This window comes from Schistocerca serialis, chromosome 2 (genome assembly GCF_023864345.2).
Source record: "Schistocerca serialis cubense isolate TAMUIC-IGC-003099 chromosome 2, iqSchSeri2.2, whole genome shotgun sequence".
Lineage (NCBI taxonomy): Eukaryota > Metazoa > Arthropoda > Insecta > Orthoptera > Acrididae > Schistocerca > Schistocerca serialis.
This window is the reverse complement of record NC_064639.1, coordinates 1,020,210,251-1,020,335,621: the sequence shown is the minus strand read 5'-3', so window position 1 is coordinate 1,020,335,621 and position 125,371 is coordinate 1,020,210,251. Positions and strand designations below refer to the sequence as shown.

The 125,371-nt window shown below is 42.4% G+C and overlaps 1 protein-coding gene and 1 non-coding gene across 2 annotated transcripts; both read left to right on the top strand.

Annotated features, from left to right (window-relative positions):
* Positions 1–31,699: 31,699 nt before the first annotated feature.
* Trnad-guc (transfer RNA aspartic acid (anticodon GUC)) lies at positions 31,700–31,772 on the top strand. The gene has a single exon. It is a non-coding gene; the product is annotated as a tRNA-Asp (tRNA).
* Positions 31,773–61,865: 30,093 nt separating this feature from the next.
* Positions 61,866–122,339, top strand: LOC126456599 (glutamate receptor ionotropic, kainate 2-like). Its single transcript, XM_050092344.1, has 7 exons — positions 61,866–61,906; positions 62,996–63,245; positions 73,631–73,973; positions 78,403–78,619; positions 91,664–91,875; positions 102,649–102,836; positions 122,064–122,339. The coding sequence occupies exons 1-7, from the start codon at positions 61,866–61,868 to the stop codon at positions 122,337–122,339; spliced, it is 1,527 nt and encodes a 508-aa protein (XP_049948301.1).
* Positions 122,340–125,371: the final 3,032 nt, after the last annotated feature.

Genomic DNA, 125,371 nt, shown 5'->3' with positions numbered 1-125,371 from the left:
AAAAAATTGAAACATGTTATTTACAGAAGAATGGAAAAGGATGGAACCCAACCTAGAGAAAGATGAAAATGTAGGAGAAATGTAGGAAAGCTCAAGGTTGTATTGACCCTACGACTTATTGTAGAAAATATGTTGAAGAAACGCAAGCCCACGTTTATTGCATTTGTAGATTTAGAGAAGGCTTTTGTCAATGTTAACTACACCACACTCATTGAAACTGTGAAAAAATTGGTGATAAAATACAGGGATCGAAAAGTTATATAAAACTTGTACCAAAACCAACTGAAGTTGTAAGATTCGAAGGGCATGAAAAGGGAAGCCGTAGTGGAGAAGAGAACGCGATACGTTTGTAATCTACCCCTGATGTTATTAACTCTGTACATTGAGCATTCCGTGAATATTTTTGCAGTTTGACAATGACACTTTAACTCTGTCAGTGACGGTAAGAATTTGAAGAACAGTTTCACAGGCTAGATAATGACTTGAAAAGGGATTATAAGAATATCATAAAGAAGTAGACCCAGAGTTATGAAGTGTAATAGACGGTAAATCAGGTAATGTCGAGGGAAGTAGGTTAGGAAAAAAATATGAGACGAGTTTGAGTATTTGGGAACTAAATTAACTGATGATTGCCGACGTAGAGAGCATACAAAATATAGACTGGAAATAACAGGAAAAGCATTTCCGAGAAACAAGAATTTTTAAACATCTAATACTCCTGTGATTGCCCCTTTTGAACATGTCCATTCCTATGCAGCTGCAGTCCCTGCAGACCTATTTACTACCGCAGTATCTATTGATTCAGAGAACTTCAAGCACGTCTGTTTATTCCATAGGACTTTAGTGTTTCGCTTCTTTACTCTTTAATTCTTCCTGACTGATCTCTTGAACATCAGCCTGCTCTTTATCGGTAGTAAATTGTGATCTGTTTCTTAGGTGTTATAAATTCGCAAGAATTTGTATAAATATATTTTGGTGATCGATGCAGAAACGCACTCCGGAATATTTCTTCTTCACGAACACCACGAGGTGAACCAAGAGTATTCTGATGGTTTAATTATGTTGCTTGCAACCCTTGTTCTTCATTTTCAATAATACTAGATGTTATCAAAGCCTCGTTTGGTTAGACCTCTGCAAATAGGCTCATGTAATATGATGCAGCTTTTCAAGGGAGCTGGGGACCCAGAGATATCCTTGTTCCACTGTGATGATTATGAAGTACGCCATGTGTTCTTAGGTGCCTAACATTTGGCTCTGGACTAAAACTTTACAGTTTAACAATGTATCTGAATTGTTCGCTATAACTTGTCTCACTAACGTCGACGGAATAAGAGCTTCTTTAGCGCTAGACGCTGGTTAAGAATAGTTATTGAAACTTGAAACTTCCTGGCAGATTAAAGCTGTGTCCAGAACCGAGATTCGACCTCGGGATGTTTGCCTTTTGCAGGCAAGTGCTCTACCGTCTGAGCTACCCAAGCACGACTCACGGAACGTATTCACAGTTCTACTTCTCGGTTCAGCACACGGTTTTAATTTGCCAGGAAGTTTCATATCAGCGAACACTCCGCTGTAGAGTGAAAGTTTCATTCTGGAAACTTCCCCCAGGCTGTGGCAAGCCATGTCTCCACAATATCCTTTCTTCCAGGAATGCTAGTTCTGCAGCATCGCAAGGGAGTTTCTGTGAAATTTGGAAGGTAGGGGTCGAGGTACTGACGGAAGTATAGCTGTGAAGACGGACTATGAGTCCTGTTTGGGTAGCTCAGACGGTAGAGCACTTGCTCGCGAAAGGCAAAGGTCACGAGTTGGAGTCTCGATCCGGCGCACAGTTTTAATCTACCAGGAAGTTTCATATCAGAGCACACTCCACTGCAGAGTGACAATTCCTTTCTGGAAAGAATAGTCATTGTTGCGTGAACTTGTGAAAATAGTTTCATCAGCCTGATGGTGAAATATTCCACCATCTGTGGTTGCTTGTGATGCCTGAAAGAAGTCCAATTGCATTATGGGGAGTTCTGGTAAAATTTAAGTTCTAACTGTTGTATTCACCCTTGACAGGTACTCTCACGAGCCGGCCGGTGTGGCCGTGCTGTTAAAGGCGTTTCAGTCTGGAACCGCGTGACCGCTACGGTCGCAGGTTCGAATCCTGCCTCGGGCATGGATGTGTCTGATGTCCTTAGGTTAGTTAGGTTTAATTAGTTCTAAGTTCTAGGCGACTGATGACCTCAGAAGTTAAGTCGCATAGTGCTCAGAGCCATTTTACTCTCACGACACGTGTTCGACGCGGCTGGATATATATATATTTAATTGCCAGTCTTCATTACAATAGCAGTGGAGTCTCTGAACATTACCTCCTTCAGCTGGCGATGATAAGCATCCACTACGAAAGAAAACGGTAGCGCGGACCCTAGTGACGAGACATGTTGGTTGATGATGATGAAATCGTTGTGATTTCTTGATGTCTTAGGAACAGAGTGTCATCGAGGATTTTTATCTCTGGCGGCCACAGTCGCATCGTTTAGTTCGTCTGATCACGGAGACATGAGGGAGAGCGACGTCTATCAGAGTACGGCGTTGATACAGCAGGTCGGATCCACTCATTTGCAGTTGCCCGGAAAGCATGGAATACCCAGCTATTTTACATCTAATAGCGTATTAGTCGTCGAACAGTACTCTTCTTTGATTAAAGTAGTTAACTCCATACCTAGGTCGGCCCTCTGTTCTCAAAACGTTTCTTTCTTTGTGCGGCGATAGTATTAGTGTCATTGCGAAACTTGGATTTCGTGTGACGGTTACGGAATCTGTCCAAGGTTTTATACCTGATTGTTCCACCTTTTTGGGATAGGTGCAAAAGATCGGCGAACTTCATCTTCAGGAAGCTGTGCTATTGTTTCCCGACTGCATTCCTCATTCATCGGTGCTACTTCCCGCTATTTAGGTTCAATGTAAATAGGCGTCATAAACCCTCCTACTTATTTCACAATTTGCGGTATTAGTGGTGCGGACTCTGATGGTCTTCCAGAAATGTCATCGGTACGATAACCGGAAGTCTGAGGAAGGTTTTCCGGCGGGGTTGCTTCTCGTCCACTGCCTCTATGAGTTGGCACCACCTGTTAAGACTCTCAGCTGTGGTGATATCTTTCAAAACAAGACTATTGCAGATTTACTGTGATAATCCCCTTATAAGGTCTGAAATTTTCTCCCCCTCCATTATATTTGGTTTCATTGTGTGACACACAGCAAAATCACTCTGTATCTAGAACTGTGTCATCTCTTCCTTTCTGCCGGGTTCTGCTCTACATATGTTCTTCAGAGTTGAGGACCTGCTGCTCGTTTTCGCGTTTTTGCCAAAAGTTTTTTTTTATATTTCTGCCTGAAACTTTTCCAACTCTTGACCTTCCCGCGTTCTGAAAGAATTAATGTGTTGCACCCTCAAAGTAAAAGTCGACTTTGGCATGACATTTGTTACCATGCCATTCTAGTATTTACTCTCCCTTTCATAACAATCGTAGAGTTTAACATATGTTGACGAAAGATTCGAGGACTGCTAACTAACGTCGCGCAGTCGTGGCTGGTACTGGTCAGCGTCTTGACAGGAGTAGAGAGTAATGTAAAGTTCGTGGACGGCTGCACTGGTGGCGCGCTGTGTAGAAAAGCACCGCCCGTCGTCCGCATCAGAGAGATTGGTCAGTGCTCATTGGCACAGTAGGCGTTCACATCTGCGTTCTCTGCCAACATGACACGCGAATGGCCTATCGATCGTAAGCCTAACAGGGATCAGTGACCAAACGACCTCTCCTCCTAACTGTCGTTGACGTGTACCATGGTCTGTTCTTTGGCCCGGTTTACCACTATGTCTCTCTAGTGAGGGTAGCATTGAAGTGTAGTCTCGTAAGATGTTGTAAATGAACTCGAGTCACCACTAGTTCCACGCAGCGGCGTCAGGACTGTACACAATCATCGTGACCAGAATAATCAGTTGCCGTCCGGGATAGCCGCGCGGTCCAGGCCGTCCTGCACGGTTCGCCCCCTCCCCCACCCCCCCTTCACAGTTTCGAATCCTCTCTCGGGCATGGGTGTGTGTTGTCCTCAGCGTAAGTTAGGTTAGTTTAGAATAATTACTGTGTAAGCCTAGGGACCATTGACCTCAGCAGTTTGGTCTCATAGTCCTTACCACAATTCAAATAATTAGTTTGACACAAGCAATCCACCACTCTAGTGTCGCGGGTTATGCTCCTATACGGTTGACACATCAGTGCCAGTCTAGGTCGATGGGGAGTTTACTGTCAGTGGGAGTCAGATGAGCAGTGTTAAGCTTCCAGGGGCATGATCTTGCCACACCTGCTGGTGGCGGAGGACAAACGTTGGTATGCAAACGATTTGGTCAAAAAAGGCAATTGATCACAGCTCTGAATCTCGCAACGTGGGTGTAAGGAGACGAGACATGTATCCTTTGAATGCAACTAGGTAAATGGCTTGTATATTGGGTGAATCTGGGAAGATCGCTTAGATGGTCCTCAGTACCCACCAGTTTAAGGCCACATAAAAGAGCTCCTAGCTTCGTACACGGAGAACGTAGCGGTAGCTGGTCGTTTGGCACTAGGACGCCGTTAAACTCTCTGACAAGAACGATCTAGTCATTTCTGCCCTGAAAAAGAGGAACCACTTCTTTCGGAAGGGATCGCATGTGGTGTCGGCGGTGTGTGCAACCTGCCGGATCACAGAAATTGATAAGTCACACCACTGTGAACCATTGGGAAGGTAGAACACGTCATAAGCCTGTAATCCCTCCTGGAGCAGTATTGTGACGCTGTTGTTGGTGAGTGAAATGTTGAGCGTAACCGCAATGTAACAATACGCGTTGCGGAAAGCTGCTACGATGACCTCTATCTACCTGAATTCCACGTCCTCTATGAATGGTCGCCATCAGCCACTAAGGTGCGAAGGTGACGTGTTAGCTGTGGCGCAACCACCGCTGCCTGTTATTGCAGTCGTTGTTCCTGTGATGCACGGTGGGCATCCTCATGCGTTTTATCCTCGGCTGTCGACACCTCAGCTGCTTCAGTATCGTCCTCCCATGACGTATGGGAGGGCAATGGTTGTGGTGAGGCGTCGCCCATGACGGCATGTAACAAAATCCGGGTCGACTCTGACAGGGGACGAGATGCAGACGTCAGCTCACGGGGAGGAGAGTTGGAGGGGAATGAAACGCACCCTTCGTGTTATGCTGTTGACCATTCTAATGTGCATGATTACTCTGATTTTAGTGAAACACGTTATAAGTTTCTTTCCACGTCTGTGACCAACGGATCGATATGTTTGTTTCCTAAGGATTAATGAAATGAATAGAATGTTCATTTGCAGCGTATAGAAAGGATGAAATAAAAGTTATCGTTATGCAACAGAAGCTATATGGGAAAATTGTAATGAAAAATTTTAGCTGACTTCCGGTTTTACTCCTTTTATGAAAAGAAAAATGTATTTTCCCTAGACGGGATGGCACATGGCCTGTTATCATGGTGAATGTGAAATACCGTAGCTAGAAATTAGACACGAGATCATATGATGTACTAAATAATGTTAATAAATGTTTCTTTAATGCTGGTTCATAATACTTTTTAAAAATGATATTGCCAATGTAGTAAATAGCAGCTCGGAGTAGAACAAAGCTTTCCGAAGTAGAGAACAGACTTCGTGAAACATAGAAAAGGCCGTTGACCAGGATAAAGAGCTTCATATATTTAATTTACGTTTAAAAGCTGCCTTCTCGATTGTTCTTTGAAGTTATTATCTAGATTGAAAGCCGTAACTTACTTTGATCACCGAGTCAGAGCTGAATTAAAAATGTGTCATCTGTGTGGGGTGTTGGGTAAGTAGCGGAGAAGGTAATACTTTAAAACGACGCCGGATGAATTTCTGCCTGAAGTTTTTACTTACGTTTCAGGGGGAGACTTTTGATCTATGTGTACAGAGTGCAAAATATTGTTTGAGTACCGAAAAGAAAACTGAGAATTCATTTGTTGCGTGAAAGGTGAAAGAAAAGGACTTCGAATTACGTCGAGATGGCGATTTAAATTTTTAAGGGCGTATCTGCTGTCAATATCAGGCATTCGGACGGCGTTAAGTGCACCGTACGGTCTAGACACAGAATAGCATCAGATACTGAGTGCAGATACATCAAACTGGTTCCTCGGTGATGGGGTACACCCATAGCGGACAAGAGTATTAAGTTATTCAGAGGCATTTTTACGAGAATAAATTTTCTCTGAAATTGCAGGCAATGCATTCTTCACTGATGGTGACTATGTTAGGAATTTCGCTTTGCGAAAGACATCCGCTACTACAGAAAGAGAACCTCATCTCTTCTGATTGTGTCATATGTGAAATGGGGTCCACAATCCTCTTGAGGGAATTTGGCAGTTACAAATGTATAGTAGTGTTGTCAGACGTTCCAGAGGGTTCCTTAGATCCGTTTTTAACCACAACAGCACGACTGTCGCTGGCCAGTAGACACGTTTCTGTGCAGCACCTTTAGTGTACGCCCAGGACACCAACTGCAGGCGATTGCCGCAGCTGGTGTAGACGCGTTCCTTAAGGCACCCGTACTGGCCATCACCTGAGTCAACTGTCGTTTACCGGTTCTTGCCGGCAGCTCAGTTTTCACATATTAACGTGTCGGCGGTATTCTCTCTCCGCAGCATCGACCTTGTCCCCGACTTCCTAGTGGCTAGTGGTTCGTTTGAGCAGTTGCCAGACAGGTCCAGACAACAGGCTGTACTGCGCATGCGCAGCTACGATGACGTAGGCAGCCCGTGCTTGGTGCTTGTTCCGCTCATTCGCTTTTCGTCGCATTTCTGGTGGAATTTCGTACGTGGTGGGGCATCACGTGACCATGTGCCGCCCTGCGGCATGTTGTTGAGAGGACATACAGAGTTGTACTTAGAGCAATTGTTTTATCACATCCCACCCAGATATAGGATGCAAATAAGGAAGCAGTGCTTGGCAAAATATCATTTCAAAATTAAGACTCCACAGCTCGAAGTACCATAACATTTTGCTAATGGGTGACTTTGACATTTTTCTTTTAATTCGTACTCTGCAATGTTGTTATGTAGCATTTCCAACAAGTTTACATGTACACAGCACTGCAAAAAGCTAGGAGGATTGAATACAAATTTCTTGCAAAAAAAAAAAAAAAAAGAAAAGAAAAGAAAGCATCTTCTTGTGTAGCTTACATCGGAATAAAGGACAATAAATTTCATGACTGTTTCAAAATGTGTAAACAATTAACAAGGTTGTCTGTGAGGCAAAAAAACTGTCCAACTGACTATTTATATTCTACTCTAGGAATAAATATGAAGCCATGTGGAGAGTTAAAACAATAGAACACGGTATGCTGCCAGTCTACAATTAAGCATAGAATGGCATTCTATAAATGTAAGAGGTAAACACAAATTAACAAATAACTTCAGGCCTAGAGGAAGTACTAGACAAGTGCCTTGTTTTCGAAAAACACTTTCACAGAAGGCAGATTTGTAAAATTGTGCTACAGTTGTCATTATATTTGAAACAAAATATTTAGTTCAAAACTACTGACCAAATTTGCCTATTTAGTCACCTTCAAGTAAATGTTTACGTATGATCGTACATACGTAGCATTCATAGATCTTACAGTGTCATAAAAGGAACAGGACATCAACAACTACGCCAGCAGCATCGGAATTTCATAAAGCGTACTAAAGTGGTTCATTCCGATCTAATTTCACATTTCTATGTCCAGATGCACTCTAAAGTACCTGATATTCAGCTTTTAATGTGGTTTTCGTGATACTAATTTTCTTAAAGGTCCAGTACTGTATTCTAATGTTTGATTCTTTATTATGGTATAATGTCATTTGTCCCAGAAAATGAAAATTTGCCTTGAAATTGGAAGAAATTTGAAGTAGCCGATAGTGCAGAATGAAACACTTCCTTTCAAATAAACTAACTGCCTCAGCGGAAAAAAATTAATAGAAGCAAATTTCTCTATAAAAAAGGTAGAAATAGCGTCATTAAGACATTGATGGTTGATTGCTAATAACGTGGAAATAATATAAAATCAGATAATTGAAACTACAAACTTACTTTGGTCTTTCATGGTTATGAGAATGTATATTAATTCACTTGATGGCTCCCGGCCATAGAACTCTGTTTTGATTTAATTTGACGTGGGAGCTGTAAACGAAGGTACCAGCAATATTACAATATTACGAAGACACGAAACACATAGACGGGTCACGTTGGGCAGGACCCCCCCCTCACTATAACTCAGCTTGCTCTGCACATGCTCGAAACTGGCAGCTTGGGCGCGCCGGAAAAATTTTTCCAGGTAGCATCTGGCTTCTTGCCGCTACTGCTCATACAGCAAACAGCCACGTTTCAAGTAGCCAGAAGCGGGAGGAAGGCACCGCTCATACGCGAATTCCGCTCTGCGCATGCGCACAAGCCCGCTGGCAACTGCTCGTACGAACCTTAGAATGGCGGGTAGTTGTGGCAAGTGTGACGTAGATTTCTTTCACTGTTAGATGATTTGACGTATCGGTGTTAGGCAGTCGGGAGATTCGATACTTTATATAAGGGATTTCAGTATCTCCTCAGCAACTGCTTTTGTTTCTTTTAAATGAACTCTGTCTTGCACTACAAGTGATACAGATTGCCATCCATATTGTTTCACAGCCTGAAGCAATATTTTATCAGTTACTTAAATCAGAAGGAATTTTCACAAATACTGTATAAAGTGACGCGTGTCCTACTCAAGAAGATTTTTCTATGGAAGTATTCGTCAATTTTGCACTTCAGTCCCCAACGTCATGGCCAGCTACGGCTTCATAACTTAGTGCGGGCCGGGCGAGTGTGCGGGTCACGGGCCGACCGAGGATCCACCTGTATCGCCATTCCTCGTTCCTTCCCGGAAGTTGTCGGTACAGTGCGCCATTTCATGTAGTTTTACAATGTGGAATTTTTTAGTCTGCACCACTTTCTTCACTTCGAAAGATTCGTGATGTCGGCGTTGTTTACCCGCCACTATTCGTTCGTGGTATGAAGTTCACAGGTCCCGAGGATATTTGTTCAAAAAGAGGCGGCCTAGCGTCTATCGTCACAACCCTTTAAGAATGAAGGACAATGACAGATGAGAGGGATGAGAATTCTCAATATATATTATGAAATCGCATATGTGACGCCGACTGCAAAGTTGCTAGCGAACGATATTACAATACCATGCTGAGAGACTTTCAAGATTTAGTTGACATAAAAGAGTAAAGAAACAGGACGATCGACAGAAGGGATTCACTGTTCACCACATCAGGAAGCACTGTATGCTAAATTTGCGGGCATGCAAGGCGTTAAGATACTGGTGGTGCTGGTTGGTTCAAATGGATCTGAGCACTATGGGACTTAACGTCTGAGGTCATCAGTCCCCTAGAACTTAGAACTGCTTAAACCAAACTAACCTAAGGACATCACACACATGCATGCCCGAGGCAGGATTCGAACCTGCGACTGTATCGGTCGCGCGGTTCCAGACTGAAGCGCCAAGAACCGCTCGGCCACACCGGCCAGCACTGGTGGTGTGAACACTAAAATCTCTGATGTCGCACGCATTGTTCCACTGTCAGTTGCAACTGTTTTCAATAGAATGGAAAGAAGAGTTGAAGACTTCATATAAAACTGCAAAGCACGGCCGGCCGGGGTGGCCGAGCGGTTCTAGGCGCTACAGTATGGAACCGCGCGACCGCCACGGTCCCAGGTTCGAATCCTGCCTCGGTCATGGATGTGTGTGATGTCCTTAGGTTAGTTAGGTTTAAGTAGTTCTAGGGGACTGATGATCTTAGAAGTTAAGTGGCATAGTGCTCAGAGCCATTTCTTTTTTTTTTTTTTTTTTTTTTTTTTGCAGAGCACGTTATTTAAGTCAAGGGGCAAGCTTGGAACGAACTGTACGTCTGAACTGGGTTTTTGTTGAATTTATGACGGAAAAAGAAGTGCACGAATGAAAATTAGAACACCCGGAGTGGATTGTAGACCTCGCATTTTTAGTAGATTTGACTGCACACTGCTCACAGTAAGACACTGCTAGGTGAGAAAGAACTTCTCTCTGATGTGCTGCGGATGGGTTTAGAAATAAATCGCTTTGTACAAGGAACAAATTTTGACAAATACAGTCCAGTTTCCTAAGCTTGCGAAGTTTGAAGAATTCATTGTGGCCTTTAAAGAATTAATAAGACTTTTCCTAAACGTTCTGTGGATAGTGTCAGTAGCACATTTGTTTTGCGACTGTTTTCGAGACTGCTTGCCGATTCAGTTGAAAGTGCCCCTGTGTGTGTGCAGATGTAACAGATTGACCAGCAATGGAATTGCCGTTTTAATGAAAATCCGTTTGCGTTATAACTGTCGAGCGCGTTTACATTGCTTTCCTCAGGTAGAGTTTCCACGTCTCCATAATGAGGTTTCAAAAGTGCTGCAATATTTCGATCTGTGTATTGTTTAGGGAGTGGGATACTTCAAAGGTCATTGCTCAAAGCGTCACATAAAGCTGCACGCCTTCAATCGGCGATTCAACACAGTCGCTACACAGTAGTTTGGTGCGGCGAGTAGATATCGCATCTTACGGAAAGATGCAAAATTTCGAATGCAGCGATAGCCCAAGGGAGCATTTAATCCGCATTTGACGTTCTACATAAGACCACAGGCGTCCAGAGACGTTTCCTGACTTTCTTTTTTTTTGCACCATGATTTCGACCCACTCATTCAGTGTAGCGTGAACATGAATTAGAATTTTTAGTTTATCGTACTCGGTAGTCAAGAACTACCGTTCCCTCTATATCTTCGTGATGAGTATACTATGGACCAGCTCGTCTTCCTAGGTTTCAACAGCCTTATTTACAGGTGTTCCATGTCTGAATGGTTTATTTCAGAAACCAATCAAGCTCCAAAACAAGAAAAAATGAAGTAATGGCACCATATTTGTCTTTAATGGTAACTGCACATTTCTGTACAGAAGGCAATCAAATATCAACTTTTGTTGCATGGCATGACGTTTAATTTCGCGTTTGCATCAGAAACCGGTCAAACGACTCCGTTTGCTTGCATGGCAGTAAACTGTGGGGACACTTTATGTTTCTTTTTGTCAGCTGGTACTCGCGTTCTGGATCAACAATAGTCAGATATTCAAAAGTTTTCACTGTCGTCACTGATCAGCTACCATGAGCTTTTCGAATAAGTCTGGTCTGTATTCCAGTGTTCATAGGTTTGTGATAACAGTAAGCCATTATCAAAGTGAGATGTCTGCAAGTTCAGAAGACGAACCTCAACACAAAAGGAAACGAGGAGCAGTAAACGATGACTCATACAAACGTAATCGTATTAGGAATTCAAGGGTGAAAGGACAAGGATATGTTTCTTACTCTGGCAAAGAAGCACCTACGAAAAAGAAACCCAGCAGCATCATTTGTAGGAGCAATGAAAATTGTTATTGAAACACTAACCAGGACGTCATTAATGAAACATGGAGATATTTTCATTCTCTTGAAAATAAAAACTGTCAAGATATCTATATTAAGACTTTGATTGAGGTTAATGAAGTTAAGCGTAGACGGGGAAAACAGGGTCCAGACAAAAGGTCAGGCAAAGAAAGTGGTATGTATATTGAAGGCAGTTTTGAAAGGAATCACTTTTACTGACACAATGTAAAGATTGGCGGTGTACTGAAACATGTTTGCAAGAATGTAAATGTGTTTATGATAATCCATGGTATATCAAGTAGCAGATTAGGGAGAATTTGCCAATTATTACTTCAAAATACTACCTCTAAAGACATGATGGGCCAGAGCAGGAGTGGAAAAGCTCATCCTGGCAATATTTGTGTACGTATCCACTGTCATATTGAAATATATGAAGTTAAATAGACCCATTATGGTGGGCAATACAAAAAGTATTTGGATCTCGTTTAAATGTCACAAAACTTCATGAGATGTTCATTAATGACAATCCTGACTTAAAAGAGACTGTCAAGTGCCATTTGTTAGTATTTTTATTTTCATGAAAACTTTGGGTGCTCGTTCGGTCGACCACAGGTTGATGTACGCAGACAATGAGAAAGCATAAACGCAAAATTGAAGGATGAATCCCTGAATGATAATGCTAAAAGTACGGCACCTGCAGAGCTCATTGTTGACACGAAGACGGCCAAAAGTTTTTTATGAGTATGAAAGGAACGTCTCAGAATGATGACGAAGGAACCACCCTTTGTGTTTTGTTTATATGCAGAACTTGCCGCTCCAGAATATTCCTGTTCAGGAAATTTTTTACATGCGGCAGTTATGGGTTAACGTTTTAGGTTTCCATGACTTGGAAAACAACGAGTCCAAAATCTGCCTTTATCGTGAGGGTGAAGGTAACAAGTCTCCAGTTGAGGTGTGCAGTTTTTTATTGAATTACATAAAGACTGAAATATCCAGTACTGTAAAGAGACTGACTCTTTATAGTGATGGTCCATCAGGACAAAAGAAGAACAACATAGTTGTTAGGTTTTGATGAACCTCTGTGACATAGGGTGATTTGGCAGTGTCACCCACAACTTTCCTGTTTGTGGTCCGTCATACTCACCATTTGACAGAGACTGTGGGGCTATAAAGCCTATCGTGTAAAAAGTGGATCGAATTTAAGCACCAGAGCAATATATGGAGCGTATACTGAAAGCCAGTAAAACAAATCGATTTACTGTACACAAAGTTTCCTTCCTAGGTATCAGAAGTTTCAAAACATGGTGACCTCATGCATACAAAACGTTTACAAACTCAGACGAAACTTCTGGTAGAGATGTTCCCAAAGAAAAGGAGAATTTCAAGATATCCACATTCTAACAACTTTATGACAACAGTAATACACCTGGAAAAGTGGCAGTAAAGCCACATATTCATGGAATCATTCAGTCAACTTTCACACTGCTGAAAACAGAACCTGCTCCTGACTTACCCACCAATTTGACCAACCCTTCAGGAAGTCTGTTTATAAATAATATAATTATTAGGCAAATTACACAAAAATTACTGTTAGGTGTAACTATTTCCTTCCATTCAAACGTTTACCTAAAATATTGTAGAGCAGTCTGAAATAATACATGTTTTGGCCATTCTCCATTCGTGTTTAGGTCTGAGCCCAAATTCCTTCGTTATTGTTTTAGGTTCCTATCAATATCCAGAAGCTGCGAGACCTAAATACCGTAAGACATTACCTGGTACGGGATGAAGCATTTTACAACAGCATTTTACGATGGCCTACTACAGAGGCAGAATGGGCTGTGGAAGAATTGAGTAGCTCCTACCGTGATGATTGAAGTAGTTGATTATTTCATCTGTGTATTAGTAACGTAGTCTCAATATCATTAAAAATTCTGTCCTTTTCCAAATATAAGAGTTTTATTTGTAAATCCTAAAAATATGGAGGATTATGCCGTAAAACTACGTTTGCTCTACTATAAGACAAAATATTTTTTCTTTCACACAATGATTTGCAATATATACTGCTTTCAGAAGAAAATATTGAAGTCACTACGGAAACATATGGTAGATGGTTTTCTGTGTTTGTCCAAAATGGACAAAGATGGTGCATGACTGGTTTCTAAAATAAACGATTCGTTTCACGAACATTCAAACACTGATCGCAGCTGAACAGGCCCGATAAATCATCCGACCATGGCCGCAATGAAAATTTTTTGGAACAGCGGGTAAACATAGCAGCTAAAGTCCCGAAATCTGGTGGCTCTTTGAGTTCCCACTATCGTTGCCTCAACTGAATGTGTAATACCGAAAGTAACTTATGCACCTTCTTCCTCGCCGAATTAAGGCGTTTATCAAGGATAGCAAAGGTGTTACCACGGTGTCAGCGCAATGTCTCCAAAGGTGACCAACTTATGCGTATTAATGGTACGTAGCAACTATGGAATACCTGACTTTGGCATTGTTTCTGTAAGTAAACATTTGTCTGTATTGGGTGAGCAGATTTGAAGGCGCCCGCCAGGGTTTCCTCTCTTACCCAAACATTCTCCTTCACACTACCGCTTCCACCTAAGCCTCAATTATTTGTTGGATATATTCCAATCTCTGCCTTCTCCTACTGCTTTTACCCTTTACAGCTTCCACTAGTACCTCGGATATTAATCCTGACGTCTTAATAGATGTCCTGTCATGATGTCCTTTCTTCTCAGTGTTCTCTGTACGTTGTTTTTCTCGTATATTCATCATAGAACCTCCTCATTTCTTACCGTACTGTTAAGAGTCCACCTAATTTTCTTTCTGTCATAATATCTAACCTACTATCCGTCTGTAGCGCCACATCTCAGACGCTTCGTTTCCCACCAGTTACTGTTTCCCACAGTTCATGACACACTTCCATACGATCCTTTTCTCCAAACGTAAATCCGAATAAATTTATTGCTCAATTGAAGTCGTATGTTTCGTACTAGTAGACTACATTTGGGAGGAATGTCTTCTCCGCCTATGTTGGCATTTTTTTTTATCTTCCCTTGTTCAGTTGTAATGCGTAGTTTTGATATTCAAAGTAAGAAGATATCTTCACATAATCTACTTCGTACATCCACATCTACATATATGCTCCGCTAGCCACCAAGCGGTGTGTGGCGGAGGGCACTATTCATTCGCGCCAAAGTCATACCTCCCCCCCCCCCCCCACTGTTCCACTCGCGGATCGTGCGAGAGAAAAACTCTGAACGCGTCAGTACGAGCTAATGTCCCTTATCTTCAAATGGTGACCATTGCGCGATTTGAAAGCTGGTGGTAGTAATATTGAAACGCCCTGCTAAACCTGCAGGACAGGACAGGTAGTTGGAATTGTGGGAAGGAGCCAAAATGAGCTGCTGCCAGTCACTCTTGACAACATATAACTGTATTTATTTGACCAAACATTACAGTACTAGTTCTTGAACTTAGTTATTGGCTGAATACGCCACACTACCTTATGCCTTAGGGGCACAACCACTTTAATTTAAAAGAAAAGGCTAAAAGCCATTAACTCAAAATTTAGACGACAAAAAGAATGTTTAGAGGGCAGAAGGCCTCACGTTAAGTAATTTCTATTATTTGGATGAAGGCCCAAAAATCTAATACTTGAAAAGCAACAACCTTAATTTAAAGACAGCTGAAGGCCGATGATTTAAGACTCAATGTAAAATAAAATAAAAATGATCACAAGGCAAAAGGCCTTATCTTCAATTAGGCTGAAGGCCCCAAACAGTCTGATGCTCGAAAGACCCCATGACTTAAAACTCAAGATAAAATAAATTTAAAACAAAAAAAGCATTACCTTAAATTGGGCTGCAGGCCCCAAAGAATCTAACACTTGACAAGCAAGGAACATTAATCTAAAAACGGCTAAAGTCCCATGACTTAACACACAACTAAAATATATTTTATTAGGTAGAAGGCCCAAGGCTTTATCCTTAAACAATATAGTAATCAGGCTGAAGGCCCAAACAATCTAGCACTTGAAAAGCAAGGAACTTTAATTTTAAAGCGGCTGAAGGCCCATGACTTAAAACACCACTAAAAACAATTCAACTTTAATTCAAACCCATCGGCTATGAGCCATACAGATACACACGACAGAAAATAAGGAAAGGCAGTGCAGCTAACGGCACTCAGAAGTTTCGGGGATCCACCAGCACTTGAAATACTAACGTTCACTTAGGTGTGATAGGCAGTCGGTCCAATCATTCTCTATTCCATGACAACCCAACCAACAGACAGTCAACGGAACCACCGACTTAAGCTCCACTCGACCAGGACTCAACGGGGAGTTCAATGCAAACGTAAAGGGCATGGACGCCCACAACACAATATTGTTATTTGTCATGCTCATGCTATTACACATACTATTTTTTTCAGGCTGCAAATTTTTACGCGGAAATTATTCAATCGAATAGGAGTCACCCAGGAAAAGTAAGTTTAAATTAATTTTAAAACTTGCTTTGGGACATTACCGTTCGTATCAACTTGTGACGGATTTTTTATGATGTTATTGAATGCCGAATATACGTATAGCGAGGGCGGAGTCCAAATGTCTAGCGCCTTGAAGTGGAGACATGACGTCCGAGGGTGAACACTACATATTACTCTTACTACTAAATTTTATGCAATCACATATATGTCGCAACACAAGTTATTACAATGACATCTGATACAATTTACAAATCTTACTTCAAAACCAACTTACTACCTCACTAACTCGCCTCTGATCGGCTGAAGAGGTCAGTAAGTAAGTCCCAGGAAGGTAAATGTATGCATTCAAGTGTAAGGTGCTTACACAACAATATTAAAACGCGTATATTCTTATAATATTTTTGTAGAATAGGAGGATAGAATCATTTGCTAGGTATTAGGTATTCAATTTAATACAGATATACACCTAATGAGGTTTTTATTACAGAATGCTTGAAATGATACCCCTAAACACACTAGTATTTAGTATAGAAAAATAGGAATCCTGTGTTACGTCAGCACCAAATGAGAGGGACGTTAGATCTCGCTATCACAGCTGAAACTTAACAAAGATTTCATTTCTCAACGTCTTTAGCCAAGCATTTCACAGACATAAAAAAATACTCGTCTCTCAACTTGTGCAGTATTAATGATAGAGAGAGAATGTTCGTCAGTGACAGGATGAGCTAGCAATACAGTCTACACAACTTACTAATTTTGTTGTATTCAAGGATCCGTATGATCGATGACTGTAAGACAAATACTATACAACACTGTCAACAACAGACATTGCTGTTCCACTCTACGACTATTCTCAATGTACAGTGAGAGGATATTGATGCTTCCTTCTGCTGTATCAGATTTCACCTCAGAAGACGCCAAGTACAGTTGTGGTGAAGACATTGTCGAGACTTTATATATTCTGTCTTCTAGGTAGACTATGTATACTCATTGCTTTCCAACTATACAGTTTAGCCAATACGTATCCACATATCTATAACTACATACGTGTACAATGAAAGCACAGCACACTGTTCATACAGACCCTCTCATCAACTAACTGTTGATAAGACTAAAACTCAGACGGAAATTAACATAATACTTTATAACACAATAAGTCTTCCGGGAACTTCATCGCATCATGTTGTAAGATGAGGTACATACAATCTTTTCCACCTCTTTTACATTGGGCATTGACAGTATCTGTGGGTAATACGACTGACATACTTTAACTTAAATACACTGTTTTATAACATAACGTGGTCTATTACTCAAAATAATTTTATTGAAATCGACTTCATCAGGTAAAGCGTACTAACTTACATTAAGCAAGACGAAAAATACGAAAATACGAAGAATCCATAAATACCTTAGCACTAACTCGAATGTAATATGCTGCTGTGGATGCGAGGTAATGTATGACAATATCCTACCTTCGGTTAAAAGCAGTAATTTTTCTACCACCCTGTAGCAGACAGCGTCATTCAAATGTTTCTCAAATTCAGCGAATATTTTTGAATGCCGAGGGGCATAACATTTCATAATGGTTCCAGATGACAAAAGAATTTCGACAATTAACTGTAGCTATAACACTGATCTTACTACATGTGACAATTACTTGATAGTAGGGATGAAACTGCATTTATCACAACCATTCACATGTTCCATGCCTTTTTTCTCAAATATTTAACTGTATAATGACGAAGAAGCCTGACAAGTATATTTGCTAGCTTTTAAGGCTTGATAGAAGAAACTCTATCTGTTTCACAAGAGCATATAGCTTGTTAAGAGAATTAGCAGAATGAGGAGGGCACATGCTGTCATAATGAACTGAGCCAAATGTCATAACCTCACGCTATCTGTCTTGAAATACTGTATCACTCCAGCTTCCTCCATGAGTTGATCATAGGGATTGATGCCATTGATAGTAATTACCTTATTGTAGTGGATCTGTGTCCTAGATCCTACATGCTCCAGCATAGTCTATTATCTAGCCAAAGGTATTGGTTGGTTGGTTCGTTGATTAGTGGAAGGGACTAAACAATGAAATCAATGATCCTTGACCTAAGGCGGCATAAACTAAGTGAGACACAACACAAACAGCTCAGACCAGTCAAGGGGAAGGGGAAAAGGCAGACAAAGAGGTTAAAGGAACGTTGGGGCAGCAGGAAGAGCACCGAACCGGAGGGAAATGGAGAGAGCAGGGCGCAAGCACCTTCGCTGAACATTCCTAGTCCCATACCGTACAATGATCATGACACAGTAGGAATAACACCTGGGGAAGGAGACACAAGAAAAGGGGAAACAAAATGGCATAAGAGACCAGATAACAGAGAGAGGGGGGAAGAAGCTGAGCTGTCTGTCGTGGAGACATGGCCATGGCCTTCATAACCAATGCCAGCGCTGACCATAGGATCCAAATTCCAGAGGGTAATTCAGGAACTTAAACCTGAGAGAACAAACCACTTTCGTGAGGACAAACATGAACATGCAAGAGTCATACTCTAACACCTAGGACAAGGAAGGTGAGAGGCTCTATTTTATGTGAATGGCGAATAGGCATGGCCAGTCCAACAAAATATGGATGACTGTGAAGGGCCCCACAACTGCAGCAATTGTGGAGCAAAAAACAGTGGGTGAAACTAGTAAGACTGATACAGAGACAGCAAAGGGTGGTAGATTCCCATTACAAGAGGCAGATGTAAGAATGCCATGTGGTGGGAACTTCCTTGACTGCACGAAGTTTACCATGTATGGGGAGGAGGTAGCCTCCTAGGAGTAGGCCCATGTTTGAGCAAAAAGGGATTTGATGCAGAGCCACAAATCCTCCCTCAAAAGAGGTCTTGGTGAATTAGAGGTAGGTAGCCACCACACCAGCCAAATGATCGGCAAATTCATTACGCAGGATACTCACACAGCCAGGAAGTCAAAGGAAATCAACTGAGCAACCAGCATCGTCAAGATCGAGAAGGAAGTCATGGATGGCAGACATGAAGGGGTGGCATGGAAAAACACCAAGCAATAGCCTAAAGACCACTCATTGAGTCAGTAAATGGCAAAACTCGGGTTAGAGAGAAAACATTTAACAAAGCAGAGGGCCTAATAAATGACCATCATTTCCACGGTAAACTCCACATGTGGCAGGCTAGAAATGTCGTTCCGTGCCCACAGAAGATACGGAGACATTTCTCAAGTTATTGGCGGAATTAGAGCCCATCAGTGTAAAAAACAATAGCTCCCAGAAACTGCATGAAAGAGCAGAAGAGTCGAACGGTGCTCATCTCACGAGGTGCAGACATGGATATGAAGGACATTGAATTTACGAAAACAGAAAACTTTCAGATGGCAGAATGGAGCAACAAATGAAATTGTTATCAAAATGAAGACCCAAGCCGGCCGCGGTGGTCGTGCGGTTCTGGCGCTGCAGTGCAGAACCGCGAGACCGCTACGGTCGCAGGTTCGAATCCTGCTTCGGGCATGGGTATGTGTGACGTCCTTAGGTTAGTTAGGTTTAAGTAGTTCTAAGTTCTAGGGGACTTATGACCTAAGATGTTGAGTCCCATTGTGCCCAGAGCCATTTGAACCATTTTGAAGACCCAAGAAAAGGAACTGGAGGGCCATAGTCGGATTTGGACGTTGAGGTAAAGCTCCAAATCAGGGTGGTCTGTAGAATGGTTGCTTAATGGGAGAGAAATGAAAACTGTGTGAGAATGTTCACATGTAAAAGGACTGGATGACCCACAGGAACTGTCGCTCCGCAGAGACCACCGAGTGGGTGCTAGCCCAATCACAGAAATCATCCACATACAAAGCAGATGTGACCAGTGCTCCGGCAGAGGCCACAATTCCTGTAATAGCTGTGAGAAAAAGATGGACACTTAATACAGAGCCCTGTGGAACACCATTCTCTAGGATCATTCTCTGAATGACTGGTGTGACAGGACCTGGCGAATAAGAAATAAAAAAAGACCCCACTCGTGGAATATAAGTAGGCTGCGATGGTGCGAAGCTGTCTAGCAGACCTTACTGAGTTCGAAGAAAACTCATAGCGATGTTCAGAAAAAGGCTGTCTAACTGTGGTTTCAAATTGAGTCAGACGAGCGACTGAAAGCTGCACTCATGAGAGAACATTGGTTAGACTGACTGGCATGTAACCATCAAGGGATGTTAGTTGCTTGCTAGGCTTAAGGACTGGAAGCACAAGACTGTCTCTCCATTAAGAAGGGTAAATGCGTTGGAGCCAAATATGGTTATACACCTGTAGTTTATGTGGAGGACTGAGATGTTGAAGCAGTTGGTTGTAGATGGAATCAGGCCCAGGCACTAAGTCGTAGGAAGAAGGGAGATCCAGAAGAAGTTCCCATTTAGTAAAAGGTTCACTTTGTGATTCCGCCTGACAAGAGGTAAAACATAAGTGGGAAACTTCAGCCCACGGTGTCTGCAGGAAGCAAGCAGCTGATTACAAGCTGATGCCAATGCTGTGGCCACATCTATCTCGCCGTTTTCCTTGAGAACTGATGGAGCAGTACAAAAACAACCTGTATGGGCAGGGCGAGAATGGAAGATTGCTGTTGAGAGCTTTGGAGATGCAGAGTGTAGTCCACACTTGTCACGAAGAGACAGAAAAACCTGGGGAGGACGAAGTGTTCCCAACATACCCTACTGCTCCGTTTGACTGAGTAAAGGGCCTTGGCGTGAAGACGGTTAAAGGTAATAAGACTGGTAGAGGATGAGTGCCACGTAAGGTTTTGCAAGGTGCGTTCCCGATTACAGATGGTTGTGGCAATGGCCGTACTATACCATGGAAGTGGCTGAAGGGGAATCCGGGCTGTTGAGTTGGGAAGAGCAATGCCATTAGCGTAAATCAACTTAGGTGACAGATCTCAAACAACTTTATCAATACAATCTGACAAAGACCTGGGAGGTATATTGAGACCAATAAACATGATGGAAAGCCCACTAGGGTATCCTGGGCATTGGGAGGCGAGACGGTAATGACAGAATGAATGGGAAGTGGTTATCATCGTAGAGATCATCATGTGGCGACCAGTGTAAGGAGAAAGCAGGGGAGAGGAAGTGAGTAAAAGATCACTGGCAGAGTAAGTGCCATTGGCACTACTAAAATGAGTAGGGGAACCATCATTAAGGAGACACATATTGTGATCCACAAAAAAATGATCAATGTAGAGGCCCCGGCTAGACGAGAAAGGACTGTCCCAAAAAGAGTGATTGGCATTAAAATCCCCAAGGACGAGGAAGGAAGAGGGGAGTTGCTGAAAAGGGGGCAGCTGGGGCAGTGGGGGTAGATGGGGTGTCAGGAGGGAAGCTGTGACCACAGAGTAAAAATGGACCCAGATAAAGACAGATCCATGTATTAACAATGTCTGTAGGGCCCAATGTGCAAATACCAACAGAAGCCCTCGAAGGTCCACTAGGTTCCAACAGAAAACATGAAACCCATGGAGGGCCAGTGAGTGAGCATCGGTAATATGAGCCTCCTGGTGAACGACACATGCTGCTGAGTGAAAGGACATGAGGGAGGGCAATTCCAGGATGTGATGGTAGTATCCATTATGATTCCATTGAATGAGCATGGGATGTAGATTCTAGAATTAGATGAATGTGCTGCAGCCAATCATGGTGCTGAGCCAATGCAGGTGGGATGACATCCACAAATACAAAGTCAGACTGAGGTTGTGAGGGGGAAATGGCACCTCCAGGGGCACTGGCGGGGCCTTGTCCTGGGAGATACATTTCTTCTTCTCATCTTTTCTATACCAAGGAGAGTAGATGATGAAAAGAGAGCAGGCTTCTGCAATATCCAAAGCTGAGAGGGTCTGAATTAGGGCGCACAGACTGTGGGTCCCATGGCCGAGTTGTCACAGCAGAACTCTAGCCTGGGAGATCCCAGGTGGACATGTACCAAAAGGGAGCCCCATCACTAGCAGACACTGAAAAGAGGAACACTTCTCTGTCTGTGGAGGGGAACAGCACACAGAGCGGAGTGCATGGGAACTGCAGTTGAGTGAGAGAGGAGAGGAGGGCATCACCAGGATAGGGAGGGCACCTGGAAGGCCATCTCCCTCTAATGCCAAATTACAGGTGCCAGTATCGATGTGACTGTCCTTATGATCTTTCTGAACACACCGAACAGAATAAATGCCCATCTGATTAAGATTAGGATAGAGTTCCTCGTCAGTTTTAAGAATGATGTCCCCATGAAAAATTACTCTCTGAAGCATATTGAAAGACTGGAAAGGAGTAATGGACACTGGGGTGGTCGCCAAGACAGTCACAAGTATGAAAGGCGCACTGATCAAAGTGACCCTGACACATCTTACTGAGAGACTCCACTTTGTCAAACTTATCTTCTGTATCTTCCACAAAATACGACGGTTTGGTGACGGTGAAATTGTCCCCTTGAGTCCTGGGTCAGTCTAAACAGCAGGGAAAGTGTTTCACCCCAAGCTGGCAAGTGGTAGTCCTGCCAGGGTGTAGCGAGGGAAGGGAATGCTGTAGAGTGATAAGAAGCACCATTAACTGATCCATTGTCAACGCAAGAGACTGCTGTGGAAGAATAGCCAGTGTCTTGAAGCGTAATACATTTCGTATGCAAGGCATCCATCCTGATACCATCCATCCCGATCGGAAACTCTCCCTGTTGGCTCCTCCCAGCACAGCAACTATCATCTGCGAAGGTGGCCATTGCTGGGAGTTCAGATACATCAAAATTAGAAGCAACCATATCTGTTCACATGCAGGGATGCAACAGCTCAGGTATCAGAAATGCAATCAATGTGTTGTCAGGGAACTCAGCCACTTACCCATCTCGCTTAGCCCCTGCCAGCACAGTGATTGCTCTTCTGATACCTGGCGATGGAAGTACAACCCCATCCATGCCATAGATGCTACTGAGGGAAATCTTCCCCAGGTACAGAGAAAATTTAGAAGTAGAAGTCAAACTGCAAATGATGACCAAAAACGCCAGAAAGAAAAGATGAAAAGGAAAAGGCAAGAGGAACAAAAACCATAGGTAATACAAGGAACCAGATGGGTAACCATGTCGACATAAGCAACAACTCTCAGGTATGGCGTAGTTTAGGCGTATTTATGGGCGTGCTGAATCTTAAGTATCTATAGTGAAACTTGTTGATCTATCAGATTTTTGAAGAAATTGTAAAGAGACATATTTGGTACTGATCAGATGTAATATATGTAATGCACTTAGTTTGTACCAATAACTTGTTCTGCACTTGTAGACCTGTGATCATGCACTATACGAGTGTAATGAGTGTCGCTGTGCGAAGATCAGGCAAAAGAAGTAACTAAGTTTAGTTTCGTACATTGGAAACAGTATTTTTCCTGTTTTTTTATGTATTACTTTGTTTGAGGAACGTTTCATTATAAGACAATGGAAACTTGCACAAAAATGCTAGGCGCAAGGTCAGCTTCTAGTAGTAATGGTAGAACGACTCTAATGGAGCGAGTGTCACAATTGTTAGCTGAAAAAGCTCAACTAGATGTAAGCCACGATGTATTAATGGATCAGTTACAATCCTTGCAGGTTGCGTTAGAGTCACAGTCAGATTCTAGTGAGTTTATGTCGTCAGCTGCAGTGCCCCACTCTTCAGTAGATTCTTCAGTAATTAACCTAATCACACCCTTCTCCGGCAAAATGAAAGACCCCGTAACGGTGTTCAATAATAACATATTGGCTACAGCAGGAATGAGTAGTTGGTCGGATTAAATTACACTGTGGGTGTCAATTGCCAACGGATGAAGCCAAGACATACGAGATGTATTACGAAACGCTGAGCTAGGCAAGTACATTTGAAAAATTAGTGGGAGGTCTGCTTCAGAGAGATCGTAAACAGATCAGTGCTAGATTTTTTTTTAAAGTTGAGTGGTTTCACAGAGAAGACAAATGAAGCTGTGTAGACTCTTTTGGATAGAATCCGTAGCACAAATGCGCAAGCATCGACTTAACAGGGAATCGAGAAGTGTATCACAGGCAGAAAACAGGGCTCTCTATGTGATTTTGCGAGGAATTCCTGCGGAGTTTCCACGAAGAATTCAAATAGAAAATCCGTAGGATTTGGCTGCAGAACTAAATGTTGCCAAACATTTGCAATAAACAGATATTCCGACTCGAGTAAGTAGTGAAAAGCGAATTCTTGATTCTGAAAGGAATTGTTATCATGCGAGCGGAAAGGGCATCAAGCTGAATGTTGCAGATGTGGGCGTTTTGGCCATAAGGCAGACAAGTGTGGGAATAGAAAGCAAGGTAAAATAATAAGCAACGGAATACGTTAAACGTAAACAGAAGTGAATGAGATTTTCACTCTGAAGCGGAGTGTGCGCTGATATGAAATTTCCTAGCAGATTAAAACTGTGTGCCGGACCGAGACTCGAACTCGGGACCTTTGCCTTACGCGGGCAAGTGCTCTACCAACTAAGCTACCCAAGCACGACTCACGCCCCGACCTCACAGCTTTACTTCTGCCAGTGTCTCGTCTCCTACCTACCAGACTTTACAGAAGCTCTCCTGCGAACCCTGCAGTATTAGCACTCCCGGAAGAAAGGATATTGGGGTGGCTTAGCCACCTGTGGGGATGATTCCAGAATGAAATTTTCACTCTGCAGTGGAGTATGCGCTGATATGAAACTTCCTGGCAGATTAAAACTGCCGAGACCGAGACTCGAACTCGGGACCTTTGCCTTTCGCGGGCAAGTGCTCTACCAACTGAGCAACCCAAGCACGACTCACGTCCCGACCTCACAGCTTTACTTCGGCCAGTATCTCGTCTCCTACCTACCTGACTTTATAGAAGCTCTCCTGCGAACCCTGCAGTACTAGCACTCCTGGAAGAAAGGATATTGCGGCGGCTTAGCCACCTGTGGGGATGATTCCAGAATGAAACTTTCACTCTGCAGCGGAGTATGCGCTGATATGAAACTTCCTAGCGGATTAAAACTGTGTTCCGCACCGAGACTCGAACTCGGGACCTTTGCCTTTCGCGGGCAAGTGCTCTACCAACTGAGCTACCCAAGTACGACTCACGCCCCGACCTCACAGCTTTACTTCTGCCAGTATCTCGTCTCCTACCTACCTGACTTTACAGAAGCTCTCCTGCGAACCCTGCAGAACTAGCACTCCTGGAAGAAAGGATATTGCGGTGGCTTAGCCACCTGTGGGGATGATTCCAGAATGAAACTTTCACTTTTCAGCGGAGTATGCGCTGATATGAAACTTTCTGGCAGATTAAAACTGTGTTCCGGACCGAGACTCGAACTCGGGACCTTTGCCTTTCGCGGGCACTTGCGAAAGTTTCATTAAACAGAAGTGTTTCCCCCGTCGGATAATTTTCCCAGGGAGTCAGAGTACAGACACCAATTGCTCTTTTAACTGGTAAAGAATGTAAAATTTAGTCGATACTGGTGCACATATACCAGTGATTAGACATCGTTGGTAGAAGACTAGGGACTCCAAGGTATACAGTTAATTTTTTAGGTTTGGAACTACAGAGTTTCATGAATATATGGAAGTGTTGCCAACTGTCCGAGGTATAACACGGCTAATCTTTAGGTTTGGTACTATAGAGTTTCGTGAGCATATGGAAGTGTTGTCAACTGTGCGACATGGGTATTCCACCATTCTCATGCTGGAGATCGTCAGTAGGCAGCGTGCAAAAATTAATGTTGCACAGTGCGCAGTTGGACTTGGCGGGAACCTGTTTCGGATGAGTTTTTCTTCTTCTTCCGGATTATCTACGGCTGGTGCAGCTTCTCCTTCCCAGGCGCCATCTTTTTATGTCTTGAATTTCCTCAACGTTCATATTCCTTGCTTCCTTTGCCTCCTGCACATCATTTTGCCAGTTGTTTCGTAGCGACCCCTTGTCTTCCGACGTTACATATTCCTGGCTTCCATTGCCTCCTAAACATCATTTTGCCAGTTGCGCCGTGGGCGACCTCTTTTCTTCAGCTGGGATGGTATCCATCATAGTATCCTACTTGGTATCCTTTCTTCATTCGCCCTATTAATATGGCCAAACAAAATCACCTGTTTTTGTAGAAAGTCGTCACAGATTTCTCCATCCATTTTCATCCATTACGTCCATATGGTTACAGCAAGTACAGCTTCAGCTTCATGTCCTCCTTTTCATTTTGTTCTTACTTCAACTCGTCCTTTATTAATCCTACTAATTATTTCATTTGCTTGTGACCTGTTTATTAAGGGGGATAGGCCGTCAAACGGGCCGACTTGGAGCAGGAGAGGCACCACAGGACATTTTAATCTCCACTGTCTATACTTTTACAAATAAATTCATAAAACCTCAATAGCATTACTAGGAAGGATTCAGGATTCATACTCATAGCAGTGGAAGGTCAAACACGTAACAAAACACATTTTTTTACTTGTGAAATTTCATCATTTTTTCACTTACTACTGGCTGCATTTGTTGCTATAGGTACACTTTTCTTCCTAAGCAAGAGAGATTCTTCGATGACTTTTGCACAGCATACAAACCATAGTTACAGGTGTATGAAACTCTAGAAGGTATTTAATTTATGAAAAACTGAATGAGCTGTTACATTTTAACTTCATGTTTAGATAAAAATCAAGTTTTATAGTTAATTATCTCAATATTTTCCACAGTTTTTAATAGATTTGGAAAATTCTAGAGTTTCATACACCAGTAATTACTGTTTGTATGCTATGAAAAATTCATCGATGAACCTCTCTTACTTAGGAAGAAAAGTGTACCTATAGCAACAAATGCAGTCAGTAATAATATGAAACGTCCCCTTAGAAAAATTATACATGACTGTGCGTAAACTGACACACAATATTTTTAGCGCAACGGAATCTGACTTTCAACAATCCCTACAGAAGAATGGCCCTGACTAACATTAACCTATACCTTTCATGAATCACTTACCTCACAAAAATCTTCGTTACTCTAACTACTGCAATACAGCGAGCACCACTGCTTCCAGCTAAATAAAAGATTCAAACTACTCAAGGCACTAACTACTGATAGGCATAGTTAGCAAATGAAAGATTTTGATAGAGAAAAACAATTTATTTACCTGAATATTGTTCAAAAGTCATATTATATGTATCACTTCATGACATCCAGTCTTACAAATTTACTGTCTCTGTCCAGATCATCCGCTCTCACAACTCCATCTCTCTCCCCACATACACCACTCCTGGCGGCTCACCTCCAACTGCGCAATGCTACGCGCTGTTAACAGCCAACAGCCCAACACTACAATGGCAAACAACAATGCAAACCAGCCACAGACTGCACACAGCACAGCCAGTGATTTTCATACACAGCGCTACGTGGAGTTACCAATAAGAAAACCTAAACAGCCTACTTACATAGCCCCCATGCTCCCCACAAAAAATTTTACAAATTGTTTCGGGCAGTGGCCAATATAGATTTGAAAAAAAATTTCATAATTACAATAACAGAGAAATCAAATGCACACACTTATCGATGCAATGTTGGTCAAAAGCTAAAATTTTCTTACAGTCCATAAAGACAGTTCTGATCATTCATCACAGTAAAATTGCAGTGTTTTTCTCAAAGTCTGAGCAGTGAAAGAAAATGCACACGGAAGTAGTGGATTTCCATGCAGTCTTGAAGAAGTAGTGTTGTCCTTCCAAAGGAAAGACAGTGCTGACTGTTGACATGCAGAGAGGTAATGGGCCACAACAGAGCAAACCCACAGCAGAGTCTTTCGAAGTTTTGAAGAATATTGGTAGGTAGGTCATCACAGAGCAGACCCACTGTAGTCCTGGTAGAGAGTATGGTATTGATGGGCCACCAGAGGTGCAGACCCACTTTAGTCCTTGTAGAAATAATGGTATTGGTGGGCCATCATAGATGCAGACCCACTGTAGTCCTTGTAGAGACGGCCAGCAGCCAGCTGTTGCGACTGTGCAGGTGCACAATCACCATCGAAGAGTCTTGCGGAGAATATAGCAAGTCGATAAACCACCACTTGTGCACGCACAAAGTTTTTGGAATTGTCCTTAGAACCAGCAATGCTGTTAATCAGTCCCTTGCTGAATTATTAACACACGTGCAAACACTATCAGTCCCTACTTCTCACATACCAAGGCCGTTTTCGCCCAACATTTTATGCTTTAATAAACACATTGGTTACACATGTGTCATTCAAAGTATTCTCCATCGCTGGCCACTACTTGCTCCCACCTTTCGAGCAGTGTACGAACCCCGCTTCGAAAAAATTTTTCATCTTTTGAAGCGATGTACGAATCGATCCAACATGTCACTCCTTCATGAGATCAGAAGTGTTGGTCAGCCCGACCATGCTCCATTGATCTAAAAAGGTGATAGTCACAGGGAGAAATGTCTAAAGAATACGACGGGTGGGGTAGGACTTCCTATTTTAACGTTTCCAAGTACGTTTTGACATCTTTTGCAACGTGGAGTCGAGCGTTATCATTCTGCAAAATCACTTTATCATGCCTCTCGCTGTATTGCGGCTATTTGTCTTTTAATGCTCTGCTCAAACACATTAATTGCGTTCGGTAACGAGCACCTGTCATTGTTTCACTTGGTTTTAACACCTCATGGTACACGATGATCCCATCAAATGCAGAGCATGATCTTAGAGGCGTGAATATTCGGTTTAGCCCTAGACGTGGAAACATAGCCAGAATATCCCCACGGTTTTTTGCGTTTAGGGTTATCCTAATGTACCCATTTTTCGTCAGTGGTCACAATAGAAAGCAGAAATCCCCTCCGTTTTTGCCTCTGAAGCAACAGTTCACAAACACAGAAACGCCGTCCAACGTCTCTTGGTTTCAGCTGACACGGGACCCAAGTTCATTCTTTCTGAATCATGCCCATAGCTTTCAGACGTTTTGAAATGGCTTGTTGTGTCACTCCCACTAATCGTGCCAATTCGTCTTGAGTTTGACGCGTGTCTTCACTCAGTAATGTCTCCAATTCTGCATCTTCGAAAACTTTCTCTCTTCCACCACGAAGCCTGTCTACGACGTTAAAAATCACCGTTCTTGAAGCGTTGAAACCGAACACGACACGTTCTTTCACTAATAGTGTCCTTACCATATGTATTTGAGAGGATTCTATGAGACTCAGACGCTGTTTTCTTCATATTGAAACAAAGCTGTAACACCTCCCGCAAATGACCAGCATAAGGCTCGTAAAGTGAAATTTTCAATCAAGAACAACATTATGATGCAGACACAAATCGACTAGTGTTTGAATGGGGTTATGTTGACCCAGGTCCAAGATAACTGCCTGACGTTTGGATCTATTTCTTTCGACGGGTACTTAACGTTGTCGCTACCTATCGGCAAACGGCGGAAGCAAAGTTGTACACCTTATACATTTCCATCTATCTCCAACTTGTCTACTATTTCCATTCGAACAACCAAGGACACACAGCTCTTCATGTTCATTTTCAGTTCATCCTTATTGGATCCCTCTTTAAGCTTTCTTATCCTATAGCCCAGATCATTTTCATCTTTTACTAGTGCAGTCTCGTAATCTGCAAAGTACAGGCTAAATTAATTGCTATCCTATAGTGTCACTCCCACAACCTGGCGTTTTCTACGCAAAATCTGCAGTATCGCTGCTAGATACAGATCAGAAAGGGTCGCTGACAACCCAAATCCTTGACGCAGACCCTTATTCACCTCTAACTCTGTCCAAGTACTCCCAGTCTTAAGCGCACTGTGTTATTTTCACACAATTTCATAACAGCCTTTGGCCATCTTTGATTCATCTTCATCTGTTTCAACTTTTGCCACAGTTTGTTCGTGGGTACATTATCATATGCTTTTGTTAGGTCAATCAAAGCCACATGTGTCTCCATTCCAGCCTTTGTGCGCCTTTCACACATTAGTTTTCTTGGGAAGACGTTATCCATTACTGATGTTCCTGCTCGGAATCCTGTTTCCTTTAATAGTATCTCCAAGAATTTCATTGGAACAAATTTTCCCGAGCTCTGGATGTATTGATCCATATCCTGGTGCTCTCTTCATTTACAGCTCCTCACAGCCAGTTGAGGAAGATGTACATCCAAATGCAATAACTTCTCCTGTTGCATTTTCACCTCAGTCCGATTTTCTTGGAACAAATCCTTAAAATAAGTTGTTTATTGACCATGACTAATATTATTATGACGTAACTTGCTACTGGTTCAGCTGCTGAGAAGTTTTCTGGGTTGTATGGCCGTGGTCCGTGGAACTCTACAATCCCTGACGTTTCCTACAAGGCTACAATGGACATTTTTGGAGGTGCTCCTGGTTGTGCTGAGTCCTGTCGACTACCAGGAGCACCTCCGAAGATGTCCAACGTAGCCTTGGAGGGAACGTCAGGGATTGAAGAGTTCCACAGACCACGGCCATACAACCCGGAAAAATTCTCAGCAACTGAAACATCCGGTCGTGAAAGTCTTCATTGTATGAATGCCACTGGTTGACTTGATTCATCTCCTTGCCACAGCACTACAAGCCCCAAGCATCATCCTCTCTGTATATTCACGTTTTCCTTCACGCGCCTCTTTCTTGCTTTTTAAAACTTCTCTTTTCACTTCCCTACTTTGTGTCCCATTTCTGTCTCTACTTTGACGGTCATTCACATTTAGGAATGTCAAACAAGCTTCTTTCTTCCTATCCATTATCCCTGCTATTTCTGCATCTCACCAAACTGATCTTCTTCTCAAATTCTCCAAATTCTTCTTTCGCTACTTGTTCCAGTGGATTCCTTACGTGCTCGTATTCCTCTCCAAATGTTCCCTCTGCTGTGTCCAAATTGTCTGCCAGTCACTGCTATTAAAAATAGTATTATCTCCCCCTAAAGCGTCCAAGTTATGCCTATAATCTCAGCCTGCTCAGCCTGTTACGACTTCTTCTGTTCGCCACTCCTCCGGAAATCAAATTTTGTATTCCACCAGATGATGGTCACTTCCACTATCTGCCCCTCCTTTAACTCTGACATCCTGAATTTTTAAACTGCATTTTTTCCTCAAAATTAGATAATCAATAATTGATTTCAACCTTTTTACATGGTTACATGACTCAAATTTATGTTTATACTTGTGAGGAAAAAATTGGTGTTGTACTCGTAATTCCTACGCCTCCAACAAATCCAACAACCTTTCCTTGTTCTCACTCATAACATCCTCCTCATACATTCCAATTCCTATTTCTCTCTTTCTCTACTCTGCCTTTAAAATCTCCTGCCAGTATCAGTTCGTGGCGATTTAGAACGACTTGCAGAGTCTCTATTAGCATCTGTTCAAAATCTCAGATTTTTCATTTACTTTAAACGGCGTATGAAATTCGGATTATCTGTTCAGAATAGGTTTTTTTTAAATTGGACGTTCTCCGAAAAAAGAAACACCATGAGTTCAGACAACTGATTAGGCTCGATGAGGAATGAAGCCACGACCTTCAGTGCAGATGCACCTTTACGTCCGCCCTCCTGCGGGAATCTAAAATTAGCGGGGATGGACGTGAATGGGGACTGAGGGTAGGTGGCGCTGGATGGAAATGTCAGTCGGCCGGGGAGCGCACGGAGACAGTGCTCGCATTTGCGATAAACGCCGTGTCTGGATTGCGCAGTTGTTAACGAAACTACCTAGTCAGTAGGAGATAGTCCGGCCCGGTAGCTGAGTGGTCAGAGCGACAGACTGTCAATCCAAAGGGCCCGGGTTCGATTCCCGGCTGGGTCGGAGATTTTCTCCGCTCAGGGACTGGGTGTTGTGTTGTCCTGATCATCATCATTTCATCCCCATCGACGCGCAAGTCGCCGAAGTGGCGACAAATTGAAAGACTTGCACCAGGCGAACGGTCTACCCAGCGGGAGGCCCTAGTCACACGACATTTCATTTCAGTAGGAGATGCTGCGTTCTAGTCCCGGTCGGACACAAGTTTCTGCTAGTCACTGCTGATTCCACATAAAGTCCCGAGGCACTGATAACATTTGCTCCCTCCCTTTTCTTTCTTCTCTCCCACATCCACTTTCAATTTACATAACAACAAGATTCCGACCCGGGCGTATCATATATGAAACAGTCTCCGCGTACCAGCTTAAAAAGGGAATTTATTGTTTACATACCAAGGGCGATAGTCACTTGAAAAATTGATTGTCTCAGGCTGTCCTTGCTGTCACCTTTATGTACTACTATCAGCCAATGTTAGATGAACACTCAGGGACTTGTAAAACCAAACACAAGATGAAGCAACATATGACCTGGGCCTCGCTTTATAAAGACATTAGGAGAATGGCTGGGCACAGCCTAGATTGTAAGTTAGCAAAACCAAGTTCGGGCCGTAAGAATGGATTGCTGCACTCCACCCATATGAAACTCCTTCTCATTGATCATGTTGGCCCACTTTGGCGGATTCAGGTGGGTTATCGCTATACACTATGTGATCAAAAGTAACCGGACTGCCCCAAAAAACATACGTTTTTCATATTAGGTGCATTGTGCTGACACCTACTGACAGGTAATCTGTATCAACGACCTCAGTACTCATTAGACTTCGTGGGAGAGCAGAATGGAGCGCTGCGCGGAACTCACGGACTTCGAACGTGGTCATATGATTGGATGTCACTTGTGTCATACGTCTGTACGCGAGATTTCCACACTCCTAAACATCCCTAGTTCCACTATTTCCGATGTGATAGTGAAGTGGAAACGTGAAGGGATATGTACAGCACAAAAGGGTGCTGGCCGACTTCGTCTGTTGACTGACAGAGACCACTGACAGTTGAAGAGGGTCGTAACGTGTAAGAGGCAGACATCTATCCACAGAATCAGGCAGGAATTCCAAACTACATCACGATCCACTGCGGGTGGTGAGAAAACTTGGATATCACGGTCGAGCGGCTGCTCATAAGCCACACATCAAGCCGGTAAATGCCAAACGACGCCTCGCGTGGTGTAAGGAGCGTAAACATTGGACGATTGAACAGTGGAAAAACATTGTGTGGAGTGACGAATCGTGGTACATAATGTTGCGACGCGACGGCACGGTGTGGGTATGGCGAATGCCCCGTGAACGTCACCTGCCAGCGCGTGTAGTGTCAACAGTAAAATTCGGAAGCGGTGGTGTTATGGTGTGGTCGGGTTTTTCATGGACGGGGCTTGCACTCCTTGTTGTTTTGCGTCGCGCTATCACAACACAGGCCTACATTGATGTTTTAAGCACCTTCTTGCTTCCCACTGTTGAAGAGCAATTCGGGGATGGCGATTGCATCTTTCGACACGGTCGAGCACCTATTCATAATGTACGGCCTGTGGCGGAGTGGCTACACGACAATAACATCCCTGTAATGTACTGGCCTGCATAGAGTTCTGACCTGAATCATATACAACACCTTTCGAATGTTCTGGAACGCCGACATCATGCCAGGCCTCACGGTCCGACATCGATACCTCTCCTCAGTGCAGCACTGGTGAAGAATGGGCTGCCATTCCCCAAGAAACCATCCAACACTTGATTGAAAGTATGCCTGCGAGAGTGGAAGCTGTCATTATGGCTAATGGTGGGCCAGCACAATACTGAATTCCAGCATTACCCATGGAGGGTGCCACGAACTTGTAAGTCATTTTCAGCCAGGTGTCCGGATACTTTTGATTACATAGTGTATATTTATTGTAATAGGCGCCTTCTGCGTTTTGTGTGGTTGATATCGAGCGGGTAGGGTGGCGAGGGGGAGGGGGGGCGGTGAGAGGGGGAGCAATACCCGTGTGTGCGATATTTTAGCAAAATTATCGTGCTCTTTGGTCCTGTAATTCTCGTCAGTAACATTCCAGTTATCGTTCTTCGGAAATTCTGTAAGTTTTGTTGCATAGGTACCATCACGTAACTAACTTCCCCTATAACCCTGAATCGTCTTTCCCGGAGAGGGCTAATAGGAGATTGATAGTTCCACTTATTACTCACCATTCACACGTGCAGTCGAAATGGGACCATTTCCTCGCATGGTAGAATTTTGCCTTTAACAAGATGGTTCAAATGGCTCTGAGCACTATGGGACTTAACATCTATGGTCATCAGTCCCCTAGAACTTAGAACTACTTAAACCTAACTAACATAAGGACATCACACAACACCCAGTCATCACGAGGCAGATAAAATCCCTGACCCCGCCGGGAATCGAACCCGGGAACCCGGGTGTGGGAAGCGAGAACGCTACCGCACGACCACGAGCTGCGGACTGCCTTTAACACAGCGAGGCCTAAAGCTCATCAAGCTGCCAATTAGTCGTTAAAGTTCGCGCATCGTTTAAATTCAGCATTGTTTAACTTGGAAATAATGGACTTGCTTCCTGATCAGGCTACTACAGATGTTCTTGGGGATAATTGGGACAGGCTGAGTGCGAACATTACGAGGTCTCATCGAAGAGAAGCGGTACACTACAAACGTGGGCAATGGCCTGCCAGTTTTTTCACAGGGGACATGGTCTACGTAGACAACCCTGCAATTCGTGACAAAGGGGGTAGGGTATCAAGTAAGTTGTGGTCCTCACTGTGATCACGCAACGAGTGAAGGCCTGTAAACCATTTGGAAAGCGTACACATCAGTCAGATTAAACCTGCTAATACTAATTGATATGTTTTGGTTTTCCGATCAGGCGATGGTCGAGGTTCTTATAGATAATTGGCGGAGGGCGACAGCGAACACTCTGAGTTCCCATCAAAGAGAGTTTAGTTTAGGGGGGCTGGGAGGGTGAGCCATGCTGCGAGGTAGATAGCTCACGCCCGGCTAGTTGAGAACTTCCTTTGGTGGCTGGAGGGTTTATGGTCTCTCTGTGGTTGGAAGGAAGGAGTGGAAAGAGCGAGACGAAGGTGGTCGAAGTTGGGGGAGTTTGGTGGTGGTGTCCAATGGAGCATATGTGCTTCTTTGGAAACAATTGGCCAGTATTGCTGGGGGCAAAGATTTTCTAATGCTAGCATCGTGAGCCGGCTCTTACCATAGGGGATGGTGCGGTTGTGACGTGACGTGCTTGGTGAGGCTAACCCTGTCCCGGCTGTGAAAATTCGCATAGTTTCGGGGTTCCTCCTGCAGAACTCAGAAAGATTAAGCTATGGATCGTGCCCCGGGCTGTTCTAGTCGCTCAGAACACCTTCATCGTGGGATTTTGCTAGACATAGGGTCAAGGCCTCCTTTAGTTCTTCGGTCGTCGAGAGATATACGTCCTGCCTCCTTCTGTTCATGGATGAGCATTATCTGTAATGTTCGCCAGAAACTTGTCTCGGTTTTCTGCAGTTTGCTGAAGCTGCTTGCAACTTGGCTTCCCCTGGTTTTCTACCTCAGTTGTGCTGAGTACCCTCGTTTTTCATTTAACTGTTGATTATTTGAAGGGGCCGCTGCCACGTGCACAACTCCCTCCCGTATATCTGTTTAGAGTAGGTCGGGCGCTCTATTTTAAGTAATACTTCAACCTCTCTTGCGATTTTGATTTCAAAGCCATTGCGGTCTATACTAAATTTAAGGTTTAGTTTTCATTTTGTCACTATGTTGAACTTAAGAAATGGGACCCACTTTAATTAGTGGCAGCGACTTCGTTCTTGTACGGTTGCTCTACAGCGGAATAACTGGAATACTTTATGTGATACTCAATCGGTGCTTACAGCTGTTACATTATATATCATTAAGCTAATAAATAGGAATACATATAAGAAGGGTCGAGCTACGTTTTGAATTGTGGATATTAGCTTTGAAAGCGGCTTTTGCAGTTGTCAAAATTGTAAAAGTAATGAGAAGTAGCTGAAATGAGACTAGCGAGAAACTTAACATCAGCATTGATGATCACAAAGTAGATGAAGTTAAGGAATTCCACTATTTAGGCAGTAAAATAACCAATGACTGACGGAGCAATGAGCACGTCAAAAGTAGACTAGCAATGGCAAAAGGGGCATTCCTGTCCAAGAGAAGTCTACTAGTATCAAACATAGGCCTTAATCTGAGGAAGAAAATTCCGAGAATGTACGACTGGAGTGCAGCATTGCGTGGTAGTGAAACAAAAACTGTGGGAAAACCAGAACAGAAAAGAACTGAAGCATTTGACATATGGTGCTACAGAAGAGTGTTGAAAACTAGGTGGGCTGATAGGGTAAGGAATGAGGAGGTTCTGCGCAGAATCGGAGTGGGAAGGAATATATGGAAATCACTGATAAGAAGAAGGGACAGGATAATAGGACATCTGATAAGTCATCAGGGAACGACTTTCATGGTACTTGAGGGAGCTTTAGAGGGCAAAAACTGTAGGGGAAGACAGAGACTGGAATACGCTCAACAAATACTCAGGACGTAGGTTGCAAGTGCTACTCTAAGATGAAGGGGTTGGCACTGGGGAAGCGGGCAGCATCAAATCTGTCAGAAGACTGATGACCTAAAAAAAAGGAAAGAGCGGCCATTTGCATTTTTTGTTTGCTCATCTTTTCCTCAACTTTGTTAGCTAGTCGAGATGTCTTAGTGGTTTTAACTATGATGGCTAGACAGAGCTGATTGCCACCTATTTTATTGTTGTGAGACTGTCTAATATATTTCCCTACGTTACGCCATTATTTGGCTAAGGTTTCAAGTTGTTAACGCAGATTTGCTGTGACACAGCTAATATTTATAAGAGCTCTAGGTAGAGGCCCTAAATTGAGAGATAACCTGTAAAAACGCAATGGGACTTCACGCTCGTCGTCGTTTCGGATGTCTCAGTTGAGCCGGGCCCACTTTCTTGCGTCGCTGAAAACTCGTATCCAGCGGCCGACCTCTACGTCAAGATACCGGACAGTTGAATGAAGTACCGCATCCCTGTCTGACCATAGCTCCACCATAATCCGATTATTAAATAAGCCTGCTCACCGTACCAATTCTTCAGCCCTTTCTACAGTGCTGTCTAATTTTTGTGTAAAAAGAAATTTATACGTTTGATTAGTACGTGTCACGTGACATAATATTCATTTCTTTAAGATTGATGTTCAGTTTCGTTTGACTTACGTTATAGACACGAACGCCCTCTTCGTGGTCTGTTAGTTGGTTTAAGAGGGTGTGGGGCGGGGATTGGGTGAGACCAAACTGCTTGATCATCGGTCCCTCCTTCTTCGTGCTTTGTCTTCCTATGGTTGGTTTGTTGATTAATGGGAGGGGACCAAACAGTGACGTAATGGCTCCCATCGGATTAGGGAAGCATGGCGAAAGAAATCTGCCACCCCCTTTCAAAGTAACTAGCCCGGCAGTAGCGTGAAGCCATTTAGGGCAATTACGGGAAACCTAAATCAGAATGGCTGGACGTGGGTTTGATTCGTAGTCCCCCAAATGCGAGTCCAGTGTGCTAACCACTGTGTCACCACGCTTGGTAGTCTTCGTAAGATTTCACGCACACTAGCGCTCGTTTCTTCTTATCTGAGACAAATCTTTTGTAGACAGACTAGTCTGCAGGTGCTAAGCGTCATATGTCTCGTAGTTTTTTAATATTTTACTTATGGTGCGAAGTTTCTTTGTCACCATACCTTCGCAATTTTTACGTTACTTTTTAAGTGACTAACATTACTACGCAAAGATTTCAACGAAGGTACATTTGTAATCTGCTTTTTACTCTACTCTTATTGTTATTAATCTGCTCTCAACTTCCGGAACTCACTGAATGACAAAACATCTGCAAGCCCCTCCATTTTAGTTGTTAAGTACTTATTCATGTACTTGGAGGGTACTCTGTGTTTCAGGGTCGACCTGGATCTAAACTAGAACTGCACCTATCCCATACCATGACACAGGAAAAACTTCTGTTCTTTTAGGACGTTATGATGATCTGAAACAAAAACTGGTACCGGTAATAAATGATAATTTAAGTGCTGCGTGGCATTCATTTTATAAAATCTGAACAACTATTGTTAATCGGTTTAGAAAATGTTCTGGCTCATAACTACCAGCACCTGTCAGTAGTTCGATCACAGCATTCTCATCAAAACCTGTCCTGATTTATGAAGACATCATTGCCTCAGTCATGTAATCACACTGTTCTCAAGTGGAATAGATGCTGTTATTTAGAGAAACGGACAATGTCACCCATGTAGCAAATACAGGTATTTTAAACCAGACTTTGAATCTTGCTGTACACTACGTTGCCCGAACTAGTTGGAGTAGTTTCATCAGCCTGATGATCCACTCTTCCACCATGTATGATTGTGATTCCTGCAAGAAGTCCAATAGTATTATGAATGGTTCGTTTAAAATTAAAATTTGAAGAATTATGTTTACCATTGATGGGTATTCTCACAATACAATTTCGAGACGACTGGATATGCCCAGTGAAACGGAATAACTTTCAACTCCACGAAGGCTACCAGATGTTATGAAAGCTGGCTTCTCCAGTCAGTTTCGTCGACGTCCATCCTCCTGTAGCCATATGGCAAATTTGTAGCGGATAATTCACTACCTTCAGAGAGTCCTAGGTGTCATAAATTCGCATAAAAGGCTCTCGACGTTTTTAGTGATTCCGTTAAGATGCTGGTAATATATGATGATACGCCTTGTGTCATATGTCACCACAGGGTGAACCGAAGACATTCTGATGATTTAATGACGCTGTTTTCAGCACTTGCTTTTCCTTTTGAATAATCCTAGACATTATGAAAGACTGGTATGTCCATACCTCTGCACATATCCTTACGTATATTATGTAGGTGTTCATGGAAATTCTACATCTACAGCTACTTTTATACTCCGCAAGCCACCAAACGGCGTGTGGCGGAGGGCACTATACGTGCCATTGTCATTACCTCTCCTTCCTGTTCCAGTCGCGTATGGCTCGCGGGAAGAACGACTGCCCAAAAGCCTCCGTGCGCGCTCGGATCTTTCTAATTTTACATTCGTGATCACCTCGGGAGGTATAAGTAGGGGGAAGCAATATATTCGATACCTCATCCAGGAACGCACCCTCTCGAAACCTGGACAGCAAGCTACACCGCGATGCAGAGCGCCACTCTTGAGGAGTCTGCCAGTTGAGTTTGCTAAACATCTCCGTAACGCTGTCACGCTTACCAGATAACCCTGTGACGATACGCGCCGCTCTTCTTTGGATCTTCTCTATCTCCTCTGTCAACCCGGCCTGGTATGGATCCCACACTAATGAGCAATACTCAAGTTTAGGTCGAATGAGTCTTTTGTAAGCCACCTCCTTTGTTGATGGACTACATTTTCTAAGGACTCTCCCAATGAATCTCAACCTGGTACCCAACTTACCAACAATTAATTTTATATGATCATTCCACTTCAAATCGTTCCGTGCGCATACTCCCAGATATTTTACGGAAGTAACTGCTACCAGTGTTTGTTCCGCTATCATATAATCATACAATAAAGGATCCTACTTTCTTTGTATTCGCAATACATTACATTTGTCTATGTTAAGGGTCAGTTGCCCCTCCCTGCACCAAGTGCCTATCCGCTGCAGATCTTCCTGGGTTTCGCTGCAATTTTCTAATGCTGCAACTTCTATGTATACTACAGCATAATCCGCTAAAAGCCGCATGGAACTTCCGACATTATCAACTAGGTCATTTATATGTACTGTGAAAAGCAATGGTCCCGTAACACTCCCTTGTGGCACGCCATAGGTTACTTTAATGCCTGTAGGCGTCTCTCCATTGAGAACAACATGCTGTGTTCTGTTTGCTAAAAACTCTTCAATCCAGCCACACAGCTCGTCTGATATTCCGTAGGCTCTTACTTTGTTTATCAGGAGACAGTACGGAACTGTATCGAACGCCTTCCGGAAGTCAAGGAAAATGGCATATATCTGGGAGCCTGTATCTAATATTTTCTGTGTCTCATGAACAAATAAAGCGAGTTGGGTCTCACACGATCGCTGTTTCCGGAATCCATGTTGATTCCTACAGAGTAGATTGTGGGCTTCCAGAAATGACACGATACGCGAGGAAAAAAACTTTCTAAAATTCTACAACAGATCGATGTCAGAGATATAGGCCTATAGTTTTGCGCATCTGCTCGACGACCCTTTTCTACAACTGGAACTACCTGTGCTCTTTTCGAATCATTTGTAACCTTCCGTTCCTCTAGACACTTGCGGTACACTGCTGTTACAAGGGGGAGGGGGGGGCAAGTAGACCGAATCTGGTCTGAATGACGCAGGGATAAGAGCCTCTTTGGTGTTAGACAGTAGGCCATACCAGTCGTTACTCTGTGAACTTGTTGGAGCAGTTTCGTCTGTGTGATGGTCCAATCCTCCACCATCTATGGTTCCTCGTGATACCTGCAAGAAGTTCCACAGTATTATGAGCGGTTCTGGTAGAATCTAAATTCGAAGTTTTGTCTAAATTCAAAGTGTTCGTGTTTACCATTGATAGGCCTTCACTCAACACATGTTCGAGACCAGTCGATGTACAAGGTGCCTACCCCGAAATTCCTTATTTCAGATCTGTTCCATATACAAAGCTAGATGAAGTACCTTTTTTTCACAAAAATAGGTTGTACGTGAAGATAAATTTAGAAAGAAAAGAATTACAATAACAAATCAAAACACTTCCACGTGAGCCCCTGCAGTGACCCGAAGAATGTGGAGTGTGTTTTCAATTTTCATCCAGGTCCGTTGCAACATACACGACGAAATAGTGTCGATGACTTCCAAAAACCGAATACGGCGGTCTTGAATGTCCTGCACAGCAGTGACGAACACCCTGCTCTTCCCGTACCCTCATAGAAAAAAATCCAACGGTGTGATGACACGAGAACGTGGAGGCAAATTCATGTGGCACCTCGTCCAATCCTGCGTCCTGCAAAAGTTGCATTTAGAACATCGGGGGACCAGTGAGGTGGACCAGCGTCTTCCTGAAACCAAAGGTTTCGTTGCAAGTCTTCAACTTGGGGAAAGACAAAGATCTCCAGCATGTCTACGTACGTCTTTCCTGTGACAGTTGTTTCAGGAAAGAAGAATGGTCAAATTGTCTTGTCACACGTGAGGCCACACCAAACGTTCACTTTCGGGCTGTATGGTACCTTTTCCTTGACTCTGTGTGGATGTTACGACACCCAAATTCGAGCGTTATGATTGTTCACAGTTCCAGAGACAAGGAATGTGGCCTCGTCAAAAACATTACACTTGACAGGAACTCAGGAATCCGCACGATTCGGTTAAGCATTTCATATGCTGATTCGCATCGTCGCCGCTTGTCATTAGGCTCTATGGCCTGCAGTATCTGCACCTTGTATGAATACAGACGTAACCGCTTTCTGAGGACTTTATGGACAGTTGCACGGGGCATCTGGAGTTTTAGCGAAGCTTTACGAACTGATTTTTGTGAACTTCGTTGGAATGTTTGGTGGATATTGTCAGTTTGTTCCTCAGAGACCCGCCGACCTCTTCCATGCACTGCTGCCAATTTTCATTAAACGACACTAACTTGCTTTTATGCTCTTGGCTTCTGGTGCTGCTTATCTGTAAACCCCACTACACTGCCTATGCAGCAATCAGTGGATTTAAAAAAAATGGCTCTGAGCACTATGGGACTTAACAGCTTAGGTCATCAGTCCCCTAGAACTTAGAACTACTTAAACCTAACTAACCTAAGGACATCACACACATCCATGCCCGAGACAGGATTCGAACCTGCGACCGTAGCAGTCCCGCGGTTCCGGACTGCAGCGCCTAGAACCGCATCGGCCACCGCGGCTGGCTAGTGGATTTAAACACAGCTTACTAAAGTACAGTTCGAGTCGGACCTGTAACAAATAAAGGTTTACTATTTCTAATTACCTCACAAAATAGGGAATTTCAGTGTAGATACGCTGTATATTTCGGTGGCGCTGGTCAGCGTAATAGCCGTTGAATCTCGGAGCATTATCTGCTTCAGCTAGAGAAAGTAAACATTTAATATCACAGAAAATGATGCTCCAGAGTCTAGTTGCGAGGCATGTTGATTGAGAGGATAGTTGCTAGATGTCTTGGCAACAGTTTCTAGAGCAGAATTTTTATCTTTGGCATTCATAGTCTCATCGTCAGCTTTCCTGATTTATGTGTCTTGGAGACTCGTTGCAGATCGACGTCATCAGATTACAGTGTTGGGCTACATACCGCAGGTCGGCTCTATTCACCTGCAGTTGTTTAATTTGCATGGACCTGCCTACTCCTTGACATCTAGTTGCTTAATAGTCGTCAATATGGCATCCAATAGGGTAAAAAATGAGCAGGTTAGACACAATTGTACCCTATTCCCCGTACATCGACTTCACTCTGAGGCAATAGGATTAGCCTTGAGGCCGATTGTATTTTCGTGTTTGTGAGCCTTTCATTTTGTCTGACTTTTACGGAATACGTCTGTGGCTACAGACCCCATTCATCCCCCTTGTTGAGATCGGTGTGTTAAAAAAAAAAAAAAAAAAAAAAAAAAAAAAAAGTTCAGATATGTGTGAATTCCTAAAGGTCCAAACTGCTGAGGTCATCGGTCCCTAGACTTACACACTACTTAAACTAACTTATGCTAAGAATAACACATACACCCATGCCCGACGGAGGACTCGAACCTCCGGGGCGGGGGGGGGGGGGGGGCGCAGTCGCAGTCCGTGACGTGGCGCCTCAAACCGCACGGCCACTCCGCGCGGCTGAGTTCGGTGTGTAAGATTTGCGAATTTACTCATCAAGAAGCTACGCTACACTATGTGATCAAAATTATCCGGATACCTGGCTGAAAACGACTTACAAGTTTGTGGCGCCCACATTGGTAATACTGGATTTCAATAAGGTATTGGCCCACCATTAGCCTTGATGACAGCTTCCTCTCTCGCAGGCATACGTTCAGTCAGGTGCTGGAAATTTACTTAGGGGATAGCAGGCCACTCTTCAGGTGTGCTGCACTCAGGACAGGTATCGTCGTTGGTCAGTGAAGCTTGGCACGAAGTCCTAAAGGTGTTCTATAGGATTCAGGTCAGACTCTGTACAGGCCAGTCCACTACAGGGATGTTATTGCCGTGTAACCACTCCACCACAAGCCGTGCATTATGAACAAGTGCTCGATCATGTTGAAAGATGTAATCGCCATCCCCGAATTGCTCTTCAACAGTGGGAAGAAGAAGGTGCCAAAACATCGATGTAGGCCGGTGCTCTGATAGTGCCTTGCCAAACAACAAGGGGTGCAAGCCCCCTCCATGAGAAACACGACAATACCATAACACCACCGGCTCCGAATTTTACTGTTTGCACTATACGCGCTGGCAGATGTCGTTCACCGGGCATTCGCCATACGCACACCCTGCCATCGGATGGCCACATTGTGTACCGTGATTCGTCACTCCCCACAAAGTTTTTCCACTGTTAAATCTTCCAATCTTTACGGTGCTCCTTATAACAAGTGAGGCGTCGTTTGGTATTTACCGGCTTGATGTGTGGCTTATGAGCAGCCCCTCGACTATGAAATCCAAGTTATCTCACCTTCTGTCATTGAACTTGCAGTGGATCCTGATGCAGTTTCGAATTCCTGTGTGATGGTCAGGATGGATGTCTGCTTATTACACATTACGACCCTCATCAACTGTCGGCGGTCTCTGTCAGTCAACAGACGAGGTCGGCCTATACCCTTCTGTACTGTACGTGTCCCTTCACGTTTCCACTTAGTTATCACATCGTAAACAGTGCACCAAGGGAAGTTTAGGAGTGTGGGAATCTCGTGTACAGACGTATGTCACAAGTGACACCCAATCACCTGACTACTTTCGAAGTCCTTGAGTTCCGGGGAGGGCCCCATTCTGCTCTCTCGCGTTGTCTAAAGACTACTGAGTTGCTGATGTGGAATACCTGTCCGTAGGTGGCAGCACATCGCACCTAATATGAAAAACATGTGTTTCTGGCGGTGTCCGGATACTTTTGACACCTAGTGTATTTTGTTTACTATATGGGTTATTCATTTAACGGTGCTATTTCAAGTCATCTGGGTTCAACCTTAACAGGCACCATATGTTCTCCCGTTTATTCCACAATTCACGGTATTACTAATTCGGATGTCTTATTATCTTACAGAACTCTCATCTGTTAATGTTAAGTGCTGCAATTTCTTCTCGTTCGTTGTAGCACTGTACTGGCGCCACTTGTTGAGATTCTCAGCTATGGTGACGTATTTTAAAAGAAGACTATCGTAGATGTCCTGTGTCAAGCCCTTTATTAGTTTTGAAACTTCGTCCCCCTCCGTTACATTCTGATTCATTGTGTGACATAGAGCAAAAAGACTGTTTACATATACTGACGAGAAAAATTGTAACACCAAAACATGGTAATGTTGAAATTTCGGGAAAACATTTGTCTAATAAGGTACTTAAGTGACTGACTCTGTAGGTTAATGTAAGCGCGAGATACGAAGTTACAAACGTGAAACACTTGTACATTAACAACAAGCATAGCCGCCAGAATGTTGAATATAAACAGGCAGACGTTCGTTCATTGTGTTGTAAAGATGCCGGATGTGAGTTTGTGGGCTGGAGTCCCACGCCTATTCCACTTGGTCGATCTATAGAGGGCCAGATGATACTGTTTGTGGATGGCGTTGGAGCTGTCTTCTGATGACGTCACATATGTGCTCTATTGGAGACAGATTTCGTGAATGAGTAGGCCAAGGCTACACGTCGATAATCTGTAGAGGATGTTCGGTTACAATAGCGTTATGTGGGCCAGCGTTATCCTGCTTTAAAATATTCTCTGCAACGCAGTTCATGAATTGCCAGATTGACGAGCAAATTTGCAGTCAGTGTGCGTTGGATAACCACTAGAGTCTTCCTGCCGTCATACGAAATCGCGCTCCCGACCTGAACTCCAGGTTTAGATCCATTGTGTATAGCATCCATGCACGTTGTATGCAGGACCTTAGCTGGGCTCCTAACCAACACATGGGCATCGCTGTCACCGAGGCAGAGCCAGCTATCACCAGAAAATACGGCAGACCTCCACACTGCCCTTCAATGAGCTTTCGCTTGACACGAGCGAAGTCTTAGATGGCGCTGATATGGGGTCAGTGTAATGCAAGCCATAGGAAGTCCTTGAAGTAACCGATTTGTAACAGTTCTTTGTGTCACTGTGATGCCGACTGCTGACCAAATTGCTGAAGCAGATGCAGTACGGGTGCGTCAAGAGGCATACGTACCACGTGGCCGTCCAGAGAACTGTCTTCTTGTGACTGAACATGCTCGTGATCACCGCTACCAGTAATCGAGTGCCGTGGCTACATTCCTGCCAAGTCTTTCTGCAGTATCGCAGAAGGAATACCCAGCTTCTCGAACCCCTATTACACCACCTCGTTCAGCATCAGAGAGGTGTTGATAGTGGTGTGTTTGTCGCCTTAAAGGCATTCTTGGTTCATATCAGCTCACTATGTCCTTTCTCAAAGAGGTATTTTTGATTAATATCATCTCACTATGTCCTATCTCAAAGACAAGTAACGCTCAGGACCGTTAGAGCGTGTATTTAAAGCAGACCTGATTTGCATCGTCATACTGGCGCTACTAGCACCACTATTAAGCGACTGGTGCGAGATTCCCGTAGACGTCGTCTTTTGGCTGTAGACACAAGCCTACCAACTTTCGTTTATGTTACACAACTCCTTATCGGTGCTGCAATTTTTTTCAGTCCATTTAAAACTGTGTCGTCTATTCTTTCCGCCGGGCGCTGTTCTGCATTGTTCTTCGGACAAGCGGACGTACTGCTGATTTTTTACAAATGTTTTCTTAATTTCCGCCTGAAATTTTTACCAGCTTTCGACCTTTACCTCGCACCGCATTGCTGGGCTACTTCGTCGAAGTAGACGTTGGCATGAGACTTGTCGCCATCCCATCAGTTATTAAATGTGTTTAAAATTTCGTTGTGGTATCATTGGTTTCCCTTAAGCTGCACTCATTCTCATATTTTTTTGTATTATTCTAGCCATGGGCTTGCGATCACGATATCATAGATCTTATCGTTGGTACACAATCATTTGTTTGATTTTTGTTCAGTACTGTGATCTATAATTTTAGACTAAGGAATGAAAAATTAAAGAGGAGAATTGAGGAACTGCATGGAACGAGAGGACGTTGAGAAATGAAACAGATAAATAAGGCTCCCTCGTAAGAAGAGAGTTTAACATACACAGCAGAGAACCAGCGGTTGTAGAAACGTTCGCAGTGCGTGAAACATACCGGTGTTAATCATTGCAACGACAGTGAGGGCTAAGCTCCTAAAGCGTCAACTTTGGGGAGGGAAGCACGGCCAAGACAAGAAGGAGTTGAAAACAATTCAAATGTGGTATTATAAGGCCTTTTTATGGAGTAGTATAACTGAAGAAACTTCCATTAAAATTTAGGAGGAGAACGGTCAATACAAATGTTTTAAGAAAAGCATGAGCATAGGTTATTAATAAAGTGGATTGACCAATAAATAGGAATGCTGAACACAGAAATACTGTATAAAGTAAACGTATTCACTGACTAAGGAAAAAAAGACTGGAATTGGATATCAGAAGTAATGTTTATTGTCACTGAAATAATCAAGGGTTTAGATGTACGATTCGTACTATGTCGTACGTTATACAGTGCTGTTCACTACTCTAATGTGCATGATTGCTCTGATTTCAGTGAAACATGCTCTACACTTCCTTCCACGTTAGTGATCAACGGATTTATAAAGTCATGACCCACGGGTTGATGAAACGACTAGAATGTTGCTTTGTAGCAAACAGAAAGGATAAAAGGAAATGTTATCATTACAGAACCGAAACTACGTGGGAAATTATGAATGGTAAATTTTAACTGCAATGCAAATGTTTTTCCCAGATGGGGTCGTACCTGACCGTTATCACGGTGACTATGAATTATTATAGCTAGCAAATGGACACGATGCCATACGATACAGCAAATAATCATGACAAATGGTTCTTAGATACTGTTTCATGATACTTCCCATGAATGGTATCGCCAATACATTAAAGAGTAGCTCAAAACAGAACGAATCTTTTCGAACTAGAGATGAGACTTCGTGATGCTAAAAAAGGCCCGTTGACCAGGGATACAGAGCTACAGATGTTTCATTTACGAAAGCTGCCATCCAGCCACGGTTCTTTGAAGTTATTATCTCGACTAAAAGCCGAAGCTTACTTTGATCAACGATTCAGAGCCGAAATGAAAAATGTATCATCTGCACGAAGCGCACGGGTAAGTATCGGAAGAGGTAACACTTTAAATGTACGACGGATGATTTTTCTGACTGTAGTCTTTACTTATATTTCAGTAGGGGACTTTTGACCTACGTATCAAACATGCAAAATATTGTTTGATCACCGTGAAGAAAATTGAGTGTCCATATCTTTTGTGAAAGGTGAACGAAACATACTCCGAATTACCTTCAAGGGCAAGTTAAAATTTTTACGTCACTTCCGTCAATATAGGCCGAAGCTGCTCCAAAGACCACGCATTTGGAGAGCGACAAGCGAACCGTAAAGCCGAGACACAGAATAAAATTAGATATTGAGTTAATCTAAATCAAATTACTTTATCGGTAACCGGGTGAACCCTCAACGAAAAAGAATATTGCTTTACTCACAGTCCTTACTACCAGGATAAATTTTCCTATACTCTACAGGCAATGCATTCTATACTAATGATGGCAACATTAGGAATTTCGCTGTGTAATGGACGTCTAGTACTACAGAACGAGGACCTCAGCTCTTTTGATACTTTAGTACGTGAAATGGGGTCCACAATTCTCTTAAAGGAATTTGGCAATTACAAGTGTGTAGTTGCTTTGTCGGATGTTCCAGAGGGTTTAGCGTTCTTAAATCCGTGGTTCCCCACAATAGTACGAGTATCGCTGGTCAGTGGAGATGTTCCTGTACAGCGCCTCCTGCTGTCCGCTCTGGACGCTGGCTGCCGAGGATTGGTGGTTCGATGTCGCGACGCCACCGCTGGTGTCGACCGATTCCTCAAGGCAATCAAGCTGGCCGTCACCCGAGTAAGCCGTCGTTTACTGGTACTGCCGGTAGCTAAGTTTCCACACATTAACGTATCTGCAGTATTCGCTCTCCGCAACATCGACCATGTACCCGACATTCTAGTGGCTAGAATGGCGGATAATGATGAAAGGTAAGACATGGATTTTTTTCACTGTAGTCTAGATGGTGTTAGATTATCTAGAGTTCTTATTTGGTACAAGCGATTTCAGTTCGTGGTCAATAATTTATTTATTTATTTTTATTTAAAGTGATTCTGTCCTTCACTGCACGTGATTCAGTTTTGCCTTTCTCATTCATCTAGCATGAAGCAATGCCTTATTTGCTATTTAAACCAAATTTCTTCTCAGTCTGTGGTTTCACGGAATTTCCACAACTATATTATACTACACGACTCAGACTCAAGAAGATCTTTTTATGATTACTTTGTTGATTTAGGACTGTTATATACTTTTCTCAGGAGTCACTTCCAAAACAGTGGCATAAATTTGGAGTTATATCTTGACACCTCATCCGATCTGCCTGTTTTAAATTCCCTTAGAAATTAAGGAGCAATTTTTGAGACGTGTGCTTAGAGGCTCTATGCTTGAAGATACGTGTGTAACTTTATCTGAAATGAAACACGATGAACGAAATTACTGTATGTGCTCTACAAATATATTAACTCTGAAGTACAAATATGTCGTTTGTACGTTCCTAGGAAGGTAAAACTGTAATCCGAAAATTATATTACCCCGTGTGGATGGCGAAAAGAATTAGCTAGGACTTTATTTACGTTCTTCATAGCACCAGTGATCAAGACTGATATTACGTCAGTGACTACAACTACGGATATTATATGCGCCTCACAAAGAACTTTTGAAAACTGACTTACACAGTTTTGATAAAATAAGATTATGCCGCGTGATAATAAAACAGTAAAAAATTATACAATCAAAGTTTCGACTGTCTTTGCAGCGACCTCTTCAAAACAGTTTCAAAGGACCGCTGCAACGGCGGTAGAAACATTTTTGGCTTAGTTGCAGTTCTTTGCAATGACGCTGATTAACACACAAAATGTTTTAATGAAATTTACACTCACTATGGGAGCCTACGGAAATACACTGAAGCGCCAAAGAAACCGATATAGGCATGCGTATTCAAATACAGAGATTTGTAAACAGGCAGAATATGGCGCTTAGGTCGACAACGCCTGTATAAGACAATTAGTGTCTGGCGCAGTTCTTAGATCGGTTACTGCTGCTACAATGGCAGGTTATCAAGACTTAAGTGCGTTTGAACATGGTATTACAGTCCGCGAACGACTGATGCGACGTAGCAATCCAGAGTAGCGATAAAAATGGGTTTTTCCGGTACGATCATTACACGAGTGTAATGTGAATACCAGGAACACGTTAAAACATAATATCTCTGATATCGCTGCGGCCAGGAAAACATCCTGCAAGAACGGGACCAACAACAGCTGAAGAGAATCGTTCAACCTGACATAAGCTCAACCCTTCCGAACATTTATGCAGATTTCAATGTTGGGCCATCAACAAGTGTCAGCGTGCGAACCGTTCAACGAACCATCATCGAAATGAGCTTTTGTATGCGAAGGCCCACTCGTGTACCCTTGATGACTACGCGTCACAAAGCCTTACGCCTCACCTGGGCCAGTCAACACCGACATTGGACTGTTGATGACTGGAAACACGCTACATATTCAGACGAGTATCGTTTCATATTGTATCGAGCGGATGGACGTGTACGGGTGTGTTGACAACCTCTTGCATCAATGTACCCTGCATGTTAGCAGGGGACTGTTTAAGCTGGTGGAGGCTCTGTAATGATGTGAGGCGAGTGCAGCTGGGCTGGTGTGGGACACCTGATACATCTGGATACGACTCGATAGATGACACGTACGCAAGCATCCTGCCTAATCACCTGCATCCATTCATGCCCATCGTGCATTCCGAAGATCTTGGACAATGCCAGCAGGACACTGTCACACCCTACACCCCCAGAATTGCTACAGAGTGGCTCTAGGAACATTCTTCTGAATTTAAATACTTCCTCTGGACGACAAACTCCCTAGATATGAACATTATTGAGCATATCTGGGATGCCTGGCAACATGCTGTTCAGAAGAGATCTCCATCCCCTTGTACTCTTACGGATTTGTGGACTGCCCTGCAGGATTTATGGTGTCAGCTATCTCCAGCGCTACTTCAGACATTAGTCGAGTCCATGCCGCATGCTGAATTTCTGCGTGCTCGCTGGGGCCCTGCACGGCATCAGGTTCTTTGGCTCTTGAATGTATAACTTACATCGAGATCCTTCATGAACTTGGATGAGAATATGAGTTGTGAAGTGTAAAGAAATCGTGAGACTTTGGGTGACAGGTAGAATCATTGTGTGCCAGCGTACTAAAATAAAATTTAAAGATACGCACTGTAAAACATTTGAGGGCCATTCAGTGAAGAGTTGCAAAACTCATAATTTTCAATCGATAGTTCGTCGTTTTTCAGTGCCATCTTCAGGAAAAGAAACATTATTGCGATGACGTTATACGCAAGGTCATAACCGCCACTGCCACCATTCTAAGGCGGTCTCCCTTGCCGAGGAACAGGCAGGCGTACCTGTGCTTTGATGAGGTAGTAACTGCTACATGGACAGCTACACATGCCATCATTTCGCCGCCATCATCGTCTGTACGAACATCTGACTAGGCAAAGAACGTTATTAATATTTGAGTACATTCCTCGTGGAAAACAGCTGCCTGGCGAAAAGTACTTTAAAATTAGCACAAGCAGTCTAGATCGCGAAAGCCTTGATTTAGTGGTAACACCATGACCGAAATCAATTAACACAAAATAAAGGTTTTTCGCGGTCGCGACTGCGTTTGTTCATTTTAAAGAATGTTATTATCCACTGACACATTCTGATTTCACGAGTGGCGAGAAGCAGATATTACGCAGTAAATCGTCCTGAAACACCTTCCTAGGATCCTCCTTTTTATTAAAGAAAAAACACCTGCCTAAGATCGTACTTTTTTTTTTTTTTTTTTTTTTTCATCGGTCCGTCTAGTTTGACGCGGCCCGCCACGATTTCCTTTCCTGTGCCAACCTCTTCATCCTATAATAGCACTTGGGGGCTACGTCCTGTATAAAGTGTTGTATGTCTTCTAGAGGAGGACAGTTCCATGCCGTGTGACGCGTCGGAATGAACAACAAAACCGTCAGTTCGCCTGATGTCAGCCGAGAGCTGTGTACTGCAGTGTTGCCTAGAGAGACGGGGCTGCAAGTACGGGACTGGAGGGGTCAGTCAGCTGCGCATCTCTCGATGATAATAACAGGGCCAGCACAAGTAAAACGGAGCAACCAATTTTTCTGTCTGTATGCGAAAATTTTTTTCTGTTCGTGCAATGTGTCAAGTTGCAAAGTGTTTCGTACGTAAGAAAGAAGTACGGAGTAATAAGAAATATTATGCTGTGTTCCACGCCAATGAATATGAGAAATATCAAGGAGAAGAACGTTGCAACGTAATATCGAAATTTAATGAACATGCTAATATTCAGGACTATCAAAACAGTTAAGCGACTTTCCATGATAGCAACAGAATAGCTATTCGTATAACCTTGAAAGACCGCCCGTTTACTGAAGGAGACTTTGCGAAAGAAGTGGTTCTGATGGTCTCTGAAGAAATAACTTTTTTCTCCTGAGACTATTGTGTGAGGTATTCGGGAGATCCGTGTATATATCCAAGAGATATTTGTTGTTATGCAACCTGAGTTTGTACGTTATTCCTTAGCTATTGATAAGAACGGTGCTCCTGGTCCTGTAGATGTAGATGTAGATGTAGACATACCAAGTACTGCGCGATCAGCTACTTTCATTAGGGTCGTCAATGACAAGTTGAACATCATGGAGCAATAACTGGACTTAGTTCCCTTGAGGGCAACACCACAGGATTGGACATTTTCAAAAGTGATGAAAGAGCTTTTGAAAACTCTGGATTGACGTGGAAGAAGCGTTTTCCTGTCGCAACAGATGCAGCTCCATGGATGGTAGGAGTCCATACTAAATTAATAACACGAATGGAAGAACATACGAAACGTGCTCCTGGTCAACACACGATTTCATTGTAATCCACTGCATTCTTCATTAACAGAATCTTTGCGCCAAGTACATTAAAGTGGAAAATGTTATGGATATCGTGGTACAAGCTACAGATTCCATTCAGCCAAGAGGCCTCAGATATAGTTTAAAACGTTTCATGAAGAATGTGGGTCAATATAGTGAACTCAGTTATCAAATTACGACTGCAGCGTGCGCTGGTTAATTGTGGGTAGGGTGTTAGTTCGATTCTTCGAGTTAAGAGACGAAAGACCATTATTGATGATTAATCACTATCATCTTGCCCGCATTTGCAAGACCCTGAATTTGTGACCTACCTTTTACTTCTGGTTTAATATGTCATTTGAACGACTTAAATACCTCACTCCATCTCAACAGATATGTGCTATCGAATCAAAAATTTCAAAGTGGCGTTGTATCTGTGGACGAACCAACCTTTTTTGGAGGCACCGCCCATTTTTCTCAGTTGCCACACGTGGATGCTCCAGAAATTACTCTCTCCGAAGAATATGCGCAACTCATATAAAATCTTCGTATCTTGGTTGAGTCCTGGTTTCAAGGTGCAGAAACATTGTCCACTACGTTTCAGCTGTTTGCAGCCTCGTATGCAATCCCTGTTAACAGCGTCCCTACCGGGTACCAAATGTAAAATTACAATTTATAGTTTGAATATTTGTTGAAGGATATATATAATCCCAAGAAAGATCTAGCTGGTTGCTACAAGCATGTCTGCCAAGCCAGAATTCCGAGGTTATACCGCACTTGCTGCCTAGATATTATGTATGTTCGTTTCGACTCATGTGTGCGAACAATTCTTTCCTAATTCGAAATTAGCAAAGGTCAAATTCCAAACCATGCTGTTAGTTCACTGCCTAACATGCAGTCTTCGACTGCAGATATTTCAAACATTACTTCCTTACATTGAAAATCTAGTTAAACAAAAAAGAAACAGAAAATGTCGGGAAATGTTCACGTAATAGTTATGTACAACTCGCTTCCAAACTGTAGTGAAAAAAATTACTCTGAGCACTATGGGACTTAACATCTGTGGTCATGAGTCCCCTAGAACTTAGAACTACTTAAACCTAAGGACATCACACACATCCATGCCCGAGGCAGGATTCGAACCTGCGACCGTAGCAGTCGCGCGGTTCCGGACTGAGCGCCTTAACCGCGAGACCACCGCGGCCGGCAACTGTAGTGAAAATGGTAATATGTTCTGATCTATTTACCTTATAAACATGACTGTCCTTTACTTTAAGCTAGACTGTTAATATAATTTCTCATAGTATAAACCGAAATGCATTTTTTTATAATCTGCGACCATTATATAACTGAAACAGCATTATAGGTACGATGCCCAAGACGTCTGTTAACACCAGATTTGTTTCCAGACTTTCCTAAACCGCTGCATCCCTCACTCCTCTCCCCTGCAGCATCACTACAGAGGGCAGTGACATCATTTGTTTAACTCCCCTTCCCCAGGAGCATGTACAGAGGTGTCCGCTAACGTCACACCAACGTCACACAGACGCTACCTTCCCTTCTCCCACCCTCCTCTGTTTGTATTACAAACTGTCTTCCTCTATAGTTTTCACCCTCTACAGCTCCTTATGATACCATGGGAGTTAACATATGCCTTACCATCCTATCCCTTCGTCTGGTCATTGTTACCCGTATGCACCTTTATGCGGCGATTCTCCGCAGAATCTCATCATTCCTTACCTTATCAGACGACCAAATTTTCAACATACTTCTATAGCATCACATCTCAAACGTTTAGATTTGCTTCTGCTCCCACAGCACATGATTTATTACCATGCAATACTGTACTCCCAACGTACTACCTTAGAAACTTCTTCCTCAGATTAAAGGGCAATATTTGATACCAGCAGGCTTTCCTTTGTCAGGAATTCCATCTTTGCCGACCCCAGTTCGCTTTATATGTCGTCCTTGATAAATCCGCAATGTCTTATTGTGCTTCCAAAGAAACAGAAATCCTTAACTTCGTAAGCTTCGTGGTGATTAGTTTTGAACTTATGTTCGTCGATAACCTCATTTCGGCTACTATTCCTTACTTTTGTCTTTCTTCCGCTTACTCTCATTCCATCATCTGTAGACATTTGATCTTCATTACATTCAACACCTCTTGCAACTCTTGGCTACTTTCACTGGAAACAGCAATGTCATCACCGAACGTTATTACTGACATTCTTTCAACCAAAACTTTAAACGCACTCTTTATTCCTGTCTTGTATTTCCGTCATTGCTTTTACGATCTGTAGACTGAACAGTAGGGACGAAAGACTTCGCCTTTCCTTTACTCCCTTCATTACATTTTTTTCTGCAACTACTTCACCTAGGCTTCGCTATTTATAGCATTTCTAAGTAATTTATATTTCGGTATCATGACTTTCCCAGAGTACTGTAGTACGTCCTTTTTTTGTCAATCAGTTGTAGTGCTTTTCCTTTTAACCAAGGTGTCATTTCCATTATATCTGGCTATCCAACGTCTGTGACTGCTGTTTTTAGAGATGTCCACTGCTATTCAACTGAGCTGTCTATTGTGTTACTCGTTATCTCAATATTCACATCTTCAGTGACACTGAAAATTATCTCATCATTTCTCAGCACTTCAGTATTTCACTTCCTCCTTCACGATTCTCTCTAACTTCAGTCTTCCCTTCATCATCAGTAAACTGTTATCCGATTCTGCATCTGATTGTTGTATCTCTGTCCGACAATAACACAATCCAGCTGGAATATTTCCATATCTCCGCGCCATTTCCACGTACACTATCCGACATTTGTTACACAACTCCATAGTCTTTCTTCTCTTTCATTCCTGCTGCACTCCCCCCCCCCCCCCCCCATGTTCTTTCGTATACTTCTTTCTCATGCACCCCACTGTCACATTCCAGTCCCTCATGATTACTTTATTTTCAGTTTCCTTTACGTACTGTATCACGCGTTCAGTGTTATACTTTCTCCATGTCTTCATCTTTTGCCTGCGACATTGGCATATATACTTGAACTACTGTTGGCGGCGTTTGTTTGATGTCGATCCCGATGAGAAGGACGGTATCACTGAACTGTTCACAGTTAATCTCCCCTACCTTGGCAATCATAATAAATCCTACTCCCGTTATACCATTTTCTGTTGCTTATGATACTAATCTACATTCGTCGGGCTAGAAATCTTTGTTTACTTTCACTTCAATTTACTCACTCCCAGTCGTGCACTGGTGCTCTTTTGCTCGTTTGTGCTCACGTCCCGTTGCTAATCGCCTCCTGGAGATCCGAATGGTCTAATTGGGACTCTCTGGCCAATGGCGAGATCATGATAACACTTTTCGAATCCCATCCCACATGTCCTGTAGATACATTTTTTGTGTCTTTAACGAAGTAGTTTCCAGTGTCCTATGCATCCTCACGCAGTTCATCACAGCTGATTGTTCTGTCTTTTAGGGGCAATTTCCCACCACAAGCTCAAGTGAGTGCTCTGAAGCTCTGTCAACTCCTCGACCGTCTTTCACAAGGCAGATGGAAGAACGAGGGTGACTTCTTACGCCAGAAGCCTACGGCCGCCATTTACGCTGAATTTTATTAAAAATGTTAGCAGTGTATAGATTCGAATACAGGAACCCACGACGTTTTGATTACCAGTCAAATACGCAACTCCCTGACCATGTTGCCGTTTAGTGGTGTCCACACCCTCAACATTTCTGCACTCTGAGTGTGAAGAAATCCATATACAATAAATGACGTTGTGAGAAAACGATGAGCATCACCATTTCAACGTGGCGAATGAGATCCGACTGTTTATGACCTTCTGCAAGGCGTTTTTGTTGACAACGTCTAATCCTTGGGATTGGAAGTTTCGATGTAAGGTGTGATAGGTGAAGATAGGCTCAGTCAGTGATTTAAGTGAATTTAAGGGGAAAACTAAGGCCACTGATGGCGGTTTGCGCCCATTTTGTAATGAATAGTGTAGTTTGCTGGAGCAAAGTGCTCTAAGATATTCCATTATCAATTGCAACTTTAGAATTGCTTCTCTGCTTGCTTTTCGTTCCTAGAATCCCAATTGCCTTCTATATACATAAATTATCTGGCGGTCAGGATACGCAGCAGTCTGTGGATGTTTGCTGATGATGCTACGATGTACGTGAGGGTGTCGACGTCAAGTGACGGCAGGAGGATACAAGATGACTTAGACAAAATTTCTAGTTGTTGTCATGAATTGCAGGTACGTCTAAACGTAGAAAATTGTAAGGTAATGCAGATCAGAAGGAAAAACAAAGCCATAATGTTCAGACACAGCATTAATAGTGTGCTGCTTGAAACAGTCACCTCGTCTAAATATTAGGAAACTGTGTAAAGGGTGCCGCGTAAAGGCACTAGAGACATCCATTCTCGAGTACTGTTCGAGTGTTCAGGGTGCGCACCTGGTCGGACTGACGGAAGACATCTAAGCAATTCAGAGGCGGGCTACTAGACTTGTAACCTGTATTTTCGAACAACTCTCAAATATTACCGAAATGCGTCGGGAACTCAAAAGGTAATCACTGGAGGAAAGGCGACGTTCTTTTCGAGGGGAGCTATGGAGAAAAAGTTAGAGAACCGGCGTTTGAATGTGACTGCAGAGCGATTTTACTGCCGCCAACGTACATTTTGTGTAAGGACTTTGAAGATAAAAAAATGGTTCAAATGGCTCTGAGCACTATGGGACTTAACATCTGTGGTCATCAGTCCTCTAGAACTTAGAACTACTTAAACCTAACTAACCTAAGGACATCACACACATCCATGCCCGAGGCAGGATTCGAACCTGCGACCGTAACAGTCTGAAGGTAAGATTATGGAGATTAAGGCTTGTACGGAAGCATAAAGGCAGCCGTTTTCCATTCGGTCTTTTTCCGGGCGGGTTTGAGTGTTTAGGATGTGCACCTGGTCGGACTGACGGAAGACATCTAAGCAACTCCTCTGAATTGTTTAGATGTCTTCCGTCAGTCCGACCAGGTGCACATCCTAAACACTCAAACAGTACTCAACAATGGGCGTCATTAAGTCCTGTATGCGGCCCCCTTTCCACAGTTTCCTAATATTTAATCGATGTGACTGTTTCATGCAGCACACTACTAATCTGAAAATGTCTACTAGTGGTACAGGGTACACTCTGCGACGCACCACATGGTGACTTGCGGAGCATGTATGTAGATGCAGATACAAAAACTGATGGTCATGTATCAGAGTCACACTCTTCCTTTCCAGTCTTCTGCTGTCGATGTCGTGTGGATGATATTTTTCCGAAAGTCTGATGATAGCCTTCCGATCTCACAGACTCTACACCCGAAGTTCAATAGTGCTTTGATTGTCACTTACCAATTCCGAAGGAACGTTATCTATCCCTTCCGCCTTATTGGATCTTAAGTCCTTCAAAGCCGTCTTAAACCCTGACTGAAGCACTGTACAATGTGGTACCATCACACGAGGAGATATTTCAAAATAGTTATTAATTGAAATGGCAAAATTGTCGATCTGCGATTCCATATAATATGTATCATAGATATTCGGGATTAGTCGAGATCGGATTTACGAAATAATCTGTGATTGCAGGCGATGCATTTCAGGGAATGGTAGTTGTGGCCGCCCGACACGAGGGCGAGTGTGGCATTTTCAGCGGAGCAGTCTGGGAGCTGACTTGTTAGGCTTGTGAGTTAACGACCATTTCGCTCTCATTTAAGTATATGGCCGAAAGATTCAGACTTCAAGAACTGTGAAATAACCCTGTTGTCCAGGACCGGATGCCACAAAGGGCGCAATTCACAACGAAATGGGGAAACTCACCGGCGGCTATTGAGGCGTAAGCGCTATAGTGTGCGAGTGAGACAGACGAGAACCTACGTCATAGGGAAACCCAGTAGAAGATTTCTGTGGCCAAAGAGACGTAGCAGTGTTAAATATGGCGGACCTAAGATCGGCCATAAAGGGAAACATTTATCAAAACTATTTAATTCTGTAATAACGCAGCCGGCCAGAGTGCCCGAGCGGTTCTAGGCGCTGCAGTCTGGAACCCCACGACAACTACGGTCTCAGGTTCGAATCCTGCCTCGGGCATGGATGTGTGTGATGTCCTTAGGTTAGTTAGGTTTAAGTAGTTCTAACTATAGGGGACTGATGACCACAGAAATTAAGTCCCATAGTGCTCAGAGCCATTTGAACAATATTTTTGTAATAAAGCAGGGAATTAAGCCACGGTAATTTTAATCAGCCATCCTTCTTGATGATTCAAATAAAACTTGAATATTGATTATATCTATAATAGTTTAGTATTTACTGTTAAAGTAAAATTAACAAGTTTCGCAACAAATACCTGAATGCTAAAATCTGAACGCTTTGGTCGATCTTAACGACCGACATTTCCTATAGAAGCGCTTCATTAAATGACAAATGTTGTAAATGTCAACACTGTAACTTTTTTGTTTAAAGGATATAGTAAATTTAAAACATCAGTATTTTCAGTTAAGCATCAGACCATCATTTCCTCTACACAAAACTCAATGAACGATGACAGCATGACACCTTATTGAGTCATTAGGTAATAGAATATTTGTTGTAAAATTTAGTGCATAATTCTTACTTTGTTCTTTAATTATTAATCAGAAAGCACATTGGTGCAAGGATACTGGCCGTGACATTCAAAGTTAAGAAGGAAATTGTATTGGTTTTGTGCAAAAGAATTTAACGTCTATTATGTAACGGATATTACTGTTGCTTTATTTAGAAAGTGAAAGTGCTCAAGCTTTGATTGTTTAAATATGTTGAAATGTAAAATAATGTAGAATACGCTGTAGCCAATCAGGTGGACGGCTTCAGGAAAGGTAACTGCCCTACACAGTTGAGTGACGATGTTCGGCGCGCAGGAAACGCGGCCGGGGAAGGGCAGATACAGTGCGGATGCAGACACGAAAGCGGACAGTTCGGCTGGAGACACCAAAGGGTACAGTTGGGATTGAGACGCGAAAGCGGGCAGTCAGTCTGTAGCCAGCTAGGAAGTGAAACGACTTAGAGAATCTTGCGTTGCGTGGTATCGCGGGACTTTTCGTGTGGAGTATCGGATTTGTGTTTCGCGATGAGATTGTGAATGATCGAAATGTGTCAAATGGATATGCACTCGAGTGTAACCGTAACTCTAAATACGACCACTTTCGCTATTAGTTTGCTTTCTGAATAAAAATTATTCTAAACAAATCGCAGCTGTGTGGCCTATATCATTTATGGGTCGTTAATTTAGTTCCCGATATTATTAATACTGTTATTATATATTATGTTAACTTTGCATTTCGCAAACTTGCCATCAGTCAGACAATTTAACCAAAGGGTTAGAAGTGTGTAATTTAGGACGTGTAATGCGACACGTGCGGTTCAACTCCTAGACGAGTTTGAGCCGAGACATTTCGAGGAAGAGGAACCAAATGTGAGCCTGAACATATCTGGGATGTTAGTTCGCAGGCTGTTTTGCTTATCAGTTCTCAAAAGGGGTATTCGCGCTGCGGTATGTTACCGTGTAAGTTTCACTGTGAAAGCGAGCGGTAACCTATGATGGCATGTAGAATGTGGGTTAGTTGTGTGCAATTACGATACTTCATAATTCTTGAGTATTCGTAATAAAACATACAGTTCTTGATCTCATAACAATCATTCTTCTCAGTCGATTCAGTCATCATTCGCTTCGCTAAATTATCAACACATCCAGTCGGTTAATTATTAAATTCAAGGATAAAGTTGAACCAGAAATCGTAGGAATATAACAGCTCAGGTAATTTATAGCTGGATTCCGTATATCTTCCGTATTGACCCCAATTTCTTCTTCTATCTCGTCATCAGATATTTCCTCCCTCTCGTAAGGACATTCAATGTACTCCTTCCGCCTGTGCGTTCTTTACTTTGCGCGTAACACTGGTACTACTTTAGTACTCTTAATGTTGATGCCTTTTCTTTAATTTCACTAATGTCTGATTTCACTTCTCTGTATTGTGGAAGTCATTGCGACAAACATTTCTTTTTTATATTTTATCACATATTAGCTGCTGAGATTTTGCCTTAGCTTTCCTGCGCTTCCTGTTTATTTCATTCCTCAGTGACCTATTATTCTGTATTACTGCTTTTCCTGAGTATTTTCGTACTTCCATCCTTCCACGCTCAACTGATTTCTTCTTTCACCCAAGGTTTATACACAGTTATCTCCATAGTATTTATATATGTCTGTTCAAATTACTTGATTATTCATTTTAGAGTACTCCACTCCTTTTCAACCCAACCGCCTACTGTGATATTCATTATTACAGTATCTACAGCCTTAGGGAACTTCAAACGTATATCGTCATTCCACAGCTGTTCAGTTCCCGCTCCTTTCCTCGGTGATTCTTAAGATTCTCTTAAACTTCCGTCACTTCTTCACCATTACTAATTTGTGGTCTGAGTCTGTATTTGCTACCAAATGTGCCTTACAATCAACCATCTGTTTTCAGAATCTCTGTCTCCCGATGATGTGATCCAGTTGGAATCTTCCACAAACCTTCTTTGATAACCAAAACTAAGTTAGTCTTCCTCCTTTTTCACCCCTATACCGATACCAATTCTCCAGTCACTTTAATTTCTACTCTGCTTCATACTACAGCGTTCCACTCACCATGAATACTATACTTTCATCTACCTTTACACATTGTACTTCAAAGTCTTCATACAGTTTCTCTGTCGCATCATCTGTTTCTGACGTCAGCAAGTGTACATGAACTATTGTTATTGACGTGGATTTGCTGTTGACTCCGATGTGAAAACGCTTTCACTGGACTGTTGGCGAATAATCACGCTCTACCTACTCTCATAACAATGTTCTCTGTTCCTATTAATACGTTCCTATAGTTGTCTGACTTTATCTTCTTTTAATTCCTCTGCACTGAACCCAACTACATCTAGAATGCATCCCTGAGTTTTCGTTTTCAGATCTTCTAGCTTTCCACCATTTTAAGACATCTTACATTGTGTGATACTACTCACACAGTGTTACCATTTCGTTACTTATTCAATCTTTTTCTCTTCGTCACTTCCCCCTTTCCAGAACCCAGAATGGGAGACTAGTCTGGAGAGACCGTCACTAAAGCTGTTTCCATTACAGGACACACTCCCTGTGGATACGAATTATGTGTCTTCTATGGAGTGGTTTACGCTGCCGTCTGCATCCTTATGACGCTGGTTGGTGACTCTTCCGCCTTTTAGAGATATTTTCCCAACCCAAGGGAAAGAGGCTGCTACAACCTATGTTAGCTCCTCTGCTCTCTTTGAAAAAGCAGTTGGCAGGACGGAGATAACTCTACACATCTTTGACTGATAATTTTTATTCAACGTCGGGACAGTGGCTGGGTTCTAATTAGGTACTCATGACGTTTCCATTACTACCTGAAAATGCTAACCGCAGACTGTGTTAAGTTTTAAAAACTGATTTGGTTTTCCTACCATAACATCCGAATTTTCTTCTTAATATTTATGCATTTAAATGTTTGCGTAACCTTCTTTTCTTTATACGAAGATAAAAGAAATTGTATTTATTCTTTTTTTCCCTTCCTACATCCTTAACGACGATGTCACTTAGCGCCTGTGCAAGTAACGATAACATATTAGCTCCTTTTAAAGTTTATTATATTTCTCTGAGTTCGTCGACATGCCGGGTGGAGTTCTCAGTATGGAAGCATTGATTGGATGGTGCGTCTATAATAATCCAAAACAAAGAAAGTACATTAATAACAGACAAAATAATACATAGATATGAATTAGTTTGTTGTTATCGTTAACAGACGGGTACTGCACAATGTTGAAAGCTTAGGGAAGGAACTGTTTTCAAAATATATCCTGTGTTGACGTACTCAACGCCCTAATACCCTATGCCCATCTCACAAATCCCTTAATTTCTAATGATTGCTGCTATGAAGTCTCACTTTCATTACAACGATAACATCACATCATAGAGTAAACATCTTTCGTAATTTATAGGCTTAACAACTAATCTTCGTTTTCTTCACAGAAGCAGTAGGGCAATCGCGTGTTCTGGTAGCAGAAAAGTTGTTATGATGTTTCTTCGGTGTTCAATTGTCTTTTCAGTCTATATTATAGAACAATCTGCAATTCTTTCATGGATGAGCACCATCTTTAATTATTTTACTTTAATGTTCTATCTTAAAAATATTCAGTTCGCGCATCATCATTTTTAAATATTCCTATTTTCATCAGCATGCAGCCATTCATACACCTCATGGAACTCGCTTTTAATCCACATATATCATAAAGATTTAGTTATTCCTCAATTATGTTTCTGAGCTGTACGCACTACGAAATTAGTTTTCGGACTCCGTTAAAACTGCTTTACTGTCAGTGAGAAGAAAACGTTTTACAATGTCTCACTCGATTAAAAACATGGCTTACAATTCGTTAACAACCTAGCGTCTTTGTCCTTTATTGTTTAATGATAAAACTAATTCTGATATATTTTAGGTTTGTGAAAAGTAAAGATGGCAATAATACAATACTAATCCTAATCTTACAATGGAAGGTAGCAAAATTTGGAAGACGAAGAGTAACATCAATATAAAATTGCATTAGCATTTGTCAGTTTGGCTTTGAAAACCACATTTCAGTCCTTAAAAGAGTATTTGTTTCCCATGATTACAATGCAAGAGGAAGTGATTTAACTTAGGGATCTATCACATTTTTAATCTGATGTATTTCTGTGAGCTTCGTTATGTTGCTTATACCAGAAATTAAAGCTGTTCACTGAGGTGTCGCCTTGTCCACCAGCTTTGAATTGGTAACACTGAGGTTGACCGGGGAAGAGACGTGGCGTGACGAGCTGGTGGTGGCACGGTGGAGGCGGGAGCTCGGCTTACGCCCGCCATCTGCGGACCTCTATCCCGGCGGGTTGGCAGACCTACACGGGCGTCGGGTGATACTTGCAGTACTCGACTACCCGCCATATGTCATACTCAACAGCGACGCTAGTGTATTCGATGGCGTTGAGACACGCATCATTTTAGAGCTCATAAAAAAGGTATGTCGTAGTAGTAGTAGATTTATTCATCCGTAGAGCTCTTTTTACAATGATATAGGCTATGTCAAGGTGTTTACAAGTTTAGACCAATGTAAAATAAGCTATTTCGTATCCACATACACTTACAGGCTTCTAGTTAGAGACAATCATTAGATTTTCTCCTGGTATACAATACTTTTTTTACAAAGAACTTATTACATAATGTAATACCACACTGTTCACTCATATCTCACTACCAGTCACTGCACACACTATACACACATTGTTTCATAACAAATCACTCACTACACACACACACACACACACACACACACACACACACACACACACACACACACTGGTGATCTCTGGGCCATTTTCTGTACCAAAACTTCCCATTTGCTATCCTCAAAAACTTAGTCAGATTGCTTTTTGTCAATAATATGAAAAGGTATATCTTTTCCGTTATTGGTGGAGTTTCACTGTACTATAGTCCACTCTGGAGAGGAATCAGCACGAATCCTATATTGCTCTGAAATCTGTCATGTAGAAAGAATATTCATCAATAGTTGCAGTGAAATTATAAATTATCACCAATTTTCCGATTTCATCCGACAGCAGTCTCATGAATATCCGATCATTGTCTTCAATGTTATTTTAACCGCTGTGAAACAGAATAGGATATATACACTCATAACAATGTCGAATTCAATTAATTTTCAACTCCACATGTCAACGAGCTATATGTATTATAATATATACACGTAACTTATTTTCTTCAAAACAAAGAAAAGTGGACACACATTGCATTACAAATGAGCAACAAGTATAGTTGATGAAACATACACTGCTGTATCTTTATATGAGCCTCAGTTATACAACAGTTAAACCAATAGTTCCATGATTACTTTTTGGTACATGTATTACTTCAGTCCGGTCTGTCCAAACTATTGACACAAACTCCCTTCAAATGACCATCGCATGTCCACTTGTTACAGAGAGCACACAGCTTAATGATTTATTTGTCCCGTGCCCTACCACACTCGTAACACCTTCCTCTTTTTCCCATTATGTCCTCTTTCGGCCTATATACTGTCTTCTTCATTCCACGCAGTGGAAGTCCCTGCTTCATCATCTCCTTAGGTACCTGAGGTGTGCTTGACATCACCTTTCTATTTGGGGCTTTATAAGTTCCCGTTCAATATTGGTTTGAAAAGTAGTTCTCGTTAGTGCTCTATCTTCATTTTACTGAATTGAACTCTGAAAAGTAAATAAATTACCTATCGAAATAGAAAGACAAATGGTAACACGAAAGGTCGCATGGATGGTAATTGTCAGCCAGAGAACACAACCTGGATAAACTTATTTTTGTACTACCTAAAATCGGCACGTTTAAACAACAATGGTCAAATACAGACCTTTAAAGTGGAACACGAAGCTTTACAAATTCACGTCTGTGAAAAACCCATAAGGCCGACGACATAAAAAAAAGAAAATCACCGGTTGGCATGTATCACCCGCACAACTACTCAACGAATAATAAACAGCTGCACAGGAGTTACCTCCATATTTTAGAGAATAAAAAAAGTTCTGAGGATTTATCATACAACGACTGTGCCTCTTTGAATGAAGTCATTTGCAAAAAATCTCGCTTCAGTACAGGATGTACATAAACATTGTACATATGTCATTTTGAAGAGAAACTCTGAAAGTTTTTTTTTTCTACAAACATTCGATGCGAGAACCATGAGTGAAACGGCAGACGTCAATCGAATTCTTGCCATACCCCTCCCAGCATGGCATCGTCGACTGTGGCAGTCGCTTCCGTATTCTCTCCCGGAGCTCAGCTGCATCGCGTGGTGGAGGCGGTACATACACCAGATCTTTAATGTGTCCCCACAGAATAAAGTCACACGACGTGAGATCTGGTAATTGGGGAAGCCATTTTATGAAACAGCTGTCCTCTTCTGTAGCACGGCCGATTCATCGATGCGGAAGCTCCGCGTTCAGCTCCCAGTTGAATGGTTTCATAGAGAGCTTCTGTCGCAGGACGTTCTACACTGTCACTGGAGCCATTTTAAGTTCACGGGATGCACGACGCAACAGTTTCTTTGGACTCCTTATGAATGTCTATCGTACGCGCTCCACATTCACCTCACTCACAATGGGACGTCCGCTTCTCTTTGGCAGGCACAAGCAACCCGTCATAACGAATTTGTTCTGCCAGTGGTAAATGGGCTTCCTTTTGGTTGCTTCTTATCGTACTTTGTTCTAAATATCCGCTGAACAGCTGTAGCACACTTGTTTTTGTCGAACTCAAACGTACAGGAAGCTCGCTCCGCACCTGAACTCGCCATGTTTGCGGCTAGCGTTGACTATAGGCAAAATACATAACTACGCTTTTCGGTATACATGAAAAGAAACTTTCAGGCTTTCTCTTCAAAATGACATATGTATAATATCCGCACAATGTTTGGTTTTTGTGTAATAAATAATTGAAAGTGTACCCCCACTTTATGTGCACCCTGCATCTACCATTTATAAATAATGATTACTGTTGTGATCATATGTAGCCAACGCACAAGGACAGAATGAATTTTGTTCGTGACCAGTCACCAGATATAAATATCAGAGGTATCGTTCTGCTCTAAATTGTAAACCAAATTTCGATACTTGATCTACACAGAGCAATTTATGAGCCAACATCAACCTAACCCATTGTTTTTGCAATGTATTTATGCATCAGAAAACACTTCGAAATTTCGTGAAATGAATTATTTATTTACTTTTGATGCAGTACGGCAACTATGACAAATAACGAAAAGAAATTCCATTCTTTATAAAGAGAAGATCTCAAACTGTAATACAGACATTAACTTTTGTCACTAAATAGTTTTCTCAAAAAGCGAATAAGTCCCTCATAGTGGAATCAATGGTATCTCTCAGCATCGTTAGCTGCATTTGGCAAGCAGTACTGCAACAGGAAAGTCACATGCAACGAGCTTGTCTGTACAAAGAAAAGCGTGAAAGTGCACTTGTTGAAGAGATAATTTCTATCATTGTACCAAAATAAACAGTACTATTCCCATATTTAAATTGTCTTTATTATTAGTCTAAAAATTGTTTTAGTTTGGTTAAAACTGACATCAATGTCAGCCAAACATTATAGTACCTAAGATACTAGTGCAGTAATTTTATCTTGCTCTACAACATGTATTCCTCTGCTGATTATGCTATGTCATGGTGTCTACATGACACTTCTATGAAACAACTTGTTGCAAAGGAGTATTACACATTTGTACAGGCGAGGAGTAAGGGTTTCTTTGGTATCAGCTGCCCAAAGTCGGCCGTACATTATAGTGATGCCATGTAATACAAAACGTTTGTCATCTTCTGCTCATAATGGCAATTCTTGCTGTCACACAGTGGAGGCTATGAGACGGTTCATCCTACGTGAGCATCATTTTACAATAAACTCTAACAAATTCGTTCATACAGAAAGTATCACGTTGCTCCACACATTGCTATGTTACAACAGAACTGTAACTAATTTGAATGGTTAGTTTACAGGGCGGAGAAATGTGGTAAAATGACATGGTGACTGATATCATCCGAAATCCATGGTGAGAGTATATGTACCATAACCAGTCAGTAGGTTTCAGCTCCAAGATCTCAGGTAGTATTATAGCAGCAGACAGTATACGTGCCATTACTTGGAATTGAATATCAGCTATATTAAGTGTCCTCAGTTACAGATAAGAGTCTAACAGAACTGTAACAAATTGTTCCACGCATGGCCATTGTACAGCATAATTGTAACAAATAATCCCATGTCGCAACAATATTGCAACAAGCTGCCTATGTACAGAATGTCTGACATCTTATACTATCACAAAGCGGAGAAACCATGAGCTACATGGCACCCATCACCTCATTTCAAATAAACTGTAACAAATTATACAAAATTTGTCCATACATTGTCATGTTACACCAAAGTTGCGATAAATGGCCGTGTGCATAACTATGTTAGAGGCAAATTTCAACAGATCTCTTCATACGTTGCCATACTGCAAAAAAAATGATAACACATTATCCCATATATCATCACTGTAACATGAAATTGTAACATTTAGCCTCATATGTCGACAACTGAGCAAGCTGAGGTTTGTTCCAACAAGTTACATTGTGTTCCAACAAGAAAACATCATTGGTTAGCTAGTTTACACTTATCATATCTATCAAATCAAGATTTGTTCCAAAAAGCTGTGTTTATGTCATTAAGTTGAGACTGCAGGCTAGGGTGACATACATGTCTTAGCACAGCCGCCTTTACATCACACCAACTTGGTGAATTAGGAGAGAAAGTGTGGGAGGGGCTGCATGTGTATTACATCAAAGAGGCTGCGCTGAGATTTACACATAATGATATATCCTGGCAGATTGAAGCTGTATGCCGGACTGAGACTCGATCTCGTGACCTTTGCCTATCACGGGCAAGTGCTCTATCACCTGAGCTACCCAAGCACAACTCACGATCCACCCTCACGGCTTCAATTCTGACAGTACCGTGTCTCCCACCTTCCAAACTTCACTGGGGGGATGTTTCCAGAATGAAATTTTCACGCTGCAGTGGATGTGCGTTGATATGAAACTTCCTGGAAGATTAAAACTGTGTGCTGGACCGAGACTCGAACTCGGGACCTTTTCCTTTCTCCGTGTGAGGACGGGTCGTAGACTTCTAGGAGTTGTAGAGGGCACTTCGTAAGTAAGTTGTTGATAGAACCGTATGCAAAGATGCACTGTTTGGTTGTAAAATAAATTTGAAGATCGGATAATTTTCAAATCTCCCGCTTCACGGCACGCACAGAGCGGAGACAATTTACTCCTACCTGTGTTTCCTACAGAGGCCCTCGGCATGGGAAATACCGCGAGTACTCGTCATCGAGCTATCTTTTACGTGACACGGACGTTCTCTTCAAAATCTGGAGTTCGGCGCGTCCGTGTAGCACCACAGTAAACCCTCCTAGTTGTGACTTACCAGCTTCTAAACAGCCACTCCTACACTCGAACGCATGTGATGTCATCGTTACGATTAGGACTGATGATGGCGCCTTCATCTCAGTTTTTGTGCTACCTTGTAGCTGTAGATTTTGCAGTGATTCGACCATTGAACTTAGTTTTTATCCAAACGGTACATGCCGAACGTGGGTTCCTTATCAAAACTTTATCTACACTGTCTAGTCACATTAATGTCTTTCTGGACGATACCAGCAGGAAATTGGAGTCATGTTGACTCCAGTACCATGGCCAGCTGAGCTGGGGTACTTGGTTGAGGATCCATGGTGCGAAATACCCCATCGAGGTGGTGCCATTTCTCGATAGGATTTGAATTCGAGGAGTTAGATGGGCAGGTGAGTACAGAAAAACTCGGCCTGATGTTCTCAGAACCACGCACCTAAACAGCGAGGTGTGTGACACGTCACTTTCTCCTGCTGGTAGATGCCATCGTGCCGAGGAAAAAGGAAAAACGAACTGCATGTTGCTGTGGAAATGGTCCCCAAGGATAGATTCATACCTGTATTGATACATTGCGTCTTTCAGAATGACGCGATCACCTACGGAATGGCACGAAAACTTCCCCAAACCACGACGCTACCTCGGTTGTTGGAGGGTTTTCCGTCGTTACAAGCCGTACACGCCAACGCCAGTGTGTGCATTGTAGCATAAAACGTGATTCATCAGAAAAGGCCACCTGTCGCCACTCAGTGGACCTCCAGCTGAGGTATTGGCGTGAAAATTTCAGTCTTCGTCGCCAGTTAACAGCAGTGAGAAACGGTGGAGGAATTGTGCGGCTGCGGGGGCTCATACCCAGAAACACCGCTGAATGGTCGTTGAGACGACAGTGAAGACAGTGTTTGTAGCAATTTTGTTCATCTGGGCGGTCGCTGATCAATGGCTGGACGTTTATTTGCCCGTACATGTCTCCGCAGCCTTCATTTATCCCTGTCATAGAAGGCTCTTGGTAGACCACTATTGACTCTGCGCCTGGCTTGGATAAACCGTTTTTCCATGCACGGTATACTTTCACCATGATAGCATCCGAACAGTTTACAAATTTAGCCATACTTGACCCGAAAACTAATAATCATGCTCATTTGGATGTCATATAAATTGCTCCATTCCCGAATTACGACAATGACTGCAATGTTTTCCGTGCGTCCCCCCCCCCCCCCTCACCCCGCGCTCACCACCCTGTCACCGACACACGCTATATACCCTCGGTCACTAGTGCTGGCACCTGCCATATATGAGTGGTGTGAGCGTGGGGGGGGGGGGGGAGGTTGATCTGCTATTCTGTCATTCTGCGCAATGGATTAATCTGAGATTTACCATTTACCCTGTGGCTCCTGCAAGATGCAATTTCCACCCCCACTACTACAGAAGTCAGACAGACGCTCCTAACGTTCTAAACAGAAATGCCTGAAAAACTTTCAGCAATAAATATCTTCTGGAGTCGTCCGCCGTAAGGAAATGACACAAAAATTCACAAAATTTCTTACGTAACTAGTGGGATACTTGGGTACTGGAGTAGTGCTAGTTAGTGTAAGAAAAACATGAAACTAACGAAAATTATTATTTATTTTGCAAAAATTCTGAGAAATCACAATGGCACTTTTAGTTATCAATTGAACAAGTTATATCCTGGTTCCTTTCGGAATGTGAAGATACCTCTCAAGGACAGGATTCGCTAATGAAATTTCTATACAAAGTTTGAGATTGTTACTGACTTGGCAGAATGGCCAAGAGGCGCGCCTACTCAACTTGAATAATTATCCTTTAGAATGTTGCTAGGTACGGTCGAGGCTGTCAAGTGTCAAATGCAGTGAAGTGTACTGTTGTGGAGGAAATATGGGGCTTGCAATAGCTGTAGCACACAATACTGTAAGCTTGCGATGACTACTGTCTGCACCGCTCGCTGCTGACAAATAAGATAACTCTCGTTCTATCTGGATTGACCTTCGCCACTCAAACCCTCCCTATGCCTTCATGAAGTCAAGGATTCCTATTCGCCCCTAGTCTATTGGCACGGTACACTGGTCAGATAACCAGTCCACCGCGATGCCATTCAAAAATTCGCCTGCAGGCGTTTAACTATAACTCTGTCTGTTCACACCGCACAATAAGTGTGTTGGCCAACACAGTAAACAACGCTTAATCGCAGTGACTCAATATAGAGTCGAACTTCGATTCGCTCTCGACAGAGGTGCTGTCCCAGTGAAGTACTGAGGAGAGACTTGTTCCTTGCTCCAAGAGCGACAACGGAATGGAGCCTCTCCATGCCAGATATGAAGGGGTATATCTTTTGGTCTCTTCCATTACTCCTTCAGCTCAAGGTGTCAGAAATATCGTCTGCCAATCAGCATTGCTCTTCTAAAATCGGAGAATCACATTTCGTTTAAGGCGACCAATGAAGAAATCTGTAGTATCGGCGTTTGGCGTTAGCTGTTTCCGTGTGATAATCTCTGAAATTGTGTGCTATGTGTAAAGAATGCGTAGGTTGGACGCTCCCACACAATGTAGCAGAATTTGCTTTTAAGCCAAACACGGGGTCGTTCCCCCTTTCACTCTGGCAGATTCTGTCTGCTCCACAGGCAGCTGAGGTTGACTCGTCCTCTGAAGGGACCAGCCTTCCGGTGTGTTGTCTGCCTCTCTCAAACTAATAACTCCTGTGACCAGCGTGTCTGGAATGTATGTGTGTATGCCAGCCTCGAGTATTTCTACCCCGGTGCGCACTTCTTATTTGCATATCGTTTACATGAATTCATACAACATTGACTTTATGCTATCGAGTTTGGGTTCAAATGAAGCGCTTTGATATGCGGAATATGATTGTGAGGGCGGAATATGTAAGCAATGAAGGTCAGGAGACCACGACGTCTTACAGTGGTTATTGCACGTTGAAGTCAAACATAGGTGGTGGTCACGTTAATCTGACTGGGTGGTATCTTATGTCCCCTCTACAAACCCTGTTTAGGTAATACTTCTTAATATGCTATCGGAGTCATTATGCCCAGTCTCTCCTATAAGGGAACCGGGAACTGAAAATCCGACGAAAAACCAATTTTCTTTTTATTGGGTTAAGCTACACCTCGGGATTTTCTGAATCAGAATACGTATATTTTTGTGTGTCTGGTGCATGTTAACTGTAAAGAAGGAGCGTTTTCTAAACAAGGGCAAGCCCCTTTCTGTCTGCTGTACACTGATCTGTGTTTATCACGGCAGCATCAGACATTTTTGCTTTATTTATTCTTTGACCACTGATTTTCAAGTTGGTCAACCTCGTGCTAAACGAGTGTACGTAAAAGTTGAAAATCAGTTCAGTGCTGCTTTCATTTAGCTCCGTGTAGTGATTTTAAACAGCATTTGAGTTTAAGAAGTAATTTTTTTGTATTTATAGGTATATGCTGCCCGCGCAGATCGTAAATATGGGCAGAATAAAGAAGTATAACAGTTGAAATAAGTATAAAGGTAACACAGGACCTCTGTCATTCTCACAGTTCAAAGGACACCAAATCATGGCGTAAGTATCAGAGAGTTACTGTAACTGGTGATGTATATACCACACCTCCTAGCAAAGCCAGTAGCAGATGTTATAACACTTGTATATTGAGCCTTAGCTAGCAAACATCCGCTTGCTACGAACGGGATCGCTTGTTAAAACTGTATTGTGAACCTCAAACCGCCTGAAACAGGTGTCGTATGCAGTGTTGTCTTTCAATGGTGGGTCAGTCAGAAAGCTAAAGTTTTCAGTGATAAGGGCATAGAATCTGGGGTGAACATGAAGAATGTGCTTTTGTAAGTTGACCTGATATAACTGCAGGAGGTTGAAGAAAGTGCGCTAGAATTGACAAAAGAGGGCAGAACTGAATATGGTTCAAATGGCTCTCAGCACTACGGGGCTCAACATCTGAGGTCATCAGCCCCCTAGAACTTAGAACTACTTAAACCTAAGGACATCACACACATCCATGCCCGAGGCAGGATTCGAACCTGCGACCGTAGCGGTCTCGTGGTCCAAATACAGATACACGTAAACAAGCAGAATACGGCGCTGCGGCCGGCAACTCCTATATAAAACAACAAGCGTCTGGCGCAGTTGTTAGATCGGTCACTTCTGACACAATGGCAGGCTATCAGGATTTAAATGAGTCTGACCGTGGTGTTATAGCCGGCGCACGAACGATGGGACACAGCATTTCCGTGGTAGCGATGATGTGAGTATGTTCTCGTACGACCATTTCACTGGTGTACAGTGCGATCAGAAATCCAGTAAAACATCGTATGTCGGACATTGTCGCGGCCGGAAGAAGATCCTTTAAGAATGGGACCAACGACAACTGATGAGAATTGTCGAACGTGACAGAACTGCAACCCCTCCGTAAATTGCTGCAGACTTCGTTGTTGGGCCATCGACAACCACTCAACGAAACATCATCGATGTAGGCTTCCGGAGACGAAGGCCCACTCGTGTACCCATGATGACTGCACGACACAAAGCTTTACGCCTTCCCTGGGCCCATCAATTCCGACATTGGACTGTTGATGACTGGAAACATGGTGCCTGGTCGGACGAGTCTCGTTTCAAACTGTATCGAGTGGATGGATGTTCACAGGTATAAAGACAACTCCATGAACGCATAGATCATACGTGTCAGCAGCGAACTTTTCAAGCTGGTGAAGGCTCTGTAATGGTATGGGGCGCGTGCAGTTGGAATGATATGGGACCCCTTGTACGTCCAGATCGACTCTGACCGGTGACACGTACGTAAGCATCTAGTCTGATCACTTGCATCCATTCATGTCCATTGTGCATTCCGACAGACTTGGACAATTCCAGCAGGACAATGCGACACCCAGTACGTCCAGAATTGCTACAGAGTGGCTCCAGGGACACTCTTCGGAGTGTAAACACTTCCGCTGGCCACCAAAGTCCCCAGATATGAGCGTTATCGAGCATATCTGGGATGCCTTGCAAACTTCTCATCAGAAGACATCTCCACCGTCTCGTACACTTAAGAATTTATGGACAGCCCCACACTATTCATGGTCTCAGTTCGCTCCAGAACTACTTCAGACGTTAGTCGAGTCCCTGCCAAATCGTGTTTCGGCACTTCTACGTTCTCATGGGGCGCCTACACGATATTAGGCAAGTGTACCAGTTTCTCTGACTCTTCAGTCTATAAATAACACGGTCTGAAGAAAATAGGTAAACTTATGCATCTTCCAAATTTGGTTTGTTTTGAACGAACGGTTTTTGAGAAAAGTGTACCAACGTTGGTATGGTCAGCCACAGGAAATTCGCTCATGACCTTGACCCTTAATGTTCAATTCGCGGTTGCTTGCAGGTGAATGCAACGTGGAGCCTGCTTGAAGATACAACGTATAAGTGGGGCACAGTATGGGAGAACGGCTCTGGAAACGGTATGCTGGGCGCCGTGGCGGTGGACGAGGCGGACCTCGCGTTCGCTGCGGTCTACCCCTGGTACCCCGAGTACCTGTTCCTGGAGTACTCGCGGCCCTATATTAGGGCCGGCATCGCGTGCCTGGCTCCGCGGCCGCTGCTGTTACCTGGCTGGCAGGTCCCCATACTGCCCTTCTCACCTCCCCTGTGGGCGGCCGTCGGTTGCTCCGTGGTTTTCGCCACGGCTGCACTGTATGCTGTGAAGAAACTATCGGATCAGGTTCTTGGTGAGTTGCAGCTCGGTTGTCACCTTCCAAGTGTTAAATGCCATAGTTATAGAAAAGAGACGAGAGTTCAGTTCGGAAACCCATCTTGCTTTCGCAGATTTTGAGAAAACTTTGGACAATGTGAGTACAGATATGTTGAGGAATGTCATGGCTGAACGAGGATATCTCATCTCATAATTGCTGTTAAGAGTCTGAATACAAACACCGCTAGTGTTATATAGATATGGAGATATAGCAACAAAGCCAATGAATACAAACAAAAGGGATACGACAGAGATGCTGTATTCCTCCAGCACTCTCCAATATACTGTATATACAGGGTGTACATTTTAAGTTGACAAACCAGAATAACTCGAAAAATAAGCTTCACACGAAAAAACGTGTAGAACCCAAAGTTGATTATTTTCGAGGGGGACATCTTCTGGTGCTAAAATTATCCCACCACCCCATTTTTTATAGCAGAATCAGATTCTACATAAAAAACTACCTACATTTTGTCTTAAACTTTTTCTTTTGTTTCTTGGTAGTTGGCACTGTAATTCAAGAAAACCCATGTTCTCATTTTTGCGTGGAATATGGTTACAGACAAATAAAAAATACTTAATTACTTCGTAAATTTTCATTCGTTAAAACTACAACTGTGCCTCCCTCCGCATAGGGCGGGGTTTGAGAGAGCGGACCGCGAAACAAACAAAATTTATCCGAATCTGCGGAAAAAATTAATATGTGGGTCAACATTTGTAAAAATCTAGTCCCTCTCTCTCAAACCCCACCCTTTGGGGAGATTGGGAGAGTTTTAGTTTTAGGGAATTAAAATTTACGAAGTAAATAACTATTTTTTATTTATCCTTAACCGTTTGCTCGCACAAATGAGAACATGGATTTTCTTGAATTACAGCGCCAACTAACAAGAATCAAAAGAAATGTTTAAGACAAAATGCGCATAGTTTTGTACGTAGGATCTCATTCTGCAATAAAAAAGGGAGTTCGCATTCGAAATTTTAAAGTTGCCTCCCGCCCCACCCCCAGGGGGCTAGGGTGGCGGGCTAATATTAGCTCCAGAGATGTCCCTCTCGAAAACAATCAACTTTGGATTCTACACATTTTTTCGTGTGAAGCTTATTTTTCGAGTTATTCTGGTTTGTCAAATTAAAATTAACATCCTGTATATAATACATATGATTTAGAATGGAGGCCGCCTTTAGCAAAACACAGTTTTGTTTTATATCCCAAACATGTTTCACTGCAGGTATAGCATCATCAGTAGGCTTTTGTTTTATGGTTTTTGACCACATGGTGTGGTTTTCCTGAGGTATTATGTTTGTATGGCGTATGTTTTCTTTCACAGTTTGACATGTTTTCTTTTTCCTTGTCTTCTTCACTGTGAAGTTCTGTATATTGAGCTGTCAGTGTTTCACTGTTTACAGTGGTTTGGGACTTAGTAATTTTCATAAAATGGTGACTGGGTAAGATATAATCAGAATATTAAGAGCACGACCTTTGCCTTGCTGTGTTTGGTGAAAGGAAGGAAACTTAGAGTGCGGTTGCAGAATTAGTGGTCTTCGAACTATGGCCTGAATCAAGTGTTCCTGTGGCCTGTGGTTCTGAGGCGTATTTAGCAAGTATCAGTCTCATTCAGAAACGCAGCTAACTTGAAGAACTTCATAAGATAGTAGTTTTCTCCCTCAGTAAGAAACAAAAAAATTGAATCAGTAATATTTTTAGATGTGTTTAATTTTAGCTCACAGTGGGTTAATTCCGTCGTGAGCTAAGTGGTTTGCTTCTTACCTCAAAGCAGAGGGGTAAGTATGCAGTCATTGCGGCGTTAGAGGACGTTAGATGATGGGTATTTCATTGCTGGTCTTGTAATACTGACAATCAAAAAACCTCCGCGTCTGATACACATCAACTGCTGTGGTATAGTTTCTTACACGGAGGTAACATGGACTCGTGAGTGACGGTGATCTTCAATTGCAGCACCTATCTGTAGCAAGGAACAGTAGGTTAATGAAGGCTGTTGCGATTTAACGCAGTTAGTAGAAGAAATCTGAGATGGTATCTCATACTCAGTCGTGCATTAGTACGAATTCCATTACTAATCTATGTCATTGGCACCCTTAATAAAATCAACAACGCTTCACTACGCAACTGTAGTGCCACAACTGTAAGTTAGCTGTAATTGGCAGCAATCTGTAACGGAGAACAATCGGCATGAAGTGTTCCGAATGGTGACGACTTTCAACGGTCGGTACTTGGGGCCAGTGCCCACCTCATCTCATCCTTACTATACCTAGTCTATTGGAGGCTCGTAACATAATGATTTATGGAGATTGCCAATTAATAATAGGGTCGGTACGTATGTGGCCCCCGGTGCTGCCCCACTATGTCAGTAATGGCTCTTGAGGGAGAAAGTTAGATGATCACTGCTTTAGGTACTATAGTCTTCATTTATTACAAAGTGACAACAGCTGATCACTGATAGATGAGTTCGGTAAAGTTGGAACAGGCTGCGGATTGTAGAAAGACAAGGAAGCACTTTTCCGTAAAATCCTTCTGGGTTGGTGGATCTGTTGTTTGAAATGTACCAACATGTTGGCCAGTCTGTAAATTCCCACTGGTTAGTGAGTAGTTAAAGATGGCTTAAATACCTGAGAATATCTTGCCTTCGGTGTCCCTCGACGACTGCATACATGAGCTAAAATATGCTTGTTCAATAAATACAGGATACCATAATGGATTTCACTGCGATGATGGAGGCCAAGTACGTAGATTTAGTCACTTCAAAACCTGTATGTTATGAGCTCATGATCATTCTTCGGTGTAATACCCCTCGTTGTTACTACTACAGCTAAGTGATCGTAGTAAATACTACACTGGAGATATTTCCAGATGCAGTAATTTGATAGAAATGCGTGTGTGAGGTCCACTGCATTGTTCAACACTAATACTCAACAAAGTACGAATATAAAGTCACATATCATTCTGCCTTTTGTCGTATTAAATCAATCTGTTTAACACTCCGAAGTCACTGCACTGTTCTAATATGCTGTTTACGAAAATGTTGCTCTATTGTAAACCTAAACCTGAATCATGCACCAAGACCTTATTTCAACTGTACGTACGGATCTGTCCTCTAGTGGGTCCAGCACACATCCCTATAACTATACTCGAGGTCGAGTATTTATACTCTTCCAACAATGTACTACTGAATATAATTATGTAAAACATAATTTATAATATGAAATAGTTTAACAACATTGTCAAACACTCTATAATATTCCGTACTTTGCTAGAACAAGTTTAAGACATTTTCTAAACACCTAAATATCACATTAGTATCGACATTGCAGAAATAAGCATTCTAACACTGCTAAACGATCAATTATCTATATTTTGTTAGTTAGGCTCGAGATTTAATTCCTACCATTTACAGATGATGAAAGCGAAATATATTATTCTTTTATCCAGACATTTTCCATGTATTAATTTCCTTAATCTGATTTTGATTGTTTATGATACAATGGGTATTTTAACTACAATTGTTTAATATTGCTATTATTCTTCTAACACCCTTTTTCCTAGTATCTTAAAGTAATTGAATTTAATTATAGCTGGAGATATAAGAGTATTGATCTAGTAATACATAATACAGGGGTGGTAACCATAAGCCTAGAAAGCTACAAGTCTTGCGGTCTTCTTCAGTGTAAGCACGATTACACACTGATAACGGCCGCATACAGAGTCGTCGAAGCGTTGGCATGTTTTAAACGGGACGCTTTCTACTTCTCAGAAGAATTCTAGGCCGCCGACCTTGTTGGAACGTATATGCTGATAGAGGTATGGCAGTGGAGCGGGGTCCTAAGAAATTCGTACATCATATATTTCAGCTCCACAAGTTCGAAGGATGTATAGGATTTCCGAACATATTCCAGAATTTTTTTGTAGTAATGAGTTCGTGGTTGTCTTTGATGAGGGTTGGCGTTTGAAGGAGGCAATGATGTATGGATAAACAATGCCCTTTTCTTCTGTCAGTGTACTGACTGGTTTGATGCACCCACCACAATTTCTTCTTCTGTGCCAGTCTCATCATGTCGTTGTAGCTCTTATATTCAACAGTCTCGATTATTTTTTTGTTGTATTCCATTCTCTTTCTTCCCTATAGATCTTACCCTCTACTGGTACCTCTAGCATAATGTCTTATCACATCCGCTATCGTCAGGTTCCTCTGTCGGTGTTTCCCAGTTATTCGTCGCCTCGCCCATTCTGCAGCGTACGTCTTCATTTTATTAATACAGCAAAATTATTATTTTTAGCGATAATAGTTCTGATGTACTGCAATATAGTTATTTCTAGTAATTAGTAAATAACAGCTTTCGTCTGCTTACCTTTTAAATGGAAGCTATCCTTGTAATTGTTGGCACCTTTTCAGGTACAGGCGGTGGGCCGCCAGGCGGGCGATACTCCACAGTGGAGGACTGCTTCTTCCGTTCTTTGGGCCTGCTGGTGCTACAGACACCTGACTTGGAGCGTCGGCACACACGTGTCGTGGGCCCCACGCGCCACGTGCTGTCCTGGCTGCTGATCGCCTACCTGCTCGTCACCGCCAGCTACGGCAGCGGACTCTCCTCCGTGCTCACCATTCCCAGGTATCAAATAGGACAGTTAACAGCCGGTTACATTCAGAAGAGGAGTGGGGCTTCAACAAAGACACTGGTTGCACGAAATTTAGAGCATTTCATAGGAAGGTTTACTACTGTCTTCATTAAGCGTGCAGCAGCTACGATAGACCACTCCAAATATGTCCAGGCTAGTGCGGTTTTCTCTAGGCTATATCAGATTTTGTGTGAGACTTAGTAGAGTAATTGAGTGACGTAAGACGGGTGGAGTTTGACCAAACAGTAACAAGACAAGAGTACCGCAGTCACTAGTCCGTCAGCGGTAGGAGAGGTGCCGCATACCTCCGTACTACTCTACCAAATGTAAGGAAACACGCAACTCAGGTAATAGTCCATACGTTTCCTTGCGCGCTTCCAGCCCGTCGCCACATTTTCTGTGGTTGTGGCCATCAGATATCTTGCTCATGAAGATATTCAGGCTTTTACAATATAGGTGATAGTTGAAAAAGAAGGCATGGTTTTGATCCTTCCAAGAGCTCACGATCCGACTTCGGAAACATTACGAAGAAGTTCGAGGAAGTCGAACTAAGAGAAATAAAGTACGCCAATGCCAGAGGTCTGCAACTTACGAGAGAAATGCAACGGCTCAAAAGACTTATGGAAACATGTGTATCAATGTCCGGTACGTTAAATTTGATTTGATACAGGCGGTACCTGTGCTCTTAATGTATAGCTTGAGTTATTTGCTTTTAATGTATGCAAAAACTGAAGTCGTTTGCCATCCATCGGCTGTGATACGCACTACGATATGAGGCGCTGCCTCAGATGGAAGGCAGTATCAGTGTCTCAGGGGACCCATTGTTCTCTAGTAAGATGCACAGACCCCAGTTGTGATTTGTGGACGTTGTCTTCAACCAAGCACATCCAGTACGACTACGTAATGCAGTGGAAGTTGCAAGGCAGTCTGTTTGATCAAAGAACGATGGACTTAGTCATACCACTGCAGATACCAAAACCTCTCCATATGACATCCATAAGCTATGGTCGAACTACAGGAAGACAGTTCACGATAAAAGGCGAGTTTTACAAGATTGACAACGCATTAAATGCCCACCTGAAGTGCTATATCTGGCCATCTCTGCGTTTCGCTGTTGTATGGCTACCCCTCAGAGCACCGCAAGACAACTTTAGAAGGACCTCTGGAGCCTGATATCCAATCGAACTGTAAGGAACAGGTTACAAGAGAAGACCGTACGACTCAGTCGTCCAGAGTACCTTGCTTGATGCAACATCTCTGTCTTTCCCATGTCAATTGGCAACTTCGTCACTGACTACTGTTATTAGTGTAGTTCACAATTGAGTACAGATTTCCTCTGACGTAAGATTTTTATGTCCGTGGGTCGAGACGCCGTGGTGAGCGGTACCTGTCAAATGTTGGCCAGGAAATAAGCAGATTTGGCAAAGGTCCTGGGGTGGTGTGGGGATGCATTATGGGTCTTGTGGTTCTCCATAATCGCCTTACCGCCTCCTAGAACATTTAATATATCCTTTTGGACCATGTGGTCACTGCTGCATGCGGTGGTTGCCCTATATGCACTATAAAGCTGGGGCCCATGTCGCGAGCATCATCAGGGGTGTTTTGCGAACCCTGGACATTGAGTTAATGGAGCGGCCAGCGGTTGGTCCCGACCCAAATTACATCAAGCCTGTCAGGGACATGCGTGACAGACGTGTTATTAGCCATCATTTCTGTCAAAAACTCTTCAAGAACTCTCAACCGCTGTTATTACAGAATGGGAACGGATACCAGAGCGTGACCTCCTCAGACTTATGCGGAGCATGCTACATAGGTGTCAGGCGGTGATAAACGCTCGTGGAGGGCATACACGTTATTGAAGCTCTCAAAGATCAACGAAAAGCACGAAGGATGGCGGAATGGATGATTGTTTCCACTTAGTTTTCGACACTTGTCGCACATTTCAGTTCTAGATCTGTATATGAAAGAACATCTAATGATGCTTTCTTGGGTGCTTAATGTGTGAAGGATAAAGCTATAATATGGTAACGTATCGAGTCCTCCGTTACTTCTCAGAGAAGTATGGCAGACACCCAAGTCGTGTTTTCCTAATTCCTTTGAGCAGTGTATTTTAGATGCGTTGAAACGCAGTCCGCACGTCGCCATGAGACAGCGTGAATGTTCGAAAGAGCTTAGCCACACAAATATTCTGTTAATACTACCTTCAACACATTTAATCGTTTCCAGATTTCGCTCCATCAGAGTTTCATGAGAATGATTTTCAAAATTGCTTACGTTTCACCGAATGGTGTCTTCAAAAACAGTAAAGTAATGAGACGTTTCTGCGGAAGAAGCATTATTTACGAAGCATGGGTAAATCGATCTTAGAAATAATTTTTCAGAAAAGGTAACTTGAAAATCCATGCTGACTGAAATGGGCAAATAACGACCTTTGTCGGACAACGTATTGTGAGGTCATTGGTTCCCCTTTTACCAGAAGTACTCTAAATTACAGATATAAAGCTGTGACTGTTGTTGGTAAATATTCCGATGGTCACTAGGCATTCCGTAATCCATGCAATACTAGTATGACATATATTCTGATTGCTTCACACTGGTAACTCCAGGTGTCCTCCAATAATTTGAAGAGGAATTTGGATCGGTCGTTCAGGTAATTCAAAACTACCTGCACGCCCAACAGACACAACAGCACTGGGTTTTGATCTGTAGTCGAGAAGGAAACACCAATAGCTCCCAAAGACAAGAAATGCCGTATAGAATGTGACTCGACTGTAGCGTATCCAGATGCAGTTCCGTGCGCAGTGCTGCCCGTCCAGGATCAAATGGTTCAAATGGCTCTGAGCACTATGGGACTCAACTGCTGTGGTCATAAGTCCCCTAGAACTTAGAACTACTTAAACCTAACTAACCTAAGGACAGCACACAACACCCAGCCATCACGAGGCAGAGAAAATCCCTGACCCCGCCGGGAATCGAACCCGGGAACCCGGGCGTGGGAAGCGAGAACGCTACCGCACGACCACGAGATGCGGGCGTCCAGGATCGATCTATAGAAATAATCAATACTCAAGGTTATCGGTTTGAGCACTTGATGTGACAGTCACAACACTACTAAACATATGAACAGTAACTGAATTATGTGTTTGCCTAAATCTGGTGCAGTGCGGAAGACGTTTGTGGAATTTTCGCTATTGTTTGATAAAGATCCGAACTTCTTACGTAGTTATTCTTCAAAGCTTCTCCCAGTGTCAGAGAAAATGTATATGGTTCCGTTCCTGTAAAAACTCCACGTCACGATACAGCTGACGTTAACAATTGCTTGTGTACGACAGCAAATTAACCAGGTTCAGTGTAGTGAAAACCGCACCATGATATTTTTTCTCTTTATCCATGTTTTTTTGGTGGCATGTATTAGCGGGAGCAGTGTGTGTCTTATTCACTGAGATGATAGTAACAGATGAAGGTTTAGTTGTTTTACCGACGTCGCAGAATATTTTATCATAAATTTGCACTAAGGTTAGTTTATGACGTGAATTGGCAATTCGTGGCACGTCTTTCTTCCTGCTAAACCCAGCCGGCTGTGAAAGCGGTCCTCTTTGGCGACTATTAAGCTAGAGGGTTCGCTCGGCAGCTGTCGTGCCACAGGTAGCGAGCGACACTCCGAGCTGACCTTAGGCGCGGCAAGGTGGAATATCACCTGCTCCGCGATCAGCGTGCACACAATCGAGTGTAGTCACCGCAGGGCAGCCCATGGAGACGCCGGCGGTCGACGTAGGGTGTGACCGGGCTAGAGCGGCGGCTGGTATTGCAGAGGCGGGCGACGCTTCGAGGTGCGAACAGTGGAGCAGCAGAAGAGGCGCACGATGACACGGCCCTCTGCCAATAGCGGTGGTACCTACGGCTGAGAAAGCTTGGCGAACCGTTATTCGAGTGTTGAGACGTTCATATTACTCTTCTTAATGGGTGTAGCAGCTGCGAGTTTAAGAAATTGACGACGGAGTCAGTCTGTGGACAGCAAAAGACGTGAAGCCTTCTCCTAAACGAGCGCCCACGAGCCGAGTTCGGGATTTCACAGACGGTCAGCGTGGTTCGTGGCTCCTGTGTGCACGCGATTAATCCAACGTTCAATTGGTGTCTTTTCGCGGATGCGAGAAAGCCGATGTCAGTGGAGAAGCATTCAGGGTCCTTAACAATACAGGAGGAGCACTAGCAGGTTGCTCTAGTGACCGACAGCGGTATTTTCAGCGGTCGAGTAATGCAACATAGTTTACAGTCAACAGTACAGGCTGTGAATACAGTGTCACAAAATACCAGTAATATTGCATATGGAAGGTCCATATGTAAAGTGCTCCTTTATGTGGCTATTTTGTGGACACGCTGGGCGTGTGGTTGTTTCCTCTAAGCGAAAGCCATATGGAAAATTATGTTATTGTTATAATACTGTGAGCGTCATTGGTAGTGTACGTGTGACTGTACAGAAAACTATCTTGTGACTGTTGCACAGTATGGGTAATTGATTTTGTGTGTAAAATTGCACACATAATCGTAATTTCGAGGTATGCATGGATATTATTCTAGTGAACTGATAGAAGTGTAGTTTTGGGGAATAGTTGGTGTGGTCATGGATCTATATACAGCTGCCTGCTAATACAACTGAGTCCTAACTATGCCACAGACTTCTAAGTGGTTATCTGTAGAAGCCATAATCGTTTGCGATTTTGGTGTCTGTGGCCTTATATTGTGAGCGCACAAGTTACATAACAAAAACTTAAACTGTAGCATGCAAAAGGTGTTTTTCTTTTGAAACAAGTGTTGGATGTCTTTCGTTTTTCGAAATTTTGATTCAACTAGTCAATAAACGTCAGATTCTCTTTCGCGTGTGTCTAGTTTCGTGTAGAGATCTGAATACTGTTGCGGCATCATTAATGAAGCGAATGAGCTGATGGCCGAGTGTAAAAAAGCAAGGGACCTACTTTAAGAGCATTTCGACCAAGCAATTTCTCCATCCACTAATACCAACCATATCAGCTGCTGAAGGACCAATCAAAGAAACTGCCGAAGTTGAGGCTGCTCTGAAAGAGATGAAGAGAGGGAAACCCAATGGCCCGATGACATCCCAGCAGAATTATGGTGTTCTCAGCAATGCAGTGTGGTAGGTTGGATAACATATCTTTTCAACCATATCATCAGAGAAGGTAGAATACCAATAGATTGGCAGCAGGTAATAATTGTAACCATCTTCGAAAAGAGAGGAAGCCTTGCTGTGTGTTCTAATTACCGCCCGATCTGATTACTGATCCACGCGTGGAAGAACCTTGCCGCGTTGGCGACAGCAATAAAGTTCTTCGTCCCTCTACGTGATTGTTTGTAGGCGTTCCAACTGGGTAGTGTTTGGTCTTCAAGAAATTCGTGATAGTTTTTTTTTTTTCGTGCGTACGTCATCATTAAAATCGTCATTCCGATACCACATATCTTTGGTGATCCTAAGTCGTCCTGGTTTCGTAGTTCCGACAATACAGCGCGCCGCTTCATCAACAGAGATCTACAATTTAGTCCAGCTATTTCGACTGTGGTAATTGAGGGCACTGTAATTTCTGACTTAATGTCAGCCTCCTTCTCCTTGACGCGCCACCATTCGATTTTTGATGGTCTATTTCTGGCAGAGTACCAAGATGTTGGTGGGTTGATTCTAAGCTTACGATGATATCATGTGGAGTCACGTTTGATCCACTAAAATACATGTTTATGTGAGTTTCAGGATGTTTTAAGTGTTCTTGATGACCAGATTATGATTTTCTATTTACTCGACGATTCGCTGCCCTTCACCGTTCTTCTCTCCATGTCCATATCCACCGTGGAAGTCATGATCTTCTTTTCTTTGACCGACATGTCTATTCACGTCACTAGTCTTCTCGTCAAACAGTGCGAGGCAGGCATCTTTGGTTTCCGCACTCCGGACTGTTGATGAGGCATAGATACTTAAGAAGTGGATTGTTTGTCAATATGCAGTGTAGACAATTTTCATAAGGAGATCGTCGTAACACTGCACCTCAGTGACAGAACCATGGAATTTCGCTGATATGATAATGCCGGCACCGTCAGTTGTTCTGCAGGTTCTGTTGTATAGCAGTTTATAACCACAATCAATGTCATATGAATTATGTTGACGCAACCTTGTTTCTTAGACTGCACAAATATCGATGCGCCTCCTTTCGAGTGCCTAAGTTCGCTGCATCGTCCAGTCACAGTTCCGACGTTCAGTGACGAGAGACAGAATGTATAGGCTCGCTTGTTTAGCCTCCGCCGCCTTGCGATGGTTGTGTTGTTGTTGTGGTCTTCAGTCCTGAGACTGGTTTGATGAAGCTCTCCGTGCCACTCTATCTTGTGCTAGCTTCTTCATCTTCCAGTACCATCTGCAATCTCCAACCTCCTGAATCTGTTTAGTGTATTCATCTTTTGGTCTCCCTCTACGACTTTTACCCTCCACGCTGCCCTCCAATACTAACTTGGTGATACTTTGTTGCCTCAGAATATGCCCTACCAACCGATCCCTTCTCCTAGTGAAGTGCCACAAATTTCTCTTCTCTCCAATTCCATTAAATACCTCCTCATTAGTTATGTGATCTACCCATCTAATCTTCATCATTCTTCTGTAGCACCACATTTCGAAAGCTTCTATTCTCTTCTTGCCCAAACTATTTATCGTCCACGTTTCACTTCCATACATGGTTACACTAGATACAAATACTTTCACAAACGACTTCCTGACACTTAAATCTATACTCGATATCAACAAATTTCTCTTCTTCAGAAACGCTTTCCTTGCCATTGCCAGTCTACATTTTATATCATCTCCACTTCGACAGTCCTCAGTTATTTTACTCCCCAAGTAGCGGAACTCATTTATTAATTTAAGCCTCTCATTTCCTAATCTAATTCCCGCAGCATCACCCGATTTAATTCAACTAAATTCCATTACCCTCGTTTTGCTTCTGTTGATGTTCATCTTATATCCTCCTTTCAAGACACTGGTCATTCCGTTAAACTGCTCTTCAAGGTCCATTACTGTCTCTGACAGAATTACAAGGTCATCGGCGAACCTCAAAGTTTTTATTTATTCTCCACGGATTTTAATTCCTCCTCCGAATTTTTCTTTTGTTTCTTTTACTGCTTGCTCAATATACATATTGAATAGCATCTGGGATAGGCTACAACCCTGTCTCACTCCCTTCCCAACCACTGCATCCATTTCGTGCCCCTCGACTCTTATAACTGCCATCTGGTTTCTGTACAAATTGTAAATAGCATTTAGCTCCCGGTTCTAGGACCGCAGCGGACGGAACACGGAGCAGCAACGCTCCAGCAGGTCGCAGGGAATGGGCACGGACCACAGAGGAAGCGCCTGCAGGCATTGGTGGAGGGGGAAGGCCATAGGCATAAATACTGGACCAGGTCCACTCGAGGAGCAGTCTCAGGTCGCACCTGATGAAGGTTACGAGCTACGCGACCGAAATATCGTGCAAGTACGACGCTGATATCCGGCAGAACACCCGACAACCCACGATGTCAGCTTTCTCTAAGTCTACAAATGCTAGAAACATAGGTTTGCCTTTCCTTAATCTATTTTCTAAGATGAGTCGTAGGGTCAGTATTGCCTCAAGTGTTCCAACATTTCTATGGAATCCAAAATGATCTTCCCGAGGTCGGCTTCTACCAGTTTTTCCATTCGTCTGTAAAGAATTCGTGTTAATATTTTGCAGCCATGGCTTATTAAACTGATAGTTCGGTAATTTTCTCATCTGTCAACACCTGCTTTCTTTGGGATTGGAGTTATTCTATTCTTCTTGAAGTTTGAGGGTATTTCGCCTGTCTGATAATCTTGCTCACTAGATGATAGAGTTTTGTTAGGCCTGACTCTCCCAAGGCTGTCAGTAGTTCTAGTGGAATGTTGTGTACTCCTGGGGCCTTGTTCCGACTTAGGTCTGTCAGTGCTCTGTCAAACTCTTCACGCAGTATCATATCTCCTATTTCATCTTCATCTACATCTCTTCCACTTCTATAATATTGTCCTCAAGAAAATCGCCCTTGCGATGGTAAGTCTTTCGTATTGGCCACGCTGACTGGGCTCTACCAAAATGTGTCGCTTTCAGGGGACGCCCCAACCGTGCTACCGAATCCTTGGGACATCATTTCCATAAGGATGTGAAAGTGGTTTTACTGCCGGATTGTCATAAAGCTTGTCGCCAAGCAGTTCAGAAGCTGTTGCAAGCGTGACTTTAGGCCGCTTCTGACGTGGAGAACGGACGCCTTTTGTAGCCGCTCCTCTGGAGAACAGACATTACTTTTTTATCTTATTGTTAGTTATCTCCCAACTGCACTGTACCGGTCGTCTCCATCTCGGCTGTAGTTACCATTTAGGACTTCTCTTTTGGTCAAAGATGGTTTAACCGCCCTTCCCATCGTTGAGACCATACAGGCAGCCCTCCTCCAAGCCGTTGACCATGGAGCCTGAGAAGCAGAGGTTCTAATGTCCAAAGACATATTATTCCTCGAAACCCAACAGCATTGGGGCCGTAAAAGAACAAAAGGAGGCCAAGGATGGCCAGGAAGGAAAGATAAGAAGAGGGGAGCCAGGCATAAGTAAGCGGAAGCTACTCGAAACTCATCAGCTCGGTATCCCGTGGTCGCCAATCAAGTACTCACTAGGTGTAAGTCCCTGGGGGAAATGACAATTAGTGTTTGTGTTACCTTCACGGTCACCCACATTAATTAACTATCAGTTGCCATACCACTTACTGCTTATTTAATTGTAATTAATTACTAGTAATCACTAGTTAACCTAATTTACTATGCTGCCAAATTTTATCTCACAATTAACTTCAATATCAAAAGTTTTAATTATTATGGGAATATGTTTGAAAACAATATCACTGACGCAAAAACCGTGCAGTAGCGCGCACGGCAACCGAAGAGTTAGTGAGCAAGGGCGGCCACGCAAAGTGGCGGTTCTCTCGTTTAACATCACACAGTATCGCAAAATAATGTGTAATGTGAAACGCTTATGAGACGCAAAGTTATTTTATATTAATAAGCTGCGTTCAAAGTGAATGCATTGAAATAATTTCGTAGTTGAAGGAACCTGGTTCATCATAGTGTTAACTAATCAAAAAGCACAGTATTACAATTAACAGGGGCGTTATTATACATCATATTGGTTGTAATGAACACCATATCGTAAGCATGAGAATATTGGTACTATCGTCATATTCGTTGGAGCTCTCTTTCATATGCTTTCTTCGGAAATTTATTTTTTGCTTTGTGACTTTACATTCAAGTGCGCAAAATGAACTGTTAGTGATATGTAATTACAAATGAAAATTTTTGCTATGATTTCCCACTTATCGTGTTACCAGATTCTTTACACTGCATGTTCAGAACATCAGAACGTCTTGCACTATTATAATTTCATGTCATTGCATCTCATCTGAGCGCCCCTCCTCCTCCTCCTCCTCCTCCTCCTCCTCCTCCTCCCCCCCCCCTCTCCCTTCGACCAAACATTGACTCCGCTTCAGTGGTTTTCATTGGTTTCACATACGCGTTTCTCGTTTATTTCGAATACACGCATTACTATGACATGTCAATTTTTCTAAGTGTCAAAAACGATCTGCATTGCCAAATACTTCTCAAACCTCTGTAGAGCATATTTATCGTCTTAACACAGTATCCAAGGTACGTTATGTGGAAACTCAACATTTCAACTGTGATTATGTGATCGAAAGGCAAATCAACGCATACAGTTTTGTACTGATGGCGGTCAGCGGCTAAAAATTAAATATGATGGTTAACCACTAAGCTCAATTTTCGAACAAAGCGTTCATATAAATTTTATGTTTGTATCTGGCACTACACGCGAAATAAGAGAAGTATATATCTTGTAGCATTCTCAGTTACAGTAATTTGTATTATGAAAATGTTAATGTAATCAACGGTTACATTATTTAAGGCTGATTCTCTGTTGGTAGTTACAACTGATAATTTTATTGAAAAATAGCGTTAGTTTATCTGTGAAGTTGAAGATGTAGCGTTATTGTGATGGATGGCTCTACATTTTCTAGCTTCGCAATTTTGGCAGTGTAATGGTGTATTACTTTCCTAATATTTATTATACTGCGAATTAGAATTTTGGCGTGACTCAATTCAGGTACAAGAATATTTTTAATCCAAAAGAGGACCCAGTGTGTGATAAAATTGTTCGTGTGGCTTCATGTAAGACTCTGTCCTATAACACGAAAATTTGTAGCTCATGCTACTTAACTAATTCAAATGAATGATAGCAAATAATGGAAGTGATAAGTATGTGAGGAAAACAATTCTTTTCTGTTGTTGAGTAATTTATATACAACTCTGTAGCACAACATTGAAGACACTTTTGGAAATATTATATGCTATCAGAGACAAACAGCGTGTTATTGAGACAAAGTAGACGGTATTTCTACATTTTCATTTCAACATTTTCATTTCACTGCTGTAATATCTCAGGGCCTTTCAAATGTGACACTAAAATAAGTGTAACTTACAATATACAAGTTCTGAAATGAAGATATAACATTTTTAACATTTGTAGTTGTGAGTTGTTTCCCTAAATGATTTAATACAAGTACAAGGTTCATTCTCTGTGATTACTAGTAATGTAACTTATCATTCTTTTCCTTATTGTTCGTTGTATTTAATTTACATTAATGAAGTCATATTTTTCCTGATCGTATAGCATTATCAATGCATCAAATTCTATCGAAACAAACGGAAAAATATTGTCGTAGAAATTATTTCTAATAAAATGTCTCATGAGGAGATAAACAGAAAACCATCACCGAAATCAAAAGTATGTTGTTGTTGTTGTTGTGGTCTTCAGTCCTGAGACTGGTTTGATGCAGCTCTCCATGCTACTCTATCCTGTGCAAGCTTCTTCATCTCCCAGTACCTACTGCAACCTACATCCTTTTGAATCTGCTTGGTTTATTCATCTCTTGGTCTCCCTCTACGATTTTTACCCTCCACGCTGCCCTCCAATACTGAATTGGTGATCCCTTGATGCCTCAGAACATGTCCTACCAAACGATCCCTTCTTCTGGTCAAGTTGTGCCACAAACTTCTCTTCTCCCCAATCCTATTCAGTACTTCCTCATTAGTTATGTGATCTACCCATCTAATCTTCAGCATTCTCCTGTGACACCTCATTTCGAAAGCTTCTATTCTCTTCTTGTCCAAACTATTTATCGTCCATGTTTCACTTCCATACATGGCTACACTCCATACAAATACTTTCAGAAATGACTTCCTGACACTTAAATCAATACTCGATGTTAACAAATTTCTCTTCTTCAGAAACGCTTTCCTTGCCATTGCCAGTCAACATTTTATATCCTCTCTACTTCGACCATCATCAATTATTTTGCTCCCCAAATAGCAAAACGTCTTTACTACTTCAAGTGTCTCATTTCCTAATCTAATTCCCTCAGCATCACCCGACTTAATTCGACTACATTCCATTATCCTCGTTTTGCTTTTATTGATGTTCATCTTATATCCTCCTTTCAAGACACTGTCCATTCCATTCAACTGCTCTTCCAAGCCCTTTGCTGTCCCTGACAGAATTACAATGTCATCGGCGAACCTCAAAGTTTTTATTTCTTTTCCATGGATTTTAATACCTACTCCGAATTTTTCTGTTGTTTCCTTTACTGCTTGCTCAATATACAGATTGAACAACATCGGGGAGAGGCTGCAACCGTGTATTACTCCCTTCCCAACCACTGCTTCCCTTTCATGTCCCTCGACTCTTATAACTGCCATCTGGTCTCTGTACAAATTGTAAATAGCCTTTCGCTCCCTGTATTTTACCCCTGCCACCTTTAGAATTTGAAAGAGAGTATTCCAGTCAACACTGTCAAAAGCTTTCTGTAAGTCTACAAATGCTAGAATCGTAGGTTTGCCTTTCCTTAATATTTCTTCTAAGGTAAGTCGCAAGGTCAGTATTGCCTCACGTGTTCCAGTGTTTCTACGGAATCCAAACTGATTTTCCCCGAGGTTGGCTTCTACTAGTTTTTCCATTCGTCTGTAAAGAATTCATGTTAGTATTTTGCAGCTGTGACTTATTAAACTGATAGTTCGGTGATTTTCATATCTGTTAACACCTGCTTTCTTTGGGATTGGAATTATTATATTCTTCTTGAAGGCTGAGGGTATTTCGCTTGTTTCATACATCTTGCTCACCAGATGGTAGAGTTTTGTCAGGACTGGCTCTCCCAGGGCCGTCAGTAGTTCCAATGGAATGTTGTCTACTCCGGAGGCCTTGTTTCGACTCAGGTCTTTCAGTGCTCTGTCAAACTCTTCAAGCAGTATCGTATCTCCCATTTCATCTTCATCTACATCCTCTTCCATTTCCATAATATAGTCCTCAAGTACATCGCCCTTGTATAGACCCTCTATATACTCCTTCCACCTTTCTGCTTTCTTTTCTTTGCTTAGAACTGGGTTTCCATCTGAGCTCTTGATATTCATACAAGTCGTTCTCTTATCTCCAAAGGTCTCTTTAATTTTCCTGTAAGCAGTATCTATCTTACCCCTAGTGAGATAAGCCTCTACATCCTTACATTTGTCCTCTAGCCATCCCTGCTTAGCCATTTTGCACTTCCTGTCGATCTCATTTTATGTATATGTTAGTGAAACATTAATCACGCAAGAATAAGAAATTTAATGCAAAAAGAGAAATAAAGGGAAAAATGGGGTTGGGTGTGAATTGCAATAAGTAAAACGTTATCGATGTGTACATTTATTGGTGTATTATGCAGATGAAGGTTAAAGAATCTGAGTAAGGCGGTAAAAGTTGAAGGGCAGCATCAAATTAATAAAAAGAACATAACCTGCTTTTGACACAGTGTACAGCAGCTAAGGGTTAATATGCTAATATTGTTGGTCTCTTAAGCATATGAGAGTTGCTATTTAACACAGTAATTTCAATTTTGTTCTTTTTATAGATATGAGCCTCCCATAGACACCGTGGTTGACTTGCATGACAGTGGGCTGCAGTGGGCACAAATCGACAGTGCGTTCCTCAACTCGCTCAGAGGACTTACAGATCAAGTCTACCTGGACCTGATAGAGCGTTTCCGGGTGCTCACACCAGAAGTCCTGCGTTCTCGAGTCACCACTCGAGACTTGGCGTTTATCGTCGAGAGACTTCCTGGAGGTATGATCTACTTATCGTAGTTTCCTGCTGGTTGAGTCACCATACAATGTAAAGTAGGATATTTCACAAATTTTGTAATTCGTATTGATAAACTAGCCGTGGTTTCCTACGTTCTATTCCCTTATCTCTCAAGTACATATTTTACGGTTATGGGAAATGGTTGTCATTGTCATTCCTGCAGAGATGAGTAATGGTAAGTATCTGGTAAAAATCTTGTGGTTGAAGCTTTCGTCTCTACCACATTCGCTTCCTAATATGTAAGAAGGAATTACAGCTCCCCTTGAAGAACTATAACAAGAAGGACTGGACGAGAATCATATTCACATTTGAAAATTCGGCAAAACTTTGGCTACTCTGTGCATTGGTAACAATAAAAATTTGTGCTGTGCTTGGGGTCGAACCCGGATCTTCTGCTTGACGTCAGGGGTAGCCTTGACCGCCTCTCCTATCCCCGAGTACGCTGCCTACTCCGATCCTACCTTCCATATGCCAACGCTTTTGTCTACATCCTACACTTGTGCACGTACTGTGAGTCCTCTACGGGACGAAACGTAATGATTAAAGTCAAAGCCCAGTTATTAGGCATGAAACAGAAAATTGCAGAGGCTGCGTTGTTAGAACAACATGAACACAGCAATATAGCAAGAAAAACTGTTTTTTCTCAGGGCAGAACCAGTTATCGCTGTTACATAATTATCTGGCAAACATTTAAATTCTCCTTTGTTATTGTGACGAGTTCCACGACTGCAAATAACAGGTAGCAATAACAGAAGCTCTTCTGGCTACAGATTTTATTTGGAAAACACTGCCACTTTTGTCCTCACACACGGCTAATGTTAGATGACATCAAATACATCTGTTCATACAAAAATAGGTGCATTTGAAGTGATCTGAAAATGTCCCTGGGTGAGACCGAAACCAGGCGTACTTTAAACAAAATATTCTTGCAACTGTAGCTGGTTTTCTTGCAGGCAGAAATTACTGAATAACTTAAGATTGCTGTAAACTTTTGTATTAAATGAGCACGGGTGTACAGGAACGTCAATGGTATCTATTCCCTTTTGTATCTGTAATGTTAGTACCTGTAGTGCAATGACAAAAGTCGAGTATCTACTTCGTGTAGGGAACAGTTGTATTTAAACGCCTTTTTGAAGTAACCCTGTTGTGAGCGTTTCATTCCAATGTACACACAGCTTTCAGCTAGTTGCTGTAAAGTTCTTTTTGTTTTGAACGGTTTAAAACTTTTGAAGGACAAGTATGTGAAAAATATACTTCAAATATCGCTCTATTTCTCTTGAAGATGTGAAGGCCCATGGTAAAACGCAGTCACAGGCGGAAATATATAGGAAAAGCAAGATGTAGAAATATCCTCGATTGTTACAAAGAGAAGTGTGTCGGGATCCCTGCTTTTCTTGCTGAATAGTAATGACCTTGCAGACAATATTAATAGTAATCTGACTTTTCGCGGATGACACAGTTATTTACAATGGATAGTGTCTAAGAGGAGTTGCTATTATTACATGCAGTCAGAGCTTGACAAGATTTCAAAGTGGTCCGAAGACTGGCGACTTGCTTTAAATGTTCAGAAATGTAAAACTGTGTACTTCACAAAACGAAAAAGAAACGCAGTATCCTATGACGGTAATATCAATATGTCACAGATGACACCGGTCGACTTATACAAATACCTGTGTGTAACACTTAGTGGGGATTCAGAATGGAGTGATCTCAAAGGCTCCATAGTGGGTAAAGCAGGTGGAAGGCTTTGCTTTATTGGTGGTATTAGGGAAATTCAGTCAATATACAAAGGATACTGTTTGTAAATTACTCGTGCTAACAAAACCTAGAAAACAGCTCAAGCGTGTGGGACCTATGAGAAATAGAACTAGCAAGTGGTATTAAACCAATACAGACAAGGGTAGCACAAATGGTCACAGGTATGATTGACCCATAGGATAGTGTCACAGAACTGAACTAGCAGTCTCTTGAAGACAGACATAAAGTATCCAGAGAAAGCCCACTTACAAAGTATCAAGAACCAGCTTTAAATGATGAAGCTAGGATTAAATTACAGCACGCTGCGTATTGTGCCCTTATGCTCCGTAAGGACAAAGTTAGATTTATTTTAGCGCGCATGGAGATATTTAAATAACCATTCATCCCGCGCTCCATATTTGAATGAAACAGGAGAAAGTCGTAATAACTGGAACGATGTGACGTACACTCTCCCACGCATTTCACAATGGTTTGCAGAGCGCGGATGTGGATGTTAACGTAGATGTGGTATCGTAAGATTTAGTGTGTGAAGTAAATGATGTTATGACATGTTATATGAAGCCGTATTCCACCAGTTACGTGAAGACCAAAAAATGACTAAGCTGTGCACAACGACAGAGGGTGCATCTGTTGAATGTAGACAAGAAGTGAATACGTAAATTGCTTTTATGGACCAATTATTCACTTTGTATGAGATATGGATTCACCTACGCGCATTATGAAGTAAACGGGAATCATAACGGTAGGTCGAAGTAGATGGATCTGCAGTAAAGATTGGCTAAGCAGATTTTATATGTGAAATTTATTATGGAGATGGAGACATAACTTTATTTGCCGTTTTTAGAGGTCTTGGTGCAATGCAAGAACAATGGCACAAGTGGACACTCGATGTTTCGAAAGCCCACTTACACAGAGCGTTATCTACAGGAAACTATCCTCCATTATCCGGTACAAGTAGTCGGTGTTCCGAATACCTTGAGCCATCAAGCCCATGCCATCTAGGACGTCGATAATCTGCAACAGGAATTATAACAACTACCAGCTATGTTCCTCGACAGTGTATTTTCGTCTCGCTAAGTACAGAAAACTATGCAGGCGTAAAAACGCCAGAACAAGGACGGGGATGAGGTTTTCAAACAGACAGTTTATGTACCATATTTAGTACCTCTTCCACTGTATGTCTTAGACAAATGGTTTCGGAAGGCAGGTGTACGTACATACGGTTTCGTGTGACTGCAGCAAATCAACTACACTACACGTGTTTTTCTTCTCCGTATACAATCGAATTTTTGGTTGTATTATTCCGGTCTGTGTAATTTCTTCTGGTACTCTATCTTACTGCAGTTTTTTGCTATTATTACAGATCTGAAAATGGCTGTGTAATCAGCGGAAACTAGTCATCATTTAATGTTATTCCCTAACGATCATCACCTTTAAGATATATTATTTAAAATTTTTTATCTTAACGTCAAACTTTTAGGTCGTTCGTCTCCATCCTGGCTATGTCTGAATTAACAGCTTTATGTGTTTAGTTGGGCAAAGAATGTGAAAAACAGACGATAATGATTCTGTGGACTTTTTCTGTGTTGCCACATTGCAATGCCTGGAGGATATTATTCACGAAAATCTTCGTCTTGACAATCGATAACGTAGCGTAGATTCTCTTGAAACCACATACAACATTGTTTTTTAGATCGTCTGACTGGTTTCATGCTGCCCACTCCGAGTTCCCCTACTATGCCAACATCTTCACCACAGAGTAGGGCTTGCATCCAATATCGTCAACCTATTTCACATATTCCAATAACGTTTTTACCACATAGGTTTTATCATCCACAGCTCTCTCGGCTACCAGGGAAGTTATTATTTTATGTTGTAACATTTTTCCTATCGTAGTGTGTTTGTTCCTGTTAATGTTTTTCACACGTTACTCTCCATGCATATTCCTAGGAGAATTTTCTCATTTCTCATATTATCGGTCAAACTAATTTTCGAACTCTATCTATAGCCCCATATTTTAAACGCTTCGATTCTCTTTCCCAGTTCTCCCACCGACAATAATGCACTTCAAATGTGTGTGAATTCCGAAGGGACCAAACTGCTGAGATCATCGGTCCCTAGATTTACACTCTACTGAAACTAACTTATACTGAGAACAACACACACACCCATGCCCGAGGTAGGACTCGAACCTCCGGCGGGAGAGAGCGCACAATCCGTAACATGGCGCCTGAAACCGCGCGGCCACTACACGCAGGATATAGTGCACTTCCATACGATACTGTACTCGTAACATACGTTCTCAGAAATTTCTTCTTCAGATTAAAGCAGATGATTTGGCCAGAAATGACACTATTGCCTGATGTAGTCTGTTCTCTATGTCTTTGTCTCGTCGCTAATACATTATTTTCCTTGCAACTTAGCAAAATGGATTCACTTTGTAGTGTAGGATACAGGTGGGGTGTGGTTTGAGCATAGGGTTTTGGAGATAGGGTGTTGGGTGGCGGGTTTAAAATACGACGATTGTTTGTGTTTGTTTTTGTTCGCTGTCTTTCTCATGCGAGCCCGGCGACTAGTTTTGTTGTCAGCCAGAAAGTGAAGGAAACAGACTGCCCTTATTTCCCAGTCTGCACGGCCACATTCCGATACATCCCACTGAAAGAAGTGTTTCTATTCTCCTTCTGCTTAGTGGGATAAGGACTATGATTTTAAATGAAAGTATGAAGTTCTGGTTCATACGTACATTGAGTAAAGTCTCTCATGTACAACGCTTTGAAATTCACTACATTTAATTGACAGTAAATCTTTCTGTCATAAATAGCACAACTAGCAGTTCAGAAGCGACCTCTACGGTATGTTCCTACCAGATTGTCTTTCGCCCTAATAACAATGAAATGCGTGTTTGAAATAAATGCTCACCACAAAAGTGGAAATAATAGTCACCGTCCGCCACGCGGATTTGTAATTATCACGAACGGCACACTAACTGTTATTTTAGCGGAATCTAAGCGATCCAGTAGGGTGTACAGTCCTCCGTTTTTACCGCAAATACGCGATTTGTCATAGTCTGTCTCTGACGTCATCCTAGTCAGAGCGATATCCGACCTTCAACCGACGTAGATGTTACAGTAGCAGAGTGCGAAGTGAACATTACTACTGTCTCTCGGGCTGTATTTATGCACGTGACGCAGTGGACGGCCGAGGGCACATCTGTTGCCTACCGCCTTAACACGCGGCAGCAGTCTCAGAACGACCGTTTTCTCGGACACATAATACACTATTGACCATTAAAATTGCTACACCAAGAAGAAATGCAGATGATAAACGGGTATTCATTGGACAAATATATTATACTAGAACTGACATGTGATCACATTTTCACGCGATTTGGGTGCATAGATACTCAGAAATCAGTACCGAGAACAACCTTCTCTGGCCGTAATAACGGCCTTGATACGCCTGGGCATTGAGCCCAACAGCGTGTACAGGTACAGCTGCCCATGCAGCTTCAACACGATACCACAGTTCATCAAGAGTAGTGACTGGCGTATTGTGACGAGGCAGTTGCTCAGCCACCATTGACCAGACGTTTTCAATTAATGAGAGATCTGGAGAACGTGCTGGCCGGGGCAGCAGTCGAACATTTTCTGTATCCAGAAAGGCCCGTACAGGACCTGCAACGTGCATGCATTATCCCTGAAATGTAGGGATTCGCAGGGATCGAATGAAGGGTAGAGCCACGGGTCGTAACACATCTGAAATGTGAAGTCCACTGTTCTATGTACCGTCAATGCGAACAAGAGGTGACCGAGACGTGTAACCAGTGGCACCCCATATCATCATGCCGGGTGATACGCCAGTGTGGCGGTGACGACTACACTCTTCCAATGTGCGTTCACCGCGATGTCGCCAAACACGGATGCGACCATCATGACGCTGTACACAAAACTTGGATTCATCCGAAAAAATGACGTTTTGCCATTCGTGCACCCAGGTTCGTCGTTGAGTACACCGTGGCAGACGCTACTGTCTGTGATGCAGCGTCAAGGGTAACCGCAGCCATGGTCTCCATGCTGCTGCACGATGCGTTACAGCCATGCGGATAAGATGCCTGTCATCTCGACTGCTAGTGATACGAGGCCGTTGGGATCTAGCACGGCGTTCCGTATTACCCTCCTCAACCCACCGATTCGACATTCTGCTAACAGTCATTGGATCTCGACTAACGCGAGCAGCGATGTCGCGACACGATAAACTACAATCGCGATAGGCTACAATCCGACCTTTATCAAAGTCGGAAACGTGATGGTACGCGTTTCTCCTCCTTACACGAGGCTCCACAACAACGTTTCACCAGGCAATGCCGGTCAACTGCTGTTTCCATATGAGAAATCGGTTGGAAACTTTCCTCATGTCGGCACGTTGTAGGTGTCGCCACCGGCGCCAGCCTTGTGTGAATGCTCTGAAAAGCTAATCATTTGCATGTCACAGCATCTTCTTCCTACCTGTTAAATTTCGCGTCTGTAGCAATTTTAATGGCTAGTAGCGTATTTGATAACATAGTTATGAATTATTTAAGAACTTTCTTAATTTTCACATGTATTTAGGTACTTCGTTTGAAAGCACTGAAAACGTTTCAGCTCGCCTGAATGAAAACTTTGCCTTCTAGAATTTTTATAGTGGAACTAACGGTAGATCGTTAGATCTGAACCATAGCTTTACAAGAACTTGTATTCGCTGTTATTAATACTGCAACTCTAAAATTTGTTATAGCTTTATTATTTAGTCGGTTTTGTCATCTGATTTAACCAAAATCCTCTATTACAGGTACTTAAACTACTACAATCAGGTATATTTTCGTTACAAATTTGGTTTTAACTTAATTACTCAAAAACTACAAGAGGTAGCTTAACGTGGTCTGTCAGTTATTAGTTTTAGGGTGAACTGGAGCATAAAGCAAGGTTTGCGTGTCTAAGTCCAATATTTAGCGCCTTCCTTTTTTTTATAAAAACGTGGATTCTGGTCGTAAGTTTCGTTCTTTAACTTTGAAACTTGCACCAGTTATTTATGAGCTCCATAGGCATCTTCTGACAAAGTTCTGGGTTTCTAGCTTTATTATTTAGAGTAGCTAATTTTTTTCTTAAAACGTCATTTTTACGAAAACTATTAAGACCTGATAATTGAAACGTTATTACAATAAAATATATCTTACGTTTATTCTTCAGGAAGATTTGTCCCTTGAATGATATCTAATGTAGATGATCCGAACGCCAGAAGCGTCACGCGAAGGCTGGTGTACAACAGTGACATTTCTCCGTCTGAATCTTACTCGGGAAAGAAGCGTCATTAACATAGCTAAAGATTTCGCGAGCTGGCAATAATTTCGCAGCAAATCATGCATAACGGATAATTTTTCGGAAAACTGGTGTTAGCACTTGATTATGAATCAAGATACACTACAGAAATTTCGCCGCTCGCCTAACACGGATCATTACAGGGATCTAGCAAATGTTATTGTGTAACTGTATTGGAGCACGTGAGTTGACATACGGAAAAAACTGCTGTAACCTCCCCCTCATTTATCGACCTTAATGACAGAAAAATTTAAACCGCGTGTACCTAATGGAAATTTGGGAAAAGCAATCGTCACCGAAGTTAATTTGTATGTAAAGAGGGAGGAAAGGGTTACATCTAAATGAAAGGAAAAATGCAAATGAAATTGGTGGAAATTAATTTTGAGAAAAGGGTAAAATTAATAAAGAAAGTAAATGTGCGGTCTTTACGTTAACAATTAATTGGCGTTAATTAGATATTTGAGAATTGGGGAAAATTACGGTCGCAAGTCCTATGAACAACTACTATACTAACAGAAAATGAAAGATAATAGCACATATAATTAGCACTAAAAGCGTGTTGTGTGAAAACTGAATGTGTGTCAGAAGTAATAAATTTCGCTACACTCTGACTTAATTTAGCAAAAGAATTAATTTAAACTGGAAAATTGAAAGTTAATCTAGTGACTGAAATTAATAGTGAGCTTTGTTTCTGAAGCACTACGAAATTCAGTAAAATAAGGTTAGTCTTGGGTTACTTCAACAATCATTTCAAAAGCTACTTGAATCTACGCAATTTAGAAATAAGAGATTTAACTTTGAACTTGAATTAAATGATTCTGAACAATTAGCAATAGTAAAATTTAGTACGTACCAAGCTGAGCTGCAGTCACAGGTAAGCTAAAATATGGTAACAAAACTCGCACTCTTAATTTGTGACTGTGTAATCTAAATATTGTAGCCAGTTATGTATACTTTAACTGAACTTTGAAATTATACCAGTGAAATGGAATGATATTACTCTACTACTGGTTTTTGAATTTCAACGACACTCGGGTACATTTCGGAAAAGGAATGGACCCTGCTTGGTAATGCGATTGGGACAATGAGCAACAAAGGTTCATGCTAAGTTGCTGTAATTTTGTGAGGCAAATGGAACAATTTTAAATGCTGAGGACTGCCATACAGTTCTAAAACTTTACGTGCTTCCAGTTTTCCTTGTTGGTTGGTTGAAGGTTTGAAGTCGTCTGTCGAGAGGTGGCGACAATCACTCATTGTCGGCCGTAGCTGTTGCAGAAGCTGGATGTTGGCGCGCCTTCTTCTCGACACGGTCTCCAGCCGAAACGGGCTCTTGATGTGTGCCAGCTAACGCATTCCGTCCGCGACACCATGTCAGAAACTAACATAGCAAGTCGAGCGCAATTACATGCTGCCAAACCCCGAAAGCGCGGCATCTCGCGGGAGCGTCACTCAACACAACTGCTCCACCGCCCTACTCCAGCCAGACTCTGCTCTGCCCGCACTCCACGCGGCAGAGTTAACACTACCAAAGATCCTAAACACTTCGGTTCTCCACACGACCTATCGATGTAGTCGTTCGATAGCATAGTTTTCCCTAGGCTAGACACAGCTTAAAAATACAAATAATATTTACAAAACAAACCAATTATACATCGACATAAATGCATAAATATATAAATATACAAATAGTGAAACAATTACAATATATAAAGACACAGAAATTTCATATCTTCAGGTAACAAAATAAGGAAAAAAAATTTATAGTACAATAGATGGAAATTGGAGGATATGCATTTACGGCGTTACACTGCACCCTGTTTGTGATACTATTAACGCATCAACCTAGTGTAGCCCTATTCACAGGTCAGAATTCTCAAATTACCTGTGTGCAAGCGAGGATGTTTTCTGATACATCAAATCAGACGCAGAAATTATTAGAAAACATTTCATTTCTAACATCCTTCCTACGCTACCGACATAGCTCTCGTGACAGTCATCCACTCGTATTTGTGTCTGTAGATAACACTCTGGGTTAACAGTACTTTGTAGATGATGCAGCACAATAATGATTTGCTGCAGGATTTCAAGGCCCTTTTGAACGATGCTGTAAGTCTATGGAATAGAGGAGAGGGGAAGGTATTGTTGAAAGTTAAGGATAACTTCAGGCTGATGGTTGCAGTGCGGAATTACTTGTTGGCTCAGCCTCTAAGTTTAATTACACCAGAAGACATAACGAAAATTTGTAAGAACTGCAAAGGATCCACGCTGGTGCAGATACTGAATGTTGATACTAAACGTAATTAAATATAATGACTGCTCATAAATGGACAAAAAATAGTCTGACTACTGCTCGATTACACTTTTCACCATCAATCTCTCCAAACAGTGGCAATCCGGAAGATATCTACGAATAACTGCCTAGAGAGAACTAATGACGAGATAAAGCTAATTTTAGGATAAGTAGGTGCTAGGCTGAAATTCTTTGGAAATATCTTAGGGAAATGTAATTCATCCACTTACACAACACTAATTCGATTTCTTATTTTGAAAGTTTCTGCGTTGAATGCAACAGTTACCTTTTATTTCATTTTCGTACTATTGCACAGCCTTACGCCACGTTCAAGTACCACGTTAAAAGATTTTATATGAAAATATATATATTGTAATTTGTATATCATTCACTCCCTGTTTTTAGTTTTAAATAACCAGTGATCTACTAATATGTATTGTTTAATAAAATACGTTTTAAGAGAGTGCCTGAAATTGAGCTAAGCCTTATACTCTACAATACAAGGAAAATAAGACACAAATTAACAGTTGCAGACATAATTAAGTCAACCAATGGAATCACCTGTGGGCATAGCACAAAAATACGCTGCCGACGATTCTTGAGTATTACTCGTCTTGCTGGGACTCTTACCACGTTAGATTAGTAGAAGCGACAGAGAAAGACTGCACTCTTCGTCACGTGTTCCCGTAGAAATCGCAGGAGCGTCATGGAGATACTAATGAGACCTCACTGCCAAACGGCACAAGAGCGGTGTTTTACATCGTGGAAACGTTTAAAATTAAAACTGTGATGACGTGCGCTCGAAGACGGGTCGGACAACACATTACTTTCTTCTATAAAATCCAAAGGGAAACGGGGAAACGATGTTAGCAGCAAAAGTGCACGTCACTACACAATGTGAGGTGGCTTGCGGATTATGGACGCAGTTGATATAGTTTTAAACATAGGAAGGCACTCTGTTAACGTAATTTGGTAGTTTAGTGACGCTGGCTAATGTATACACTAACAATCTTCTCGGATGTAGCGAGCAACTGGATTAATGAAAAAATTTTGTTCATAAAAAGGCGATATTTAATCCCATCTTCTATTCTTTACTACACATCCTGTAATTACACATGCTTTAATCACGTACTCCAGTGGCACAAAGTTTCAGATGCCTAAAAGGAACTTTGCAGAAGTACAAAATTTGCGTATTTATTGTGTGGGTGACTATTTGTGTTATTATTTAACAGGCTTATAGCAGCGTGTAATTAATTTCATTCTCTGGCTAGATAAGTTTAACAGTATCAAAATTGTTTTTATGGCTAGTGTAAGACAAATTTGGTGTGATATGAATGAGCTTTTTTTCCCCAGGGTACTTTTCCATTGGTGACTATATCGACGAGGAAGCGCTGAGCAATTGGTTGCGACCGATGCGCGAGGACATCTACTGGGAGCATGTGGTGTTTGCGGTCCGCAAATGCTGGCCTTACCTCGAGCAGCTCAACGACATCATCGACAGACTCTTCGAGGCTGGGATTATAAGCGCATGGGAGGGACAGGTGTGTTACACTCTGACTAGGCTGATGATTGGTGTCTAAAATTATAGATCATAATCGATATTCATTTATGTCAAAATACTACTTTTAACTTAGCTTTTACTAACAAGTATGCGTCGAGGGTCTATCATTATAAAGATGTAAAGAATCTGAGGATGTACGTCTGGAGTACAGCATTGTATGGTAGTGAAACATGGAGTGTGGGAAAACCGGAACAGAAGAGAATCGAAGCATTTGAGATGTGGTGCTACAGAGGAATGTTGAAAATTAGGTGGACTGATAAGGTAAGCAATGAGGAGGTTCTACGCAGAATCGGAGAGGAAAGGAATATGTGGAAAACACTGATAAGGAGAAGGGACAGGATGATAGGACATCTGCTAAGACATGAGGGAATGACTTCCATGGTACTAGAGGGAGATGTAGAGGGCAAAAAAAACTGTAGAGGAGGACAGAGATTGGAATACGTCAAGCAAATAATTGAGGACGTAGGTTGCAAGTGCTACTCTGAGATGAAGAGGTTAGCACAGGAAAGGAATTCGTGGCGGGCCGCATCAAACCAGTCAGTAGACTGATGACCAAAAAAAAAGAATCCTAAGTCAGCTCTTACATCAACATCTATTATCTGCGTAATAATGTAAAATATGTAGCACTGAGTCTTACTGTAATGTACAATGGTCCGACAAAAGTCCAGTGTTAGCTATATGCACATGTAGAAATGGCGGTAGTAACGCGTATACAAGGTATAAAATGACAATGCACTGGCGGGGACGACTTTAGAACTCCGGTGATTCGTGTGGAAAGGTTTCCGACGTGGTTATGGCCGCACGACAGGAATTAACACACTTAGAACGAGGAATGGTGGTTCGAGCTAGGCGCATGGGTCATTCCATTACGGAAAACCCTAGGAAATTCACTATTCCGTGATCCACAGTGTCAAGAGTGTGCCGAGAGTATCAAATTTCAGGCATTACCTCACACCACGGACAACGCAGTGATCGACGGCCTCCACTTAGCGTAAAGTTGTCAATGCAGAAAAACAACAGTGCATGAAGTAACGGCAGAAATGAATGTCAGACGTACGACGAACGTATCCGTTTGGACAGTGCGGCGAAATTTGACATAAATGGGCTATGGCGACCAACGAGAGTGCCTTTGCTAACAGCACATCGCCTGCAGCGTCTCTTCTAGGCTCGTGACCACATCGGTTAGAGCACAGACGACTGGAAAACCCCGACATAGTCAAAACAGTCCCGATTTCAGTTGGTAAGAGATGATAGGGTTCGCATTTGGCGCAGATCCCAGATGAAGGCACTGTGCAAAGTGATGACGGCTCTATAATGGTGAGCACTGTGTTTATGAGGAATGGACCGGAAATGCTAATGTTCCGCTATTTGCAGACCATTTGTAGCCGTTCTTGGACTTCATGTTCCGAGACAACGAAGCAATTTTTATGGTTGACAGTATATTACGTCACTGCGTCACAGTTGTTCGTGATTGGTTTGAAGAACATTATGGACCATTCGAGCGAAATATTTGGCCCTCAGGGCGCCCGGCATGAATCCCATCGAATGGTTATGGGACATAATCAAGAGGTCAGTTCGAGCACAAATACCTGCACCGCCAACACTTTAGCAATTATGGACGGCTGTAAAGGAAGTATGACTCAGTACTTCTACAAGGGACTTCCAACGATTCGTTGAGCCCATGTGCCACGCCCAATTGCTGCAATACGCCAGACAAAAGGACGTTCGACACGATATCGGGATGTAACGCATGACTTCTGTAACCTTGATGTACACGAAGGGTAGTCGTAAAGCTTTTCCAGGTTGAAAAAATCAAACGACAATCATGAAACTTGATGTCACTTTCCCCAGTTCCTCTATAGACTGATCGTTCTATTCCACTCATTCCGCCCAACGACGGGTAACTTGGCGCAGTCAATAAATTGGCGGCTCAGGAAACATTCTTCAAAGAAAACGGCCTCGTCGTCATTCTGGAAATGCCTCAAACGCTTTGGTTTCTTCATCCCAGGAGAGAGGAAGAAATCATTACTTTCCGTGCCAAGGAGTACATGTCATGAGGTTAAATTTAATACTCCGGGTAAATCTGCTTATCAGGCCATAGTGTATCTTACACCGGTCACACACGAAATAGCCGGCCGGAGTGGCCATGCGGTTGTGGGCGCTACAGTCTGGAACCGAGCGACCGCTACGTTCACAGGTTCGAATCCTGCCTCCCGGCATGGATGTGTGTGATGTCCTTAGGTTAGTTAGGTTTAATTAGTTCTACGTTCTAGGTGACTGATGACCTCAGAAGTTAAGTCGCATAGTGCTCAGAGCCATTTGAACCACTTTTGAACTCACGAAATAACAACTAACTACCTCCGAATAGGGGATGGCTTCATAGTTAGGAGAGAAATGCTACCATCTGCGATTCCCGTGGTGTACAACTCGTTGTACGCTACATTTTAACAGAGTGACCTTTATATTGTGACAAGATGGCGGAAGCAAATCTAGGTATGGGTCTGCCGTCTGTCGCAGCTGGTGGCGAGACCAGTGTGCAAAAAGGTTTAAATTTCGTGTAGTGTCCGAACTCCACTCATGGCGTTTAGATTGAAACTTTTAACGTGTTACCAAGTGACTGCCTCATCATTTTTATTCTAGAGACCAATCACACACAGCTACCTGCTCTACTACTTTAATTTCTCCCAGAGCTTCCTTTTTAATTCCAAGTTATAGGACTCAGTTCGATATAATGTTATCGCTCTCTCTCCTTCCTTGTGTGTGCGTATGTGTGTGCATGTGCGTGGTTACGGCACTTCTCTACATGAACTGTTGGATATGTTGGTTTCAGTGCTGTATAGGAGCGAATAATTTTCCTCGTTCCTGTGCCTCTAAGACGACCCTAGGTCCACTCAAGAACGGGTGAAGAATGTCTTCTTATTTTTATGAGCCACCAACGCATGAGAAGACAGTAATAGTGGACAGCAACAATATCATATTTACAGAAAAACTGTAACTACTCGTACATTCTAGATACTACTTTCCAGCAATCTTAAGTAATGATAAAAACAACATATGATAATAGTTACAGAGAGTGTACAAGTTATTAAGTAACACAACAGATATATATAAAACTTAGATCACACTGAAACCGTCTGCGTCACCTAACCACTCTGTCATATAAAGGCGCATTGCAGCTGTGAACTTACACTGAAGTGACGAAAGTCAAGCGAACCCTCCTCATATCGTGTCGGAGCTCATTTTGCTTGACCTAGTGCAGCATCTCAACCTGACACGGTCGCCACAAATCACTGAAAGTTTTCTGCATGTATATTGAGCTGCTCATAACAGCGAAATTGTTGCCAGCACAGGCTGTTGTGCACAAACGAACCTCTCCATTATGTACCACGAATGTTCAAAGGGTTTCATGTCGACGACCTTAATGGCCAAACCATTTGCTCGAATTGTCCAGAACATTCTTCAGGGCAATCACGAACGGTTGTGACCCAGTGACAGGTCCATTGTTGTTTGGAAACATGAAGTCCATGAATGGCAGAAAATTGTCCCCAGGTAACCGAACATAACCATTTACAGTCAGTGATTGGTTCACTTGAAACAGAGGACCAAATTCAATCCATGCAAAAGCAGTCCACACTACTACGAAGTCACCACCAACTTGCACAGTGGCTTGTTGACAACTTGAGTCCACCCATGGCTCCCAGGGGTCAGGGCCACATTCTAATCCTTCCGTCAGTTCTTAACGACTGATATCTGGACTTACCTGACGAGGCAGGGACTTAAAGTCGTCTAGGGTTCAACTTATATAATTACAAGCCCATCAGAGGCGGTGTAAGCTGTTAACAAAGGAACTCGCGCCGGTCGTCTGCTGCCTTATCACATTAACGCAAAATTTCTGCGCACTGCCCTAACAGATTCGTTCCTCGTACGTCAGACATTGATTTCTGTGGTTATTTCACGCAGTGATGCTTGTCTGCTAACACTGACAACTCTAAGCAAACGGCGCTGCTCTAGGTCGTTAAGGGAAGGCCGTCGACAACTGCGTTGTGCGTGGTGAGACGTAATGCCTGAAATGTGGTTTTCTCAGCCCACTCTTGCCAGAGTGGATCACTGACTATTTAACAGCCGCAATATTTCCAGAATAGAATGCCCCATGCGTCTCACTCCAACTACTATTCCGCTTTCAAAGTCTCTTAATTCCCGTCGTACGGCCTAATCACCTCCGACACCTTTTCAGATGAATCACCTGAGTACAAATGACAGCTGTTCCAGTGCAGTGCTCTTTTATAACTTGTGTTCGCGATATCACATCTATTTGTATATGTGCAAATGGCCAGCCCCTGACTTTTGTTACCAAGTGTACATCGACTCAGAGTGCATTATGGAGCCATTCTTCCCTTTCGAGCACGGAAAAGGAATTACCGCGCGATACTCCACTCCACTGATGGAGTGTGCCATTTTGTTTGTTCCTCAGCAGCACCGTCTACGGTAGTCTGTCACAAGGATTCCATCGTATTCTTGGACTATGGACATATGCCTACAACTAAACAAAAAATTTATTACGTAACATTACTTTTTTCAGGTAGTCAATAACAGCTTTATGAGTATCCTTGTATTAAGGTTTCTCCCTGTTTCATTCAACGGTATACTGTGGGAATATGGCTATACGCATCTATGTGAGCTACTATATGCCTAATGCCATACCTGGAGTAGGTGTGTCACGAAAGAACGTTTCCGGTTTCCGCTGTGAATAGCGCATCCCGATGTTTTGTAATGAGATCGTTCCAATATCAAACCAGTGACTGTTCGCACCACTCTTTTTTGCAAATGTCAGTATCCACAGTTAGTACTTCTTTAAGGGGGGACGTACCTGAAAATGTAAAAAAATGTCATTTTTTAAATTTATTGTCTTTCGTTATCTCAACTCATTGGCAATAATCTCCTGAAATTTCACAATCCAAATCGCAACCTAAGTACCTTAAAAAAATTAAATCCCTAACGTGTTCGTTCTGCCACGCCCACTTGTTTGAAGAGACTCTTCTGTATTAGTTTTTGTATTACTGACGGAAACATCAAGATTGCTGTGAAATGTGTGTAGTATATTCTCTTTGTGATGTGTACCATCCGTGAGTGTTGGATAATGTCGCTGGAAGCAAAAGACAACGATAATCTTTGTTTACAAAGTGGCGAATACTTATTTTTATTTGCGTTGTTTTACTAACTTCGTCGTTGTGTTTTGTTGTATTCTTTAATAATGCCATGACAAAGAAAAGTTTTCAAAAAGATGTGCAAGATGCTTGCACGTGCTTTATTAAATTTGAGACACGCTAATAATTTCGGTAATGGTACCGAGTTGTCTCATGAGACTATGTGTTATAAACATGTGATCTCTTCTCCCAGCAGCTCAAGACAGAAGATTTCAAGTGTCAACATTACTGACAATGGTGATGACTGTCAAAATAACACTGGACATCGGATGATTGACATTGAGTTGTTGTCTATTGCAGTGAAATTAACAAGTGTATGTAAGACATGTGATTCAGACAATCTGGAATTATTCGATGATGGTAACAGAGTGGGCTGGTGTGTAATGTACATATTTCATGCAAGGACTGTGATGCTGACATCTCGTTTAAAAAATCAAAATCAAATGACTGGTACGATGAAGCGAATATCCGATTTTTATACGGTTTAAGCTGCGTTGGTGTAGGAAAAGAAGGAGGAAATATACTCTGTGGAATGATGAATATGCCAGCACCATGTGCTAGACTTTCAACGGCATATACTGAATTGGAGTAGGCACTTTATGAAGTTTGTGAAGAGAATTTATCTGGAGCATCAGCAGAGGCAGTAAGAGAGAATGATCCTTTGGATGATGAAGATGGCAATCATGTGAAGACTGATCTGGTTGTTCATGTGATAACACATTTATGAATAGAGGCCATACATCCCTATACGCCATTTCAAGTGTAATATGTGTTGATGTAGGTAAAGTACTTGGTGTGTAAGTAATGAGCAAGTACTGTCAAAATTGTCCTATTACCAGAAATATGAAAACTGAAGATCTGATGAAGAATCACAGCTCTAGAATGAACCATTGTGGATCAAGTGGTTCGGTGGAAGGTGCTCGAATGAAGATAATTTTTAACAGATGTGTTTCTAAACATGGAGTCAGATACGTAAAGTATCTTGGTGATGGTTACTTCATCGTATTCAAGTTAGTAAGTGACAGCAAACTATATGGAGCAGAATGTATTACTGAAAAGCTTGAATGTGTAGGTCACGTCCAGAAGCGCATATCAAGATTGCGAAAAGTTGTGGATGACCTGAAGGGGAAGAAGTTGGAAGACGGAAAGGGTCTAAGTGGAAAGAACAGGTTAACGAAGAAGGTGATTGATACCCTTCAAGTGTATTATGGTAAGAATATTAGGGATAACCTATCAAGTGTTGAAGACATGCGCCGGTCTGTTTCGGCAATATATTTTCGTATGTTATCCACAGATGAACAGCCCTTACACAATCTTTGCCCAATTAGTTTATGTCGCTACAAACAATCTCAGAGGGATGGAATTCCTTATACTCACAAGGAAAGTCTTCCTAAATATTTTCTCAATGTTATTTAGCCAACATTCAGGGTCCTATCCAACCCTGATCTTCTCAAGAAATGTGTTCATGGCAAAACGCAGAATCCTAATGAGTCCGTGAATGCCATCATATGGAAACGTTACCCCAAAAATACATTTTGCTCATCCAAGATAGTCAAAATTGCAGTTTATGGCGCAGTTATTCTTTTTAATGGTGGTGACTCAGAGAGGATGAAGGTCTTGCAGAGAATGGGTTTGAAGCCCGGAGTTTTTACTCGCGACATCTTGAAGCGGATAGACACTCAATGTATACTTTGCATCCGATAAATCAAATGAAGACCTTGCAAAGGTGACAAGACAGATAAGAAGAAGCAAGAAGAGAAGTGTGAAAGGAAATGAGGACAATGAGTATAGATCTGGTGGCTTTTGAAGGAGGGAACGACAATGAAATAGAATGTTAAACTTTAAAAGGCATTTTCTCAGAATTACTGTTTACGTTATTCAGGTACATTCTCCAAAACTAGAAAAGATGTGACTGTGATTACTGGCATGTCTTTTTTATTACGTATAAGAAACATGTGCAAAGAGTTAATATCATGCATGAATTCCAAGATATATAATTAAGGAGGTAGAATTTTGATGTGTATTTTCAATTAAAAGTAATTAAACATAAAACTTCATTATATGTCAATAACCTGAAATCCTTCTGTGGGTTTCTTCATATAAATGTAGAGAGTGTACTGTAAAATATAGAAGATAATTTCTTAGACACTTTCTTAGTAAATGGTACCTATGTAAATCGTGAGTTCAAAAATTTAAAATTTCCAAACAATTTCAAAATTTTAATTAAAATTAGAAAAAACTTTCAGTAGATTCCCTGAACTACCATCAACCACTGTACATAATTTCAGTTATGTGACTCAAAACTTGTGGATTTGGTGACAGGTTGTATTTGTACCTGTATTTTTGCACTTCCCCCCTTAAGTCAAGTAGTATTCAAATACGAATCACAAAGGAGATTTGTATCCCACTTCTTATGTAGACTGCAGTTTTGACTAACTGGAACGTCGAGTCGCACAATACCGTTTTTATTTCCACTACAAATTTCATCCCATAGCCTGTTATCAAGTCGACAATTACATATCACAACAGGAGTTGTTTAGTAATTTGTTGACGTACTCCGTCCTACATACCCACACCTTCGTAAGATTCCTGTTGTTATTTATTCTAACTGATAAGAACAGTTGAGAACCCCTACGTCGGAGATGCTGGAAATGCCGGACAAAGTAACGCATTACGGTTTCCCTATATTCTACAAATGCGTCTAATCCTGCCATCGGCTTTACCAGCTGAGCCTATTTCATAGTTCTATTTTGATTCTGCGTACACTGTAAGTCACTTTTCTTAATCGAATCATAAATCTTCTTTATTCATATTTCTCTGGATTAAGAGCAAGAAGACAGGGTTTGTAAACGGGCTGATATTTTTATCGAAATCTAGCGGTAAATGATAATATTTACCAGAAAGAGATTATTGTCAGCTGCAAAAATTAACTGCGGCTAATAAATTTTACATGAACAATAATGGTCTCATCCACCGACGTGACGTACTCCAAATACACACATCCAAAAAAGTTTTGCATCACCTCGATTCCGGGAGTTCCGGAACCTGTACAGGGAACTGAAGTAAGGAACAACATTAACATTATTTCCAGCCTTCTTATTGCTCATGAAGACCACACATTTCATGTTTTACCACCATACAGCGAGACCTTCAGTGGTGGTGTTCCAGATTGCTGTACACATCGGTACCTCTAATACAGAGTAGTACGTCCTCTTGCATTGACGCATGCCTGCATTCGTCGTGGCATACTATCCACAAATTCATCAAGGCACTGTTGGTCCAAATTGTCCCACTTTTCAACGGCGATTCGGCGTAAATCGTACAGAGTGGTTGGTGGGTCACGTCGTCCATAAACAGCCCTTTGCAATCTAGCCCAGGCATGTTCGATAGGGTTCATGTCTTCTAGTCGATCGATGTCATTATCCTGAAGGATGTCATTCACAAGGTGTGCACGATGGGGGCGCGAATTGTCGTCCTTGAAGACGAATGCCTCGCCAATATGCTGCCGATATGGTTTGCACTATCAGTCGGAGGATGGCATTCACGTATCGCACAGCCGTTGCGGCTCCTTCCATCACCACCAGTGGTATAAGTCGGCCTCACATAATGCCACCACAAAACATCAGGCAATCTCCACCTTGCTGCACTCGCTGAACAGTATGTCTAAGGCGTTCAACCTTAACGGGTGGCCTCCAAACGTGTCTCCGACAATTGTCTGGTTGAAGGCATATGCGACACTTATCGGTGAAGAGAACGTGATGCCAATCCTGAGCCGTCCATTCGGCATGTTGTTGGACAAATCTGTACCGTGCTGTATAGCGTCGTGGTTGCAAAGATGGACCTCAACATAGGTGTCGTGACTGAAGTTGCGCGTCATGCAGCCTATTGCGCACAGTTTGAGCCGTAACATGACATCCTGTTGCTGCACGAAATGCATTATTCAGCATTGGCGTTGCGGTCAGGGTTCCTCCGAGCCACAATCCATAGGTAGCGGTCATCCACTGCAGTAGTTGCCCTTGGGCGGCCTGAGCGAGGCATGTCATTGACAGTTCCTGTCCGTCTGTCTCTCCTCCATGTCCAAACAACATCGCTTTGGTTGACTTGTTGAGAGCCCTTCCTGGCACAAAGTAACAATGCGGACGCGATCGAACCGCGGTTTGACCGTCTAGGCATGGTTGAACTACAAACAACACGGGCTGTGTACATCCTTCCTGGTGGAATGACTGGAACCGATCGGCTGTCGGACCCCAACCGTTTAACAGGCACTGCCCATGTATGGTTGTTTACAGCTTTGGGCGGGTTTAGTGACATCTCTGAACAGTCAAAGGGACTGTGTCTGTGATACAATTTCCACAGTCAAAGTCTATCTTCAGGAGTTCTGGGAACCAGGGTGATGTAAAACTTTTTTGATGTGTGTATTACATCATGGACGGTAGTTTACTGCCTGTGAGGGTTAACGAGCTCCGTCCTGTCTGTCTTGAAATTATCCAGCCTTTTTTTAGGTGATATGAACATGACACTGAATCATAAGTCTTTCGTAAATTTGTTCATACTGAATCAACTTGGTTTGCCCTATCCATGGCGGTGAGAATATTATGTATAGGCGGAAGATGTTACTTAATGCTTGGTCGATATTTTTTAATGCTACACCCTTTTCCTTGAGGGAAGATATTTTGTTCCATATTGGTAAAAATTCTGTTTCCTATTATTCTTCTGCAAATACACTGTCTCACGAAATGTATCAGGGCACCTGTTAGTGGACATAAAAATTTAGTTTGAATACATTTTGCCTCTGTGACAGCTCGAAACCTTCTGCGGACCCTGTTTGTGGAGGAATGGCAGCCCTATCTTCCCAAAGAGCCGAAATCAGAGAAAGTAGTGATCCGGACGATTGAGGCTGCTGCGATATCGTCGTTTTAACTCATCCCAAAGTTGTTCCGTTGCTGTAGGTCTGGACTCTGCGCAGGCCAGACCTTTCAAGAATGTTGTTGTCCGCTAACCATTCCTTCACTGATAATACTCAACGGCCGGTTTTATTGTCATGTTGATACAGACAAATTCTCCGACCTGTTCCTCTACTGTACGCAGTACATAATTCCGTAAAATGTGTTCCCTTCACGCTACAGTTAGCTTTCTTTGGAAGCATGATAACTGTAACATGCTGCACCCACGAAAAATACACCCATAACGTAGCGCAACATCCCCCGTACATCATTGTTGGCACTACACATAATGTATTGTAATGTTCTCCAGGCATTTGACAAATCTTTCCATCTGATTGCCAGAGGGTACAGGGTGATTCGTCACCTCAGATCACTAGTGTCCAATCGTCCACTGTCTAGTGGTGTGCCTGTGTACGCCGCCGCAAGAATCGCTAAGGACTGACTGCAGACAAAAAATGTTCAAATGTGTGTGAAATCTTACGGGACTTAACTGCTAAGGTCATCAGTCCCTAAGCTTACACACTACTTTACCTAAATTATCCTAAGGACAAACACACACACCCCTGCCCGAGGGAGGACTCGAACCTCCGCCGGGACCAGCCGCACAGTCTATGACAGCAGCGCCCAAGACCGCTCGGCTAATCCCGCGCGGCTGAATGCAGACACATGTGTGGTTTATGAGAAGATGCTCTAACCTTGTATCGCATTCTTTTTAACCTCCTGCAGACAGTCATTGTGCAACTCAAGAGTTCTTCCCTCTGTCGATGTCATACGATTTTGTATAACAACCCTCCGCAGCGCTAGACGGTCTCTGTCTATCAATGCATGAGGTCTTCCTGGTCTTGGTTTAGACATGGTAGTTTCTTCGCGTTTCCACTTCAGTCATATCACCGTCATTCGACTAGACAAGCGTCAGAAGAATTGAACTGACCCTGATGGATTTGCTAGGCGACAGCCAATCGGTAGGCCACGTTTAAAGTCACTGAGCTATCCTGACCAACCCATTCTGCATTTAATACTTATCTACTGAAAGCACAATACTCCCCGCCTATCTTTACACCGACAGGTCTTCCTCTCAAGGCAACTAGTGGACAGTTACACAATGCATATTGATGTCCGCATAATTTTGATCAGATAGCGTAGAGGTCAGTGATATGGATCAGAATTTCTGTGCACCAGTTCCATTTCCTTCTTAGAGAGTATCACGTCTGCTTTTTTCCCATCATAAGGAATAATTAGCTCTTCATGAGGCTTCCAGTAACGTGTGGTCAAGAGAAGAAGTAATTCACTACCCATGGAGTCCTTCAGGCCCTCGGATCTCAGTTTTAGCTGCTTTTCACCGCCATTAGGTCAGAGCATCACTTATCTTAACAGCAGTACCGAATACGGCTGCTAAATAATGTTGACATTCCGTGAATTTCCCTTTGTGAAGGTATGTATGGACACTTCAGTATTCGGGTCTCTTTTCATGCTCCAATTCCTGTCTCCTTCCGTTTCCTGTGTAGTCTGGACACTGACTTGGGTGCCAGGCATAGCGTACAAATTTTTTTTAGCGTTCTGAGACTTTTCCTGCGACCATCCTTTTGGTCTATGCATCATCATTCTGGCATCCGAAGGCTTAGCAGTTAACATCTACTTGTGAATTTATGCTTCCTTCGGGCATGTTATGCAGCAATACAAGCGTGTTCAGCATCGACACTCTTTCAGTATTTGAAACGAAGTTATTCTGTTATTGCTCTGCTCGTATTAACACACTTTGTCAGTCAGTTGCCTGTAACTTACAACTCTTACAAAATGTTACGCCATTCATTGACATGGTGGAGACTATTATACAACCTTCTTCCTGTTTCTTCTAGCCTGTAGTCAGTTTAACTGACCTTTTCCTTCAAAGACGTCAGTGTATTCTTACATTCATTCCCTAGATAATATCGCCGACCTGTGAATTCTGACGAAGGGCTAATTTTCAGCTGAGTATTTATCAAAGGTAACTGCTACAGTACTATGTTTACTTTATTTCCTTTTGGTCAAATTCGTGTGCTAAATGAAATGGCTTCAGATATCCGCCCTATCACCATTCAATGACGTTTCTTGAAAATTTTAGTTTTCTGAGTGGCATGTAGATAGTTTAGTCTGATTTTTCCTCATTTTAAGATTTATTATGTTTTATTTATTACCATAATAAACAAGAATCATTATAACTTCTCATCCCTGAGTCAAAATATCTGAAATACAATACAATTAAGTACGTTCACATCGTTTCCCAGAACGTAAGCCGCGAGTGAGGTCCGTAGTTACAATTTTACACCCAGTTATATATCAGTGATAGGAACTGAAGGAACTGAAGTACATAACATGCAGCAGATATTATGTTTGAGATGTTGCAATGAAACAAAATAGATCATGGGTATGAAACTTCCTGGCAGATTAAAACTGTGTGCCGGACCGAGGCTCGAACTCGGGACCTTTGCCTTCGCGGGCAAGTGCTCTACCGGTAGAGCACTTTCCCGCAAAAGGCAAAGGTCCCAAGGTCGAGTCTCGGTCCGGCACACAGTTTTAATCTGCCAGGAACTTTCATATCAGCGCACACTCCGCTGTAGAGTGAAAATGTCATTCTAGATCATGTGTAGTTTGAATAAAAGTAATGATTAGGTGTAGTAAATGTATGCCATTTAGTAATACGCCATTCAGCAAATAGATCACGGGTAGTTTGAATAAAAGTAATAATTAGATGTAGTAAATGTATGCCATTTCGTAAAGGAAACAGTGGTTTTGTCATCAGAGTGTGAATTAATGTAGGTTAATTCTTACAAAGGAGAAAACAGCAACCAGCCACTATTAATGCTGCTATTTATTATTACTATTATTACTAGTATTACTATTACTATTACTATTATATTATTACTATTAATACTATTATTAATGTTAATAGTGGCTGGTTGCTGTTTTCTTCTTTGTAAGAATTAACCTACATTAATTGTACACAGTCACGGTCTCACCATGTCAGTTTTAGACAAAATAGCATGAGTGAGAATTATTATATGTATATATATGGTTATGTCTTGAAGAGACCACCGAAATATTAAAGGGCTAAAGGGCAAGCAGTAGGAGCCCTTTTGATTACAGAAGTCCCGAGTAATTGAAAAACATTTCTGAAAATCTCTCCCTAGTGTCTTACAGTTCGTTGAACATGTTCAGCTAATCAAGGTAGGTTAGAAACCATAAGAAAGGAAATATCTGGACGTTTGGATGAGAAAGCAGTTATAAGCTGAACACAGCGCTCGAATTCAAGTGGAGTGCAGTACCAATCCAGCCTCGGCCATCAAGATTTATGAACCATTTACCTAAATAGAAAAATTTGAATTTTAAGATCGTCTCTTCGAAAGTTTACACCATCCGCTTTCTTCCTTTTTTTTCTTTCAGTGGTTGTGCTCCATATGTAATGACTTTCAGCTCTATGGGCCATTAAATCCTATTCTTCCTCCTTGTTTTTTCACTGGGGTAATTTTGTGAAAGGACTAACCGTGCCGACCGCGGTGGTCTCGCGGTTCTAGGCGCGCAGTCCGGAACCGTGCGACTGCTACGGTCGCAGGTTCGAATCCTGCCTTGGGCATGGATGTGTGTGATGTCCTTAGGTTAGTTAGGTTTAAGTAGTTCTAAGTTCTAGGGGACTGATGACCACAGCAGTTGAGTCCCATAGTGCTCAGAGCCATTTTTTAGAACTAACCGTGGCAAACATGAGAAGTGCTGTATTTGGACCACAGGAAATAGGAAAAACGGTGGCTGGACGGAAACTTCACACATGCCGCTAGGAAGATGAGTCTAGCACTTTAATTGTGACTTCTCTTGTCTTGATTCGTTACTTGAAGGTAGCTTGTTGAAATGCGCTTGAGTGTGACAAGAACGACATTTGCATCGAGCAGGTAACCACAGTGATTGATTCGTTTGAGAATAATTACTTTATACGCCACTATCACACTTATTTATAACGAAATTGCCTGTTTCGTCTGGGTTGGGTTGGGTTGTTTGGGGGAAGAGACCAAACAGCGAGGTCATCGGTCTCATCGGATTAGGGAGGGATGGGAAAGCAAGTCAGCAGTGCTCTTTCAAAGGAACTATCCCAGCATTTGTCTGGAGCGATTTAGGGAACTCACGGAAAACCTAAATCAGGACGGCCGGACGCGGGATTGAACCGTCGTCCTCCAGAATGCGAGTCCAGTGTGCTAACCGCTGCGCCACCTCGCTCGGTGTTTCGTCTGGCACTGGCCAAGATCATAAAATATAAAACGCAGTTCTCTCCTACCACTGCAGAAACCACCTTGACAGCGTCGCGTGAAAATGCAGTTTCTGCTGTGGTGAAACTGGACCACAGCCTGTATGAGGGTAACCACTGTCGGCCGAAACTAGTAGCTTAGTCAGAAGCCAAAGCGATTATGTCAGATACCTGAATTAATCTTGTCGGCGGTCGCTGAGATGCTGGCATTGGCGTTTGTGGTAAATGGCGCACTATCGGGGAAAATAGGTCGAATATTGAAGAAACACCGAATAGGAATTGTCTTTTGCCCAACCAATAAAACACGAGCATTATTGGGAAGTGTCTAAGACGACCTCAGTTTGCGGAAGGCCGGTATATACCAGATTCCGTATCCTTGTGGGAGGACTTATATTGGACAGACAGTGTGCACCAGCGAAGATCGTTGCCGAGAACATCAGAGCCACACTCGGCTTAGATACCCCAACAAGTCGGCGGTCGCAGAGCACTGCTTGTCGGAAAATCACGAAATGGGCTGCTAACATACCAGGGGCTTGGCACAGACATCTAAATTCTGGGACAGCGTCGTTAGACAGGATATCGAAATTCGTTCCAAGGACGGACTCATGAACTGAGATTGCGGCTATAATCTCACAAGGCATGGGAACCAGCATTGAGTCTAATTAAAAACACGCTCATCAAAGAAAACGAACGGGCGACCAGGGCAGACGAAGCAATTACACCAACGCCACCACAGACGCCGAGACCAGCGTCTCAGCGACCGCCGACAAGTGGCCGCAGGCGCGGACCGCGGAGAGAACGACAGGCTGGGGGAGGGGATTTAAGACGGCCGCCTGCCCTCAGGAGCTCAGTTCGTCAGTGCACCTGACGATGGTGACATATCTGATCGCCGAAATATTGTACCCGTTGGACACTGTGGACCGGCAGTACACCTATAAACTGTTTGTGCTGTAATCGTATTATCTATCCGATGCTGTGTGTGTGTGTGTGTGTGTGTGTGTGTGTGTGTGTGTGTGTGTGTGTGAATGTGTGTGTGAGGGAGAGGGGAGGGTCATATTCAAGAATCCACCAGACCTCATGAAAAAAATCTTTGAATATATACCAACAAACATCTCTGTACTTCCTCATGGAGTGTAGTTACGGGACATGTTAAAGCTAGTCCGTCCATGTGATGGAAACGTTTTAATTAATTTTTTCTGGTGGTCATACAGTTGGTAATACATGTAACAGAACGTGCATTGGTACTACTAAGAGTATTCTAAAAGGTATTTTCTGGTTTTGGATCCTACCTAGGCATCATTACATCTTTAATGTGGTTCCAAGCAAAAGCGGTCAGACTGGCTGCCGCCATCGGTCCTAAACTGTGGGAGCACAGGGCGCTCTAAGTACTGAGCAGCTGTAGGTGTGGGTCAGCAGACACGCAACACAAGGACTGCCAGGTCCTGCGCGGCCATTGTCGACCTCAGACGGGAACTTGCAATTCCGTCGCTATGATGCCCATGTGGTGGTAACGATACATGATACCACATGCAGTAAGCATCAGGTTCAATACCCTCAAACCTCCAGACGTTCAGGAAAAATTTCGGTGTACAGGAAGATCATCATAAGATTCTGGGGAAAGTGATACTGCGAGAGATATTTATCTAAGAGCCCAGAAAAATCATTGTAAAAGCGTTTAGCAGAAACAAGTCAGTCACTACTAAGAAATAGGTAAGAGTGAGTTAACCATTGGGAACAGAACCACAGCAGAATCGTTGGGAGCAGTACCATAGCTGAGCCTCAGAGCTCCTGTAGAGTGACACTTCGGTGCTGAAGCAGTAAAGCTTCCAAGAAGACCGCTCACAGTCGGGGCGGACAACTGAGTTACCAATACGTCCAACAAACCCTTACATATGAGTTCTGTGTCTGTTAGAGAAGAAGAAACACTTAAGGATTGGCCTATAGTTTCATAGAGCTGTATTTGTTACTTTGTGTCAGAATGTAAAGAGGAACGAGTGCTTCTCGTACTCTCCAGCAACTATGAATAAGGTATCTGATTGTGTATAGTGGCTACAAATAATAGATGATACTTTCCTTCTGTCAGAGCATGAGGAGATTCGACAGAGTCCCGCACTTATATCTAATATTGTGGTTGAGATATTTAATACTGTAATGTCTGAACGAAATGTAAAATGCAAGTAAAGCGCTGGTTGCTGATAGAAAAATGTAGGGACAAACCGAGATTAGCTAGAAAGGCCAAACTAGTAGAATCGTAAAATATGCTCGTTGATTTGCAAACATATAGCCACAGTAAGACATCTCTTCGAGTAATGTTGAACTACTGGGAAAAATTGCTCCGTTTTCTACGAGTCACAACTTTTCCTCCTTGTTCCAGAATAATTTGTGGTATGCATCTTAACGTCCTGATAGGACTTTGCAGGCCACACGTTTACCCAGGATGGTGACAGGAACTACTTTGGGATGGGACGGGCCATACTAAATTACACACAGTATCTGAATTCCCAAGTGTCTAGCAACCGAGGGGACATGTGTCGGGTGTTCCATCTAACACTGTCACCTCACATGTTTTCTAAATGAAACAAAATGTGAAAAATAGCAATTGCAGGCCAGGGACGTACTTATGTCAGACGGTCCCACACTGGACAGGACTGCACAGTCCCTACAAATAATCTAACATCACTTTTACCACAAAGCTGCATGATTTTAAATGGCACATGAGCTCCTTTTCTACCGAAATGAAAACTATAGGTACAATTAGTGATAGCAGACTTAGTTTCACTGCTCTAAACCTTATACATTCTGAAATACTTAGACTTTAAATCGTGGAAACGGTGCTATAACCGAGAGAGGTAGCGCAGTGGCTAGCAGACTGGACTAGTATTCGGAGGGCGACGCTTCAAACCCGCGTCCGGTTTTCCGTGATTTCCCTAAAACGCTTGAGGCAAATACCGGGATGGTTCCTTTGAAAGGGTACGACTGACTTTCTTCTCCATCCTTTCCTAATCCAATGGAACCGATAACCTTGCCGTTTGGTTCCCTCCCCTGTATCAACCAACCAACCAACCAACCGTTGTCATATTTTCTGCCGTAATGCTGTAATGCGGTAATGCGGGTTGCCTGCAATGTCCTGAAGCGTGCCATAGCCAACCGTTGCTCTACGCGTTACGACAGAAACTGTGGCACAGTTGCCATTCCTTTAAAGGTTAACCATTTCAGAAAGTATGAGATTTATAACAGTGCAAAGAAGTCTGCCACAACCGTTCACCTCTGGTTTTCATTGCCATAGAGAAACCATACATGAGCAATATAAAAATCCTAACTTTGTGTTCAAAGTGATGTTTCATACATTTATGTGTGAGCCCCTGGCATAGGTGCACCCATGGTCAACTTCATTTTTCACGTTATGTGTCGTTTCGGAAGTATTTGAGGTGGCATTGTTACCCGGGACACTTTGAATATTTGTATGATGTTTGTTCTTTCGGACATTTCCGCAAGAACAGATATCATATGTACATACACAAAGAGGGCGGGACGGCCACTAATCCCTTCTGCGCGCGTGAACACATACACTAGACCTCGTACGGGTATCAGCGATATCATACAAGTACTGAGGACAATGGACAGGAAAACTACATCAGCAGTGTGTGGGGAAGTTGAATATTTGAGACGGTCAAGGATCTAATACTCACGTCAAGTATGTGAGTTAAGGTTATAGCCGTGTTTGCAGCACGACAAATATCTACATGGACGTTGTGATGACTTCTGGTGCAGCATGGATTTTCAGCACTGCGACACTTGTTCTGGCTTCTTTTGACGTGGCAGCAGAGGGCGGTGCGCCGACGGTCGTGAACTCACTGGTATGAGATGAGCAGCACCACGTCATCTTTTCAGTGATTTTGAGAAGGACAAACGTTGCTAGATGGCTTTCGTCATTGTCATACAAAGCTAGAACGGGTGTGATGGTATGGGTTCCCACGCATGCATACGACAATCATCTGCGGTTTGCGTTTGCAGTATTTTGTCAGCAACCGTTGAATTTCTCTTGAATTAACAGAGCTGGGAGTGTCCTACATTCCAGGCTTATATTGTTAATCTTTCTGCAAGATAATGGAAAACGGCATGTTGTCCGTTACCTTATGGAATGCCTCAGAACACAGGGTGTTCAACTGTTGCCTTTTCCACCACGTTCTTCAGATCACTCTTCCACTGAAGTCTGATCAGGGATCGCTGTGAGATTTTAACGCCACCATTCACTAGCCACTAAAATCAACGAACTCTGGTGTGAATCAACATGAAATGATTTACCGGTATCTTTCACCCCAGCTCAGTTCAGAAATGGTTCAAATGGCTCTGAGCACTATGAGACTTAACTGCTGGGGTCATCAGTCCCCTAAAACTTCGAACTGCTTAAACCTAACTAACCTAAGGACATCACACACATCCATGCCCGAGGCAGGATTCGAATCTGCGACCGTACCGGTCGCGTGGTTCCAGACTGTAGCGCCTAGAACCGCTCGGCCACTCTGGCCGGCAAGCTCAGTTGGATTCGATATATAATTATATAACATTATAGGCAGAGTTACTGCTAGTCCTAACAATTTTGTGTACAAAATTTCGCACTCTGTAATCCCCGAGCCAACTACAAATTTAATCATGTTTTTCGCCAACTATATTGTACACCCACAGTAATTATAATTGCTTTATTTGCTATCCTTTTTCGTATTGGATTTTAATGGCCAGCAGTTAAGTATCAGAGAGCCGACCTAGACTGCTGTAAATGTCTTTTGCAGGTATCTCGCAAGTGGCTGGTCCCGCGAGTGCAGCTGGCAGCCCAAGTAGGGTTGCGCTCGTACGCGCAGGCGCCTGATGGACCAATCAAGCTGCAGCTGACCCACGTGCAGGGAGAGTTCGCTCAGCTCATCCTCGGCCTTTGCCTGGCGCTGGTCGTCTTCCTGCTGGAGATCGTCTTCCACTGGAAGACCAATGGTGCCACAGGGTTCCAGCTTAACTCCACGATTAAGGTGTCACCGAAGATGAATCCTCGAGAGGGTTCTCAGAAGGAATAGGCGCGACGCGTTGGATCTGTCACGACTTAATATATTGCACTGACTAGTGTTATTCATTAATTCACCATGCTAGCATAGTAGTTTTGTAGCTCGTATCACCCAAGCGGTAGGACTGCCGTAGGCTCTAGAGCATCGATTAACCAAAACAGTAGGGAAGTGCGGGTATCCAGATTATTATTTTGTTGGGCAACCGATAATTGATGAAAATATATCGTATCAGTGTTCATAGCAAAGCGAAACAATGAAACATTGAAACAAATACAAAACAGTACAGACGTCTTGCAGATAACGCGAAGAATGGATTACACTGCCTAATATGGAAAGTTCAAAACCTATGAAAACATATCGTACGAGTGTTCGTAGCAATATAAAACAAAGACACATTGTATTAAATACAAAACCGTACAGACCTCTCACAAATAACATGAAGAATGGACTGCATAGCCTAGTATTAAAAGCTAAAAGTTTACATTAAAGAAAAACTGCAGCTTAGGAGAAGAAGTCTAACTTACGAATTTCCTTTTAAATTTAAGACTCGTTCTTCTACCGCTAAATGTCACAAGCAGTACAAAGACATTATCTGGGCAGCATCTCTGTTAACCTGTTGTTCTAAACATTTCATAGCCGTCTCAATGCAGTTTAAAGCTTCCCCAGTGGACGGTACGTTTTCATCATGCTACACTCTTCCTCCGCCGTCGTTAACACTATCAATTCTTTCACCAGTCGTTAATGCTTGATAGCCGGGATCATTAGCATCATATTGCAGACTTGAATAGTTTCCTGGTCGTATTATGCCAATTCTACGGATTCTTAAATCAACCGAGCTACTGAAGATACAAATTGGCTCACACTTGTGCGCTGCGGTTGTTATAAAACACATGACTTTATATTAGTTGTATACGAGATAAATAAACATAACAGCGTCCAATTCATTTAGATATAATTACTCATTTCACAAAATTTTTTAGAACAATTTTATTTTCATATGGAGCGTATAGAAGTGAAATGACCGTAGGACATCATTGGTTAGGAGACCCCATATGTGACTGTTCAGCCGCCTAGTGCAAGCCTTTCTATTTGATGCTACTTCAGTGAATTGCGTGTCGATGATGATGAAATGATGATCAGAGCAATAAAACTCACAATACCCGCGCCCATAAAATCTCTGACACGGCCGGGAATAGAACCCGAGCCCCTCGTGTGACAGTGATTCACGCTTACAAATTTTTATTTTTTTTATTTCTACAAAAACATTTACAAAAATGATTCAGCTGCAGAGTTGGACGAGGCACGTAGTAGTTACATACTTACTTTCGTATCGTGATCCTGGGTTCTGGTTGTGACAAGGAAATAGGAAACGCTTTAATTTAACATGATAAGTGGGGATTATATGGCATACTGCGCACAGAATGAACTTCCTTGAATGATTCTGCAGTGTGGGCAATACTGTCGCTAATATCCACCAAGAACCTTCGATTTCAATCTCCTATTGGCAACAAAATTAACGACTTTTCATTGCAAAGTCTGATTGTCACCTTACATTGTCCAGCATCAACCATCTGCTGTACAATGCCCTTCAATGTGTACTAAAAGATCGTCCCTGAAAAGATATTTTTATTTTATATATGTAATATACGTCTTGTGTCGTAATAAACAGAATATAGTTGTCTGCTGATTTGTTTAAGAAAATCCTTTGGCTGTGGGTGACTTAATTATAAAACTAGATAGCAAAGAAACTGCTCTTTGACAGGAAATTTGCTCCTACCATAGATATAAGTGCAGCTGTGAAAAGGGGGAGATTGGATGAATAGCTGTTATGGGTTAGTACATCTTGGAAGCTCTGTAGGAAAAAAAATTGTTGAATAGTACAGTCTGGAGCAAAGTGTGTATTGATAAAGATTTAAGTTTCTTCAAGAAGTTTTTAACGTGCGTCAGGAAGATGAAGTACCAAATATATTTCTCTGTACTGTTGACACATTATCTGTGTAAGGCAAGATGTGTAGCAAAACTGGATTTTTTCAGGCTGATCAGACAGAGTGTATCACTGTGCTCTTTAACTCATGTTGTAAAGGTTCTATAACTTTGTTGAATGTAAAGTCTTGTACATGATTTTGGAATAGTTTCATTTTTGACATTGCAACACAGAAGTTTGAGTAATGTGGATGATTTTATCTCGTATTTCATTGTTGGTGGAAAAGCTTATTCCGCTGTCACGTGCCTTGAAGAGCCTACCAGTATGATACGATATGTTATTTAGGAAAAGTTGACTTTCAAATGTGGCTTTTTTCTTTGTGGGTGGTTACTAGGTACAGTTTTATCGTATAATTTGGTTCATACATGTGTCAGTTATTGGAGACAACTTATTTTGTTTTACTTCTTTCTTTATTCATCTCAGTTGTGTTTGTTGGGATATTGAGCATGCCATTACCTATAGACCTGAGTTATACCTTTTTATGTTGATCACTGGGGAAGAAGTCTTATGATTGGTAGTGTTTGGTAGTTGTGGACTTTCTGAAGATTTGAAAACCATCCTTTTGGTTTTGATTAGAAATCTCAACAGCAGGAGGAACACAAAGCCTAGCAGAAAAACCTAACAGATTACACCTCACTATTCAATTCGCCTTCGCGCTTGAAATAGCAGATGGAATGAACTATCTTGTCTTAAAACCATAACGCTGCATTAAATGATGAAATTAGTTTTCTACACAATTTCATACAACTATCACCCATAACGATAAATTCAAGTATTTCCTGTCTTCTTGTCAAGGCACCAGTATAGAAAATCTTAGCACGAAAATAAATACTTCATTATTTCACACTGAACATGAACCTGAAAAACCCTCGAAAACTTGTTGATGGAAATAAATGTTTCAAAAGTATCTGATCACGATTACCTGCATTTGCAATCAGCAAATTGGTTGTATGTTGAGGACAGGACGTTTTCGGTTCACTGATGTTTCCATTAATCAGTATTCGGAAAATGAGTGTCTTATTGTACTCTTGCTTGTTACGGTAGCGTTTAGGTAGTAACT

Coding starts and splice junctions, on each gene's coding strand:
- LOC126456599 (XM_050092344.1), top strand. CDS start 61,866: ATGCCGGGTGGAGTTCTCAGTATGGAAGCATTGATTGGATG. Junction 63,246..73,630: donor TTTTAGAGCTCATAAAAAAG/GTATGTCGTAGT, acceptor GGTTGCTTGCAG/GTGAATGCAACGTGGAGCCT. Junction 91,876..102,648: donor CGTCGAGAGACTTCCTGGAG/GTATGATCTACT, acceptor TTTTTTCCCCAG/GGTACTTTTCCATTGGTGAC.